We start from the raw sequence: 144,179 nt of genomic DNA on the forward strand, positions 1-144,179 counted from the left end.
GGAAATTCTTCTTAAAGATAATTTCTTAACTTAGTCAACACCTGATTTTTCTTTGTTTTTTTTTTTTCAGGGTAGAGTCTCACTCTGGTCCAGGCTGACCTGGAATTCACTATGTAGTCTCAGGATGGCCTCAAACTCATGGCAGTCCTCCTACCTCTGCCTCCCGAGTGCTGGGATTATAGGCATGTGCCACCATGCCCCAGCCCAACACCTGATATTTTTAAGAAATTACAAAGGTTTGTGACAAAACCAGATAAGAACTTTAAAACAGTTGGGCTAGGTGGCAACTTCTGGTTATTATAATTAGGAAGCCAATACAAAGAAAAGGGGACCAGAAAAGGAGATAAAGAAAAGAATGATAGACGTCACCAGAAAATCGTAATGGTTATGAAGTTGCTCAAGGAAGGGCATTTAACTGGATAAAATATAAAATATGTTTACTTGATGTCAAGGTTTTAATCAGTAGAGAAACTGAGTTCTATGGTTAAGACCTCACTCATTAACAATTCATTGATTCTAATTTGTTATGGTTTAAGGGTTATAAAAATTGGCTGTAAGACTCTCAGTAAAGTAAATTAGGTTCCTCTATTTGTCAAGGTTTTGACTATTGAAGAAACTTAGTCTTAAGGTAGAATTTCACATATAAATGTGTAATTTCCAAAGATGGTGTACTCATACCTAAAGACATTCTGACTTTAAAGATAGCTTCTGTTTTATTTATGCTAATTCTATTGAATGGTCATCACTAGGTTTAATCACTTAGGATTAGGTGATTTAGTTTCAGTCACTATAACCTTTATGCTCCTGTTAGGTAAAATATATTGGGATAGCCTGTCTAAGCTTTATCAATTTTAAGTCTGGGTAAGACATAAATTATTATCTTAATAAAAAATTCTATGGTACATAAAATCGATTGCTATCAAGACTAAGTTAAAACCATTGCTTGTCAAATTGTGTTTTCTCTTTCAAAACAGATTTTTCAAGGGTTGTATTAGAGTTTAGCTGTTTTGGCTCAACCATGACCATATTCTGCTGTATTATACGTAAAGTAATAGTCTCATTTCTGGCATCTCAAGTCCAGTGCTTATAACAAAATTAACTCTTGAGACATATTCCCTGCTTTAGGGTAAAGCTGTATGCTCAAACAATGATCCTCATATGAAAGAAATAATTTAAAGCTCTGTGGTTCTGTTTCCAATGTTCCCTGGGTAATTGGTACTCACACAGGTATCAGGACTAATCAAAGATGTTTTCAAACCCAGGTGCTAAGACTTTATACTGTCTTACTTATCCTTTTCTGACAATTTCTATGTTAAATTAATTGGTTTAGATTTGCATTGTTTTCAAGACTGGTAACAGGTTCTGCCTATACTTACAACTATTAGATATTTATTTAAAAAGTAAGATGTGCCTACTTTCTATGCCTATATGGCCTATGCTGCCATAGCACAGCCAAATTTCAAAAAGTTGTACAAAATGACTTTAAGCTCTCATGCTATTCTTTAACTAAATCTATTATAACAATCAACGTGCTGTATATGTACATACATCCAGGTTGGTATAATTTCCTTTCTAAGTGTGTTAATCACCTATGTAGAAGCCAAAGCCAATTAAAATCATCACAGCTAAAGAGGCGAATAGTTTGGCCAATGCTCCTAGGTCATGAAGCTACTGATATGATGGGACACTTCTAAATTGGCTCCCTAGTAAGTCATCTGTCTTCCTGATCAGAGAGGATATGGAGACGCAGAAACAAAAAAATTCAGCATACAGTCTGAAACAGGAGAGTCATAAATGAGGAGTAATTAGTCCTTCTAGCTTCCCAAAGAAAGGAAAACTACATGGCCAGCATGGCTCTGACTCATCTTAACAGACAGAAAACACCAGGAAGCTATAGGGATACTCATGGGTTCCTATAGTCTCCTTTGGAGAGCCATTACTGACCTCCAAAATTAATCTTTGATTAAATTTTGGCTATCTGCTTAGTCTTAAACACTCAGAGAGAAATGTATAACCAAAAATGAAGGGATACCTCAAATATATGAATGGCCTATAAAGTAATACAACAAGAGCTTTCTAAGAGAGGAAACAAACAAGGTCTTAACACATGTTGCCCCCATCTCTAATAGTTCTAATAATATAATATGGAAAAATAACCACATATGTCAAAAGGGTTGTTTTCAAATCTAGAATATATATGGATGACTCTGACCAAGGGTTGCTTAATTCAAAGGACTTCCTTATAATGGGAATGATGGTAAATATCTTCTAACTTGTGCTAGGACACTCTTAAATAAGTCCTGAGGCCAGAAATATATTTTCATAGCCTTTAACAGCACCCATTGGCTCTCTGGCACCAATCTTTGACCCTGGATATCCCTAAGACAAATCAAAAATGGTATACTCTGGAAAGCTATTATCAAGGTTAAATGTTGTGTATATGTTTCTTATAACTCTCTTAGTATCTTGTCTGTTTTACAGGCCATACAGAAACATATTCAGGCCATGTAAGATACTACTGGGCCATTTGATGAACAGTACTGGAAGAAAATCTCAGCAACCTCATACTCAGATGGTCCCCAGCCAATCCAACTCCATCTACCTTGGTTTCCTTTAATGCCCCCTAAGGCCTAAAGGTACACAAAAAGGATAACCCTGAATGTGACCAGTTTGCTATGTGCTCACTTCTCATTAACTTCTTACTTTACACTCCATCAATACACTTTCAGGGTTCCTTTAAAGTAGTACCCCTCTCTGGGAGAAACTAACTGCTACAACGTTGTGCCCCATTCATTGGGAAATAGTTAATGATCTTATGTCTTGCCCCTTGTCCTCTAACAGCAGTTAGAGTGCCTTCTCATGAGAGGGGGAAATGAGAGGGAGGTAGAGTTAGGGTGACTGGACTCCTGAAGATAAAAAGGGCAGGAAAGTTTACACTTCTTAGATGATCTGATTTCTTATCTCTTGCCTAGTTCAAACCTGCTTTTCCACAAACAATCAGGACCCCTCCTGGGAAGGAGATCTTCATAGAATTTAAACATTGTGTTTGGTCAAGTTCAGCTCCCAAACTTGGAGCCAAAGCTAATCTCTTCCTGAGAAAGCCCCTAATCCTAACAAACCAGATTTCCTTCTGGTTCACCTGACCTGGAAGACAGACTAACACGAAAAATTTACAAATACCTTTTCAAGGGTGTTGCAGTCAGGTTCACATTGCTGGTAGAAATCACCCAACCAAGAGCAGCTTATGGGAAAAAGAGGTTTATTTTGGCTTACAGGCTCAAAGGGAAACTCCACAATGATAGGGGTAAATGATGGCATGAGCAGAGGATTGACATCACCCCCTGGCCCACATAAGGTGGACAATAGGAACAGGAGAGTGTGCCAAGAACTGGCATGAGGAAACTGGCTATAACACCCATAAGCCCACCCCCAACAATATACTCTACCTAGGAGGCATTAATTCCCAAATCGCCATCAGCTGGGAACCTAACATTCAGACCACCTAAATTTATGGGGGACACCTGAATCATCAAACCATCACAAAGGCGAAGGCAGGTTCTCTGATTACTTGGGAACTTCCAGCTGTGGGTGAGTATTTCCCTTGGCTGGGAGGGGCATGGTCTAGGCCCTAGCTCAGGCCCAGCCTGGAGGGCCCCTTTGTCCTTGCTCACCACATGGGTTCTTTATTCCCTCTAGTGCTCCACATGGCATGAGATCCTTGAAATTTCTTTTCTATTTTTTGCATGCTTTTTTCCAGTCCCTCCATGTGGGATCTCAAGCCACAGTGGGGCCTTTCCTTGGATCTGTACTTCCCTCAATAAGTAGAATAATTTAATAAAAAATATATCTCAATAATCCAGGGAGGGGCGATTATCTTTTCTAGGGATGGACTCCTTCCTAAGGGACTCAGGTTGAGTTCAAGGAGAAACAGATTTAGGGAGGGGACTCCTTGCTGCAAGGACATAGTCAAGGACATTACATCCCTTTTGTTATTTCTTGGGACCCTGCCAAACCTAAACTATCTCTCTACCTAAATTCATTCCAGTATCTTCTGAGACACTGACCCCCTACCATGCTCTTCTCTAGTTCTTGAATTGTGTTTTCATTTTTTTTTTTTTATTGTCATTTACCATCTTGGATCACCTATAACAATTACACTTTTTTTTGTTCATTTTTTTAAAAATTTATTTATTTGAGAGCGACATACAGAGAGAAAGACAGATATAGGGAGAGAGAGAGAATGGGCGCACCAGGGCTTCCAGCCACTGCAAACTCCAGATGCGTGTGCCCCCTTGTGCATCTGGCTAACGTGGGACCTGGGGAACTGAGCCTCGAACCGGGGTCCTTAGGCTTCACAGGCAAGCGCTTAACCGCTAAGCCATCTCTCCAGCCCACAATTACACTTTTTATACTTTAAACCTGTTGAAGTTTTCAGCTCAAAGAAATCTTCCACATATCTTGTCAAACATTTTTCCCTTGGAAGTTGAAGCCCAGTTTAAAAAAGTATTCTTTCTCATACTAAGAATAGTAAACATAGGCTGGAGTGATCACTTAGTGGTGAAGGTATTTGCCTGTGAAGTGTAAGGACCCAGTTTTGATTTCCCAGTATCCACATCAAATGCACAATGTGGCACATGCATCTGGAGTTCATTTGCAGTGGCTAGAGGCCCTGGAGCACCCAGTCTCTCTCTCTCTCTTTCTCCCTCTATCTTTCCAAGATATTTTTTAAAGCATAGTATCCAAAGCGCATCCCTATTTTGAGAAGACTACTTGGAGATAAGATCCCAACAGATCATTCAAATAAGCCATGCCTCTAACATTTATAATGGCAGAAGACTGTCCTTTCCCACACTAAGCTAATGTTTTATCTACTCCAGTAATATTTCACTTGCCAATGCTACATACCATTTAAAATACAGGAAGTTTGAAGTGATTAGACTTTAAGAGAAAGTAAACTCTAATACATTTAGGTGATGGAACCAGGTCAGTTGAAGACCTCTCTATACCATTAATAATATTATGTATTCCTGTTAAGAGGATTCACATTGGATGGCTTTGAGGTAGAGACAGTGATCTTCATCCCAAGGTCATTATTATGAACTCAACCCATTTGGAGAGGAAGTCTATAAATTTATCCTTCTTGGTGAGCTAAAAATGTATTTTTAGTAATCAGTGCTTATATGAGTCTAAAGAGTCATGAAAAAATATGGTCATTTACCCTTTGAACATTTAGACTATTATAAATTATCACAAATGGCTATGTCTTTTCTGGAAACAAAAGAGCTTCTGTAAGAAAGTAGAAAATGAAAGCAAGAAAGGAAGAGGAGGAAGGAAAAGAAGAGAATGAAATTTCCAGGATCAACAATTAAAAAGCAAGTGGTATACCTTGTATTTACCTCCTCCCAGAAAATGTACAGATGTCTCTGTTTGTAAAGAGAAGTGGTCTTTGGGCAATAATAATGGAGTAACATGAAGCAGTTCTCAGAGTTACAGCTACGTGGGAGTCAAAGGCCTGGGATCCAATCTGTCATACCACTCTTGGTTCTGAAATCCATGCTAAGTTACTTGTCTACAATGCCATACAATTCCTCCTGGCTTTGAAAGACTATGAGACACTGCAGTAAACATTTTAAAACTGGAGAAGGGGAGAATGGTTCACTACATACAATGTGTATGTGTCAATACATGAAATGAGATCTGCCATTATTAACGAAATTCACCTTGGCTGTTTAGGGTAGCCAACAGGTATACAGCCTATCTATATTTGCAACAGCACCATGTCAAACACTACTTAAACTTGGTAGTCAATAGTCTCCTCACATATAGTCAAGATCTCTAAGTCCATAAACACTTTGCAACAACTTGCAACTCACAGTATATCACTCTTGGTATATTTATATGTTGTTAGCTTTTATGTGTAGTTGCTTTTCTTCCTAATCTGTAGACTTAAAAAAATATTATTGACAACTTCCATAATCATAGAAAGTAAGCCATGATAATTTGCTCCCACCTCACTTTCCCTTTCACTGCTCCATTCTCCATCATATCCTCTCGCCCTCTCAATCACTCTCTTTCATTTTGATGTCATAATCCTTTCCTCTTATTATGATATTCTTGTATAGATATTGCCAGACATTGTAAGATCATGGATATCTAGGCCATGTTTTATCTAGAAGAGTGCATTGTAAAAAGTCCTACCCTTCCTTTGGCTCTTACATTCTTTCCACTACCACTTTTGCAATGGGCCTTGACCTTGGAAGATGTGACAGAGATGTTTCAGTGCTGAGTACTTCTCTCTCACTTCTTCTCAGCACTATGATGCTTTTTGAGTCATCCGTGAGGTCACTGGCATCTGAAAAGGGAAGCTTCTCTAATCAAAAGTGAGAGTAACATTAATATATGGGTATAAAAATTAAGAGAAGTGCTTACCAGGAAGCTTGGTGAGCATTTAGCCAGACACTGACAGGCATTACACCCCTAGGGCTCATGATTTCTCCCATCATAGGTTTTAAGTATCAGGCATGTGTTCTGTCCTATAGAGAAGGCCTCTAGTCCAATTAGAGAACAGTTGGTTCCCCCATAACAGATGTGCCACTATTGCACTCATTGGTTCATTTGGCCCAGCTGGCCAATCTTAAGCCTTGCAGTGTCCACTGTTGTTTATCTCCACTGATGATTCGCTCTCTCTCACATGGAGCTGCATGCAGCACAGCTTTTTCCAGCTTTCTATCAGCTGTCTATATAAAGAGGTTTTCACCTCAGCTCCAGCAATATTTCTCGGTGATCTTGCAGCACACACATGTGGAGTCTTCAGCAATAGGGTCTTACCACCTGTTCCTTTTGGGAAACCAAGAGCCTCAGCAAAGGCCTGTAATGTTTTAGGGCCATCAGGGACCTTCCTGACCAACAAGTCACTGGAATATATCCTATCTATGGCACTGAAGTTTTTGTAGTAACAATCTATGTCTTCTGGGTGTTCCATCGCACAAAACAGTAGGTTTAAATATGATTTATTCATACCTTCTTAGATTTTGATTACTCCTCCCCCACCCTTCCTTTAGTAAATCTCTTCCCCTGACATAACTTTGGATTTTAATATATTTTGTTGAGTAAGCCAAGCAAACTATAAATTCTATCACACTATCTCTAATAATAAAATCAAAACAAAAATTTCTAACCTCAACTGACATAAATTCATACCAGTGGGTATTGGGCTAGAATGACATAAAAAGACACCATAGGTAACGTTGACTTTTTATATTATGACTATCAGCTCTCAAAAGTGATTTGGCATGGTCCTAAAAGAACTTTATACCTTGGCCAGATATTTAGAATTCCTCTACACTTTCTAATGGTTAGACATCCATAATCTGTAATATTTATTGTACAAATAAAGAAATAGATCAGCCACACAATGAACCACTCAAATGGCTTGATGCATAAGCAACAATCAAATAATCTTATATTCTCCTTGCTTGAAGACACCACCATTTCTCTCTCCCCAGAAGGAGAAAATTTTGGACAGTTGATACCACTAAAAATAGAAATTAACTCAAACAAGATTGGCCAATGGAAATAGAACAGAGCTAAGATGATAAAAAGCTGGTAAATTACAGTATATATATCCAGTAGCAAAGGTTAATAGTCAAATGCTTTCATTGCACACTACTGTACAAAATCATCTCTTCAGAATAAAGATTCAGAGGGCTGACACCAAAAGCATTCAGAAAGCAGCTGTTGCTGCCTACATGACTAAATGTCCTTAATAAAAATATCAGATAATTCAAACCCAATTAATTCAGAGCTTATTTTTCTGGCTGCTTGCATTTTAAATTAACAAAGCTTTTACTCTACCTGACTGGTAAATGTTTCCTATCACATTCCATTTGCATCTAATTATTTCTTGAAGCAGCAGATTTCAGTGGTCTATGAAGCATGGGACTATTATATGGACTTTCTTTATGGGTGAAGGCATCAACATTCTCAGAACTCACCTGCTAGGAGTCGCTGGCATCAGTGCCACACATTTATCACTTTTCACTACAAAAGTCAGATAATTGGCTTCTAATGAGAGATAATAATGTTGTGCCATGTAGATATACATTTATATGTATTTGAAACACCAACTAATTTCAGTTATATTGAATATTTGCTAGGCCCTGTAGCCTATGTTTTCCAAAGTACATCCAGAGTGGTTCCTGGCTTCAAGTATCATGTTTGTTGTTGTTGTTTTGTGTTGTTTGTTTTGTGTGTGTGTGTGTGTGTTTAAAGTTAGGAAAATAACACATGCACCTTAATAAGAATGGCAAGGTGAAAATTATATCACACAATTGTTGAAGGTATTTATTCTTGTCATTGCCTGCCCCCTGACATCTACAACAATTCCCTAGATATGCCAGCAAAATGTAAATGTTTTAGGGGAAAAAAATCTATGAATGAATGGGCTGGAGAGATGGCTTAGCGGTTAAGTGCTTGCCTGTGAAGTCTAAGGGCCCCAGTTCGAGGCTTGATTCCCCAGGACCCATGTTAGCCAGATGCACAAGGCGTGCACGTGTCTGGAGTTCGTTTGCAGCAGCTGGAGGCCCTGGAACGCCCATTCTCTCTCTCTCTGTCTCTTTCTCTCTGTCTGTCGCTCTAAAATAAATAAAATAACAACAAAAATTTTTTTAAAAAATCTATGAATGAAATTTAAAAACACTAATTAAAGTCCAAACATCAAAATGGCAATAATAATTGAGAAAATAGATATTCTACTACCTCAACTAGGAAGATTTAGTTAAAGTTCTATGAAGGAAGCAAAACTTGAACTGGTTCTGATCAAAGCCATATAATTCTCTATTAAACTCCTACTGCCTATTAGAGACTGCTGCTAAACACTTGCGAATGCAAATTTGAATTTTGCCAGGCTCTTGTACTTTGTAAACTTATAATTTAGTAAAGGGCAACCTACACAAATAAAACATGCTAGCAACTGCTGTAAAAGGAAAAAAAAAAATCCAATGTAATGAGAAGTCAGAACAAAGGCCTTTTGGAGTCTACATTGGAGGAAGTCACTCAGTGTAGCTTCAGTAAATTCTTAGTAATTAAACATTGAATGACAGGGAAGATGGATGAAAGGAAAAGAGCATTCTAAATTAAAAAGGAAAGCAAGGAAATACAGTAATCAATAAAACATACTGGGCTTCTGAGGAGAGACACATAGTACAGACACAAATATCTTCAGATCATCATAAGTCTTTAAATAAGACTGAGCATAGAGACTCTATCTCAGCTCTATGCATCAGTGTTTAATCAGCTGGAAAGCCACGAGAGTAGAAAGCAACATGGGTAAAAAGACAGTCATGATGTAGAAGGCTTAAAGATGAACATACCCTGAGTGTGAAGGTTCCTAAATGTCAGATTAAGAGTTTTGCATAGCTCATAAGAAGCTGTAAACAAAAAACTGAAAATAATCAAAGTCCAAGTTTACTGCATCCCCATTCATTCCCTGTGATCCCCAGATTGATTTTGTACCATCAACTATAACAGGCACAGGTCTGTCTCTTCAAGCAGGGCTGCTTGTATATTAACTCCACTGTTGAACTGCACGTTTTGTGAATCGCATACTAGTCGAGCACAATAAGGCTAAAGTCAGAGGCTAGTGTGGTGGAAATTAAACCAGCCAACTAGCAAACTATGGTCCTTTTTCATAAAGTACTGTTTTACAATTCTTATTCATTGTTTATTATATGTTAAGAGCTTTATGAGGTGATGTTAGTCCATTCTCCAAGCAAATCTAAGAGGTAGACCATCATTATCTCTGTTTTATAAGTACAGAGCATAGGAATTATCCAGAGACATATGGGGTATGTGTGGTGGGGAGGGGAAGAGGGTCAGACCCAGTATTAGAATTTGGTCCTTCTAATACTATGACCTAACCTCTTCACAAATTCATTTATTATTTCTGCATGTGTTGTGGTTTAGATATGAAGTATCTTCCCAAATACTTACATGATGAAAGTGTAGTTCTCATCTTATGTCACTATTGAGAAGTGATTGGATAATGAGGGCACTAACTCATCAATGTATTAATCAGTTGATCAGTTCACACCTCAATGGGCTATAAGAAAGTGGGGTGTGGCTGGAGGCAGTGGGTCACAGCAGGTATGCCTTTAAAGGTCATACCTTGTCCCAAGTGTTTCTTCTCAATATTTCTGGCCCTGTGCTAGGTAACCCCTCCAGATGAGTTTATACTATGTCTTACACATACCAGCATGCATGAGCTATCGTTTTTCAGAAGTAAAATCATTTTTCTATATGAAACTTATGCTTTTTATTTAAAATGTTTACTATTAGAATGTTCTTATGCTCTTTTAGGTAAGAAAAAGACTTTGTGAGGCTGAAGGCAAGAGTGGATAATTTCTCAGTATGGTGTTCATGTCAAAGATGTATCTTATCTATACAGTGGACAGTCATTTAATTATGTCATGACCTATGAAAGAAGATACAGGACTTATCCAGCTTTCTACTCTGTTGTGCCTATAATTAGGATAATTTCTGTATTTTCTAAAATTAATCTATTATCCTACTACATACTGTTTAACCTGCTGGTCTTTTTAGTCTTTTAAAGACTCCTTAATTTAGCAGAATCTCATTTTCCTTCACAGGATAGTTGACATGGTTCTTTTTCCCTTTACTATGTCATAAATCTTGGCAAGGACACTCAATGAAAAGGAACAGCCTGAGGAAGGAATATTGGCTCAGAAACCTCAGGGAAGAGGAAAGAAGCCAAAAGAAGCCTGGCCTGTATCTCCAGGGAAATGTTACTCCACTCCCTGAAGCTTGGTAAGGTTAGGAAAAGAAATCTTTTCTAAGTTAGTAGAAACCTTTATTCACAGGGTCAATTTTCTCTGCAAAGATTAGTTCTTAAAGGTGGAAGGGTCAGAGCAAGAAAAATTGAATAACCACTATATTCAGATGGTTAGAAAGAGTCTTTACACTTAATTGGCTGATATGCTATGGCTGGGGCAAAATAACACCAACAGGAAAATCTTCTAGAGTGTTGAATTCTACCAGAAACAATCATAAATTACTGTTACTACTGGCTATCCCACTGGGAATGAGGAAATTCAAAATCCCAGATCTTCTGTTGCTCCATCTTGAATGTCTATGTTCACTCAGTTCTTAAGTATTTTTCTCTCTCTCTTTCTTTATGGTTCTCTCTCCAGCTCTTTCTCCCTCCTTCCATATCTCTTAAACACACACACACACACACACACACACACACACACACACACACACACACACCATGTGAGCACAGAGCATGTATCAAACACCAGGATGAGAGTAATCATTAACAACCAAATCGGCTTGTACCTTGTTGTTCTTGGGTGACCTTGTCTCCAGAACTGTGAAAAATAAATGTCTTTGGTTTAAGCTACTAAATAATAATAAATAATAATACCATAAATAAATAAATTAATTAATAATAATTAATAAATAATAAATAATAACACCATTCTCTTATAATAGTCTATGCCTACTGAGGTTTCTGTTCTTTTGTAACTTTCAGGGGTCCACTTCACCCTTGCTATGAGTTTGTTAATCTCTGATCAAATATGTTTTACTGGAATAAGCTCTAGGACCATATTACCTTGTAATAATACCTAATCCATCACCCTCAGCTCTTTCCACATAGGCCACACTTCAGCATAGTTTGTGGGAGGAGGAGGACAGAAACAGGAAATGCAGGACTGAGAAAGGGCAGGGGAGGAGAGGTGGAGAATAATATGGAGAAAAGGACACGAGAATCACTGTTATCCCACCATGGGAATCCTGTTACTGTTTATACCACTAACATCTCAGAAGTAACTAGAACCATGCCACATCTAAAAGAATCTTTCTAGAAGCCCCAAATGGGTAACATATTTAAGCACGAAACAGAGTAAGTAGAAGGGACACCTTGAGGGTATATGTATTTCATCTATAATTAAAAATAAACTATATTTTATTTATTTATTTTGTTTTGTTTTGTTTATTTATGTTTTTCCAAGGTAGGGTCTCACTCTATCCCAGACTGACCTGGAATTCACTATGTAGTCTCAGGGTGGCCTTGAATTTATGGCAATCCTCCTACCTCTGTCTCCTGAGTGCTGGGATTAAAGGCATGTGCCACCTCGCCAGGCTTAAAAATAAATTATAAATAAAACTATGAAAAACCGAAATGAATTGGAAATTCACCTGAGAATTATTTCTGGAGGGTAAGTTAAAAAAAGGTAATTTTCTCCAAAGTGTATGTGCAAAACACATATTTAGTCAAATATTAAACAGATGTATGTTCAGTACTTGTCATAATGAGGATAAGCTTGTTTTAGGCAATTTCAGTCAGATATTGGGGCACAAAGAGAATCATAAGATGCCACCCCACATGCCACCTTGCCCTAACCAACAGCACCCACTGCTGCCTATGGTCTAGCACACTAGGTGAAATGGCTCAGGTGGGCTGGCTCTGGGATCCACCCACCAAATTTACTAGCCAATTAGATCTTCCCCTTATGTATCTGAATCTGACATTATAAAGGCTGTGGCCTTCCAGCCTCTCCCTCTCTTCTGGAGGGACCCCCAGGCGTGTCTGTCTCTCTAGCTCTTACCCTGTGCTTCTCAGACATGCGTGGCTCTGGCTTCTACCCCTACTCAGGCTTGCTGGGAGCAAGTGGAGACCATAGCATCAATGGTTCTTGTTCTAAATATTCCTGTGTGTCTCTGCTTAATAGTTTGAGGTAATTTCTCACTTTAATTACATGTATTTTTCTCTGGTCTCTGAATCTACCACGTGGGTGTGCTCACCAACTCTAGATTTGCTACCTGAGTAGACACTGAACTTGAGGCAGCTATGAGTGTAACCTTCTTCACTCCTCTGAATTTCTTGTCATCTGCTTTGATATTTGCCCTCTTATCTTTACCTTGAGCTTCACCATTTGTCCTCTTAACTCCTCTAAAAGCACATGGCAGATGCTCCATATATTCTTTCTAAGTCTCTCTACCTATGCACCTCAATAGTACCCTCCACATGCTCTCAGCTTTAGTCTCTTGTTAGAGGCCTCAGGTTCTCTTCCATGTGATTGCAGCTTCAGTCTCTCCTTAAAGACTTCATTTTCTCTTAAATGGAACTTACATATTATTCTGTCTTTTACGCATAAGAGCATGTTTCCTACTTCCTACATGCTCTCCCTTCCTAGATCCCAATCTCCCTTAAATAAACCCCACCATTTGTAATTCTCCCTTAAATAAACTTAATAATTCATGATTTATCCTTGATTCCATATTTATTAAAGTTAGGACAAAGCCAGGAGAGGTGGAGCACACCTTTAATCCCAGCACTCAGGAAACTATGAGACTATATAATGAATTCCAGGTCAGCCTAAGCTAGAGCAAGACCCTACCTCGAAAAAAAAAAATCTTAAGTTAGGACATGACCCAAAGCTTGGGGTTCATAAATTCTGGGAGACTCCTCATAAACCCCCAAATCCTGAACTCATATGATAGGCACAATCATAGATACTAGACATATGATTTTATACACACTCAAACACACCTACATATGTGGTCAGGGTTATTGATCCACATTACACAACTCAAAATAGCTGTGTCATCAACAGTATATCCCTCAGGATATAGATAGGGAAACAAACTGCGTCCAGTATTTGTATTGCGAAGCTGTGGCAGTGTCATTACTGAGGAAGCCAATGGGGAACAGAGGTGAAAAGGTGCGATTATAGAATCTTGAGCCAGGATCCACTCCTCAGTCAATTACAATCACAGAGATGACTTAGCCCCTGTAGAGATTGCACATAAGGAGGAGCAAGCAGCCTCTCAGTTCCCTTTCTTACCCACCTGCTTAGCCAGTGTCTAATGTACTAAAGCCAAACCCAGTCAGAAGAGGAGGGCCTGGGAATCCTCCACCTGCATCTGCAAGAACATAGACTCTTACAATATGAATAGAAATGGGAAAGGTGAAAATAAGCATAAGGACCAAGGGCACTGGCCAGAACGGAGTCAACCTTTCTTTGTTGATGAGAAATTCAAGTTCAGACATGGATGTGACCTGACTCAAATCATTGTTCAGTAAGTGGCAGGTTAATATTGGAACTCAATCCTGATTTTTGCCTTTCATATTTTCTGTACATCACCATTGCCAATTGCATGAATGCCTAAATATCTGTAACAAACCAAACTGCTGGAGTCAAGAAACTAAAAGCCTTCCCAAGGAATCAGATTTATGTACATTGCTTGGAAGCTTCATAAAGCAAGGTAAGCGTTGTAGTACAAAGCAATGGTTATTCTTGAAACTGCCTAATGGAGGCTGGCAAAGAAGTAAAAATAAAATCCCAGTATTCTCCACTGGCACCTAAGCATCTGTCACACATCTCTGTGCCTGTGCTCACTGACTAAACAAAGAACAATGTCAGTAAAAAGGTTAACAAAGGAACAGCTAGGTCCCTGGTAAGAGCTAGTATGAAATTGCAGAGTTAGAATAGCATCTACATCTGCATATCCAGATACAATTGAAACCGGATACTTGATGCTGTTACACATGAGCTGGACCTCTCAAGGCCTTCTTCCCCTCCTGAGCAATTAGTGATCATAGTACTTTAGACTCACTCTAACAATACACCTCTCCATGAGACCCGACAGCCTCAGCTTGGCCTGCAGATGCTCTAAACATCCTAGCAGGGGCAAGAGGAGAAGAGAGGGAGATTAATTTGCAGGTGAAGACCTACAAGCTCCAGGAGATAAAATTACTGGCCCTGGGATCCCACAGGGAAGCTGGAAGGAGGGGGCTCCACATTTTTCCAACTGTGGGCTCTATTCAGCCATTTCAGAAGAGCTTCATAGCAAGGAAAACAGCACTCCCATGGACAGGCATGTAGCTCCTCACTACAGGGTAGAGACAGGAGCTTATTAGCACTCCCCCGAACCCACATCAAGCTGAGCAGGCTGGCTAGAGAAGAACCAAACCTTCATTAACCCTTTCATCTGCAGGCTTTAGAACATCATTTACCACTCCCTCTTCTACAGATGGAAGGGTACTAGAACTTGGAAGTGCCTAGCCTAAAACTTCCTACAGGTGAGAAAAGACACACAACAGTAAGGGGGTGGCTGGAAAATCTGGACCAATTCGTGATGTACTGTCTCCTCCTTCTGGTTAGAATTACATCCAGGCTAGTAAAAGTTTAACAAACAGTACCGGGCTGGGTTGGAGGAATACCCTGAATTGTAGTTCGTTAATTTTTATGGAAAACTCTTCAATGATGATGTGAAACAAGGAGAGGACACCCTACTTGCAGAATTCTCAAACATTTACCAAGTGGTTCCCAGGAGCCAATATGACCCACTCTCCCACATCACTGGGCACTGAATCACAAAACCTTCAGTCCCCCTTGATGGAGCTCCAGCGTCAGTGCAAAGCCCAGTACCTGGTTGTAGCTAGTAATGTATGCTCCAGAATCCAATGCACAGGATGTATTTCAAAGTCACGCTGCCCTTTCACCACCACCACTGTTCTCCTTGGGGGCTAAAACTTTTCTCTCTTCCATGTTTTAAGGGCATTTCTTTCATGCAATTGTCTCTACCTTTTTTTTCTTTTTTTTTGTTTTGTAGTTCTGGGCTATTCAGAACTTACATTTCATCTCCCAAGCTAGGTGTAAAATTCCTTGAGGGTAGGAATTATTTCTCACTCATCTTTGCATCCCCATCGCATCCTCATCTGTGCCTTGCACAAAATCAGTACTCAATCAAAGTTGAATGAATGAGTAAGGATTCCTCTGAGATACTTATGAATTGAAAATAATTTAATACTATTTCATAAATGGGAAACTCAAATGTTAATCACATATGCTATGATTTGTCTATGGGAAAAATCAACATATGGCTTGTCCTGGTAAACTTGCACTCGTTTCCAAAACCAGATACTGTAAGGTGTTTTCAGGAAGAAAAGCTGCCCAGGGAGAGTCTCACGTGATGAGTGGTAAGGCAGCCATGGGCCCCCACACACTGTGCTCTGTGGTCCGGCTTTAGATATTCTATCCTTCTGTCTCTAAGGGCCCTTCCCTGGGCTACTGCCTGTCTGTTGAACAGAGGCCACCACCATCATCAGACGATGGTTTAGCTCAGGTATTGACCAGAACAAATATCCCAGTCTGTGGCTAGGGAATGAAAACAATGGTGCTGTCTGGAATGTTGTGAAACTTTAGCATTTCCTAACTAATATTAAGTATAGCTGTTTTTCCATAGCCCTGTGAGATTGGATTTAGGACCACTTCCAGGAACCAATACCCACAGATGTGGATCCCTTAATAGAATAACATTATATTTACATATAGCCTCCACACATCTTCCACTGTACCTTAAGTCATGTCTAATTTAATTTTAATACATAATGCCATACAAATACTGGATAGCAAGCAGTTGTGATACTGTACTGTTTAGGAAATAATAAGTAAAAGTATAGTGAACTTGTGTATGTTTGCCATAATCACTACTTTTAAAAACTATTTACCATCAAGATCTGGTTGAACTAATGGTTATAAAATCTATAGAGACAGTGAAAATCGTATAAGGTGTAATGTTTTTGCTCTAACATTTTCTAACTACATGTGTTCAGTGAATAGCATCTTTGTTTGCATTTTGACATGATTTTTAGAAGTAAATGAATGATGTTTAAAAATGTTAAACTATTAAATGACTATAAGTCAAGTGCTATTTACAGGAAAGAAACCAAAATACTACAATAGGCCTCAAAATGTACAGATGGCACAGTTCATCTTGGGACATTCAACAGTGTCCCAACTTGACATTCATAATTGAGCCCACTATTTTGATTTAAGTTTTATGATATATTTTTTTCTTAGAAAAGTGTATTCATTGCAAAGCATGTTTATAATATTTGGATATTGTTTATTTTTGTGATTATCTATCTCATAAAGTACAATGTAGTCACATTGAATCTTTGTGGTTCATCTTGTTTCAAATTCCACAGTAAATGCCCTTTAAGGTTATATCATGTTTTGCTATTGCTTATGTATGTGCATTTTCTCTCAAAAGAATGTTAGTCAGCTGCACCTGCTATCCCATTCTATCCACATTTTTTTTTTTTTAAATTTTGGTGGAGTCATGGCAATTCTGGATGCACACTGTAATATGGAAGTAAAAGGTGCAGGGATTTTAGAGGGCCGTGGTGCAGTTGGCTGTGACATCGAGACATACATACACATGCATACACACACACACACACACATATATATATATATATATATATATACATACACACACACACACACACACATATATATATGTATATATATATATATATATATATATATATATATATATATATATATATATATATATATGTATATGTGTACTTAGTGTATTCAAAGTGCATCGCATCTATTGAAAGACCTTAAATAAATTTGATTGCTGTGTTATTCAGGTTATTAAGAAGGTTAAATATATTATGTGAAACAAGGCTGATATTATCCCTTGTCAATGCTGAGAGTGCTGTGTGGGAGATAGTGTCCCATTTCTGGTTCATGCTGTAATAAAATGAGCTCATGCTGGTGGAAGATTCTGAGGAATATAGCTGTGTATATAAGAGCTCAACAGAGACCTCGGCATGTGTCTCAAGCAGAGAGGACATCCTAATACCTATGCCACAAGAATGATGTTTGTGGCAGGTTTGAGTTTCAACCTAGATGCCTTTTATACCATTATTAATATTAAAACTTCCAAAAGAAGGCTGCATTTTTTTGATATATACCAGAGAAGGAGTTGCTGAATCATGCCATGATTTTGTGCAGTTTCTTTTTTTTTTTATTTTTAGAGAGAGAGAGAGACAGAAAAAGAATGAGAGAGAGAGAGAGAGAGAGAGAGAGAATTGGTGCACCATTGGTGCACCAGGGGCTACAGCTGCTGCAAATTGAACTCCAGATGCTTGTGCCACGTAGTGGGCATGTGTAACCTTGCACTTACCTCACTTTTGTGTGTCTGGCCTACATGAGATGGAGAGTCAAACATGGGTCCTTAGGCTTTGCAGGCAGGCAACTTATCCACTAAACAACCTTTCCATCCCCACATACATAATTTTTAAAGGAACTGTATTATTCTCACTTGCATTTTAGACTAGAAACATATATTCAAAGGGTTAAGAAACTTTTCCAAAGTGACACAAATGGTAAAGAGCAGAGGAAAGTCTAAGTTAGGGACCCCATATTATTAATCCCTGAATACATTCCCTCTCCCATTCTCCATACATAAGGTAACCACTGTGCTCCTTTTTTCCCTCCATCTGTGATCTCTCCAGTTTCCCCACTTTTAAACCACTCCTTTAAGACCTACAAGCACTTCTATGGGCTTATCAATGGAGAGTTGTTTGAGAGGCACATGGTACCAGCCAGATAATCACAACAGCTTATCACCTTGGAAACAATTGCATTTTGAATGAACATATGGCTCAATGAAACTAGCCAGTTATTTGGAAGAGGCTAGTATTACTGGTGAAAGAGAAAGGGTACTGCCCCTTATTGCTTTGATTTGAATGTTTATTCCCTTTCATAACTCATGTTGGTTTTGTCCTTGTATTGTGATGTGGGGCCTTCACAAGGTGGTTAAGGATTGGCATTAATTAGAAGAAAACACTCAGCCTCCTCTTGGGCAAAGCAGTTAAAACCTTTCCCTAGATCAAGGGTAGGTATGCACTTGTTTATGCATTTTGCCAACAAGTTGTACCTGTTCTTAAGGTGCTAATCCCTGAGCTCAATCATATAATAAGCAATTTTTGTCTGCACAATGCAGACAAATCTTGTTTTATGATTAGTCTATTGTGTTCTATCCAATTAGCATTGTAGGAGCAGTACCTATCATTGCCTTTTCTACACCCAGGCTTATCAGAATCCTGCTTCAGACAAAAGTGCTATGAGGCATTGTGACACTTAAAGTCATGTTCTTTGAGTACCTATCCTCTGTCTATTTAGAAATGAAAAGATCCCAGATCCTAAGTTAAATTCTCTCCATTAAAACAAGCAACTGTTGAGTAGCAGAAATAGATTTCCCAGGATGCTCTATGCTCCTTCCTAGCACTGGCAGCTGTATTTGGGAAGATTATTTAATTTGTTCCAACCTCATAAGAAAGTATGTATCTGATTCAAGAAGATCTCACAAAAACAGCAGGTAAACAAGAACCAGTTGGTCTTATTTTTTTTTTAAATTTGTGCTTAAATTTTACACTGAACATAGCAAGAATGCCATGTACTTTCTATATGATCTCAAAGTGGGACCTGTAGCATTTGTGCAGAGGGTAGGATTGTTATGTTGAGAGACAGAACTGCAAAGTGAGTGAAGAGCCCAGAGCATTCATAGTTTCCATGCCACAGTGATCATGAGGTATTCTTATCAATTGTCATACAAGGCCATTTATTCAGAGGAAGTTGACACTCTCCCTCACTTGTCTCTGCAGTCTCATAAGACCCAAAATGCCCTCATTTGACCAATTCTGATGGCTTTCTCATGGTACAATACATGTCACCTATTTCTTAGGGTTCTTCCACTCACCTGGCAAGAATGATGAAACATCTGGTATATGAAAATGCTGGGTAATACCTTCTAATCCTCCTTGTTGCCTCTCAGAATCACTGCTCAGCTCAGGTCCTCTGAGAGCAAAGGCAATCACTTCAACATTAGCTATAGGCACAACCGTTATCCTCTTTTACTGCATATCAAGAAGAGTCCTTAATACCACCCTTTCCACGTGATCAAATTGGATTGCTCTCTTGCTCCAAAGACATTTGGAATATATATTTTCATAGTATTTTCAACTTATGCACATGTAATAAATCTTGTAGAAAAGTAATTTAAAACAATGATTTAACATCCAATAGTAAATATGCCTGACTCTTCCAGGGAATGTTTTAGAAAATAAGACAAAATCAGAAAGAGATAATAGTTAGAAAAAAGAAAAGTTTTAATGGAGGGGGCACCTGAGAAGGGGAAAAGGAAGGGTGGGGAGGGAATTATTATCATAGTATACTGTCTATGAGTGTGGGGGTTATCAAAAAAGTTTGAAAAATAACTTCATTTTTCTTTACCACTGAGTAGAACTCCATTGTATAAGTGTGCCACATCTTCATTATCCACTCATCAGTTGAGGGACATCTACGCTGGTTCCATTTCCCAGATATTATGAATTGAGCAGCAATAAACATGGTTGAGCACGTATTTCCAAGGAAATGAGATGATTCCTTTGGATATATGCCTAGGAGTGCTATAGCTGGGTCATATGGTAGATCAATTTTTAGCTGTCTTAGGAACCTCCACACTGATTTCCACAATGGCTGGACCAGATTGCATTCCCACCAACAGTGTAGAAGGGTTCCTCTTTTTCCACATCCCTGCCAGCATTTATGATCATTTGTTTTTATGATGGTAGCCAATCTGACAGGAGTGAGATGGAATGTCAATGTAGTTTTAATTTGCATTTCCCTTATGACTAGTGATGTAGAACATTTTTTTAGAGGCTTATATGCCATTCATATTTCTTCCTTTGAGAACTCTCTATTTAGCTCCATAGCCCATTTTTTAACTGGTTTGTTTGACTTCTTATTTTTTAACTTTTTGAGTTCTTTGTATATCCTAGATATTAGTCCTCTATCAGATATATAGCTGGCAAAGCTTTTTCCTCATTGCTTTATTCACAGTGTCCTTTTCAGTACAAAATCTTTGTAATTTCATGAGGTCCCAGTAGTTAATCTGTGGCTTTATTGCCTGAGAAATTGGGGTTATATTCAGAAAGTCTTTGCCAAGACCAATATGTTTTAGGGTTTCCCCTACTTTTTCCTATAGCAATTTCAGAGTTTCAGTTCTGATGTTAAATCCATCTGGATTTAATTCTTGTGCATGGAGAGAGAGAGAAATCTATTTTCATCCTTCTACAGATACATATCCAGTTTTCCCAGCACCATTTGCTGAAGAGGCTATCTTTTCTCCAATGAGTATTTTTGGCATTTTAATTGAATATCAAGTGGATATAGCTACCTGGACTTATATCTGGTCCTCTATTCTGTTCCATTGATCTACATATCGGCTTTTGTGCCTACTCAGCAGTAAAGAAAAATGAAGTTATGAAATTTGCATGAAAATGGATGGATCTGGAAAGGAATATACTAAGTGAGGTAACCCATACCCAGAAAGCCAAGCACCACATGTTCTCCCTCATATGTGGATCCGAGCTACAGATAATTGGGCCTCTGTGTGAGAAGGAAAAAACCCAGTAGCAGAGGCCAGTAAGTTAAAAGGCAGATATAAAGGGAAGAGAAAGGAATGGAGGAGGGTACTTAATAGGTTGGTATTGTATATATGCAAGTAGAAGAATAGATTAACGGGGGTGAAAAGGCCCAAAGTGACGTCAGGGAAAGAGATTGAGTAAAGGAAAGGTGGAGGGAGGGCTAATCAAAATCTAAGAGTATGCAAATAAACCATATGGAATCCTCCAGTTTGGGACAATGGAACACTCAGGAGCCATAGATTGTTGCTAGAAAATTTTCAGTGCCAGGGATGGGATACCTTCCAGTGAGTTGTTGGCCAGGGAGGACCCTGATGCCCCCAAAACATTATAGGCCATTGCCGATTCCCTTGGTTTCCCACCAGGAATAGATGGTAAGACCCGATTGCTGAAGATGCCACATACTTGGGCTGCAAGGCCACTGAGAAATCCTGCTGGAACTGAGCTGATAACCTCCTCAATGTAGACCAGCTGACAGAAAGCTGGAAGAAGCCATTCTGCATGTAGTTCAATGAGAGAAAGAGATACCACCAGTGAAGATACTCAACAGTGGACACTGCAAGCCTTATAATTGGCCAGCCAGCTCAAATGAGCCAACAGGTACAATAGTGGTACGTCTGTCATGGTGGAAACCAACTGCCCTCCAATTGGACTAGAAGCCTGCTTCATGGGGGGAAATACATCCCTGATACTGAAAACTTAAAACAGGGGTAGTCATGAGCCCTAGGATTGTAACATCTGCTGATGTCTGGAAAAATGTATATACTATACTTATCAAACTGCCAAGTAAGCACTTCTCTTAATATTTATACCCTTATATTATTAATGCTACTCTCACTTTGGGTAGAGAATCTTCTCTTTTCAGATGGAAGTGACTTTGGAATGACTCAAAAGGTATCATGGTGCTGGAAAGAAGTGACTGGAGTACTGAGTAACATCTAGATCACACCTTCCAAGGCTCAGAATCTAATGCAGAAGAGGTGGCAGAAAGAATGTAAGAGCCAAAGGAAGGGTAGGACACCGTACAACATGCTCCCTCCAGACATAAAATGGCCTGGATATCCAGGACCTCATAGTGCCTGACACTACCTACACAAGACTATCATAAGAGGAGGAAAAGACCATGACATGAAAATAAAAGAGAGACTGATTGAGATGGGGAGGGCATATGATGGAGAATGGAATTTCAAAGGGGAAAGTGGGGGGTGGAGGGTATTACCATAAGATATTTTTTATAATCATGGAAAATGTTAATAAAAATTGAGAAAAAAGTTTGAAAAATAAAGCAGAAAGAGAACATAAAGCTCAAAGCAATGGTCATAGTTTATATTCTGCAGACTAAGGGCTCTTATGCTTATAACCACAGAATATCCAGTGAAAGAATGTGTTTATGTTTATGATTTTTAATAGATTTTTTAAATTTTTATTTATTTATTTGAGAGAGAGAGAATGGGCCTGATAGGGCCTCCAGCCACTGCAAATGACTCCAGATGCATGTGCCACCTTGTGCATCTGGCTAACATGGGTCCTGAGGCTACCGAGCCTTGAACCGAGGTCCTTAGCCTTCACAGGCAAGCGCTTAACCACTAAGCCATCTCTCCAGCCTTGTGTTTATGATTTTTAAAGAATTATCTTTGATATAAGCTACACAATGGATAACTTACAGACTCTTTAAGACTCATTATTAATGAGTCAGTTTCATTAGTAGGATTATCAAGGAAGGGACTTAGAATGTCCACTCCTTGGCCTTCTCTCAGCAAACTGGGAGGTTCCTTTTATAGACACATACAGCCAGGTAAAGCCCCAGAGCTCCTGGCACCCATGCTATAATGAATTTGAAGGAGAGCTGGTTGAAAACAATTTAATGGTATAAAGAATAAGGTATTCCAGAAAAGGGAAAGAAAAGCACACTTAATAAATGGGTGTGGTTAGAGACTCTGTGGGAAAGGAATTGATTACCCAAGTTGTACAGCTCCTCAAAGGAACAGATCTTTGTAATGAATATATGCTCTCAAGTCCTACCCCTAGCGATTGCTAGGAAATCACTCCTCTCTTGACATTGTTCAAAGGGTGGAACTTCTGGCCAGATGAAAAGTGAAAGAATCTCTCTTAGCAAAGTTTATGGCTGGTACTGTCCCAGGCCAATGTCTGAGACAGAAATACTAACAGTTCAAGGTACTATCTTCATAGGCTGCTTGGATTTTACCAGCAGTGGTTAAAGTTCAAGTTTAAAGACTTCTGACAGTTAAAGCAGAGCAGATCTTAGGAGCAGAGCCTGTTCCCTCGCAAGCCTTTCTTCCCATGTCATTACAATTTCCATTATCTTCTATTTTGTTTCAGGTTTGATAATCTCTAGGAATCAACATCAGGCTAATGGAAGAAACCTGAGTTCTACAGACAGTCTGAGCCGAAAACATTAACATGGCAGGATCGATGTGTGCAGGAGCTGAGAGAGTGGTAAAGGAGAATTATGCCCTGGCCCTCATGGAGCTCTGGTACTATGAAGCCCTCTAAATCCTGCTGCTGTGCCTCAAATTCTTCCAACATTAACGTTGAAAAGTGAGGGAAAGTCCTCCTGAGGCCATGGGCAGTGACATAGCAAAGATGTGTGGAGCCAGAGCTTCCAGCAGCAGCTCCACATATTTGCCAACTTTCATATCACTTTCTACCAAGGCTTTCTTTGAAAATGCATACAGTTACATATACTGCTAAGCAGAATGCAAACCTCTATTAAAAATAGAACAGACACTTTCAGAGAAATTCTGTGTGTTCAGAAGTTGTCTCTGACTTTGCACTGACGCTTCAAGTTACTGTTACTGATCTTCATGTATTCATTGGCTAGAAAGTGTGAGCAGCAGAATTAGTAGAAATGTTTTCTTCTTGTTTGTATAATAAGTTGGCAGTTTTCTCATTCATGTATGGAGGAAAAATATGGTTTTAGGGAAAATACTGAATACAGCTTTAAAATTCAGACTTTTATTCATCAGGTATTTCTAAGCCCACCTGATCATAACTGCAAACCCTTAAATTATGGTTTCTTTTGGAAGGTCATTCCTCATAATTTCAAGAACAGAAGAAAAGTGCTTATGATATCTGTTTTAGGATAGTTTGATATCTGTAGGGAAATTGTACCATTGTCATCCTATTAGTGTGCTGGTTAAGAGGGAGTATGTAACTCCACACTCAGTTTTAGATGTTCATCAAAATTACTACCAAAGTGTACCTTCCAGGTTGTGACTCCAATTTCTTTGGCCCCAGCTATACCTTTATGAATTCACATGCATCTTCAGATTTTAGGGGACAGTTTGGCTGGAGATGTCCTATGGGTCTTAGAATAGTTATTGATGTTTTAGTTTGAAGTTTTTTCTTGTTACAGATTGGAATGGCAATATTCACACTCTTTACAAGTTAAGGTAGAAGTCAGAAATATTTGTGCACATTTGCATATGTATCATACTCTATGATGCTGGCACATTAGCATTCCTTGCCAAGGGAAGCAATGTTGTACTGGGTCACTTGCACATACCCTGTCTGGAAGTAGTGACTTTATACCTAGAGGATTAACAGTGCCTATGATAGCTATAAACAAGAAACAATGCAAATACAACTAACTATAAGTTGGAAATTCATAAATGAAATATGATTGTAATGAGAATTAAGGATAAATCTCACAAGCACAATATGTACAAAAGGAATTGAACACCAAAACCACACACTACGATTTCACTCACGTGTGCTTCAAGAACAAGTAAAACTAAGTATGGTATGATAGTCAGTTATGGAGTCACCTGTTACACTGAGGTTATTAATGGTGAAATATACATGAAGAAGTCACGTGGGAGCTAAGGACATGGCTTAGTGGTAAAGGCATTTGCTTGCCAAGCCTGTGGCCCTGGTTTAACTCCCCAGTATCCACATAAAGCCAGATTCACAAAATAGGTAGGTCATGCATCTGGAATTTATTTGCAGTGACAATCTCTCTCTCTTTCTCTCGCTCAAATAGAAAAAATAAAAATTTTAAAAAGGAAGTACTCTCCAAATATTCATAATGGCATATTTCTTGGGATGCTTACATGGAATGTTCATTATATTGCTGAACTATTACTTTGAAGTCTTCTGATCATTATACTTCACTACTAACTTGTAATAAACATTGGCAACAAAGACAAACAATCTTGCTTGCTGCTTGTTACATTCTGCTGGCAATGCATAAAGAAAATGCCAGCACCAGAGGGACACAATGGGTCACTGCTACCATCCACTGGACGCTCTGTTATACTTGCCACCATTCAGGAAAGACTCTGACCTCTTCAAATGTATGTTATAAGAAGGGAGGAATCTGGATCCAACAACAATATTCTCAGTACTTAGGTACTTTGATTTTTTTTTTCTTTAAAGGAAATTATATGGAACTACAGAGGCATAACCTACATCCCACATGAAAATGACTATGAGGGCTGGAGAGATGGCTTAGTGGTTAAGCGCTTGCCTGTGAAGTCTAAGGACCCCGGTTCGAGGCTTGGTTCCCCAGATCCCACAAGGGGGCGCACGCGTCTGAAGTTCGTTTGCAGAGGCTGGAAGCCCTGGCGCGCCCATTCTCTCTCCCTCCCTCTATCTGTCTTTCTCTCTGTGTCTGTCGCTCTCAAATAAATAAATTAAAAAAAAAAAAGAAAATGACTATGAGAATTACCTGGTATAAGTTTCCTCACTAGGTAAGTCTTTTCCTCTTCTGCATGTGGAGTCCTGCACAAGTGGCTCATTATCACTGGAACTTGGGTTCCAGAGCACATTTTTCCACATTCTCTACCATCTTCCCAAAGGGGAAGAATTGTGATGAGGTGGGGGAGTTAACTAGCAAAACAAAACAACAAAAAACTTTACATATATAATTTAGTTGTAGTTACAAGAAGCCCAAATTAATATTTGAATCTAAAAATGAAAGTTAGATTACTCTCAAAAGTGAACACATATAACTGTAATTGAGAAAAGATGATAATAAATCTAGACTGGTTAAGTAAATTATGGCAACAGAATCTTTTCATGCAAATTCCAATTTAATAAACTTGCAAAATTAGGACTTTTAAGTCAGGCAAAAAAATATACACTAACTTCTTAAGGAAAACAGAGTCCCCTGGCTGACATGGACATCACATTTTTTGTTATCTTTTTTGTATTTTCTTTCCCCAGGCAGGTGCACAAAATAGCCTTCAAATGTTTCCATAAGAATATTTTTGTGCATGCATCCATTTTAGTTATGTCACTGTTGCTGATGCAGTATGAAAGAACTGTTTCTTTGTGCCATACCTTTACATATAACTAACAAGTGAGACAAAGAATGCCATGTTCACAAATCTGACAATTTCTAGTCACTTTGGCAGACATACCTTTCATTATTAGTTTTGTTGCTTATAAATATAATGTCTGGAGAGTACCACAAATTCCACCATTTCTGTCTCTTAGCTTGAGAAGCATAAAACTCCTAGACTTCATTAAACAACTCCATGGCTCATCTGATATTTACTAAAGCCTTAAAAAATTCCAACAAAGATCTATTGGATATTTCTGTTCTTCTAACAAGGGCTTTGTGTCCTTATTACAAAATCCTAAAATACTTAAAGGAAAGCTACTGTAATTTTGATGGGCAACCATCAAAACTTGTGTCTCTTATCTTTATCTGCTCTGATCTTATTCCCAGGCTGTGCACAGACCTATCCTGACCCCTGTTCCATCCCATGTAAAACTATGTACAAGCACAGAGTAGTAATGGGAATTAAGTTGGCAAACCAATCAGCTATTTGCTGATATTGTCTAAATATAACTTTAAGGTTGGAAAGGACCTTACATATGATTTAGTGCAACCATATTCAATGACTTTTGAGTGCCCTACATCAAGTGCACAGTTGAATTTTCAACTAAAGTGAACAAGGCAAGCCCATTCCCATGAATTCCCACTGGTTTAAAGTAATTAAATTTTTCTAGACCCAATATCTTACAGTTACATGCAGAAGCAGACAAGATATTTTATTATCATAGTATCATCTCACTCAGCCCGATGTCACCATCACACATTAGTTTCATGATCTCCATTTAACAAATGCTGCAATGGAGACTCAAATAGCTCAGTCAGTTACCCCAGAGATATGCTATGAACAAGAAATAGCTCTGTCAGAATTTCAAACATGAAAGTACATGCATCCTAAGTCTCTATTTTAGAACCCCTAAATCTCTTTTCATCAAAGGTACTAAGAATAATTCTGTAATTGACAATTTAAAAATATACCTAGCAATCTTCACTGAAAACACCTTAGTAGGCATATTTCCCTTGTGATAAATAACATTCAAAACCTCAATATTCCTAAAGTAGTTTTATAAGGGCAGAACAGAATGAAACCATCACTATTGTTTATGAACAACTACATCTAAGAAGCATTAAAATACTTAATGATTTTATTGATGGTACTTTTATCATTTTTTACCAGCAATATTTCAACTTATGCACTGGAAGAAGTCTAAGAACTGTTCAATCACAACATTCCAGAAACCACAGCTGTGAGAAGTTGTCATGAAACACTGAAGAATGAGCCAGGCATAGGGGCACATTCCTGTAATTTCAGCACTTGGGCAGCATAAGTAGGCAGATCAGTTCAAGGTCATCCTCAGGTACAGTGAATTCAAAGTCTGCTTGAGCTATGCAAACAAAAAGCACACATGAAAAATGATATCTTGTTTCTTTTTTTTTTTTTTCTGGCTCCTATCTAGCATTACATTCACCATACTTAGCAAGAGCTAAGCCAAACTCACTGACTGTCTTGAGCTATTAACCTCGTCTCATTCCCACCTTTCCCCTAACTTCTTGAGAGAACGTTGTTTAATTGTTCTTTTAAATTTACCTATATGTCCTATGCTCATCTTGGTTTAGCTTCAGCTTCCTAGGCTTGATGACTAAGACCTGTGGGATTGCCTACGATGTATCTTATGATGCTGCATTTGAGCAATGGCAATTAATGCCAATGCAAGGCTAAAATACAAGTGGTAGACATATAGTTTTGTTGTTGTCTGATTCTTTGACACATTAAAAGATGATATTCCATTGTTCTCTAGTTTCCATTATTTTTATGGGAGTCTACCTATATTCTAAATATTCCTTTCCTAAATATTTTAGATTAAGGGTTGCCCAACTTTAACTGCAATGTTCACATGACAGCTATTTTGGGCTTTTTATACCAAATAGAAAAATAGTATATTGCATATGGATTTATGTTATAAACATTTAAAATGTAAAAATTATTATTATGCTATGGACTAATGTACAAGGTCCAGTTGTGGATCACATCTGACATGTAGACTTCTGCTGAATTCTACTCTAAATACTTGTATGAGTTTCCTGCTTTATCGTGGGTTTTCAATAGTGTGTGGTTTGATCCAGGTGTCTCCTATAAACTTATATGTTCTGAATGCTAGGTTCCCAGCTGATGGAGATTTGGGGAATTAATAACTTCTGGAGGCAGAGTATTGTTGGAGGTGGGCTAAGGGTGTTATAGCCAGCTTCCCCTTGCCAGTGTCTGGAACACTCTCCTGTTCCTATTGTCTATCTGATGTTGCCCAGAAGGTGATGTCCATCCTCTGCTCATCCCATTGTTTTCCCTGCCATGATGGAGCTTTCCCTCAAATCTGTAAGCCAAAATAAACCTTTTTTATTTTTTTCCCCACAAGCTGCTGTTGGTCGGGTGATTTCTGCTAGCAATGTGAACCTGACTGCAACAGTAAAATTGGTACCAAGGGAGGGGTCATTTGCTGCTAGACACCTGTGTGGCTTTGGCCTTTTGGAGCTGATTTGTAAGAGGAACAGGAAGGATTTAAAACCTTGGCCTAAGAGATGCCTTGCAGTGCTGTAAGTACAGCTTGATGGACTATTATGGTCAGAGTTCAAAGATCTGATTGCAGTAAGAATTATGGACTGTGAGGTTTCGCGTATGAGGGTTAGAAAGAGCTTTATCTGGACTGGGCCAGAAGCCATTTGTGTGAAAGGTTTGCTGTTATGCCCATGTCCTGGGAATGTGTGCAGAGCTGCTTTATGTAGAAATAGAGTGGTGTGAGAAGAGGGATATGGCACAGAAATGAAATCTTTATGCTGAAACTTCTTTCTATTCAGCTGCTTATATGAGAGATTATTACAGTGTTTGAGATAGGGCCAGTTGATCTGCATTGGGGCAATGGGCAGGCTGTAGACTTTTTGAAGAGGACTGAATGCTCAAGGAGTGTTCTGTTCTTCAACATCTCCTTCACTCTACCCCCTCTCCCCAGATTAACAAATTGGCACCAGACCTGGTATTATGGCACATAAAAAATTTAGGAAAGAGAGGGTCATTGAATTTGCAACATAATCTTTTGTTTTGGAAATGGCCATGGGCAGTGTGAAACAGGTTTGCTACATACCTGCACGGAGACCCAATGGAGCCATGAGAATAAACTGTGAGTTGCAGTGGAGACCCAGTGGTGATGCCAGGACCACGAGATGGCTACCAAGGAGGGCTACTGACCCCAAATGAAATTTTCCAGGACTATAAGTAGCCTAGCTTGAGGGGTGGAACTGGAACTCCAGAGACTTGCTGCTGGTTAGAATTATCAGACTTGGAGACTTCTCATTGACTAGAGTTGTTGGACTTGGAGCTACAGAGTTTGATGTTTGTCTTGTTTAAATATTGTATTAGTTGAATATTTACTATGCCTAATCCATCTTTTTCAGTGTGAATGTTTATTCTGTGCCATTATGGGTTTGGTGGGGGGTATTTTTGGTATTATGGCTCAGTTCAAAGATATTGGAATATGGGAATGTTTGAACATCATTAGAACTGATAATAACTATGGGGAAATATAAAGTTGGAAGAATGCATTGTGTTTTTTTTTCGAGGTAGGGTCTCACTTTGGTCCAGGCTGACCTGGAATTAACTCTGTCATCTCAGGGTGGCCTTGAACTCATGGTGATCCTCCTACCTCTGCCTCCCGAGTGCTGGGATTAAAGGCATGCGCCACCATGCCCAGCTTGCATTGCATTTTATATCATGGATGGTTATCAGCTTATGGGGGCCAGAGGTGGAATGTGGTAGTTTGATTCACGTGTCCCCCATTAACTTAGGCATTCTGAATGCTAGGTTCCTAGGTGATGAAGATTTGGGAATCAATGCCTCCTGGAGGTAGTGTATTGTTAGGGGCAGACATATGGATATTACAGCCAGCTTCCCTTTACCAGTGTTTGGCACACTCTCCTGGTGCTATTGTCCATCCTATGTGGTCCAGGAGGTAACATCCACCCACTGCTAATGCCATTATTTTCCCCTGCCATCATGGAGCTTCCCTTGAGTTTGTAAGCCAAAATAAACCTTTTTTTTTTTTTTTTTTTTTTTCTTCCAACAAGCTCCTCTTGTTTGGGTGATTTATGCAATAAATGTGGATCTGACTGCAACAAATAGCTAGTAAGATATTTTAAATTTGTAAACCTTTATTTATTCTGCTTGATGGTGACTAGGTTTCTTGGATCTGTGCTCTGATCTCTTCATCCAATATGGGGGTAATTCGTGACTTGGATTGCTTTACATATTTTTGTTTCATTTTCTCTACTTCATAATTTCCATGAACTCCTATTTCTCATATATGATGATTTAATGCCCTGCAGGTGACTAGAATGATGGCTCTGTCAGTAAAGCACTTGACATGCACACATGAGAGACTGAGTTCACATCCTTAATACCCACATAAATCCCAGGTGTGTGTCATGTGCCTGTAATTGAAAGGGTTAATAACTCCAGGGGTCCAAGCAAGCATTAAATGAGACACAGAAGTTTCTGGGACATGGGGTTACTGGAACAGACTTTAACACAAAGAAAATTCTTTTAGGTTGCAAATAACTTTCCAAGCCACAGCCTGATATGGAACCATTGTCTCAGATTACACAGGAACCATTGCCCCAAACCATGCAAACAGGCTATCATTAAGAGCTAGTTGGGCCAGACCTAAGAATCGTAGCTGGGAAGACAAGTCAGCAAAGGAAATATCCCTGCTTTCTCTTCCTTTTTTTTTAAAATTAATTAATTAATTAATTTATTTATTTATTTGAGAATGACAGACACAGAGAGACAGATAGAGGGAGAGAGAGAGAGAATGGGCGTGCCAGGGCTTCCAGCCTCTGCAAACGAACTCCAGATGCGTGCTCCCCCTTGTGTATCTGCTAACGTGGGACCTGGGGAACTGAGCCTTGAACCGGGGTCCTTAGGCTTCACAGGCAAGCGCTTAACCACTAAGCCATCTCTTCAGCCCCTCTTCCTTTTAAATGTCCAGCTGGGCTGTGTCTGAGCATGGCAGCCTCAAACCTGCAGAATGGGGCTCATAGTTCTTCCCTGTCCACCTGCTCGTCCTCCAATAAAGAAAAGCCTGTGTTGAGGTCAGATATTCTCTCTCTTTATTTCTATGTTGCCTTAGTTGGTTTCAGCCCCAACTCTGGTCCAACAGTAATCACAAAATTTGGGACACAGGGAAGGTGGATTCTCAGGTAAACTGGCTCCCTAGACTGGCCAAATTGATGAGCTCTTAGTCTATTGACAGATCCTGTCTCAATATATAAGGGGAAGAGGGATGGAGGATGACACCCAAGGTTGACCTCTGGCTTATACATGCACACATATGTGCTCACAAATATATAAACACATGTGCATGAATACCACACACATGTATACATGCAAAAAGAGAAAGTAAATTATCCTGAAGATCATATTTTTTCTCAGAAATTTGGTTCATTTTCCTCTCTTCTTTGCACTGTAGTTTGGTTACTTTGTGTTGACTAGCTTCATGTTCACTGCTCTTGTCTTCTGCTGTTCTCAGCCAAAGTTAATCCTCTCAAATAAGTTCTTTATGTCTTTACTTGATAATTCCACTTGTTCTCTTAGTTTCTACTTCTCCATTCTTCTTATTATATCTTCTTAGCAAATGATCCCTCATTAGTTACCTTCCTATTAGTGAGACAAAATAACTAAAAAAAAAAAAAAAAAATCAGTTTAAAGGTTTATCTCATCTTATAGTTCCAGGGTACAGCCCGTCATGGTGGGGAAGGCATGGCGACAGGGACGTGAAGCAGCTGGTCACATTCAGCCACAGTGATCAGGCAGAGAAGTGTGAATGCTGTTTCTCAGCCAGCTCTTTCCTTTTTATACGGGACCCCACCCTCCATTAAGGTGGGTCAAAGACATCATGAAACATATAGGAAGATTGCAGTCGTGGCTCTTAAGATTTCGATTCATCTTGCATAATTTATGACAAACTGAATTGCCTTGGCTACACACATGGGTTGGGAAGGGTGGTTCCTTGTCTAGGATGTCCCAAGGGATGAAAACAGCTATGACACTTCTTACTTAGGAAAAGCTTTTCCTTATGAAGCACAGTTGCTCTGTATTCTTATGTATTTTCTGGGTTTTAAAATATAGATTTTTGGGCTGGAGAGGTGGCTTAGCGGTTAAGCGCTTGCCTGTGAAGCCTAAGGACCCCGGTTCGAGGCTCGGTTCCCCAGGTCCCATGTTAGCCAGATGCACAAGGGGGCGCACGCGTCTGGAGTTCGTTTGCAGAGGCTGGAAGCCCTAGCACGCCCATTCTCTCTCTCTCTCCCTCTATCTGTCTTTCTCTCTGTGTCTGTCGCTCTCAAATAAATAAATAAATAAAAATTAAAAAAAGAAATAAAATATAGATTTTTTTAATTATAGGAATATAAGTTTAAATAGTGGTCTTATGTCAAAATTCTGCTTAATCATTCCTTAATATTTAACTTGAGAAAGTTATTTAGATTTTCTCATCTCAGTTTTCATATTTGTAAAATGGGAATACTAGTATCAATCTCATTTTTCATGAGATTATCAAAATCAAACACATGAAAATGCACATGGTGCATAGTAGATGGTAAGTAAACGGTAAGTTTGATTAAGGTGTCTTCTATAAACTGCTATGTTATGAATTTATAGATCCCCAGATCATGGAAAGCTTGGATTTGGAGCCTCTTGAAGATAGTATATTGTTGGAGGAGGGATTATGGATATTATAGCCAGCTCTTGCTGCTATTGTCCACCTGATATTGGTTAGGTGCCCATCATTTCCCTTGTCATCATGGAGCTTCCCCTTGAGTCTGGAAGCCAAAGTAAACCCTTTCCTCCCACAAGCTGCTGTTGGTTGGGTTCTTTGTACAAGCAACATGAAGCTGACTGCAACAGTAAACTTGGTACCAAGCAGTGGACTAATTACTGATAAAAACTTGACTTTGTGGCTTTTGGCCTTGTGGAACTGATTTGAAAGGGAGTAATGTGGAAGGATTTGAAACCTTGGCCAAAAGAGACACCTTGCAGTGCTATAAGAATAGCTTGATGGACCATTCTGGTCAGAGTTGAATATAGTAAGAACTCTGGACTATGCAGTTAAGCTTTAGAAGTAGGTTGTGTGAGAGACTTGTGCTCTGCTTGTCTGTGTCCTGAGAACTTTTGCAGGATTGCATTGTATAGAAATGGACTTATGTGAGTAAAAGGATATGGCACAGAAAGAAATGAAATCTTTAGGTCAAAACTACTACCCATTCAGCTGCAATAGTTTGAGAGATTACAACCATTCAAATTGGGCTTGCTGCTGGGCCATGAAGATTGGGCCATGAGGAAGAATGCAGATTCTTTTAAAGGGGCATGAATGCTAAAGGAGTTTTTCTGATCCTCCAAGTCAGCTTTATTATCCCCTGGATTAGCAATTTGGTAGCCCATCTGGTATTATAAAGTATAACAAATGCAAGAAAGAGAAGGTCATTGAATTTTCACACAATTTTGATTTTTGGAAATGGCCGTGGGCAGTGTTAAGCAGGCTTGTTAGATTACCTGTGTGGAGGCCTGATGGAGCCATGAGGATGATCCGTGAGCTGCAGTGGAGACCCAGTGGAGCTGCCAGGACTATAGGATGGCTGCCAAGGAGTGCTGTTGGCACTGAATTAAGTTTTCACAGACTGTGAGCAACCAAGCTGGAGGGGCGGAATTGGGACTCCAGAGACTTGTCACTGTTTAGAGTTATCAGACTTGGAGACTTGTCACTGGTCAGAGTTGTCAGACTTGGAGCTACAGATTTGATTTTTACCCTGTTAGGTTTAAATCTTTTGTTCTTTGCTATGCCCAATGCCATCTTTGCAGTGTGAATGTTTATTCTGTGCCATTTTTTAAAAAAAAAAAAATTACAGCTCATTGAAAAGATCTTGCTCCATGGGGATATTTCACCAATATTGAAATTTTAAAGTTGAACTCAATGCATTGCATTTTACATCTTGTATGGTTATCAGTTTATGGGGGCCAGGGGCAGAATGTGGTGCTTTGATTTAGGTATCTCCCATGAACATGTATTCTGAATGCTAGGTGTCTAGCTTGTGGAAATTTGGGAATTGAAGCCTCCTGGAAGGGATGTATTTTGGGGGCATGCTTATGGGTATTATAGCCAGCTTCCTCTTGCCAGTTTTTGGCATAGCCTCCTGCTAGCTGTTGTCCACCTGATGCTGGTGAGGAGGTTATGTCCACCCTCTGCTCATGTCATCATTTTCCCCTCCTATCATGGAGCTTCTCCTCAAGTCTGTAAGCTAAAACAAACCCTTTCCTCCCACAAGATGCTTTTGGTCAGGTGTTCTCTGCCAGCAACACAAAGCTTGCTGCAATACTGATTAGTCAATAGTATTGTATGATGCAATTTTTGGATATTTTACATCATTTTCATGCTGTTTTTGAAAAACTTGCCAACAACTACAGAGAAGTATGATTGGCATATTTGAAATAAAGAAGAAACAATCTCAGTGAGAAAAGTACCTACAAGGGAATTTAGCTTTATTTTTTTTCTTATTCTTATGCATTTAAGATTCCATCACTCCAACTTGTCAATGAAGAGCCAAGGAGGGATAAGCTAGGCCACCTAAGTCATCCAAGCCAAGTGTTGACAAACCACCACATAATTAGAAATGCAGACAAACACATTTTGGTGTTAAAAATCCAAATCTAGGGCTGGGGAGATGGTCCAGCAGTTAAAGCTATTTGCTCCAAAAATTTGCCCTCATGAGTTTGATCCTCTCTAGTACCCACATAAAGCCAGAAGCAAGGTGGTCCATGAATCTGTAACCCCAGGGGGCCTATAGCAATGGGAGACAGAGACAGCAGAATCTAGAAACTTGCAGGCCAAATAGTCTGGCACATACAGCAGCAAAACAACAAGAGAGATTCTGTCTCAAAGAAGTGGAGGACAGACAGCTTGTGGTTGTCCTCTGACTTATATGAAAGGATCATAGATATGTACTGTGCTGAGTCTCTTTCCAATCTCAACAGAGCCTATACTTCTATGAACACATGAGTGTGAGACAGCTGAGCATTTGCAAGACATAGTCCCCAAACAGGACACCTTAACACTAGTGTCTGTATCAGCTAGCTATTATTTACAATATTACTGCACAAGAAACAACAACAACTCTCAGTGTCTTAAACAAAAGCATTCATCTTTTCATGCATATAGATCTATAAGTTGGCTATGGTGGCTTAGATGTAGTTTAGGTTTGATTAGCATGTCTCATTGTTAAGCCCAGGCTAGAGGAACAGCAGTACCTACCTGAGAAATGTTCTTCTCATGGCCCAGGTCTTATGCTCCCAGAAGCATTGAAATTCTGAATCATTGGTTCAAAGCCATCACATCTATGTATATTCCATGGGTCAAATCCAACATCAACAGATGAAGGGATACTCCCCATAGAGGTCAAAGCAGTGAGAGCACACACTTGCTGGTAATAATATAATTGGAAATACCAAAATCTCTGTGTTGCTGTTTATAGTCATGCTTCAACATCAAGAATGTAATTTCCCATATGAAAAGGTAACTGGCAGAAATATTTGACCTAAATTGAAAAGTGAATTGAGAATTTTGAGTAGGAATCATTTGTGTGTCGGCCTTCTCTGTCATCTCTCACAGTGTTTTGGCTTCTGCATTCCCTGTCATCCAAGGCTTCAGAGCTAGCATCCATGGCTCACAAAAGCCATGATGCAAGTGTCCTGACCTGTGAACACTCAAAAGAGTAATGTTCTGGATTCCATTGTCTCAAACTTCTGTCTTTGAGAATTGCTGTTTAGGTGATGTACAATTTAGTCTTTCTAGGACTAAGGCTGGGAAGGGTATATGTAGAGACCACACATAGCATACACTCTTTACACAAATAAAAGGACAATTAATAACTCTTGGACTAACCACATGCCGACTTAAAATAACTGATTAGGAATTAAAACAGAAGATGGGAGAGAGTTTTGAAATTTAAGCTGGAAAAATTATGTATTTTTATCTTTGACCTTTGCTCAGTGAGAGACAGTACTAAAATTTGATATTTTCCCCTGAAAATTTATGTTAAAAACAGTATCTCTAAAAACTTATTATGTGAAGCCACAGATAATATGGGCATAAGTGAAGAATATTTAAAATCGTATATCACAGAAGTTTCAGGGTTATTTTCTCTAGTAAATCGCTTAAAGGGCAGTTTAGCTCATTAGTGACTATCCAGACATCCCTGGAGTACCATAGCTGAGTATTTCAACACAAATGGTTCCCATAATTTGAAATGAATTATTTTGAATATTTAAAGGTAACTCCTTTTTGCAGATGCTTGATGGCATAATGAGGCCTTAACTCTACCTGATTAAATGCACAGGGAAATCAACATCATTGAAAAGTACTGGAGTGACATGAGTTATTTTCCAAATTGCCACAATGGCAAGAATGTGGGAAAACAGAATAAATGACAAGTCATCAAGATTTCCCATGGGACTGTGCTGTCATAGGGTCACTGAAGAACCTATGAGATGACGGAACGAAGTCCAATGGGTGGAACATTAGCAGACACAAGCTCAGCACATGGCGACTCGGGCAGCTTTTCTTGTCTTTGACTTTTAGGGATGGGAGAAACAGGACATAGAGGCATACAACACAGAAAAAAAACAAGAACTTGGGTACGGTTTGGACTATGCGCTCTTCTATTTTCTCTGAAATTCTCTATATGTTTCCACAATGTTTACATTATTGGCACTTATGTGAGGCATAGCCCTACTGTTTTACATGAGTTAACTCAATTTTCACAGTACCTTCATGAAGTAGATTCTCTTATTTTCCCATTTTACTAGGTAAGGAAACTGAGATACAAAGAAATAAATCTTGCCCAAGACCATACACCGTAAGTATGAGGGCTGAAATCTAGGTTCCATCCCTGTAATGCCTACCTATATTCTAGACCATGAAGCTTTCTGGATGAAATTCCTGTATATGGATTTCTTATTTGTAAAATAAAACCCATATTTTTAACATATTTTACCACTAGATTAAAATATGTTATGAGATCTAGATACTAAACTATACCTTTACTCAGGTTAATCATAAATGCCAATTAGACTCCATATATTATGCTTAGAGGGCTGTTCAGAAGAATTCTGCAGCTGCATCCTGACTCAATAAAAAAGAATGCACTAATCAATTAGCTATATTTGTCTTGGGTACAGGATGAGAGAATGGCAGTATATGTGCCAAAATTCTATAGCAAAATACTATCCAATGCTTGATCATAAAGCCCTGAAACCACTGATGACCCCCATGCTAGCCTTACCAATTGCAGTTGGTTGTAGATGACATTCATTCTAAGTACCACAGGAACCCAACATGTAGTTAAAGAAAATGAAAAAAGGGCTTTCTATATCTGGGATTAAACCCTCTCCTTTCTACTACTGCTTTAAAACAAAATCCCTCTCAGCTCCCCTGAGTGAATAATGTGTATAAAAATCTTCCTCATGGTATAATTATGATGAGTTAATGATTGTACAGTGAAGGACCAGATAGTAAATATTTTAGTCTGTGTGAGCTATCACTTAGCACCTGAAATTGGGAAATATAAAAGAATGTCGTAAGCAGCAAAGGGTACAACTTTTCTTCAGCATTCCAAAATTCTTTTTATTTCTCTTCATTGAAGGAATGGACATGGAAACACAAGTTACTTAAACTTTTAAAAAATATTTTTATTTATTTGTATGAGAGCGAGAGAGAATGGGTATGCCAGGGCTCCTTGACACTGCAGCAGAACTATAGGCATATGTGCCGAATTGTACATCAGCCTTCTTATGTATACTGAGAAACTGATATTAGGCTGGCAAGCTTGGCAACCAGGGACCTTTAACCACTAAGCCATCTTCACAGCACTCCTTTAAAATCTAAAATGCATGCCAGCCAAGTAACTCACATAAATTATTATTGAATCCTTAGTATGCCAAGCACAGATTATAGGAATAAGAGATCTCAATGCACTGGGAAGAACTCATTTCACAGGTGAAGAAACAAGGCCTCAGAAAAAGCCAATGTCATGAGCTGTCTGAGTCATACATATCAAATCTCCATTCCTAAGAGGCATGTCGGTAGGGGGACCTTTAACCTACAATCTTTCCCCACTGCCATGAAGAGGTCACTGCTCCATTCTTTAACATCAGACTGAGAAATCCAGAATCAATGCAGAGACAGACAGGTGTGCACTGCCTTTCAATTGCCCCAGGTTTAGATTCCAGCCCTGCTCCCCACATAGGCGTGATCTTAGACATTCTCCCTTGCCTCTCAACACACCATTCCTTCAACTAAAAATAATATGGACACTAATGCCTACTTCACAGGGCAACTAATACAACTAAGTGATGTAATCCATTCTGTGCTGTTGTAACAGAATACCTGAGGCTGGATAGTTTATAAAGAATAGAAACATATTTCTCTCATTTCTGAAGGGTAGAAGTTCAGGATAGAGATACTAGCATACTCAGTATCTATTGTAGGCTGCTTTCTACTTCAAAGATATGCCTTTAGTTCTGAGTCCCTGGGGGTAATGGTTTCCCAAACAGGGCAGAGGGGCCAACAGGGACCACCCCCTCTGTCAAGCCCCTTCACAGATGTGCCTAACCCCATTCACACGAGATGAGTCCCCATGGCCTAATCACTTGTCAATGGTTCCACATCCTAACATTATCACGTTAGCAAAACCAGAATGTTGGGCAGGACACATTCAAATAGCAGAACACAGACACTTCCCTCAAGGCCTATCATATAGGAAGTGCTCAATAAATTCAAATTGGCTTCCACTATCTAGTAAACCTCCAAAGGTTACTCCAGGCTCAGTGTCAGAGAGCCATTACAGAGAAAGGGGAACAAAAATCATTTGCAGCTTAAATTTCTCTTTAAGCGATTGGCAAATAAGTGTTTTCTAACTCCATTATTAATACAAGTATTGAAATAAAACTTGTGACTTTAATGTGCTACATTGTGCAGATAGAACCTCTGCCCTGGAGCAGGAAAGGAAAGAAGTTGACAAGAGCTGATAACGAGAAACTCAGAGAGGATGTTTAGCAGCTTCCTCCTTGCCTCTGCCAATAAATAAAAGCTACTTTATGTGGTTCCTCAATTCTAATCTTATATTTCTTGCCATTTTCATTGAGTTCCCAGAGGGGAGCCATCCTATTGTTGACATTCAATAATACCAAACAATAATTGAGGACTCATTAGGCCAGAGGAGGCCTGCAAAGCATTCAGTGTTGGTGGATGCCTCTGGGTAAGGCCCCATTTAAACTGGCTTAGAGAAAGAAGGCACTGTGCTATTCTTAACACTGTCTCCAGTTGTAAATAAAAGATGATAAAGGCAACTGTGGAACTGCTTTGTGCACTGGCTAGGCCACTGAATGCAGGGAGAGCTCAGCCTGTGAGCTTGACCTCCAAGGTAGGTTGAGGCTCAGATCAGGTAAGAGGAGGCAGATGTGCATTTGTCTGTCTATCCTGAGGAAAGTGTGGGCCAGCTTCATGAATAGCAAGTAATACCTTGGGTTTCCCTTCGCCAAGTTCAAAACTTTTCGGTGTAGAAGACATTTTTTGAAACATGTGGGCTGGAAAGATGGCCTAGCAGTTAAGGTGCTTGCCTATGAAGCCTACGGACCTACATTCAATTCCCCAGAATATGGTGGAACATGCATCTGGAGTTTGTTTGCAGTGGCTAGAAGCCCTGACATGCTCATTATCAATTTGTCTCTTTCTCTATCTGGTAAATAAAAGAAAAATGAAATATCTTTGAAAAGATTAAGCAGGGATGGAGAGATTGCTTAGCAATTAAGGCGCTTGCCTGCAAAGCAAAAGGACCCATGTTCAATTCCATAGGACCCTCGTAAGCCAGATGCACAAAGTGGTACATGTATCTGGAGTTCATTTGCAGTGACTGAATGCTCTGGCGAGCCCTCTCTCTCTTCCTCTCTTTCCCTCTCTCCTTCTCTTTGCCTCTTTCTCTCTCTTAAATAAATAAATATTTGTTTTACAAAAAGATTAAAGCACATTCCTGAAAGCAGTATACTCTTTCCTCCCTCCATTCACATGTCTTAACTGAGTTCTCTGATTCTCTCCTGCTTCTTTCCAAAGTGCAGTCACTTGGGCACCAACAGCCACATGGTTGTCTATAACCTGGAATCTTCTGTTTCCAATGTCCCCATAATCACACTGGCCAAAACATTTAGGGGCTTGGAAACCAGTACTGGTGTTTAGGAAGGGTTTCTGGATAAACTGAGTTTTCTGCCCAACTCAGAATGAGTCAGTTCAATGCTTAACACTAATCATGTTTCAGCTAATGAGTGAGTCTACCGAAGGGAACTGAACACTTCCTCAGCCATCTGCCTTAGGCTCATCATTCGTGTCAGCATCAAGCCTCATTGACTCACCCAAAAGAAGGAGCAGGAGAAAGTGCCAGAAAAAGGACGGAATGAGAGTTAAGCCCACAACAACCTCAAGAAATCAAGAGGAAGTATTGCTTTCTCTCTTCTTTTTCAAATTAAATCATGATACAAATTTGTTTTTATGTGACAGATCTCTTTGCTTTGAAAGAATAAAACAGGAAAATGGTTAATTATGTCTCTGAGAAGCTGCAGTATGGCTAATCAATGCTTTTCTAAGTGACAGTCTTTTCAAGCATGCACATGTGATTTTCTGTGCATCCACCAGCAATGAGTGGTATATACAATAGATGAGAATAAATGCTACATATATAGGTCTACTTCATTGTTCTGACTATATATGAGGATAGGTTATTCTTTTCAGACAAGTGAAAAGCCAGAACTTGCTAAATTGTAGTAGTTTTTATTAAGATCATTTTAACTGCACCCCTTTATTACCTGTCTTATAGAAGAAACTTAAAATAGGGATAGCTTCCAGAAGGCTCCTGAGGGACAGGATGAGTCTCTGCACCCCTGTGGTGGTCTGAGTCCTACGTCTCCATAAACACATGTGTTTTGGATGCTTCATCCCCAGCTAGCAGCAACACGGGAGGTGGAGCTTTGCAGAAGAAGGTGTATTGGTGGAACAGACTGAGAGCTGTCACAGCCAGCTCCCCTTTTCCAGAACTTGGCACACTCTCCTGCTGCTATTGCCCTCCCAATATTGGCCAAGAGATGATGTCCAGCCTCTACTCATGCCACATTCCCCCTACCATCATGAGCTTACCCTGTAGTCTGCAAGCCAAAATAAACCCTTTTCTCCCACAAGCTGTTTTTGTGAGGGTGCTTTGTGTCAGCAATGAGAAGGTAACCACAACAATCCCCGATTCAGGATTAAAATATGCTACCCTGCAAGAAAAAAAAACAAAACAAAACAATAGATTTGGCCAATATTTTTAGATAAAAGTAGTTAACACAGAGATCTCAAAAATTGCTTATGAGGGCTGCAGAGATGGCTCAGCAGTTTAGATGCACAAGCGTGAGTTCCTTTGGGTCCTCTTTTCTCTCCCTAGGGCTAAAACCATGGCCCCGTGAACATCAGGCTCTCCTACATGCTGGATGCTGGGTTTGCCTCACTCTGTAGGATTTACCACATCTTAGTGGCTTGCTCTCTTCTCCTCTCATACCCTATTTTCAGCTGTGTCAAGCTGAAGCCTGTCTCCACTTGAGACCACAGCTTGACTTTATTTTCTCCCTAGTCCACCTGATTCCCCTACTTACTTTCTTTTGAAAGATTACTAAAATTTAAGGTTTGCTTGAGGTCTTTCATTTACCTTCTCAGCATACCAGTCAACTAAAAGTCTGGAATTGACTGCAGATTTCAATTCAACCCAATTAGCTGAAAGGAAATGCAGCAATAGGACAGTGACTTAGACAACAAACATCTGGGGTCAGGAAATGGACTCAGAATTCTGCCCATCACCTGTCGAAGATGCTGTTGTCCCTTCAGGTGCTGGACACCAAGGACTTTGAGAAAGAGGTTAGAAAGTTTAGTGCTTCAAGCCTCATTAAAGAGTGTACCAATGGTGGGAAAAGAGAGCTGCACTGAAAATAAAGTAAAACTCGAGTAAACCTAAAAAGTTAGTAATCTTTCAAAAGAAAGGGAGTAGGGGAAGCAGGTAGAATGGGGAGAAAATAAAGTCAAGCTGTGGTCTCAAGTGGAGACAGGTTAGGACACTTAGCCCCAGACACCAATGACTGCATAGTTACCCCAACCTGTTAAAAAAATCATTACCATCCTGGGTAAAATATCCTATCATGGAGTTTTATATGCACAGTCAACCATGAAAATGCTTACTGAGGGCAAGTTGTGGGAGGCGTTGTGTCCCTGAGAAAAGGGATACAGCAAGAGCCAGGGGTCAGTATGCTAAGAGTTTCCTGGTATAGCCCTGAGTATCTGCTTGTCATCTACCCAAAAAGGAAAACTCACCAGTCCCTTCTTCTCTAGGACTTCCTTCCCTGGCATGTTGCTTAAGGCAGCTCTGAACTGCACCCCAGTCAGATGCCACCAGAGCCCGAGATAGGCGAAGGAGCTTTAATGACACCCTGAAGGCACAGCTTGTACTCACTGCCCATCTGTAGTCACTGTGAATTTGTTGCTTTAAAGAAAGATTTGAGGGCCTAGAGAAATAGCTCAGAAGGAAAGAGAGCTTCCTCTGCAAACATGAGGACCTGAGTTCAAATCCAAAAATCCACATAAAAAGCTGGCATGGCCACATATGCCTATAACAGGGGTGGGGGTAGGAGAGGTAGAGACAGAATAATTGCTGATCATCTAGTCACCGGACTCATGGGGATGGGGAGGGACATGACAACTTCAGTGTTAGTGAAAGAAACAAATCAAGGAAGATGAAGTGGAAAAGCAATAGACAACACCTCATGTGCTCCTCTGGCCTCTGCATGTTCACATGGAACATGACCATTTCACGTACAAGTACATCACACACACACACACACACACACACACACACACACACACACACTATACCACACCAAAAAAAGGAGTAGATCGCTTCCAATATAGCCCTGGTGACAAGCAAAGCTGCTCATTTATCTGCCCAACATGCTAAGAGAAGGGGTAAGAGGTGGGGCCCAGTAGCCAAGTAGCCTCTGATGCTCACCCTTTGTGAAAATCTCAGCCCACGTTTTTGGAGACAATGACTCTTTTTTTTTTTTTTTCATTCCACCATCTCTCATCATCCCACTGTCCAATTCCTGGAGAAATATGCTTTCCTCTTTGTTAAGTTGAGATAGACATAGAGATGTGCTAAGAAACATTTTTCCTATGAAGTAAAGAAAACAAACCTAAAAGAATGAAACAGCCACAAAACCAGAGAAACAGATTAATTTCTAAACTAGACTGATCTTTATACAACTTGAGGCCTTAATTAAATAAATATCCCCATACCATACACTCAGCCCACTAAATTAAGCTTCCAAGAGATAGAACCATGGATCAAGTTTTGTACAGATACTCTCTGATGATATAAGCTTTGTGATCCTATCAAATCAACTGTAACCGAGCCATCATTGACATAATTTAACTGTATGGCACTCAGGTTCCTCCTTCATCACACAGGGGCTACTGATCTTAACAAGAATTTTGCAGGCCCAAATTGTATATAGTGAACACTTTTGTCACATAACATCCAAATCCTTTGGCAGCTACACTCAGCATGCTTCCAACTGTGCCCAATTCACTACTTCAAAGGTATGTTTTTCTAGCAATGCATAGCTCAAATTGACAAAATACACTTTGTTAAGTGGAGTCTATATAGCACATAATTTTCTCATGCTGGTCTTGTTTTTCCCCTCCAGAGGATCCCAGGAGAGGTTGATTCCTCCATGACAATTGCTCAAATACTTGAAGATTTCAAACATGATTCCATTTTTCTTTTTTGACCATCCTGCTCCCTAAAACCTTCTTACATGAACTCAATCCACTATCCCTCGCCCATCTTGACTTACTTTGGGTGATTTTATGTTCAGGAAGCATTTGCAGTATCAAACTTATTTTCTCTATGTATTAGTCATGGTAGTGATAAGCTGTTGTTGTTCTATCATCCTTAAGCATCATGTGATGAAATATAACAAAGTGATGAAATACAACAAAGGTTTTCATGTTCAACAAACAAAGGCCTCATATTCAACAAAGCTAACATGAAGCTCCACTCTACATGGTCACGCAAAGACTGAGGTTGCAGCAGAATTTAATGCTTGGTATCTGCACCATGTAAAATATGAGCCCTTTCTAGTCACTTCTACAGCCTCAGAGAGGACTAGAGCCCCACACTGCTTTATCAAGGAATGGTTTTCAGCTCATTGTCTGGGAATGGGGACACTGCAAGATATGAGGTGGTCTACGCTATGTGGCATGGACACAAACTAATAAGCAAATGAGCAATACTGCTATCCCTTCTACCTTTTTCTCAGCTGAAGCACAATAAAAACACCGTCCACAGAGATTCCAAAGACACAAAGACATTCACAGACAGGGTTGGAGATAACTGCTTCTGAGCTTTTTTTTTTTTTTTTTCTTTTTTAATGACTTAGCTGGTTTAGGCTGAAGTTGTTCTGTCCTTATATCAGTAAACAAGGAAAAACCCTGATAGATCGTTCTTGGATTTCCAAACTTCCCTTCCTATTTCTTCTCCTCCTATTTTCAATATCAATTTTCACAATGAATTTTTCCACACAGAGAAGCGCCGGCACAAACTGGCTCATGTATCTAGAGGTCTGGAGTTCTTCTAGAGTGGCAAGAGGCCTTAGCTGCCCACACGCCACCCCGACTCCGTCCCTCCCTCCCTTCCTTTCTCGCCTTGTAAATACATGAATAAAAATAAATATTAAACAAAACATCTTAATGCCCCAGTAGAAACTTGTACAACTAGAAAGATGAATACTAGAAAGTCGGGCCACACTCTCTACAGATAGTTTGTTGCTTCCAGTACAAGAAGCAGGACCCACACTTCATAAACCAGCTATCTATTTATTGCTACTTCTTATGTTATTTTTAAACTACAGAAGAAATGTATTACTTCTCCCAAGTTATTATTTTATTTTAAGAACATTTTATATGTATCATTGTTCATTTTACCACCCAAGTTTATGTTTATAGCAGATGTAAATAGAAATAGTTTTAATTTGTATTTACTTATCTTTTAAGCACCATATATATATATATATATATATATATATATATATATATATATATATGATCTCTCTCTCTCTCTCATCATATATATATATGATGAGAGAGAGAGAGAGAGAGCTGTATGTGTACATGTGTATACCAGGCCATTTACCACCGCAAACCAACCCCAGATGCATGCAGCACTTCGTGCATTTAACTTCACATGGGTAGTGGGAAATCAAACCTGAGCCGTCAGGCTTTGTAAGCAAGTGTTTTTAACTGCTGAGGCATTTCCCAGCCCTACTTATTTATTAAGAGAGTTTTCTGTTCTACTTATTTTCAAGATACAATGGAGATCAATAGCAATATTTCAAAATCTAAAAATTCTATCTTATGCCATAAAAGGATAAGTAAAAAGTTAAATATTCTTCTATTTTGTTTATTTCATGGCATCTATATTATAGAATTAACTATCTGAGACCTGAAATAAAATTTTAAAACAAATTTACAGCACTGAAAATATTCACAAGATGGGACATGGCATTCAGAGATTCACTTTTCCAGATATAAAGGTTCTTAGCTCTCTTGTATACAAAATTATACACAGCTTAATAATGAGCAAAACTTGAGAACAGAATGTAGGTAAGAGATGCTGGCTTGAAATTTAAGTTTCAGAGATTCCTTTACAAAAAGTAGCTTTTATTTCTGTTAAAATGTGTCTGATATCCAAAAATAACATTATGATTTGTTCCTCATATTTTCATGTTCTTAAATATCTGCTTCATCTAATGCCCCATTTGTTGAAAGAATGGTCCCATTAATTTATTAATTTCTCTAGTAAAGTATAAAATCATTAAGAGAGGATAATGTCTTTCTATTTCCTTTTTTAAAAGTTTTTTAAATAATATATAGTATATAGTCATTATACGTGGTACTGTGTTACATAAGGGCATTTTCTTTTTTTTTTTTAATTTTTATTTATTTATTTGAGAGTGACAGACACAGAGAGAAAGACAGATAGAGGGAGAGAGAGAGAATGGGTGCGCCAGGGCTTCCAGCCTCTGCAAACGAACTCCAGACGCGTGCGCCCCCTTGTGCATCTGGCTAACGTGGGACGTGGGGAACCGAGCCTCGAACCGGGGTCCTTAGGCTTCACAGGCAAGCGCTTAACTGCTAAGCCATCTCTCCAGCCCACATAAGGGCATTTTCATCTAGCATTTATTGAATGAAAGATACTCCTCCCATAGCTCCCTATTCTTCCCTTCTTCACTCTTCCTCCATCCCATCAGTTTTTCTTGTTCTCTGAACAGTTGCACCTCTACATTTATGTCACAGATGCATACTTGATTTTATACATCTATATAAAATCTAGGAGCACATGTAAGAGAAAATACATTAACATTTCTAGAATGGCTTAATTTGTTTAACATGATTAATTCCAGTTGCATCCATTTTTATATTAATGACTTTATAGCCTTATTCTCTGTGGCTGAAAAAAAATCCACTGTGTATATAAACACATTATTTTTATCCATTCCTCTGTTGTTGGGCTCCTAGGTTGGTTCTATAACTCACTATTGTGAATAATGCTGCAGTAAACATTGATGTGCAAGTATCTGTGTAGTGTGCTGACTTGGAGTCCTTCAGGTAAATACCCATGAGTGGTATGTCTGGCTCATATGGTAGATCTATTTTTGGCTTCTTAAGGAATCTCCATACTGATTTCCATATTGGTTCCCACAAGAATTATGTAAGATCCCCTGTGTTCATCCTCACCAACATTTGTTATTTGTTTTCTTTTATTTACTTTTTATTTTATTTATTAATTTGAGAGTGAAAGACAGAGAAAGAGGCAGAGAGAGAGAGAGAATGGGCATGCCAAGGATTCCAGCCACTGCATATGAACTGCAGACACATGCGCCCCCTTGCGCATCTGGCTAACGTGGGTCCTGGGGAATCAAGCCTCGAACTGGGATCCTTAGGCTCCACAGGCAAATGCTTAACTACTAAGCCACCTCTCCAGCCCTGTTATTTGTTTTCTTAATGACTACCATTCTCATTGGGATGAGATAGAATCTAAATATGTAATTTGTTTTTATCTCTGATGGCAGTAAAAATGAACATTTTTCCATGTTTGTTGGACATTTGTGTCTTGTATTTTTACAACTCTTTCTCATTAACTCATTTATTGATTAGGTTGTTTGAGTTCTTATTTAGTTTTATTTTTTAGTTCTTTGTATATCTACTTATTAAACTTCTGTCAAATATATTGCTAGTTGCCAGGCATGGTGGCACACACCTTTAATCCCAGCACTCAGCAGGCAGAGGTAGGAGGATCATCATGAGTTCAAGGCTATCCTGAAACTACATAGTGAGTTCAAGGTCAGCCCAGGCTAGTGTTAAAACCCTACCTCAAAAAAATATGTATATGGAAAATCTTTGCTGGCTATGTATGTATATATTTAGAATGTGGGAAAATCTTTGCTAGCTATATATATTCTGTATACATTCTGTATGCTGTCACTTTACTTGATTAACTTTCATTTGCTGTACAAAAGCTTTTTTAATTTCCTGAGGTCCCACTTGTCAATTGTTGACATTATTTCCTGACTGACTGGGAGTCCTATTCAGAAGGTCCTTTCTTATGCTTATATCTTGAAGCCTGTATCTTACTTTTTCCTATAGCAGTTTCAGCATTTTAGGTATTGCATTAAGGTCTTTGATCCATTTGGAGTGGATTTTTTACACACTGAGAAATAGGGATTTAATTTAATGCTTCTACATGAGGACGTCCAGCTTCCCCACACCATTTGTTGAAGAGGCTGCTTTTTCTCCAGTGTCATATTTTTGTCATCTTTGTCAAAAGTCAGGTGGTTGTAGCTGTGTGGGTTTGTATTTTAGTCCTCTAATTTATCTGCATGCCTTGTTTTGTGCCACTCTGATGTTGTCTTGTGACTATGCCTTGGGAATATAACTTGAAATCAGGCATGATGATACTTCATGCATTATTCTTTTTTCCTCAGCATTGCTTTGGCTGTTCAGGGTCTTTCGTGTTTCCATATAATTTCTTTCTATTTTGTGAAAAATGATTGTATTGAATCTGTAGATTGCTTTTGGTAATATAGCCATTTTTACAATATTAATCTTAATTCTTCTAATCCATGAGTATGACTTAGTGTCTTTCATTCTACTAGGAAAATCATTCTCAAATGCAAACCTATATATATATCCTGATTACCAGAAACAACTGCTAAAATTACAGATTCTAAAACCACATTCTTTAATTTTGTTAATGTGAGACCCCCAAAGTCTATAAGTTTTCCAGTGAATATTGTTTGAGGGAAATCTGATACTCAACTACTAGGATAGTCTATCCTTTGCCCATGTTTATACCTGAACATCCATGATACCAAGGGGAAGTGAGAGAAGTGGCTCAATTAGGAGAAAGAGTCGAGAGCCAGTAATGAATAGCTCTCTTATCCTTGTATAAGATGTACTCTTAAATCTTTAAGACATAGAGATGCTAAACGTGATTAGAAAGAGAGCGTCATGGTTAGATCAATGTTTTCCATAAACCATCTGGCCACCACTGTGAAGGTGCCTTTGCAGAACAAGTAGATTTCTGTAGCTAAACAGTAACTTTGAAACCCATGAGGATATCAGTTAAAAGCAGTGGAACTAGAGAAGCAGGAAGAGATGTGAACATCTTTTACTAAATGAAATGACATAACCCAATACTCACTGGGTGTGTGGACTAAAGGGAGGGAGAAGTGTCATCACCTGCATGAGTCTGTAGTCATAGATACAGATGGCATGTATTAAAGAAAGAGTAGCAGATTTGGGCATGGATACAATTCTTGTAGAAAGGATATTTGTTGAACCATTGAGTTTCATGACCCAGTATCAAGTCTAAGAGATTATAATTTGATATATGACTCCCAGAAGAATTATTTGGGTGTCTATTTTAAACATAGGAATTATAGACATACAGGTGTTAGGTGAATCTGGTGCATGATTGAGGTCCAATGAGTGTTGCAAGGTGTCTAGTGTATTGAGCATGTGAGAGATGCAATTTTTTGTGAGAGATGTATTAACTACAACTATAGAGACATAAAATACTAGACAAAAGGAATATGTAGATAAATTCAGAAAATAAAGCTACTTTCCTCCTAAATTTGAGCTTCTAAATACATTTTAGGAGATGAGAGGGAGATGAAAATAAACTTCTTCTCTCCTAGTGACCTAATCTTGTTCTTTAAATTTTGAGATTTTCGCCCCTTAATTTCTGGCATCTAGCCCACCCCATGATGTTTAAAATTACAAGTAGGTTCTATTTAACCCATCATAACTTAAAAGAAAACCTCCTAGATAAAGTAGTAAGATTTTCTCTTTGCCTAAATGCCACCAAAGGGAAAAAACATTTAATTATTTGTTTTTTTAAAACATGTTTTCATTGCCTTTGTAAAGTTTTACAAGAAACACATCTGATGCTTAGTTGATAGTAGCTCAGGAATATAATTATTCTTCTGGAGTCATCCAAATATTTATTGTGATTGCCTGAGCTTAGGTTTCAGGAGCATACTACAAAGACTGAAACTAATTGACCCCAAATCTCAGAGCTTTTATATGATGCACTTTTGGGCTGAAATCAAAGGTTGTGTCAAGGCTGTAACATGGAAAGGGGCATTTTTGCATCTCTCTGTGTTCCTGAAAGAAACTGACAAAACTCATTCTTTGCCACACAGTTATCATTTCTATGTAGACCTATCTGGTCTGCTTAACAGTGTGGTGATATCATCAAAAAAGAATCAGACTCAGTTGGTCTTCTGGAAATTAATAGTTGATATTGTTTCATGCAAATTATTCTTAAACTGAGAAGCTTTTCATACAAAAACTTTTCTCAAACTGTATGCAAGAAATCATAAATCTTTTAACAGTTTTGATACCATTTTATGCAGAACTATTTAAATCCAGTAATTTCTATGTAAGCTCCTGCTAATTCCTGGCATTAATGACAATTATATAGTTTCCCATCTCTTTTTCCAGCTGTTCTCTACTAAAAACCAAACAGCAGCTCTTATTGTTGAAGTAAAAATATTAACTAGAGGAAATAAATTTAGGGAATTCTAAAAGTTAATACCCATACTTGTTATGGCAAGCATAGAAGAAAACCATTTAGAATTCAGCAGGAAAAAAGGGGGCTCTGGGCTACAAAAAAGGTAGCCCTTCTCTACAGGAACTTCAGCTATTGTGTCTTCTAATTTTCTCTTGGATACTCTTCTTAATCTGGATATTGAAAAATCTCACCTCTATCCCCTGACCTTGCTCTACAGTCAGTTTATATCTGCTGCTCTTTCCAAAGTATAAGCCTGTCATACATATATTTCTTGGATGACTGCCCATCACTTGTAAAGTTCCTGTCTCATAACAAGTTACTAAAGTCTCCCTTTTGTTTTCCTATCTGTACTTGACACTCTAGAAGAGCCTCACACACAGATCCAATTGCTCTAAAGCACCAATCCCAGGCATTCTGAGCTCCACCATGCTGGCATCATCACAGTGTAACCCTTGGCCTCAGGGCTCCAGATCTTATAAAACAATTTGAGATTATCAAGGAAATGTAATCATTTGCACACCCTGTGACCCACAAAATTTTATTTGCAGAACTGTACCCAAGAAAAGTACCTGTACCAAAGACCTGTACAGTAAATGTTCATAACATCCCCATTTATGCCAGTCCAATGCTAAAACTAACAATATTTTCATCAACAGTAGAATGAATAAATTACAGTACATACATCAAATAGAATACTACAGAACAAGAGAAATTAATAAGAAGTTACAATGCACAAGAAAACTGACCACTCTTAGAAATAAAATGTTGAATAAAATAATTTACCAAGGAAGAATACACACTGTATGAATATATTTACATAAAATTCACTAAGGAGTAAAACTAATTTTTGGTGTTAAATGTCACAACAGCAGCGACTTTTAGGAAAGGAGGGTAGTGACTAGAGGGAAATTGCATGTTCAAATAATATACCGACCTACACGCTTAAGTTATTGTGCATCTATATGCATATTACTCAATATATTATATCTGTATGTATATAACACATCATATATATATTTGTTTTTTAACATTTTATTTATTTTGTTGGTTAAAGAGAGAGAGAATGGGCACGCCAGGGCCTCCAGCCACTATAAACAAACTCCAGACACATGTGTCACCTTGTACATCTGGCTTATGTGGGTCCTGGGGAATCAAACCTGAGTCCTTTGCCTTTACAGGCAAATACCTTAACTGCTAAGCCATCTATCTCTCCAGTCCTTATTTTTGTTTAAGTTGACATTAAGTAGTATCTTTCCCATAAAGTCCAAACTGATCTTTCTGGTGTAGAATTAATTTTCTCTCTCTCTCTCACACACACACATCTTTCTACAATTCTTCTAATTAACAGGCATTGAATTTCAGTCATTATCACACTAGTTCCTATGACATAAGTTAATTCAAAACCATTATTAAACAATTCAAAAAATTGACGATAGTTACAAGAAAATGTGGCATCTCCATTGTCAGCACATTTACATCTGGTTCTGGTTGTGCCCTTGGCCCAGGAATGATTCATACACAATTATCCAGGTCAATTCCTTCTGCTAAAGTTGCGTTCCTCTCCCTCCCGCTTCCTTCTTGCTTAGCTGTGCAAAGTTGTTTGTGTTTTGCTATTGTTATCTTGGTGAAACAGGTTGAAACATAGTGTTTTGAAAACAATGAGCAAAACCACTGAGCAAATTAATAATGTCACATTTACTGTGACTATGCCTACAAGATGCTAGGAGCATAGTTCATACTGCCCAGCTAAGCCATCTCATTGAACTTGGCAGTGATGTTCAGTCCTCACCCTTAGGTTTCCGGGGTCATGGAGCAAAACTGTGAAGCTCATCTATACTTAGCAAAGTGAGATCTGCAGGGAATCTTTCTATTGCTTCAATGCACTTCTGCAGGAAAAATATATCTTACTGCCTCACAGAATCCAATGTGGCCATGATACCAACTTCCTAGAAGCATTTGAAAATTGCCTCAGAACCACTTAGATGTGGTTCCTTCCAAGAGCAAACAGCTGTCCTGAGGCTAAGGGCTTTATAAAGCCATGCACTGGTGCTAGAGGGCTGTGTCCTTAACCCTCTGTGCACAGCCCTGTCTCCTCACTACCCACCCCACACACACGCACATGAAGAGCTTACCGGGGACAAGTTGTCATTCCTCACAGCAATTTGCCCATTGTACACAATCACTTCTTGACCCACTGTATGAAATGCAGAACAAAGTAGTACCACCCTTATTCCCCTGGCTCAGTTTTTCAAAGTATATTGAATGGACAATTATTCATCTGAGCCAGAAAGATGCTCTCAGCTTTTAAATGTCCCAGTTGGGCTGGAGAGATGGCTTAGCGGTTAAGCGCTTGCCTGTGAAGCCTAAGGACCCCGGTTCGAGGCTCGGTTCCCCAGGTCCCACGTTAGCCAGATGCACAAGGGGACGCATGTGTCTAGAGTTCGTTTGCAGTGGCTAGAAGCCCTGGCGCACCCATTCTCTCTCTCTCTCCCTCTATCTGTCTTTCTCTCTATGTCTGTCGCTCTCAAATAAATAAATAAATTAATTAACAAAAAAAAATAATAAATGTCCCAGTTGTAGGTTTTTCTTTACTCAACTCCAACTTTTAAATAAAAAAGAAAAGAAGAGAAGAGAAAAAAAAAGCCGGGCATGGTGGTGCATGCCTTTAATCCCAGCACTCAGGAGGCAGAGGTAGGAGGGTGCTGTGAGTTCTAGCCCCCCCCCCGCCCCCCTCCGAAACTACATAGTGAATTCCAGGTCAGCCTGGGCTAAAGTGAGACCTTACCTTAAAAAATCAAAAAATAAAAAGATAGAAGGAATAGACAAAGGGGAAAAAACAGATTTTCAAAATAGTTCTTAGCCATACTTCCCAAAGTATGGGAGCATGTGTCCAGTCAGTAACCTTCAGAGCATTTAATCAATCCATTAGATATGTTCATTCAGGCTTTCAACAACATTGTTTCATCTCCCTACTGCTGTGGCTCAATGGATGTATCTTCTCAACAGATTTAAAGGCAATCTTAGGAATGTTATCATCAGAGTTCACTCAGTTAACATTAATACCACCCCTCAACACTCACACACCTTGCTGTTTCTTCATCTACCCTTCAAATAATCTCCTGGTGGAAATATTACATTTCTGAGCCACTCATTTTTATTCAGTTATTAAGAGGGCATTTTGCTACTGAAAACAAACTTAACTATAGACAATAAAATCACTGGGCTTTTAAGTTATGTTGAACTGTTAGAACAAACTAACTCTCAAAGGCGTATCAAGATCATACTGGTGCTTGTATCCCCCTGTTCCTTGTAGGACTGGCAGGTCAGCAACATGATTATTCCACAAAGGTACAGTCCCAAGTCCTTTCTGCCCTAGGTTAAGTATCATTGTCTCCTCCAGGTTTTGGACATCTCTGCCTCCAATCAATAGAAAGGGAACATTAACAAGAGGACACTGTGACTTCAGATGCATCAACCTGTGCATATCACTCTAGCTGGGTTGGTGTCTCCAATAACAACTTTAGGATGTGGGAAAATAGAACTGAACCATCACTGGACATTTAGTCATCTCTAGACAGTGTATGACCACCTCGTTTCACAGGACTCCTTAGCTGCTCCAGTGCGTATAACCTCTTTACATTACAACCTATTACAAATTATCTAATGAAACACTTTAAGGAAATTCTTACATGCACAGCATAACACCAGGCCCTGGAAATAGAAAGTTTTGGTCCTGGTTCTCTGGGTTCTTGCATCTGGTCATTAGTAAATTATAGATATTTGCTCAGTAAGAACATCTGTTTTAGACACTCTTAGTAAGTGAAGAACTAAGATAATTATTAAATATATAAGTGATCAAAATACTGAAAAGGAAATTCTAGAAGATATGGAAGGCAGAGAGGAAAACTTAGTTTGGAGGAATACTGGGCAAAACATTTTAATGAGAAATTAGTCTTTAATGGACCAGTCTTTGAGTTGAATGGTCTTCAATATCTTGCTCACTTCTTTATTCCTTTTTAAAAATATTTTTAATTATTCAGGCACCCACATTTTTTTACTCGAAATTCACAAGAATATGGCTTATCAGAAATATTTCTTCCTTCTCCACAAATCCATAATTTTATTTCTGAAGTCAAATCTAATTTTAAAAATATTTTGCATTAAGTGCATTGTTAAAATAATTTTTCTACGCAAAGATATTATGAAGCTATTTTATTTTTATCATGTAGATATTTTTTTTCAGTTCTGGTCCATTTATGTAGAACAGAAATCTCTAAGCAGTACTCTATATATTTGTGTGTGTGTGTGTGTGTGTGTGTGTGTGTGTGTGTGTGTAAAACAAAAAGTGTATAAAGATCTTCTCTAAACTCATGAGGGTTGACACCTCCTGGAAAAGGCCCTGGTCAGCTTTGATTTGAAACATGTGCTATTTATTTATTTAAGAAAGAGAGAGCATGTGAGTATGGGTGTGCTAGGGCTGCAATCAAACTCCAGATATGTGCACCTCTTTCTACATATGGCTTTATGTGGGTATTGGTGAATTGAATCTGGGCTGACAAGCTTTACAAGCAACCACCTTTATTCACTGAGCTAACTCCTCAACCCTCATTAAATGCATTTTTGTTTTCAAATTAGAAATCCAGGTATGGAAAGGAATGTCTTAAACAGATACTTGTGACTATCAAGAGCTTCTTCTAATGGGTGTTCTATGTTAAACATTTGACAAATGCTTTCTCTGTTAAACAGTACATTTTAGAAGGGTCAATAATTTCTCCTCTTCTCCTTCCAATCTTCTCAAGGAGTTTCTATGTACCATTATGTCCACACAAACAACTCAACAAGAAAAGCCCCTCTTGATTGTTAAATTCATTGTCAACTAGAGTAGATTTAGAATCACCATGGAAACACACTTCTGGTTATGTCTATAAGGGTGTTTCTTGAAAACCAGTATGACTGAGAAGGCAAGACTCACCCTGAATGTGGGCAGCACTGTTGGTGGGATTGGCGGGGGGGGGGGGTCTCAAACTGAATAAAGAGGACAAGGAGAGCTGAACATTAGAATTCATTTCTCCCAATTTCCTGACTTTAGTCACAATGTGACTAGTCACCTCACACTTTTGCTGATACATCTTCCTGGCCATGAGGGAGATGGAATGGAATATAAACCAAAACAAGTTCTTCCTCCTTTCTGTACCTCATGTCAGGTCCTTGGTTATAACAGCAAGCCAAGTAACTAACTCCCCCTTAGGAGTTATTTTCTTCTTAGAAACCTGAAAACCCCAACAATGAACATATTTTGTTCTCATTCTTTCCCCATACCAATAGTTATGTATCCCTTCCTATCACTTACTTCATTGTAATGTATTATGTAGTGAGCATCCTAATATGAACTTTAGAAAGGATACTGGTTCATCCACTACTGCCTTGCATATATATTACATTGAACTATAGACTTCGAAATTTTTGTTCTATAAGTTCATATGCTTCAGTGAATTTAATATAGCCCAGAAGAAACATTAAATCATGATTAGGTTAAATTTTGGGTCAAAAAAGCTAGTTTATACAAACCAGAACACATAATATATTATTTCATATTATCAGGAGCACAGTGTTCTGAACTTTGGTAAGTGTAAGGTGAAAGTGGCATGAGGACATGAACTGAGAGGCAGAACTTGGGACAGGAATGAGCTTTGGCTGGCTATAGGGATGCCTACTCCTTGGGAATCGAGGATAATGTACATCACAGTCCAAAGAACAATTAGTTCAAAGCATCCCTGATGTTCATGAAGGCCCCATTTGCAAAACAGGAAAAGTGCCAGGAGACACCAAGCTAAGTCAGAGGGGTGGCAGCCTCAGAGTTTTGGGAGGTCCATTTAATTTGCACTAGGACCTCTATCAATGGCTGGAGTATGGAAGACAGCAACCAGCTGCCAAATTATAGGGAATGTCAAGCGTTAGGCATGTTGACAAGACCATAGTAAACTGGGCTGGGTTTCAAGGCAAGCCTCCAAATCCAGCAGAGAAACCAGAGTACCAAGTTGAAATAAGATGAAAACTATCACAGAGATTGCCCCTCACAGTTCCACACTGCAGGGTGTTTGGATGGACAAACATCTGCTCCCTGCAGAAGAGCCAGGCTCCTAGTCACAGGGCTAATGCCAGACATCGATATAGCCTCTTCAGATCTCACATGCGACTTGGTCAAAATTGTCACAAGATGGCATATAACTGCACATAGGGACTAAATGCACACATTATAGATGTATGGAACTATAGAAAACAGAACAGAAAAGGGCTCTCAATAATTAAGGGTGGGATCTTTGTCTCAGCTGTTAAACTTAACCCTTTTTTTAGATATAGTATTGCTTGGGATTTTGAATTAATCAATTAAATTAGTTTTAGTGTTTATTAAGTTAATTATGAAACTTCTAAGAGTTTCATAATTGTTGTTTTGTCCTTCGTGGACACAAACCAATGAAAGATTTGAATAAGTGACTCAAATATTCTGTTTCCATGGTGAATGAGATGCCAAGTCTGAACTGTGAGCTCCTTTCTGAGAGGTGATAATGACCATGTGGTAAGCCCTGACATTTTAATAATGATATTTCTGAGAAAGATCTCTGTATCCCAAACTTCAGCCTCTAATCCAACCTGCTACTCATGTGCTCTTCCACCATTAGGGTTTGTGTCTCTGGAAATCTTCTTCTGGGATCTTACCTGAAAATATAGAAAAGGGAATAGCAGGGGGAAGTGGGAGTTCACTGGAGGGTAATGGGAGGACAAGTGGGGGTGGTAAGGGAGCATGTAAATTTTGAGTAATTATTATAACAAAAAATTTTAATGACAAATAAATAAAACAGATGGAAATGTCAAAGTTTAATTTTTACATGCTCCACACTGCAAATATATATATTCAATATAATAACAATATATATATAATAATTTTTTTTTTTGGTTTTTCGAGGTAGGGTCACACTCTGGCCCAGGCTGACCTGGAATTCACTATGTGGTTTCAGGGAGGCCTCGAACTCACCGTGCCTCCAGAGTGCTGGGATTAAAGGCATGAGCCACAATACTAAGCTCACTGCAAATATTTTTAAAGTCCTACCTGCTTCTGCATCTGTCCTCTCTTCTCCTCCTCTGTATTTATTTGAATTATTATTGCACACATACTGACTGGCTATTCTTCCCAAGTGCTACTATATCAAGCTAGAAGATGCAAGTCTAATTTTGCCATTCCTTTGCTCTAAAATCTTTCAGTAGCTCCCAATTGCCTAAAGAATAAGGTCCTAGGGTTACAGGATATTCTTGGCCACTGCTAACCCTTTCACCCTCTCCTTTGATTATTAGGTGTCTCGTGCTAACCTTGCAGCAATACCACACTGCATGTAGTTTTTCTACCCACAGGATGTCAAGTGTTACGTTCTGGAATTTATAAGAGCAACTAAATTCAGTAGTTAAGGACCACAAGAAAATGAAGAATCAAGAAAGACATGAGAGTAAGGACCAGTTTTTGTGCTCAAGTCTATGTGCCACTCCCCTCTTTGCTTAAAGAAGATCAGTTTCTTCTGGAAGGAAAAAGGCCACCTTTAAAGGAGATCCTTAGAATGGCTATCTTAGATCCCTGAGTCTTCATATTTTCAAGGTATTTTTGTTTGTTTGGAGATAACTGAGTGAATATTCCCATGTTGTACTCACACCTGTTTACCAAGCTTACATGTATAAAATCAGAAGGGCACCTTTTTTCATTAATAAAAAAATGTATCAGTGAAAAGAACCAGTTAGTTTTAAGTACCAGCCAACACATTCTTGCCAAGGATATAAAATATAATCAAGACACAAGTTTATTAATTTGTAATGAGAATCAAAACTGCTGAGACATCAACCCATCTGCCCTCTGCCTGACACATGGTCTCCCTACAGGCATAAATGGAGCAGATGAAGCAGTTTCATGGAGAGAATAAAATCAAATCAATAGTAGTTAGCTGAAGATCTAAATGTTTAATAACATTAGGCTAAGATGATGTTGTAATATTGTAAACCACAATATTGACCAGGCACCTAGCACGTTTGCCATTTGAGATCACATTTTTACCCATTTCCACAGGTGATATTACCAAAACCATGATCTTTTAATGAGATAACAACACATTTGAAAATTCAATCATTTCTTAACAGCTGGATGGCAGTTCTTTCTCCTATAGCTAACTTCTGTGTTAATTTCTAATCTTAGCTGTTAAACAAATCTATTTTTATCATTTCTAAATATACATAAAGTAAAAAAAAGTCTTAACATTTCAAGATACCTAATAAAGAAAATTAAAAATGTGTCCTGGTAGAAAAAAATAATAGAAATGGAATAGATAACTTAAAGATCAAAATAAAAATAATATAAACATTTATGCTCTCTAGCCTAAAAGAAACAGAAACTTCAACTGTGTTGTGATTTCTTAAGTTGGCCTATAAAAGCATTACAAAGATAAATGTACACACAATCCAGGATTGGTAAGATTTTTTTTTCCTTGTTTTTTTCAAAATAATAGGTACTCTTGTATGCTCGTTTATGATCAAACTATGCTTTTAATTCTGGTACATACAAATCAATGCCCTCAAAACATCTTAAAGAGTCAGGCCGTGGGCCTTACTGCACACCAGGTGCATTTGAGTATCTGGACACAGGAATGGCATGCAATCATTTTTTAAAAAACCCTCCCAGGTAACCATGAGACAACTAACATATGGACCATTATTTGTGAACCAATGTTTATGCGCCATCATATTTTCTTTTTGAATTTGTATCTAACTTTCAGTTGAGGTTTTGAAAGTCCACAATTCTGTCAAATAACAATGATTAAAGTTTGTAGCTTTCTTGCTTTGGGCTGAGGTGGATGAGGAGGCTTCAGCACCGAAGCTGAAGGCCTCCAGAATTTCATCTTCATCTTTGTGGATCCTGTGCCCCTTGCAAAATCAGTCTTCGCTGCAAGAATGGACAGGGATGTCGAGGGTGAAATGGACCTGCATGAAGACTGTGCCTGTACTCTTCCCATCGTCAGGAACTCATTTCACTAGTTGGGGAGCAAGCTCTCTAAGAAATACCTGAGCACCAGAAAATTCGGGGAAATTCTACCCTCCTTCATCAGTTCTGACTGCATGCCCAGTGAGTAAAACAGCATCCATTCTTCTAAGACGTGAGGGGCCAAGGGCAAGCTTACAACTGGGGAGCTTTGTCTACCAGTGGCAGCCCACCTTGTCCACCCCTTCCCTCGTACCCCACATTGTATCACTCAGTTGGCCTCTACAGCATTATTCATTCAACCTTTAGAGAAAGCAATTTTTGCATGATTTGTATACATCAAGAAGTTTAAAATAGTTCATAAACCTGAGTTGGCAGCTCTATTTTTAAGTATCTATCATAAGGAAATAATCATTATTTTTAATGAGGAAAGGACAATTATTGCTATAACTATTTATGTAACCTCTGATTATGTAAAGGGATATGTAATGTTTATGTAAAAGGATATTTATTGCAACATTATTTATGGTACTCCTGAATTTAGAAACACCTTAAATATTCAAACACTGGTGAGTGGTTATGTAAAATTTTAATAGATACTGAAAAACTGAAGGCATTAAAATCTGTATTTTTGATTTATAAGATAGAAGGGGGAAATATTCACAGTAAAATTTTAGGCATAAAAAACTGTAATGCAATAAAATTTCAATTTTGTTTGTAAAAAGTTATGTGTGTAATTTACACATGACTTAAGGGAACAGGCCCAAAGCTAAACAGTCTAATCTAGTGGTAGAATTAAGAACTTTTTTAAAAATCAATTTCTTTCTCTCCTCAAACTTTCTATGATTGGCATACTGCCTTATCACTTAATTTTAATATTTATCATAATATGTAAACGACAATAACAAACAAATGAAAAAATCTGTCTTATGAATTAACCAAACCTACCCTGATATTTCATCTGTTCTTATGCAATTTTACTTTTTTTCCTTTCATAATTACTTCTATGTTGCTACATGATGTTTATATCATTCTAGTTATTGGCCATTTTAAGTACTCTCTTCTCTTATCATAATAAGTGTCAATTCAAATCTCTCGTAATGCACCATCTCTTCTTCTATTATGTTTTCAGTTATCATTATAAAGCTCTGTCTATTAGTAAGACAACTTGTATTTACTGCATAGCCAAGTTAGATATTATATTTGTCCTCTCTTGACTTTTTCTTGATGATTGCAACTTTGCTGTCTTGTCTTTTGCCTATTTCCTACATCTTTCATACAATAAATTTTCAGTTCCTTAATAGATGTCCTACCAATCTTTTCTATCAGTGCTTCTTTGTCTGAGAGATGTCTCTAAGAGCCATTGTCCTCGTGTCCAGTCAGAGTGGCAGATCTCTAGGTTTGCTCACTGCCATTAATAAATGGTTCCAGAATCCTCCACAGTCTACATGTACTTCACATGCACACTTTAAATATATTTTTGAGAGTTTTAATACATGATCATACTATAATTTGATCATATTCCTGTTCTATTACCCTTTTTGTCAACCCACCACTCCTATTGCATTGTGCACCTCCTATTATCCAATGACATTTTTTTTTTGTTTTTTACACTTCATGTTTTTATTTCAACATTTAAAATATTCACAGGTAGAGCATTAAATTCATTGACATCTCCATGGAAGATGTATCAACAAAGTATACAGGCATTCCACAAGTACAAAATTACATACTTTGGATTATACATATATTTACATGAGGCTTTATCCAAGGAAACACTTTTTCTGGGGGAAAAAAACAACTGAGGTTTTCACTATACTAATTTTCATAAAAAGTAAACCAAAGATAATTCAAGAGAGATGGCTAAAGGTAACTCAATATTTCTTTAAAGTTCAAGTTTCATACTTAGTCCTCTGCTAACATACCTCTGTCAGGAGCATTTAAACAATGGTCAGTTCTCATCTCAGCTCAGTCGACAGGCCAGGATTACTTTCTCCCATTGTTTTACCTAAGTACTTGTGTCAAAAGATATGCTATAGACTCAAGGGGCCTCCACTGTGGCAGTTGTTATCCTGAAAACTCAGTTCCGTTAAGCATTTCTTTGAAAGAAAAGCTTAGGAGAGATGAATAATATGAATCCTTACAGTCTAAAATAGCTTTATTCTTTGGTAAGTGATATTTTTGTTGTTTTTAATTTTTGATGAATATTTTGAGTTATTAGGTAGAGGATTTAAATTGTCTCCCTGATAGATTGTGATCCATCTATTTTATAAAACATTTTAGCAAACTCCACTAGTTAGGTCATGTTGGCTCTGCTTCTGATTCCTATATCTTCTGTTACAGTTGTTTTTCATATGCCTGGTAATTATTGTTTAAAACTGATTTGGAGAGACTCTGTATGTCTCCCTCCCAGAAAGATTCATTGTATCTTCCTGCATTCATAGAAGAGCCATACCATCCCAGATCAATCTTGCTTTTAATAGAACCTGAAGCTGGTTTGCACTTTGTAACATTCTGTCTATATCTGGTTGTCCTTGATTCCAAAGATATCATCCATAGGATGATCTGGATAGTTTCCTAGAACTCTCAGTTATGACAGCTTCTGAACTCTATATTTTTTTTACTCTTCCAACAGTGATAAGAATATAACTGGGGACTAACCCCACAGTGCACGACCCATTTACATCAACAAGGAGGGTCTAATGGGAGGGGGTAGATCATAGATGAGCCTAAACAATGGTACCAAACTGCCTGTATTTGATGAAAAGAAAACTAATAAATCAAATTTTAAAAAAAATTAAGCAAAAAAAAAAAAAAAGAATGATGGAAACTCCATGCTATGTTGGGTCTATTGCTTCTTAGCCACTGAGCCTCAAGCCCTGCTAGGCAAGAATGTTCTATTACCCAGGAAACAATTGATAAAGATTTAAATGAAACATTAAAGGCTACATAAAATTCGGATAAGATAATTGGACTTTGAGAAGTAGCATATGCTAAGTAATGGGAGCAATATGAGCTAAGGATACAGAAACCACCGTGTGAGTAGAACATACCAGAGATGACAGTGTAACCGTCTGCCTGAACTGTTGTTTTCTGGAGTAGTCCTGGTAGCAAAGTCCTAGGAAGATAAATTGACATCATCTGCATGTGGTTTGGGAATAATAGTGCATGTGTAGAGCATATTTGGGAGACAATGGAAAATCATAAAATTTTTATAACAGGTGGGTGAAATTGTAGAGCCAATATTTTGGAAAAATTATTGCATTAAACCTGGAAAAGGGCTGGAGAGAGAAAGTGGTTAAGCGCTTGCCTGTGAAGCCTAAGGACCTCGGTTTGAGGATTCCCCAGGACCCACGTTAGCCAGATGCACAAGGGGACGCACAAGTCTGGAGTTCGTTTGCAGTGGCTGGAGGCCCTGGCGCCCCCATTCTCTCTATCTCTGCCTCTTTGTCTGTTGCTCTAAAATAAATAAAATATCAAAAAAAAAATTTTTAAAAACCTGGAAAAGACAGTATGTGTTATGCAGATGATTTCTTACGCCAGCGAGAAAAGTTACAATATTTTAAATTAGAGATAAAATACAAGTGGGCAGGTCGGAAAATGTTAAAAAAGATTTATATAATATTTGAAATAAGGAAGACACAGCACTAAAGGGAAATAACTGAAAGCATATCTAGTTAGGGGTAATTATTTTCCTAGGACTTCCCTAGAACAGAAACCATCACAAGCTCTGAGCCCACCTTAGTCATCTTCCACAGGTAAACTGTCCTCAATACCTCACGCCACTATACGAGGACATGAGAGTGTTGACAGACACCATGAAGAAGTTGCTAGTATAGGTATTTTTTAATCCTTCCCTTTGGTGTAAAGATGACTAACCATTTAGAAAACACAGAACTTGGGTGGTTCTTACATATCTCTCACAAAAGACGATATAATATTATCAACCATTTGAAAATATATTTTCTAAATGTGTCTAAGTTCAGAGTGTTGTAAATTATATCTTTAAACACTAGAACATGTGGAGGGATGTAGGCTAATTGTATTTGGCCAAGTTCTGTTTCTATGCTACCAGGATAGGATGGAAGCAGTGTGACACAGCCTACCAGATAAGGTGTGGGTCTGCGATCCATTCCAGTCACAGCATGCCCCTGCTGCCAACTATACTGTGGCTTGCAATCAAACCTTTGATTAGGGATGCTTGTGAAGAGACAGTTGCTTTAGTATGAAAATACACACCCTGACTCTCCTTCCTCCTAGCAAATACAAAATTAATGAAAAGAAATTTCACCTTTAAATGAAGGCGTCAGCATTGGCTCTAGTACTGGGCTCCACTCTATTATTCTGTTACAGTCAGAGGCATGTCTAATCTACCTAATACTGCCACACTCTTCTTTTGATCAACAAATGGCATGTGTAGCCTATTCTGCTTCTAGCCATCCAACAGCCACAAATCAGGGGTATAAGTATCTCCTTGATGAATTCTTCCTTTTTAGCAAATTGGTCATACCATCTTCTTCCTACCGACTGAAAGTAGTGAAAAGGGTTTCATTGGCTATTTTCCAGCTGTTGTGCCTATCCCAAAGGCCTCCTCCTCACTGCTGGAGCATTCGTGTTCATATCTTGTCAGTATAGTACTTTGGGATGCAAGGTGCCCCGGTATGTACATCCAAGCTATTACAACTAATTGTTCAATTAATTTGCAATTGTGGATGGATAAAAATAATGGGTTTGCCTTGTTTATCAAAATGCTCCCTTAAGCACAATTACAAGGCAATCTCAGAGAAAGGTGGTCCACATGCATCCTCAGGTAATTGTCACTGGAGAAGGCTGCCATATGCTAATGAATTCTCTCCATCACTGAGTAACAAACAGCCTTGCAAGATTTTTCCAAGGCACATTTATACATCAAGGCTCCTCATAAGAACTGCGAAACCTCCAAGTGCTACATCATCATTTTCAGCTCATTTGACTCATTAGCATTTTGCCATTATCATTTGTTTCCCTGTTAGCGCCTTCCCCAGGGGAATAGCTGATCTATACCCTCAGGGTGCCTTCTATGCACACACTTCAGAGGCCACCTCCCATTGGAAGCTAGTAATGCATGAATAAAGGTGCAGACATTACTGTAGCTGCAACACCACTAAAAATAGCTGTTATGAGAGAACAACAGGATGACACTACAGAAAACAGAATGGCTCCATGTTGTCATGTTCTCTTTTCTTCTCAGTTCCTATAAAATGGCTGAGGTACAAGAAAGAAGTTCTTCAGCCTGGTATGATGGCCCTTTAATCCAAACTCTCAGGAGGCACAGGTAAGAGGATGGACGTGAGTTCAAGGCCAGACTGAGACTACATAGAGAATTACAAGTCAGCCTAGGCTAGAGCAACACCTTGCCTTGAAACCCCCCTACCCCCCAAAAGAAATATTTTATTTAGCCTGTCTTTAGCAGAGAATTACTGATGCCTGTTCACATGGACACAAAATGTTTAATGAAACTGATAAGTGTTAAACTATGTGTGGGAAACTCACAACACAGTGAAGCTAACTGAGAATCCATCTAGGGTGACCAGTGGGAACTAACTTGCTAAAATAACATTAATAGAAATAATGACAATAAATAACATTGTCCATGTTTTCCCAAAGTATTTTTTATAATCTGACATCATATGGCTCTTCTGGCAACATCTGATGACTACATTTGGCTTGGTCATGATTGGATAGACTCTGTATTGGACACTGTTAGGCACTACTATACCAGGGCTGGAGGGATGGTTTAGTGGTTAAAGCGCTTGCCTGCAAATCCAAAGGACCCACGTTAACCAGATGCACAAGGGGCGCATGAATCTGGAGTTTGTTTGCAGTGGCTGGAGGCTCTGGTGCACCCATTCTCTATCTCCCTCATTCTCTGTCAAATAAATAAATAAAAATAAAATATTTTTTAAATGCCATACTATAGATTCCAGGCCTCATAATTCTTCTACCACACTCTGATGCAATAAAGGTTAATGTTCCCCAGTGAACCATATTTTGACATTAGTTACAAGGAAATGATTTGGTAACCTACTTCTTAAAGATCTGTTTCTAAGATATTATTAATTCCTCCCACTAAAGGATTCTCAGTACCACCAGACATGGCCCCAATAAAGCATTGTTCTATTGAGTTGCTGAGTGCTTCATAGATTTGACACATATTTCTTTTACTAGCTTGTGAAAGAGATAAGAACTAGATTACAAGTCTCTAGTTCTCTGAGTACACCTCATGGTGTTGGGTACAAATTTGTTTGGCATATCTTGATTCATATCTTCTGTACCTGGCTAAATAACTATATCAGCCAAGATTCTCCAGAGAAAGTTAGCCAATATGATAAACATATATAGACAGAGATCTTTTAGATAAGGGACTGATTGGTTCATCCAATTATGAAGGCTGAGAAGTCCTTCAATCTGCCACCAACAAGCTGGATACTCAGTGTTATGATTTCTGTCTGGAACGTCCCATACAAGTTAATGCTTTAAATACATTTCCTAAGCTGATAGCACTATTTTAGGAGGCCGTGGATCCTTTTGGAATGGTGGGGGTCTACTTGGTGGAAGAAGGTTATAGGCAGCAGGTTTTGAAGGTTACAGCTTGGCCCTTGGTTCCTGCCACACTGTGCTTCCATGTCTGGTACAAAGGAGTACCTGCTACCTCAAGCTCTCACTGCCATTAACTGCATTGTGCCACCACGCCTTCGCCATCATAATGGACTAAGACCTTATGAAACTGCAAGCAGATATAAATCTTCCCCAAGTTGTTTCATCCATATATTGTGGTCATAGTGACACAAAAGGTAATTAGTATAGCCATCAAGGTAATTTTAGTAATAAGCCTGAAGGCCTACAGATCACAGGTCCCAGTCTGAGTTAACCGATCTGAGAACTGGAGATGCCAGTATATGTGATCAGAGGAAGATGGATGCTTCAGCCCAAGCAGGGAGAGGATATGTGCAACTCCTACTTGACTTTATAGTCTATCTGGCTCTCAAGAAATTGTACGATGCCTACCCATTCTAGTGAGCATAATATTTTCTGCAAACTTTGATAATTCAAATGTTAATATCTTTACCGCAAAGTATACTAGAAAATACACCTAGCAATCATGTTTCACAAGCCACCTAGGCAACCCTTAACATGGTCAATGCAACACACAAAATTAGCCCCCAAAAGTCCATCCTTTCTCAGTTTAGCATCCATAACAGCTCCTTAAACCATAGTTAACCTTAAAATAAAGACTAGACAATAGTCAACATTCAGTTAAATTGGATCATTGCTGTGCCTTCTGGTAGAAATATTTCTTCTTCTAGATCTAAGTCCTTTACACCAGCAGAGAATAAAGTCATAGAAGTTGCAAGCAAGAGTTTGTTAGTAGGTCACTAGAGATTATGATGAATGTTTCTACTCTTATTTCCATTTCTGATTATAATGCATATCACAGTATATTTTGTACATATTTTGACCACTGTATGCCAAACCTGACACATGTAACCAAATCACTAGGTAAATTAGTTAGAAAAATCATATTGCAAGACACATGCCATGTGTTCCATGTAACAGTACCTGAGGTGAGAAACTAGACACTGAATTCTATTCAATGACCTAGGTGAACTTCAAGGCACTCAGTCATGGAGAGAATCACTGATAAACATTTGCCATCCCTCATGTCACCATATGACTTCTGACCATTTTTACAGTTTTGCTTGCCAATTTATGCAATCAAAGCTTTACTTATATGAAAATAGTTATATTACTAATAACCACAGTATTTTGCATATGTGTACAAATTCATATTCACAGGGTTTGTTCTGTTCCCTAGCCCTGGGACCAGATGACAAGGTCTTGGAAAATTAAGCTAATTACTTTATTTCATTCCTTTTGGACTCTGCCCCAGCTGTATAAACAGAGATTCTACAAGCAGGAACAAATACCAGTTAGTTATACTGAAATTTTCTGTGGTATTAATCTTCTCTGAAATGGTGCCAGCCTCTTAGCATCTTTTTTTTTTTACTTATTTTTTTATTTTTTTTTAATTAGTTTTCTATTCTGCAAGTACAGGCATTTTGGTACCATTATTAGGCTCATCCATGACCTACCCTCTCCCCATTGGCCTCTCCTTGTTGAGGTATATGGGTTGTGCATTGTGGAGTTAGCCCACAGTTATTGGTACAATAAATGTCTCTGTATATCTTAATTAACCTGTTCTAGATTTCTGAGAACATTTCTCAAGAAATGTGAAGAAGCAGGAATTAGACAGTCTCTTCCATCACTGGTTTTATTGGATATTGCTGGTTCCTCTAGAACGCTTAGCTTGATCAATTGGATTCAGTCCCCAATACCCACTCTCCCCCGTATTCTGTAGTGTAGCAGCAACATGGTTACAATAATATATGACTTGTGGTAGAGTTGGTCAGTGCACATACTTGTAGCATATAGCTTTCACTAGACCATTGGCTTCTGTTTAAGAAGGAATAAGGGCTGGAGAGATGGCTTAGCGGTTAAGCGCTTGCCTGTGAAGCCTACAGACCCCGGTTCGAGGCTCGGTTCCCCAGGTCCCACGTTAGCCAGATGCACAAGGGGGCACACACATCTGGAGTTCATTTGCAGAGGCTGGAAGCCCTAGCACGCCCATTCTCTCTCTCTTTCTCTATCTGTCTTTCTCTCTGTGTCTGTCACTCTCAAATAAATAAATAAAAAAGTTAAAAAAATTTTTAAAAAGAAGGAATAACATACAAGTTTTTGAGACACTTAATATAATAAACATATGTGTTTTATTTTGTTACTTACACAGTAGCGCTCTCTTATCCACAGCTTTACTTTCTGTAGTCTTAGTAATCTGCAGTCAATGAGTGTTACCATGGTTCAGTGATCTCCTCTGACATAGCATCAGAAAGTAAAAATAGCCTAACCACTATATCACAAAACACCTAAATCATTCATCATATATCATTTTATCCTCTCATACCAATAAATATGGTGAATGTAATACAATAAGATATTTTGACAGGCTGGAGAAATGGATTAGCAAGAGAAGTTGCTACATTAGCCTGAAAATCTGAGTTTGATCATCAACACCCACATTAAAAAGATGTGGCCAGGGCTGGAGAGATGGCTTAGCGGTTAAGCGCTTGCCTGTGAAGCCTAAGGACCCCGGTTCGAGGCTCGGTTCCCCAGGTCCCACATTAGCCAGATGCACAAGGAGGCGCACGCATCTGGAGTTCGTTTGCAGTGGCTGGAAGCCCTGGCGCGCCCATTCTCTCTCTTTCCCTCTATGTGTCTTTCTCTCTATGTCTGTCGCTCTCAAATAAATAAATAAAAAATGAACCAAAAAATCAAAAAAAAAAAAAAAACAACAGATGTGGCCATGCATGCCTATAACCCCATCCCTGAGGAAGGCTGAAACAAGAAGACTGCGGGAGCTAACTATTCAGCTAATCTCACAAAAGACTAGCAGGCTTCAGGTTCAGCACAAGACTCTGTCTCTACCAAGTAAGGCAGAAGAGCACTACAGGAGGCCATTCAACATGATCTTCTGTCCATGGGCACACATCTGCACATCCATGTGCATAAAGCACAGAGCGAGAGAAAGAGGAGAGATGTTGAGAGCTGAGGTCATAGTGCAGTGAACGCCTGAGTTCAGAGCCCCAGAATAAACATAAAACCCAGACATTGTAGTAAAGATTTTTAATCCAAGTACACCTAAATTGTGAGGAAGGCAAAGATAAGGGAATTTTTTGGATGCTCATGGGCTACCTAGCCTGGTGAAAGTGGTGTAAAATGAGAGACCCTGCTTCCCATGAGGTGGGTGGCAGGACCAACACCAAAAATTTGTTTGCCACTCTCCACAAGTTCACCGTGGCAGGCACAAGCCCACACTCACATATCTATACACATACACCATACATATTCATCAACAAAAAGATATTTTGAAAGAGAGAAACTAAATGCATGTATGGGTTCCTGGGCCCCTGGCCTGGCAGCAGTTCCCCAAGGCTTCCCAGACAACCATGGTGGTGAACACGGAAAATAAAGACTTTTGGGAGATAGTTTCGGTGAACGGCTCTCTGTTATTGTCAGGGAAATGGATTTATAAGCAGTTGAAGATTGGAAGGGAACCTTGGAGGATTGGTGGGTTTAAAGGTTGTTAGCCTAGGCCTAATATGGGGACATTTGTTCCAGCACATAGGCAATGACAAAGGGAAGGTATGCAAAGGGGCTGGCTGATACCATATAAGGAGTTTCCTAGGCAACTGGCCAAAGGCCACAGGGTTATGGGCAAAGCCTAAGTCTTATCTGAATGTCCAGGTATTCCATGCTTGCAGAGGGAGTGGCCTTACTTCCTGCCGATCTCAGGGTCCAAGATTTTGCCCACTCACTGTGACCCTGAAGAATGGGGGGAAAATCCTGGATCACTGCCACCCCCAAGAATGGGGGCAGGAGCTCCCCTGCCAGTCCAGTCCCTGAGATACGACGAGCTGTTCAGGCTGCTACAACCTCTCCATAGCCTGGGGCCTTCATGTCAGACAGCTTAGGTTTGCTTTAACCTGCCTATGCCCAACATTCATGTAGCTTTTATTAAAGAAGATTGTTGTAATTTTCATTTTATTATTGTTATTAATATCTTATTAGATTAATTTACAAGTTAGCTTTTATCATAAGTATGGCTATGTAGGGAATGAAACAAAGCCTATAAATGTATGGGACCTTTACATGCAGCTTCAGACTAAGAGCTCAGAATGTTTTCCAATAGATAAGGGATGGGGAGAATTACTGTACTATTATTGATCATTTCAGTAAAACTTGACTCTATCAACAAGTGATATTATGCAGAAAATTTCCCTTAACACATATTCTACCATACGTTTATATAACAAGCACTTCTGGTGACCAAATAAGCATTTGGGTGTGTAGCAGTTATCTTCTCATTGCTGGGACAAAAAATCCAACCAGATGCAGCTTATAGAAGGAACGAGTTTATTTTGTCTTGCAGTTTCCAGGGCAGGTGTCCTTATGCCAGGAAAAGCACAGTTGGGACAGAAAGTTTATAATCACGATTTGTTTCATCAGCAGGGAGGAAGCAGCAAGAGTGAGCTGTCAACACCCAGACTGGCTGGGCTAATATACGTCAAGGTCTCCCCTAGTGACACACTTCCTCTACCAAATCTCTACCTCCTAAAGACTCCACCAACTGGGAATTATTTATGAGGATTAATCACAAACACATGAGGCTACAGCAGACATTTTACATATACCACAGGAGGTATAATTACTAAAAGATTTTGTTGGTTGATATATAAGATATTGGTCTAAGAATATTTGATATTACCTATCCTTTGGTTTATATCTAACTTTGACCCTACTATAATGCCTTATATGAAGATAATCCCCCAACCTATAAACATGATATGTTAAATTCAACTGACCAAGAGCTTACTTACTTAGAGCAATGACATGGTGGGTAATCTCTGAGAGCCATGTGAGCGTGATTTGGGACTGTGTTAAAAATGTATGTTTCCCAGCACTACCATCCAGACATTCTAGGGGTAGAGCACAGCACTGTGCTTTGATGAGCCCTCCAGGTGAGTTTTATGTACCCGAAGTTTGAGAATCATTGCCCTAGATAATAACTATTAGGTCTGTATCTATACTTGGTACCATATTAAACATTTTGAGGTCAATTCCATTTTAAATGGTCACAGTCATTGATGCCAAGTGGTAATTTCTTTTTGGCCTTGTCATTTACTGTCTAATCAATGTGGTCATCAGCCCTACAGAATTGAATTGGTGCTGTTTAATTCCTGAGAATGGAGCAGACTACCAACCTGCCAGGGCCAATATGACCGAATACAGCGCCATCATTCATAAATCCTATAACTCGTGAAGAAGGCAACTAAACTGGAAATGAAATTCCTCATTCCAAAATAATGCTGAGGATGGACTTTAAAAGGCAATTCTAGCTGAATAATGTGTCCTCTGAAAAAAAGTTCAGTTCACCAAGATTCACAAATCTCTCATTTTAGGCCCCTAGGGTTTTCAGAGTTTTTCCCAGTCATATGTTCAAATTCACACTGCTTATTCATTATTCTCAGAGATATAAGGCAGGATGTCACAATACCATAAATGGCTTCATAACAAATATTCCAAAAATTACATATCCAAAGGATTGCTGTTGTTTTCAGTCCTCATGTTTCAGTATGTTGAATAAAATACTCATGAATTCTTTGAAGAAATCTGTATGCAATGTCTGCACAGATTCTGACATTGTGTTTGACACTGAGCTGCAACTGTAATCAAGACAGACATAGACCAGCACTGGGAAAGCTAGTGTCACTCTTAGGAGCACCTTTATCTCATTTACTCTTACATGCAGACTGTATTCTAAAGATCTTCATGCCAAACTCCTTCCATCCATTGGTTCTCTGTTCAACTCTCACTATTCCTAGAAGCCTTCTTTATACAAAGTAAGGCCTTCCTTAGCAAACTTCAATCACTGTTAACACCTATCTTATTGTGCACATGCCACACCACTATGTCAATTTCATTCATCATGTGTCTTCAAATTTTTGAAAATAAGGTATTTACCTATTCTGTTTATTGATGATCTTCAATTACTGAAAATGCTATAACATGGCTACTGGCCATATTTATTTATTTAAATATGATATGATGAAGATTTTATTATTCATGCACTGGAAGTCATGATATAAAGTGAAATAAGGCAGGCAGAAAAACAGACAAGGTGTGATCCCACTCATAGAATTTAAAATGTTGATCTCAGAGAAGTTGATATTAATATGGTAGTAAGCAGACACTAGAAAGAATAGGGGCAAAAACAGTGAAGAAGATTCACTAACAGATACAAAGTAACAGCTAGGTAGGAGAAATAAGTTCTGTGATGCTGTTGTGCAACCAGGTGAATACAGATGTGTCATCATACATTGTGTCTTTCATGAAGACCTAGAAGAAAAAATTTTGAATATTTTTGTGATAAATTGTAAATATTTAAAGACATAGATATGGCTACTCTGATTTAAGCCATCATGTAATATGTGCATACATTAAAATCGTAAGAGGGGGTGGAAAGAATGTCAGAGCCACATGTTGGGTCATGATATGCAGAGACATTTATCATACCAATAACTGTGGGCTAACTCCACAATGCACGACCCATATACCTCAACAAGGAGGGGCCATGGGGAGGTGGTAGGTCACAGATGAGCCTAATAATGGTACCAAACTGCCTGTACTTGCAGAATAGACAACGAATAAAAATAAATAAATAAATAAATATCACAAGATACTGAATAATTTTAAATATTGATTAAAATAAAAATTTAAAAGGATGCTGGTATTAAAATATAGAGACCTTCAATTTTATGCCAATTCCATATATACTCAAATGATGCCAATCCATAACTCATCAGCAATTTTCTTCTCTTTCACACATTTGCATATTAGTGCAATAATGTATACACTCCACACACTAAATAATATGTGACATATACAGCATATTTTAAAGTAGTTGGATTAGCCATTGTTTAAAAAGAGAGAGGAGAGAGAGAAGACAACCTTGCATGTGAACTTGAGATGCTGAAAATATAATAGCTACTTCCTGTTTTGGATTAACTCCCTTCTTCAAGAATAAGGTCAAATTTTACAGCTGAGTACACTGCTGTACACAATTATAATTCAATGCCAAAGTGCATAAAATTGGCTTCATTTTAATTGTTTCTTTGTTAGATGAGAATAGTAACACCTCTCCTATACTTATGTGGATGAGAAGAGAGTCATTCAGCATTACTGACCTTAGAACAGAGGATGGACCACAGGAATCCCCAGATTGGCATCTGCATTCAGCTGTGGAAGTTGAGAAGCAAAGAGGTTCTGTGACTTGTTAATGATCATGAAACTAGAAAAAGGCAGAGGTGCTACCATGACCTAAGTTCTCAGACATTTAAGAAGGAGTCTTTTGTCTTAAATGCACGAGAGTGCTCAGTCAAATGTGCTTAGGAGATAATTTGACACAGTAATTTCACATAAATTCACAAAATAGTTATAGCTAAGTTTCTTATATAAATTTAATATTCCTGTGAAGTCATAGAAATGATCTCATTTTTACCCTGTATAAAGAAGAAAGTAATCTTCATGGAGTGTAGATGTCATTCCACAAAAACAGAGACTTCTGCCTCTACCTAGCATATAGAAAGAAAGGAAGGGCAATACTCTATCCAATGAAAGAGAAAGCTTTTAATCCATATGACTAGATAATATGTTGAACCTACCAGAAAGCTTAGATTATACAGCATTATTATATATTATATACTAGCCTGACTGTGAGGAAAGACAGAAGCTGGCTTGCCTGAGAGAGGGCAGAAGAGGGTATGGAGCCAGCACAGGAGAATAAGTGATGTGGAATAGCACAAAGGCACAGAAACCATGATCTGGAGTTCCAAACATGAAGTGCGTAGTCAGTCACCCACAAGCCTTTTCCATGGACTTCCTCTGAAGGACTCATGAAAACATTTGAAGCAATGCACAAAAGCAGAGGGAACTTTAGGAAGCAGAGAAAGCTGCTAGAAGGTGCTATGCTGGCTGCTGGAGGAGAAAAGTCCTCAATGACCTTATTCCATTGTGTACCGTGAATGCTGCCATACTGACAAACCAGGCAAGATATGCCCACTGCTTCAATAGTTTCGTGACTGTTATAGGAGTAATCATTCATTTCCTCATTAGATTTGAGGCCCATTCCTTAGACGTATGGTATTGTAAACCTGGTCAAAAGCGCATGGGTGAGAAAATATAGTCCCTAGGTGGGAAGGTACTACTATTGTTTTGCCTAATAGACCACTGTGTCCAACAACCTTCTAAATATGTATGTTTATACATTAGTACTTCTCTCAGCCTTAGCCAGAGAAGCCTCATTTTGCAATGTGTAGAGGTTACCATAGGCTCATAACTGATCAAGTGACTGGCCATAAGTGATGGCTGAGTGCTCATCCCTAAATAGAACATCGATATTACCCTCTCCAGTGCTCAGTGAATATGGCAGAAGAGAAACTGGAAGGAATTCAGAAGTTGGGGGAAGGGGAGGAGAGCTGTGCAACACTGATGAATGTGGTATGGCCATTTCAGTAGTGAACTTACAGCAGCTGTGGTTACCTCCGTAAGACTTGTCCAAGATTGGGACCATCAAGATTCGGTCATGGTTGAGGAACAAGCTCATAGCTCTTGAGGCCTCACCCTTCCCCAATAAGCTCTTGGCAGTTAATGATTATTGGAGGAAAGGCGAGACATTTTATTTAGTGGCATAGCATGGGATAAGTTCCCCATGCTCTGGAAACCAAGACTTAGTATACCTTCCAAAACTTAGTAGTAAATTAAACAAAACAAAAGTTTGCTGCATTCTATTGCAAATACCTACCTGTGCTAAGAAAACCTTATTAAACTCAGGGGGTCAAAACTAAAATGAGAAAAAAAAAGAAAGAAAACAGAAAGAGATAAGAACAAAAAATATCACCTTCACCTGATAGAAGAGAAGAAGGAAACAGTGGAGAAGAAAACACTTCAAACTGAAACTGCTGAGAAGCAAAGATAGAAAATATGTAAGGCATACAAAGGAAAAAGAAGAAATAAATTCAGACAGTCCCCAGCCTAAGATGGCTCAGCTTGCATGGTTTTTTGTTGTTGTTGTTTTGTTTTGTTTTTTTTTACTTTTATGATGCAAAAGCAACACATAATCAGTAGACATTGTACTTTGGATTTTAATTTTAATTTTAATGTCTAACCAGACTAGTGATACTGTCTCAATGCTAGGCAACATCAACCAACTATAGCTCCCATTTACCACAGGATCACAATGGTAAGCCACTGATACTTGGCAGTGTATAATGGTTACCAGCATTTCTTAGAGACATTAACTAAATTACATGGGCATAGCTATAACTTTCACATTGTGGGACAAAGTATCGAACCAGAAGCAGCTTGTGGAAGGAAATAGTTTATTTCAGCTTACAATTTTGAAGTTCTTTATGGCAAGGAAGCACAGCAACAGCAGATAGCCAGTATCACATCTCCAAGGAACAGGGAGGGGAGAGAGAGAGAAAGAGTGGGGGAGAGACCTCAATGTGGCAAGTGGGACTGGACTATAAAATCTCAAAGCCCACACCAGGAACATATCTCCAGCAATGCACCACCATGCTGGAGATTGAGTATAAAACTAAATCACAACAACATGATGCTACGGGGGACATTCTATATTCAAAACACCATAATGATATATTCCATGCTTTATTTTAGAGTAAGATTTGTGGGGCTGGAGATAATGTTCATCAGTTAAAGTTGCTTGTTTGCAAAGCCTGCTGACCCAGCAGGCTTTAATTCTCTAGTACACATGTAAAGCCAGATGCACAAACTGACACATGCATCTGAAATTTGCAGTGATAAGAGGTATGCCCATTCTCTCTCTCTGTCTGTCTGTATCTCTCTCTCTCTGTCTCTGTCTCTCTCTCACACACACATGCACACACACACACAAATATGTAAATAAAATAATAAAAAATGAATAGGATCTGGGTTGTATGATTTTTCCTTACTTGTGCTATGGTTTGAATATTAAATGTCCCCATAGGGTCATGTATTTGCATATTTGGTCTCCAGCTAGTGAAACTGTTTGGGTGAAGATTGTGGAACATTTAGAAGGTAGAGCCTTGCTGAAGGAAGTGAGCTACTGGGCCAAGCCTTGAAGTTTTAGAGCACAATCTTGCTTCCTATTTTCCCTATGTCCCGACTGTGGACACAATGAGATCAGGGGAGATCCTGCTCCTGTCAGCATTCCTTCCCTGCCGTGCTAGAATGTAGCCTTGGAAACTGGCAGCCAAAGTAAACTGTCCTTCCTCAAGCTGCTTCTTCTCAGGTATGTGGTTAACAGTGAGTAAAATAAGTAGTATAACATGCTCATGTAATTGTTCTTTGCACTTACAGAGCAGATTATAAGGCTGACCCAAGGTGTTCAACAGATTCTATGTAGTAAATATACCTGGGATTATAGCATCTTCAACTACTATGGGTTAATTGGATCATCTTATCATACTTTATAGAAGAACATCTGCATAAGAAGACAGCTGCCAGATATGGTGGTACATGCCTTTGATACCAGCACTTGAGAGGCTGAAATAGGAGGATCACTATGAGTTCAAGGCCAACCTGAGACTATATATTGAATTCCAGGTCAACATAGGCTAGAGCAAGAATCTGCCTTGAACTTTCCTCCCCTACCAAGAAAACAAAAATTCTTTTTGTCAAAATCTATGCAATCTAGAAGTCAATAGAGTGACTGAAATAGCAAGAATTCTAGACCCCAATAAATATGTCCTTCATCACCGAATGACCTCTTTTATGAAAACATTTTTTTTTTTTTCCTGGAGATAGCATCTCATAGCATAACACAGAGTAGCTAGCCTGGAACTTACTGTGCAGTCAAGGCTGGCCTTAACCTTTTGCCTTAGTCTTCTGAGTGCTGGGATTACAGGTATAAGTCACCATGCTCATCTCCAGATAAATGTAGATAATTAATTACTGGAGGGCTAGAGAGATGACTCAGTGAGTAAAATGCTTTCCAGGCAAGTTTAAGGACCTAAATCCAGATTACCAGCACACACAGAAAAGTCAGGCAGGGCAATGGGTTTCTGTAATCCCAGCACCTGGAAACTCAGACCAGAAGACCCCCTCAGGCTTGGTGAGCAGCCTGGATGAATCAGTAAGCTCTAAGTTAAATGACAAACCTTGTCTCAAAAAAATAAGATGGGGAGAGATTGAGGAAGTGACCCAACATAGACCTCTGACCTTCACACATGTGTATGCAGATGCCCCCTTACACAAACATGTGGCCACACACATATGAAGATGCATACACAAGTGCACTGACCCCACATATATATATATATATATATGTAAAATCTTTTGAAAAAGAAAAAGAATAAATTCCAGATAACTTAACTAGAGACCTGGATCTATACAAAAAATATTTTTATAGCCATTTCAAAAGAGTCACTTTTTTATTTAATTAAGGTAAATAAATAAGTTCATTTTAGTTATGTACAATTTACATAAAATATATGATAAGAATAACAAAAATTAAGACACTAGACAATTGGAAATGAAATAGCTTAAAGTTATACCATATGCATGATAGTATAATATTATTTCAAGAGAGGTGATAAGTAAAAATATGTTCTAAGCCCCAAGAAAACTACTAAAAGTTTTTGAAGCAGATGGAAACAATAAACTAGAATAGAAAATTTAAAGAGTTACAAAGAAAATCCAAAGGCAGGAAGAAAAAGTGGAGAGAACACAACTAAAACTCAGGTGAACCGATGAGAAACAGCTCTCAGAACATCTACCCTTCATTTTCAGAACTGTTTAAAGTATGTAACAGATAAAAGGCAGAGCCTTTCAGAATGAAGAGGGAGCACTAAACAGATTTGTTGTCCATAATGTTATAGACACAATTTATAAATCAAATCATGAAGATGCATGTAGAACTCATATTAATGATAAAGGAAATGCATCTGTGAAAGAAACCCCACTGTGATAATACATCCAGACATTCCTGGAAGTCCCCAACTTATGCCCCATCTTACACCTAAATGCACCAATTAGACTTCAACTCCCTGTGCCCTGTACGCACACAACACTTAATCTGAACCTTTATCAGGCCTCTTAGGATACCTCTGTTGTTAGGCGGGGACAAAAACTAATGCTACCCACGAATCATAGTGCTGAGCCTTCAGTCACGACCGACAGCTCCTGTCTACTTGCACAGCATAAACCACTACTCAAGATTATATCTACCATCTTCAAAAAAGAAGAAATGCAAGAAAAGAAACTCAGGGACACATGAACTATGAAAAAGAACTTTTTTTGTTTTTGTTTTTGTTTTTGTTTTTAAAATGACCCATGAGCCAAATCAGTCCTCTCTTGAGAAACTTGTTTTGTTGTTTTGTTTTGCTTTTAAGCTGAGCAGTTACAACAGGGACCCTATTGTCTGCAAAGAAATGCTTATTAATCTGACCATCTGAAGCAGATCAACAACTAGGGTAAAGGGAGGAAGGCAAAGTGCAAAACTGAAGAATACATTCACTTGCAGCAGGATTGGGTGCTAAGCTGACATCTATACCAGGTAACTGAAATTACAAGTTCCAAAACAATACTTAAATTCCAAACTGAAGCATGAAGTGAATAAGTCATGTGTAATATTATATAAGATATCATAGGGATAAATCATCATATAACATAGGTATGATGTTTGAGCTTCAAAGATGTTCTGGCTTATGATTTCTGTGTTCTTTAATAAAATCAAAGGGGCTAAAGAGATGACACAGAGGTTAAAAGCACTTGCTTGCAAAATCTGGTGGCTTGGGTTTGATTTCCCCAGTACCCATGTGGAGTCAGATACAAAAGTGGCACATGTATCTGAAATTCATTTGCACTGGCCCTGGTGTACCCAGACTCACACTACCTCTGCTTTCTCTCTTACATACACACACACACACACACGTATGTATATTTAAAAATAAGATCAAAGTACATTTTATTTATATTTGAAAATGCCATGATGAGGCTTATTATTCTATGCAGTTAATATGCACTAGTTAGAAAGCCATATCTGGATATACAGAGAGAATAATGGAAGGAATTATCCCCATGCTTCATACACATCTAAGCTTCCTTTAAACGAATTTCAGAATAAATCATGGAACATTGCAACATGTTCCCGTTCCCTCACACATGGCTGTTGAAGATGTCCATTGCACCCTTGAGTACTGCAAGCACTGCAGATGCCACCATGAAGACAAATGCGAAAAAGGACATTTGGCACTCATGAGGAATGATGGTTCATTAGGCAAGTTTTTATTACATACGCGCTGTCTGAGAGGAAGTATTCGACAAATTAATTTATCATTTCTCTTACCTAAGCACCTCTACTCAAATCATTCTTGCATGCCCAAAAAGAGTATGGCTGAGACAACTTTCGTACCACAAATCATAAACTCTCACAAAGCGCTTAGACGTCTCCTTTCATTTGAAAGTGTGGTGCATGAGATATGGAGAAACTTTTCCCCTGGGGTCTGGAGTTTATTCTTGTGGAGGTGGCTATTTTGCTTTCTGGATTTGTTTTTATTATTATTATTATTGCTGAGACTGAGTCTCATGGAGTGAAGGATGACTGAACTTTGATCCTTTCTCTGTTTCCACCTCCAAAGTGTTGGTGTTGCAGGGTTGCAGCACCACACCTGGCCAGGGTCTTAACAGCAATACTCAAAAGCATAGATAGTTAGAACTCCAAGTCACACTGAATGCTCAGTGGTATAGATAACCACATGTCTGTACATTTATTTTATTCATGTGTTTATAATTGAAGAACCCTCTCTTAGCAAGGCACATGCTCATTATTCTCAGCTTAAGAATAATACTGTAAGAAGGTTGGTAACAGGCAAGAAACTGGACTTCCTGGAAAGAGCTAGAGTCCTGGGTAAGGTCAGACAAACTCCCTACGTCAGTGCTCAGAGGCAGGCTCTGAGCCTGGTCATCCTGCAGCCAGAGGAAGTTCAAATTATCATTAAAGGCTGGATCTCCAGGATGCCAATGCTTCTACGCCATGCGCATCTGTGCCCTTTAAGACTCTGTAATTGTCTCTGTGTTCCTGTCACTAGTCATCTTCTTTGCTCAGTACAGAAAGGGGAGGTAGACTTTAGTTCACTCATTCATCAACCTATCCATGTGTGTTCATCAATAAAGGCTTTTCTCTTGCTTTCATATGCAAGCCCGAGATAAGATCTTTTCCTAGGAAGATAAAGAGGAAGGAGAAGAGAAGCATTTCTTGAGCACCGACCTTTCTGGAGCAGTCTACTATTTCACCTTAGTGTTCTAACAGCCCTGTCGCCTTATTTTTTAGAGAAAATGTGTTTCAAAGAGGTTAAGATTACACAGTTATTATGGAAATGATATGCAGAAACTTAGATGAACATAGCTATGTGTTTCCACATGTCAGAATTTATTGAATAACAATGAATTCACAAGCTATACCTCTTTCATTGACTGCAATTTTCCAAGTAGTTCTGACTTCTCTTGATAGTGGACTGTGGGCAAGTGTAGTTTCTTTTATTGCCATCTTTTTACTAATATTTACTCTCAGATCATACATTACAAAGTTATCATGTATATATGTATTACATATTATATTATTTATATATAATAAATATATATCATTATATTATATATAATAAGTAACATATATCACTTATATAATATATAATCATTAAGGTAATATGCCATATTATTAAATGATATGTTATAGGTAATGTGCATATATAGATGTCTCCATCTATGCATATGCACACACCTGCATATTATGTATATATGGACATATGTAACCTAATGGCCACAAGCTAGTTAAAGAGGTTGCAGATTTCAAGAATTCAAAGAGGCTTTACTGGAGGCAAATCAGAGGGTTGCTACCGATGCAAAGAGAGTCACTGCACATGGTTACATAAGATGCTGACAACCCAGACGGAGAGCTGGGAGGCTCGCAGAGCCAAGCTGCAAGGCCTCACAGTTGAGCCGAGGGCAGGGTGGAGTTTGACTACAGGGGTGCAGGACCATGGATGAGAGGCACAGGGCCAGGTCTGAAAGGATGAGAAGATGGATGGACTGATGACACTTTGAATGGATGACACCAAACAGTGAGGACCAAGTGGAGCTGAAGCACAGTCATTTTGCTTTTGCATTTATAACATAAGACAGAACCTAACGCCATTTATAAAATGGAGTCACCTCAGACAAGACACACCCTGTTCTTTATAACAGTGCTAAATATCAAGCCTATGACATAATGGGAGATGTATCTAATTCCACAACTTATATTTATAGTTTAGCAAAACAGTTTTTAGAGAACCTATGTGCAAATATTATAATGTAAACCTATGTGGGTGTTACCATTTGGGTAGTGGAGGCATGTGAGTGCACAGCTGGTCCTGAGCTCCCCAATGCCAGCTGATGACGAATAAAGTGGCAAATCTGTGCTTTTGCTCACCCTCCCAAGTGCTGAGCAAATGATAGATAACACATCTGTATGCTACAGAAATGAGCTAAGCATAAACAAATAAATAAATAAAGGCAAAAAAAGAGAAAAATGTTAAAGACTATAGTAAAAGGAAATGAGGGAAAACAATGGGGACAGGGAGAACTCTTGGTTTTGACATCTTAGGGTTGAGCTTAGCAAGCAGGGAAGAGGCAAATGGGGAGACACTTCGAGCCAGACCCTAGGACACAAATCACCCTGTTTAATGAGTCTTGCTCCATTTTCATTTATGATTTCAATGACTGAAACTTTGCAAAGGCATTTTGGTTTTTCTTCTGTGTCAGGAAGGTATCTGAGATGGTAAGTACAGCACCCTCTCCAGTGCAGAAAGGGGGTGGGACAGAGGCTGCTCTGTGGAGGGCTTTGTGACCAGCCTGTTCCCAGCAGGGGTGGCATGAGTCATCATCTTTCCTCTATTTGCTTTTGCAATGCCAAACATGCTATATGTAGATATTGAAGAATTATTATTAAGTGAATAAGTGAATTGCATTGTAGAAGTCATAGTTTTGTAAAAAATCTTGCAATGCAAAATAAGTACATTTAGTTATCAATGATAACATTATTTACTAGGAAAGTGAGGGTGAATAGAAACACACTAATCACTGAGATATTTAAATATTCAACTACTTTTCCCCAAAATAATGGTTCAATGGCTTCCTCTTTTCCCATACAACAGGCTTCCAAGTCAAACTATTTTTTATTTGGGTTTGAATGTGAATCCTGTCTTTCTCTAGTACATATCTTCTGAGATCCCACTGTGAGCACAAGAATGTTTAGGAAAAGGCAATATCCAGGTGTGATATTGTGATTTATCTCTGATTGTCAGCTTGTCAGGATTTAGAATCACCATGGAAACTAATCTCTTGGCTTGTCTGTTAGGCATTTTCAAGATAAGATTAATTGATCTGGGAAGACCCACCCTAATTGTAGGTGGCACCATTCATGGACCTGGGGTCCTGGACTGTGATAAAAGGAGAGGGCGGGCAGAGTGGCAGCATTTGCTAATCTGCTCCACCTCCTCACTGTTGGACTGAACGTGACCCACTCCTGCCACCCTGTCTTCCATGCCACGATGCTTTCCCCACAAAACTGTAAGTTGAAAATAAACCTTGTCCTTCTACCAGCTTCTTCTGCTCAGTTATTCTGTCCTAGAAATCAGAAAGTGTCTAATGCAGATATCCACACCTTGAGGGATCTCAAGAACCCATGGCTGAGAAAGAGCAGAAGGAGCCAAAGTGTTGGAGAAAACAAACAAACAAACAAAAACAGTGTGTCTAAAGCAACATTTGGACAGATAGAGAAAGAGAAAGAAAGTGGAAATGTGTGTCAATTGCACACAGGGCTTGTGGTGGTTTGATTCAGGTGTCCCCCATCAACCTAGGTGTTCTGGATGCTAGGCTCCCCAGAGGATGGCAATTGGAAATTAAAGCCTCCTGGAGACGGTGTATTTTGGGGGGCAGGCTTATGGGTGCTATAGCCAGTTTCCCCATGCCAGTGTTGGGTATACTCTTCTATTGCTATTGTCCACTTTATGTTGGCCAGGGGGTGATGTCCACCCTATGCTCATGTCATTATTTCCCCTGCCATCATGGAACTTCCCCCTCGAGCCTATAAACCAAAATAAGCCCACTCCCCCCTTTTTTTTCCCAGAAGCTTCTCTTGGTTGGGTGATTTCTACCAGCAATGTGAACCTGACTGCAACATTAAGTGGTACTGAGGAGTAGAATTGCTGCTAGATACCTGACTGTGTGGCTTTGGCCTTTTGGAGCTGATTTTCAAGAAGATTGTGGAAGGATTTGAAATCTTGGCCTAAGAGATGCCTTGCAGTGCTGTAAGTACAACTTGATGGAATATTCTGGTCAAAGTTGAAAGACCTGAATGCAATAAGAACTATAGACTGTGAGGTTTGGCTTATGAGGGTAAGAGCTTTGCTTGGACTAGGCTAGCAGTTAGTGTGAAAAGCTTGGTGTTATGCCCATGTCCTAAGAAGCTGTGTAGTGTTGCCTTGCATAGGAATGAACTGGCTTGAGCAGAGGGATATGGCACAGAAAATTTAAAAAAGAAATTGTTAGGCCTAAACTGCTGCCAGTTCACCTGCAAATTGTTTGAAGAGATAACAACTATTGAGATTGGGCCAGCTGACCTGCACAGGGGCAACAGGCAGAATGAAGACTCTTTTTAAGTGGCCTGAATGCTCAAGGAGTATCCTGTTCTTCAAAGTCTGTTTTATTCTGCTTGGATTACCAAATTGGCACCCTACCTGGTATTGTGGAGTATAAGAAATGCAAGAAAGAGAGGGTCATTGAGTTTGAAACATGGTTGTGTGTTTTGGAAATAGCCATGGGCAGTGTGAAGCAGGTTTTCTGGATGCCTGCAGGAGACCCCATGGGGCCATGAGGATGAACCATGGATTGCAGTGGAGATGCTCGGGCCATGAGACAGCAGTTAAGGAAAGCTAGCAGCCCTGGATGAAGTTTTCCAGGACAGTGAGAAGCCTAGTTGGAGAGGTGGAATTGGAACTCCTGAGAATTGTTGCTGGTTAGAATTATTGAACTTGGAGACTTTTCACTGACTAGAGTTGTTGGACTTGAAGCTACAGAGTTTGATGTTTGCCATGATTGTTTTAACTTTTCTATGCTTGATGCCATCTTTTGCAGTGTGAGTATTTATTCTGTGCCATTATGAGTTTTAGGGGGATTTTTTTAATGTTATGGCTCAGTTAAAAGATCTTGGGCTATGGGGATGTATGAACATCATTGGAATTGATAAAAAACTATGAGGACTTTTAAAGTTGGATGAATGCATGGCATTTTACATCATGTATGGTTCTCAGTTTATGGGGGCCAGGGCATAATGTGGTGGTGTCCCCCATAAACTTAGGTGTGCTGATGCTAGGTTCCCCAGCTGATGGCAATTGGAAATTAAAGCCTCCTGGAGGTGGTGTATTTGGGGGAGGCTTATGGGTGTTATAGCTGGTTTCCCCATGCCAGTGTTTGGCACACTCTTCTGTTGCTATTTTCCACTTTATGTTGGCCAGGGGTGATGTCCGCCCTCTGCTCATGCTATTATTTCCCCTGCCATCATGGAGCTTCCCCCTCAATCCTGTAAGCCAAAATAAATCTTTTTTCCCCAGAAGTTTCTCTTGGTTGGGTGATTTCTACTAGCAATGCGAACCTGGCTGCAACAGGGCTATAAGGTAAGAATAAGTCATATGAAGCAGTTATGGGATTGTGCCATAACCAGTAAAAATGAATTGGACTAGCCTTGATCAGAATACAACACACATCTGGACAATTTGAACTTGATTAGTAGACCAGTCCCATTTATTAACAGTATCCTCCCATGTGCTTATCTAACCCACCCTACTCCTTCCTATCTCCTCAAGGTGCTAAAAGCTCAGTACTTACCCACCTGAACATACTAACTTTTGGTACTATCCTACATGACAGATAGTGTCATTACCATGGCAGATGTGGTCCTGCCCAGTGTTGTAGTTTTCTTGGGATCCACAGAAATTTCTACAATTCCTTTTAGAGGCCTAAAGAGTTTACCTGTTGCCATTTTCTTCCCTGGGTCTCCCACTAAACTATGTAGTGGTGATCTGATTTCCTATTTACCCTTCTATGAACTCTCTACTCAGCCCCTTCACTCTGTAAGGTTCTGCTGAACCTCAGATATTGCCAGGCTGTCCTATAAAATGTTATTATTCCTGGTCCTTTCATTTCTAATCCTCTTTCTGGGAGGATGCTTGATTGTACTTTTTATTTTAAATGTTATGCCCGTGTTGGCCATTATAAGACAGTTGCCACTACATGCGCCCCACCCCACTGCCACACACATTCTATCTTAGGGGAATAAGAATTAGATCAAATTTAGTTCTCACCCAATAACACACTCCAGCATCCTCAGGTGGCAGACTGCCCTCCTGGGTGTTCCCTTGGCTTTCCTGGCTTCTTCTCTTCCAGGCACTTCTGGGTATATCTGCTGAGAGCACTTGGCCCCTTTCCTTCCTGACTGGACTCAACTCCCAAGTAAATTAGCAAAATCAAAGGTCACCTTTAAGGGGTTGACAAACCAAGTTACTGAAAGCTACTGAGATGCTTTGTGGCTCTGTCATTTCCTGCTCCTGAGAGCAATACCTAGTCTCCCATTCTGCAATGTGTCTACAGTCCTCTACATTTCCACAATGACAAGTGTTTTGGGGGGGAAGGAAAAGCCTCCTCAGACACAGAGACACACACACAGGGAATACGACTATGGAAGGACAAGGGCAGAGATTTTTTTAAGTGATGTAGTTGCCCAGAAAAAGATTTCCAAAAAGCTCCAGAAGCTAAGAGAAAAATGAAAGATCCCCCCCCCATAACCTTTAGAATAGATCATTAAGTCAGTACTTTGCTTTCAGACTTCCAGCCTCAAGAAATAGGAGAGAAAGCATTTATATTGTCTTAAACCATCTAGATTGTGGCAGTTTGTTATAGTAGCCACAGGAAACTAATACAACATTTAATCCCATTGTCTAAAAATGTACCTGGTGTCCACCATTTATGATTAAGGTGACTATTACAGCTAACATTATCCACAAACATAAAATGATAGCTGTCTCAAAGACTATTGTTAGGAGTAAATACAATAAATTTGTGAAAAATACAATCTATAAGAAATAACGTGTTACATGAGTTATAATTCTAAGAGTTCAAGAGCTCTCTATTCACTCTCCTCTCTCTCCTCCCAGCTAGCCTTGTTGTAACTAGGTCTGGAATCATGGAACAGCCTGGATTTATGGTAATTGAGGACAGTTCTGGCCTGAGACTAGGGGCTGACAACTCCTACCCTACTCCTCAGCCCCTATCCTAGCATGTCACCCAAGGCATCCCTCCCCAGAACAGTTTCCCTCCAATTCACTTCTCTCTCTCTCCCATTACAAAATGTTTTAAACACCCCCCCCCAGACAAAATGTTGGTCTCATTTCCTGTATTCCAACCACAAAATCTAGCAATACTAAATTTTAATTACATGATGAATAAGGAATTGAAAAACAATAGATAGGGGACAGGAGAGATGGGTCAGTCATTAAAGTACTTGCCTACAAAGTCTAAGGACCCAAATTTGATTCCCCAGCACCCATGTAAAGCCAGATGCACAAGGTGGCGTGGGTATCTGGAGTTTGTTTGCAGTGGCTTAAAGGCTCTAACATGCCTATCCTTTCTCTCTCTCTTTCCTTACACTGTCTCATAAATAAATAAATAGAAATTTTGGGTTTGGTTTGGTTCAGTTTAAATAAATATTTTGGAAGGAAGGAAGAAAGAAGGATCAGTGAAGGCCAAGGAAAGATGAAGACTTTGTTTTTAGTTGTAAGGTGAAAATGCTATTTCTGTCAATCACCTATTTTATTATTTCAGAAATGTTTCATCACTTCCACATCACTAACCTTCCCTAAAGACACTTAGAAAGGAACCAACTAAGCCCACAATTAGGCCTGACCCTCAGAAGAGAAGGGATTAAAGATTAATAGTGAACATGTAATGAATATTTATAAGTGCCACTTATTGTGTTTATGGTATTCTCACAAATCTTACAAGTGACAGACATACATGAAGAATCTAAGGATCCAAAAGGCTTTAAATTGACTCAAAGCCACACTGTCAACTCAATCTGTCTGCCTTCCAAACCTGCTCTATCACTATCCAATGCACTTCATTCTCACCATCAGTAAAGCCAGAAAACACACCTGCCCCCTGCAGAAGTCACCTCCAGCTGAGGCACTTACATAGCCTATCTCACAACCTCCCCCTGAGAGGCCGCACTCCTTCCCACACCCCCCAGTCCAATGGCAGGTGTGTCACGTGCCCCTCACCAATGCGTACATCAAGGCTATTATTAATCTGCTGGAATCTGAGCAGCTGCCTCCTACTTGGGCAATTTTCCAACCATTTAGTGGCATAATCATCAGAGACAAGGATGTAAACATTTCCTCCTGCAGCCTGGGAAGAGGGCCAGAGGACTCAACCTTGGTGAATTCCCTGTTGGAAGCTATGCTGTGGAAAACTTTGTAGATTCAGTCTTGTCAGATGGCAGATTTGGAAAAGTTAAAATCATTTTTTGGTCCCCATTTCCCTTTCACATCAAAAGAACCTGTATCAAAAGTTAAGTGAGACTCAGCAAGAAAAAAAGGAAAAAAAAAAAAAAAAACTTCGAGCCTGTTACAGCATAGATGAGCCTCAAAAGCATGATGCTGAGTGAAAGGAGAAGTTTCAAAGTGCACACAGTACACAATTACATTGATATAAAATGACTAAAGTAGCAAGTCTATAGGGACAGTTCATTGATCAGGGTTCTCTAGAGGAATAGAACCAATAGAATGAATATGTATTATGAAGAGGATTGATTTGATTAGCATAGAGGCATGAGATGGGCAGCCCAACAATAGCTGTCTTTCTTGAGGAACAGCTGCTCAGTCCATAAGGCTGGATGCCTCAATAGTCCTAATGTGGCATTGAAGGTCTAGAGAATTCCTAGAGAGAAACTGGTCTTCATCCAATATTGTAAGGCTGATGAAACTTGGTTATAGTGTCCATAAAAGATAGCTGAAACAGGGTAGATGAATACACAAGTAATTAGCAAAGGCAGCCAGGTTAAAAAGCAAAATAAAAATATCATATACCAGCAAGTAGCACAAGCAGCCAGGCAAAAAGCACTGCGTTTTTTCACAGTGTAATGATATATAGTCCACTACCAGAAGGACCACCCACTCTAAAAGAATTACTTCCTCCCTCAGTTAATCTTATCTAGAAACACTCTCACATACATGCCCAAAAGGCATGTCCCTCACTTGATTCCTAATCTGATCAAGTTAGCAACAGAACATAGTAGACTGGTGATTGCTGGTGGTCAGGGTAAGGAACATGAATAACTGGGTATGAGGGATATTAGTGAGTAGATAAAGGTTTTATAAGACTAGATTCTGGTGACAGCACAACTCAGTCTATTTACTTAAAAATCAATTGAATTGCATATTTATGCATAAATTATATCTCATCAATGCACTTTAGCCTGGGGATATGGCTCAGCAGCAAAGACACTTGCTTGCAAAGCCTGAAGGCAAGGGTTTGAATCCCGAATACCCACATAAATCTAGATGAACAAGACCATGAGCCTGGAGTTCATTTGCAAAGTCTGGATGCTCTGGCATGCCTATTCCTTATATCTCTCTTTTTCCTTTTCTTTCTTTCTCTCTAGTGAATAAATTATGCTTTAAAATGTTAGCTAATGCTCTTTTAATTAATTTATTTATTTACATTGATTTCTAGATGGCAACTTGATGGGCACAATATACCACTGAGCCAGACTGGTAGCAGCTTCTGCCTCCCCACATAGGGCCTATTACATTCTCAGTCATAGCTTTTAGTTATATTTTTAGTAACATGCATGAATTCCTTCCCATGGAATGGGCTTAAAATCTAATCTGAAAATAGTTGGTTATTACCATAACAGTCATGCCACTTTTGCACCATTGGGCATAACTTGCCAGAATGAACAGTTGTTATAATGTTTAATTACCAGTTGCCAATTTAGAATCACCATGGAAACAAATATATTGGCATGTCTGCTATGGATTTTCCAGATAAATTAGCTGAGGTGGGAAGACCCACCCTACCTGTGGGTGGTACCATTCCATGGGCTTGGGGGTCCCAGACTGGATATAAAGGAAAAAGATAATTAAACACTAGCATTCATCTTTCTCTATTTCCTCCTTGCTGATACAATGTTATAATACTAGCTTCTTACTGCTACCGTTCTTTCCCTGTCATGATGATCTTCCCCTTGAAACTTAGGCAGTAAGTGTTTTGTTTCACCGATGAGAAAGTATTTCATGCAGAACATTGGTACCAAGAAGTGGTACTATTGTAATAAACCTGACCATGTGGTTCTTAGGTTTTTGTAACTGGTTTGTAGGAGGAATATAGAAGGACTTGGAACTTTGACTAAAGAAGCTTTATAATGCTATAAGCAGAGCTTAGTGGACCATTGTAGTGGGAGTTTGAAAGACCAGAAGGCCAAGAGAAATGTGGACTGTACAGGTTTGATTCATGACCTTTTCAGAAGAGCAAAGGACCTTATTAGTAACTGAGCTAGATGCAGGTCATGTGATATTCTGCCATAGAAACTGGTAACATTCTGCACATCTTGAGAACTTAGACAAAGTTGAGGTTAAAAATAATGGAATAAGTGTTAGTAGAGGAAATTTCAAGGCAGAAAAATACTCAGACTGGTCTATGATTTTTATGTGCTTCTCTGATTTAATTCTACAATGAAAAAAGAAGAAAATGCGGAACAGAAAGATGTGAAAAATATGGAGCATAGCACAGAAAGAAAGGTAAGCAATTTTGAAGCTCCAATCACAGAATGTGTAGATGCTTTGGAAATAATTATCGATATTACCACCATTAAAGATAAGCCAAATGTTCTGCTCTGTGACAATAGAAAAAAATATACTAAGGGCCAAGACAAGAAGAATGCAAATTCTTCAGAAAGAGAATGGATTGAAAGGTAGATTGAAGGAGGTATATTCTCCCTAAGATCAGCATAAAAACACTTATAGCAGCTGTGCTTTGAGGCCTCTTCCTAGTCTGGCAGCAGAATTTGGCAATACCTCCTACATGGTACTGGTTTGGGAAGAATAAAATAAAACTTGAAGAGGTCGTAGAGTATTACATTGTGGTTCCAGACAGCTGCTGAGACAAGAAATTTATGTAGGGTAGAAATCCCTACAACAAGGCCCTGTGAGTCCCCAGCATGAATCTATGAAGGTGAACCCTATATTGCAATGGGGTCCTCCAGATGAGGTTAGACATACCAGGAGAATGGACAGCTGCCAGGTGAAGCTACAGGCTCATGGTTGATCTGGCCTGTGAGGAGGTACACAGGCACCATATGTGGAGGGGTGCAGCTACTCAAGCCATATAGAGCTGCATGATCCCATCACAAGTTCCAGATACCAGACAAGAAACAGTCAAATTTGGAGTTGCCCTGCTAGGTTTCAGTCTTGCTTTGGTTTAATCACTCCTTGCCATGCACCCATTCTTCTCTTTGGGGTTGGGAATTTTTACTTTGTACCAATGCATGTTGGAAGTATGTAATTTGGTTTTTTGCTGTTATGATAGGCTCTTATAATTAAGAGAGTGCTTTGAATCTCAGATGAGACTTTAGACTGTTTTTTTTTTTTTAAAGATTTTATTCATTTTTTGTTAGAAACAAAGAGAAAGAGAGAGAGAATGGGCACACCGGGGCCTCTACCTACTGCAAACAAACTCCAGATGCATGTGCCACCATGTGCACCTGGCTTACATGGGACCTGGAGAATTGAACCTGGGTCCTTAGGCTTTGCAGGCATGTGCCTTAACTGTTAAACCATCTCTCCAGCCCTAGAATGTTTGTTAAAACTTTTAATGATAGCTTATATAACTTTAAACAATATACCATGATCAAAATAATTTCTCCCATCACGCCCTTTTCCCCCTCCCAAATACCTCCTGTACTGAATGTCTTCTTTCCAACTAGTCTCTCCTCTGTTTTGATATTCCTAGTTTTTCTTTTTGCTATTATGTAGATATTATGTAGGTAGTGTCAGCCACTGTGAGACGTTAGACTTTTAAACAGTATTGGAACTGTTAGAAATAATGGAGTCTTGAAGTTAGATTGAGTACATTTTGCAGTATAATATTGCCATAAACCTACGGGGACAAAAGGTGAAAAGTTATGGCTTAAAAGTGTTATATTTGAATGTCAAGTAGACAAAGGGTGGGCTTGTGGTGGCTAACTTCTGGTTGTCAACTCAACAGGATTTAGAGTCACCATGAAAACAAATCTCTTGGAATATCAGAGACTTTCTACATAAGGTTAACTGCAGTGGGAAGACAAATCCTAACTATAAGTATCTATTTTATGGGTGTGAAGACCCAGAATGTATAAAAGGGAAAAATAAAAGCCAGATGTGGAGGCTCTCACCTTTAATTGCAGCACTGACGATGCTGAGGTAATTGGGTTGCTGGGCTATCAAGGTCAGCCTGTGTTACAGAGTGAGTACCAGGTTGGCCTGAGCTAGAGTGTGACACTACTGAAAAAAGAAAAATGAAAACAACAAAGGAGAGAAAACTGGCTGAGCCCTAGCATTCAACTCTATCTTCTCCTGGATGCTGTGGTGATATAAAGTCAATCTCCTGCCATGGTTATCCACCACGATGGAGTTCTCCTGGGAATTTTAAGACACAAGCTAATACCTTTCCCTACATAAGCTGCTTATGGTTGCGTACTGTATCCCAGTGTCATAGCCAGTTCCAGGTTGCTAGGATGAACATCCAAAGCAGACACAGTTTATGAGAGGAAGTAATTTATCTCAGCTTATAAATACAGGAGAAGTTCCATCATTGATGGAAGAAGCTCGACTCCTTTCATAGATCCAATCAGAGAGAAAACAACAGAATGTCAGCAAACCACAGCACACATCCAGCAGAGTCACACAGCTCTTGCCACACCTTTTAGCTGGAATAAGTCCCACCCACAAACACACCTTTAGGCTGGATCCCAGGATCCACCCCCAGTGACACCTCCTCTAGATAAGAGGCTGGAAACCCAAGTTGGAAGCTTAATAAAATGCCTAGTCTATGGGGACATACCTTCACATTCAAACCAACACCCAGCAACAAGAAGGGTTGTGTGACTTGCAGGGCTCACGTCTGATTAAGAGCATGATACTTTTTCTCCCCCGTCAGCCTGCATAGCACTTTACAGCACTATGACAATTAGCTAGCAGGCAGGAGGCGTCTGGCCCAGTTCCTGCTTGGATTCTCAGTATTCTGCAACCAAAGTATGTGGTGTCTTCAGCAATAGGGTCTTACCATACAGTTCTGGTGGGCAATCATGAGCTTTAGCAATAACCTGCATTGTCTGGTAGGGGCTTGGTTCTGAGTCCATCCTGATCAACAATTCATTGGAAGGTATCCCAACCCTGGCACTGGAATTTTTCTGTAGCAAACTATGGCTTCTGGGTACAGCATTATCCATCCAACTAAGTCTTTCTCTAAAATTCCTAAATTGATTGCTATGTGAAAATCTTAGAAATGGAGCTCAGATATACAAAAGAAAATACACTCTCCAAGGCCAAAACCACGCTTGGTTTTGGAAGCTTTGGTAATATTCTATAGTTTTCTCCTGACTCACAAATTGTACAGAGAAAGAACTTCCATTTTGCTTCACACTGCTAACTGCTTCACTCACTCGCTGGCAACACGTTGATTTCTTTACCTTGGAATTCCATGGCCATGGTTTAGACTTAAGTTCCAAGACTACCACTAGTCAAGTAAAATTTATTAAAATCATTTTGTCCTCTGGGTCTTGTATTCTCCATATGCAGAATGAGAAGACAGCTCTCTACTACTGCTCTATTACTCCTTTTAAATTCACATATTTTATTACAATATTATTAACTACATGCCACATACTTGGTCAGGCAATATTCATATTCTTGTAGTCTTCTTAACAACCTTAAGGATGACAAGCTATTAATCTCATCTTACAAATTAAGAGAGCCTATAAGTACTTGAATTTATTCCCCAAGATTACAAAATAGTATGAAGATTTTAGTCAGGGCCATTCAACTATATGCCCCTTCTCTTCATTACCTTACAGACTCAAAGTTGAAAATGGTGGTCTATTGTCAAATTCTCAGAGTTGGAGAAAATCAGAGACTATTCTCCTTTGAGTCCCATATGAAGTTCCTGTGTGTGTGCTATGTGTTATGTATATGTGCATTTGGTATATGCCTTGTGTGTGTGCCTATATGAAAATGTGCCAACCCCATGCACACTTGTGCAGCAGCCAGAGGAAGACATAGGCTATCCTCCTCTCCTCCTCTGTTACATTTCTGCTTTATGTCCTTGAGACAAGGACTTTCACTGAACCTGAAGCTTACCACTTTTTGTCTACATTGGCTGAGCCATGAGCTCCAAAAGTCCACCTCCTGTCTCTTCCCACTCCACCTCCCCTGCCAAGAAAGCTTAGCACTAAGATTACAGTTGTTCACAGCCACACCCAGTTGTTTTACATGGATGCAAGGGCTACAACACCATGCTTTCACAGAAAACATTTTGACCCCTGGTCCATCTCCATACCATATGAATTTCATATTGACATAAAATATAAATAATGTCTCCTGAAAGATGTATATTCTATACCAAATACTATATAATATTTCATATACAAATTAGAAAGCAAATCCATTAGTAACATAGGCCAAGAATACAAAATCTCCTCCAGATTTTGCATATATATGACTAAAATGGAGAATGTAATTGTATCTCCTGTCAGTTATAAAAATTGCTATGGAAAATATAGATTTTCTTGCAACAATACAAACATTTTTAGGACTTTTTTGTTGACTTATTATTGGCAACCATAAAAAGTGTTTTACTCATATGTGTTCTGGAAAGAGGTTTGGTCCCTGCATATGGTTTTGAAATTCACATGTAAGAGTTATTTTCCCCTAATTAAAAAAAAAAAAAAACTTAATGACCTTGGTGCATTTATTTAGGGAAATCTTCCTAGGTGGTAATATTAGAGGAACATCAAAGTCATCATACTGAGCAAGAGCCCTCCCAGCTCCCTGGTACCTACAAACGCCACAGTGGAAATCATACTCACCCTCATTACAACCGCCCTGCAATAATACAATGCTTACTGACAAACTACTGAATTTTGTGGGTTTTTTGTTGTGTTTTATGTTGGATATGAAATAGTGACTATAACCACCCAGCATCTGGATTTTTCAAGTTTAATCCTTATGCATTAATAAACTGCCAGGAACATGGTGATTCAATATTGGAGCAAAAGCAACCGATGGTAAATTAGATCTGAAAATAAGCAACTGGATGCTATGTTATTCCACACCTAAGAGCTCATCTAACATTAAAACTGCGTGTTCAGTTTTGCTGCCTTTTCTCCTGGCCCCTCATATGAGCTGTCTGTATTGTTGGGGAGTTTGGTGGTACAGGAGATCCCTTGTAGGCCAGACATGCACACAATCTAGTCGTGGAAATTTGCAAAGAATCTACATAAGTTTTCTGTCAGTGTACCTTGAAGATTATATAGTTATGAAAGTCAGAATTTTACTGGAAGCCATAATCTGAAATCCCACATGATTCCCTAGTCCTGGCTCTTCTACCTCTTTTTTTTCTTACTCTAACCATGAGCCAGTCTTTTTAATTTATAACAGGAAGAAACACTTTACCAACATATCAGTAAAAGTGGTATGACAACGGTGCTCCCACGTCCATTTGGCATGCAGCATGTCAGTAGCAATGCTAAGATTTTCATAGTGTTCTTAATTGTGGCCATTAAGCTGGTTCCTTGAACCTTCTAGAGCTTCTAGGCACTTCCCAGAATTTCTTGTTTAAATTTCTTGGGGCTTAAGTTAGCTTACATTGATTTATGGTGTTTGCAATTAAGAAAGCCAATTTATAGATGCAAAAAGGCCTCAGGGAAAATAGAAAATAGGACCTTGGGGAAATGGTGATTCATAGGTCTGGCTGCTCAGGGCATGTGTGAAAAATTAGAAGTTATCTCCTGTGGTCACTTGGAAAGATGTATCCACCGAAGTGTAGGTTTGAGAGTACCACATGCCTTCTATTATAAAAGCCAAATGAAAAGCTTGAGAAATTCAGGAGTCAGGGGAATGCTTCAGAGTTGAACAACTTAAAGAAATAGTATGACAAGATCAAAATACTATATTCTTGGCTTGAGGCACAAGCCAAAAATAAAATAAAATAAAAATCAGAAACTCTCTATGGTTGTACGAAAATAATCTCTTATCTCATGCAGCTGCAGGGCTAAGATAGTTGAAAAATCAAACTCAGTGTTTGATCCTGCAGCTTGCGAAAATATGTCAGATGAATTCATCAGGTCTCTTTAGGAAAGTTGAATCACGAATGAGAAAGCATAGAGTATTGGAATGTGGTGTGGAGACTCAAGATGACCTGCACAGTACCCTGACCCTTCACATCAGCCATGATACCCCCATCCCCACCCTGGCCAGAGGGCCAGAGGCTCTGACTCTAAGGCAGGTTTTATTTTTGTTTATGTTTTTCCTTACTAGAAATCCCAATGATGATATTGTTACATCTAATTTTAAAAAGGGCTCCAATTATCATCATGCGCTGTCTAAATGCAAACCCATAACAAAGAAGCCTCTGATACAATGAAAACTCAGAAGCTGGAGGGAAAGGCTTAACCCCAGAGAAGAACATATAGGATGCTGATCACGTTAGAACCTGGAGAATGGGTTTTAAGGACAGCACACAACGTAACAGAAAGTTAATCCAGTGTTGAGGTGAATGCATTAATATAGGTGTGATAATCAATTCATTGGCATAACTAGCTATGAATGGCTCTAATTATTTGTTCAACTTCAACAGTGGCCTGGGACATTGAGATAACACATATCCTGAAATATAGAACATACAGTAAGAATGCAAAATTCAGAGAGAAGGAGTGTTGGAGTGAATTTATCATCTATGAGCCACTCACTTGCCCTTAAGGGTCAAAGAAGACACATAACTCTTCCCATACCAATTCATAGTAAAGACCATCAAGATCTTGAAAATTGTTACTTTTTACTGTCATAGATTATAGAGAAAGTGGACACAGCTCAAACTGGCCTCCTTTTTTCAGAGGAATATTAGTATTTCTTAGAGGCAAGAAAAACTGGATGACATAATGGACAGCAGGGCCTGAGGATGCACAACAGGCAGTGTCCCACGAAACAAACAGAAGGGTCATGATCTTAGGGTTTGTGCTTCACAACAATTTAGTTTGCAGGGCCTTGTTCATTTTATCATCCTCACAGGGTGTTACAGTTGTCCAAAAGGTGATAATTTCATGCTAAGAGATGCTAAATCAACAAAAAATTAACAGTCTCTTAAGCGCGGTCATGGAAAACATCAGCAGACAAACAATGATGAAGCTGTGAGGACAGGGCCCAGCCATTCCAACAGGATCTGGGCAATGTCAGCAAATGCACACCAGAGGGTACTGTGCATACCCTATAACCCTAACACACCTCTTTAGATTATGGTGGCAAAGTGTAGCATATCTGGTACACTTATCTGAGCATTTACCAGACATACAAAACAATGAGCACCTGCCTTGTAGAGGAGCCACTTTGAAACTTCAAAATCAACTGCAAGCTTGGTTACAAATTGATTTCTGATTTGAAATGGTATTGAATTCACTTTACCTCCAAAGCTTCTGATTCAGAGGTATGGGCTGGGCCAAGTTATTCCTAATTCGTTTTCATGCAATACGAATGCTGCTGGTTCAGGGATCACACTTTGTGAACCACTGTCCTAAAACATAAAAATAAAAAGTTCTTCATCTTGACCAGGCTATAGCATAAACATATCTAATGATTTGTGACCAATTAGAATGCTCTATAGAACCAAAGCAAGCCACAACTAGAAAATTAAAAAGGTGACCCCAAGAGCTCAGAGAACATCCTTTTCCCTTTCAGCATCTGACAGACCTATCTCTGGACAAAAGCCATTGGGCCCTTTGTAGAATCTGTACACCTGACTAAAGGAAGAAACAAGACTTGTTTGTGAAGTTAAATAAATTTCCTTAGGCTAATAAGAAATAAATGAAGATTTGGAGGCTCATTGATTGGATTCCAAAACTATCCGCTTGTCAGTAACATCTTCTGTCTTCTGAGGATATTGCATGCCAGTTTGTACCTGTGCACACAGGCTGTGGGAAGCTAACTGATGATCGATTTCTATGTCTTCTAACAAATCTAACCAGGGAGTAGTTCAGGTTTTGCATAATTTTAGAGGTTTATGGACCAGGTAAGAGGTTAAGCTATGGCTTATCTATGAGTTTCTTTTCCCTCACTGGTAAAATGGGAAGCAAATTTAATGTCTAAGCTTCATATTTATTCTAAAGTTTTGAGAAGTATACTCAGGTGTGATGGTTTGATCCAATTGTCCCCAATAAACTTAGGTGTTCTGAATATTAGGTTCCCAGCTGATGGAGATTTTGGAACTCATGCTTCCTGGAGGCAGTTTATTGTTGGGACGGGCTTATGGGTATTATAGCTAGTTTCCCCTTGTCAGTGTTTGGCACACTCTCCTATTGCTACTGTCCACCTTATATTGGTCAATCCTCTGCTCATTTCCCTGCCATTATGGAACTTCCCCTTGAGTCTGTAAGTAAACCTTTTTTTTTTTTTTTTTTTTTCCTACAAGCTGTTCTTGGTCAGATGATTTCTGCTACAATGTGAACCTGACTGCAACAGTAATGTTGGTACCAGAGGAGTAGGATTGCTCCTGTGACTGTATGGCTTTGGCCTTTTGGAGTTGATTTTCAAAAAGTATGTGGAAGGATTTGAAACCTTGGCTTAAGAAATGCCTTGCAGTGCTGTAAGTACAGCTTGATTCTGGTCAGAGTTGAAAGACTCGAATGCAGTAAGAACTATGGATGGTGAGGTTTGGCCGATGAGGCTAAAAAACAGCTTTTCTTGGACTGGGCTAGAAGCAGTTTATGTGAGAGGCTTGCTATTATGCCTTAGTCCTGAGAATTTGTGCAGAGTTACATTACATAGAAATGGACTAGTGTGAGGAGAGAGATATAGCACAGAAGAAATGAAATTTTTAGGTGAAACTGCTGCCTGTTCAGCTGCAACTGAGAGATTACGACCATTGAAATTGGGCCAGTTTACCTGCAATGAGACAATAGAAAGAATGCAGACTCTTTTGAAGGGGCCCGAATGCTCAAGGAGCGTTCTGTTCTTCAAAGTCTGCTTTATTCCCCCTGGATTAACAAATTGGCACCCTACCTGGTATTGTGTAATATAAGAAATGCAAGAATGAGAGGGTCATTCAGTTTATAAAACAATCTTGTGTGTTGTAAACAGCCATGTGCAGTGTGAAGCAGGTTTGCTGGATGCCTGCATGGAGACCCAAATGGAGCTCTGAGGATGAACCATGGATTACAGTGGAGACCCAGTAGAAATGTCAGGACCATGAAATGTCTGCTATGAAAAGCTACCAGCCTCAGATGAAGTTTTCCAGGACTGTGAGTATTCTAGCTGGAGGGGTAGAATTGGAACTCCAAAGACTTGTCAGTGGTTAGAATTATCAAACATGGAGACTTATTGACAAGAGTTGTTGGACTTGGAGCTACAGAGTTTAATTTTTCCCAGATTGTTTTAAATCTTGTATTGGTTGAATATTTCTTTGTTATGCCCAATGCCATCTTTTGCAGTGTGAATGTTTATTTTGTACCATTATGGGTTTTGTGTTTTTTTTTTAATTATTTTTGTATTGACAACTTCTGTGATTGTAAACAATAATCCATGGTAATTCCCTCCCTCCCCCCACTTTCCACTTTCCCCTTTAAAACTATACTCTTTCATATCCCCTCACCCTCTCAATCAGTCTCTCTCTTATTGTGATGTCATCTTTTCCTCTAATTAGGATGGTCTTGTGTAGGTAGTATCAGGCACTGTGAGGTCAAGGATATCTAGGCCATTTTGCATCTGGAGGAGCACATTGTAAGAAGTCCTACCCTTCCTTTGGCTCTTACATTCTTTCTGCTACCTCTTCTGCAATGGACCTTAGCTTTGGAAGGTGTGATAGAGATATTTCAGTGCTGAGCACTCTTCTGTCACTTATTAGCACCATGTTGCCTTCTGAGTCATCCCAAGGTCACTGCAATCTGAAAAAAGAATTTTTTTTTTTACAATTTTTACAATAGACAGAGTAGCATTAATATATAGATATGAACATTAAGAGAAGTGCTTACTGGCAGTTTGATGAGCATAGTATAGTTCGTTTTGTTTTGTTTTATTTTTTAGTATTATGGATCAGTTAAAAGACCTTGAATTAAGGGGATGTTTGAAAATCATTAGGAATGATAACAAAATATGGGGACTTTTAAAGTTGGACTGAATGCATTGCACTTAATATCTTGGATGGCTATCAGTTTATTGGGGCCAGGGGCAGAATATGGTGGTTTAATTCAGGTGTCCCCCATAAACTCAAGTATTCTGAATGCTACATTCCCAGCTGATGGAGATTTGGGAACTAATGCCTCCTGGAGGCAGTATATTGTTGGGAGCAGGCTTATGGGTGTTATAGCCTATTTCCCCTTGCCAGTGTTTGGCACACTCTCCTGTTATTATTGTCCACCTTCTGTTGGCCAGGGGGTGATGTCCATCCTCTGCTCATGCCGTCATTTTCTCCTGCTGTCATGGAGCTTCTCCTTGAGTCTATAAGCCAAAATAAGCCCTGTTGCAGTCTGGTTCGCACTGATGGTAGAAATCACCCAACAAACCATAGCTTCTGGGAAAAAGACATTTATTTTGTCTCACAGGCTTGAGGGGAAGCTCCACGATGGCAGGGGAAAACAATGGCATGAGCAGAGGGTGGACATCACCCCCTGGCCTACATAAGGTGGACAATAGCAACAGAAGAGTGTGCCAAACACTGGCAAGGAGAAACTGGCTGTAACACCCATAAGCCCACCCCCAACAATACACTCCCTCTAGGAGGCGTTAATTCCCAAATCTCCATCAGCTGGAAACCTAGCATTCAGAACACCTAAGTCTATGGGGGACACCTTAATCAAACCACCACAAGCCCTTTTTTTTTCCAAAAATCTTCTCTTGGTTGAGTGATTTTTGCCAGCAAGGTGAACCTGACTGCAATACCAGGTATTTTACATATGTACTAGGTTCTACACCTCCAAAAATATCAGATTCGCTATGGATATGTTCAGTGCTTCCAAATGTGAGGAAAGCACTTTTCATTTAATCCTTGCTGTGCTACACTCAGCAGCAGTAAAAACTGCACCATGAAAAAAGGGGGGATATTTTTCCTGCAGCTTCCAGTTGAATTAATTACTATTCCTACAAAACTCCATTGAATTTTCTATATTTGAACCTAAATCTTCTTTTCTCATAGACCTCACATTTTGGAACACTAAATCTCCAGACAGCCACAAGGAGGCCTTCCCTACCAAATGAGCAAAAACACAACAATGGCACATTATATTCCGGGGGCTATAAATAGTTGCTAATTATTAACAAGAGCTCAGATGTCTCCAATCAATAAGACTCAAGGCAAATTCAGATGGTGACATTTTCCTCTGTAATTCTTTTATTTTTGTACCCATTTAAGTGATTTCCAGAGCCTGCTAAATGTCATCTAACTTACCTAAAGCTTGAGAAACTATTTTGAAGAGACTTTTTTTTAATGCAATTATACTTCTATTTGACAACACCATCTGCCTCCAACCCTCCCTCTGTCAGCTTCTGGTTCCGTTAACTCCTTCCCCACAAAAATTACCTGGATACTGATAGCTCTTTCAGAGTAAGCCAATGAGGTTATTTTTATTAGTTTTTTTTTTTTTTTTTTTTTTTTTTTTAGTGTGTGAGCAAGAGACAGAGGAAAAGAGAGAAAATTGATGCATCTGGGCCTCAAGCACTGCCATCAACCTCCAGACGCTCGGGCCACCCAGGGAGCATGTGCGGCCTTGTGCTTGTCTCACTGCTACGTCCACGGCGACCTCGCCTGTGTAGCAAGCAGAAATGCTTCTGCACTGGAAGAGAGCTGAGGACAGAGGGCCAGCACTCCTCGGAGGGATGCCCCCGGTGACCCCTTGGCAGTCGGTTACTGTAAAGGTTCCTGCTGCCCATGAAGTCACGACGACCTAATTGCTGGCGCCAATGCTGTTTCTTTCCTGCTTTCTTCTAGCTGTTTGTCTAAGAACAGCTAATTCAACACTTATTAGTAATCATGCACGCAATCAGAGTACAAGAAACAATCTAAGCATTGAATGTGCCCCTCCTATGATTAGGGCAATGGAGAGAATGTATAACTCTACTAGGAATAAAAAATTAACTCTAGAACAGTTTTTAGATGGTGTAAAGTAAAAACAGCTTATGATGTTTGAGAACGATACTGAGCCTGAGAATATGAAAGTAGAAATGTTGATCGGTAGTGTTCAAAAGAAACATGACAGTTCTGCAGATAAGGAGTTACAAAACTTAGGCATTCCCACCAGGAAACTTCCTGGGGGATATGTTCAGTACTTGATCAAGGGCAGATGGTGGACTCCTAGAGCTGGAATCTACTTAGTTCCACTCCCCTATGAGGGAGGATATGATGAATTCGGTAATAGATGGGTGAATTATGAAGAAAAAAGGAGGCTATGGCATTCTCTTCCATTTATGGGAACGCTTAACAAGGAAGCGTAAGCCTTGGTGTTTATACAGTCCTTGGGGTATAAGAAATAAGTAACCTGTTATTCACCTTACACCTAGTTTCTGTTTGTATAATGTTGTGGTCAATGATACAAGACGCCCTTCTTAAAAAATGGGTACAGTTCCTGCCTGATCAACATTACATGTATGCTTACAATAGAACAATACTCAAAGATTGTTTAGATTAATGATTTCTGAGATCACTTGTTGGCTTGCTAAGTTTCCCTGTTCAATCTGTATAAAATCTTCGTGAAACCTTCAGTAAATTGCAGCAGCATATTCAACTTGAGTGTGTCTGTCTGTCATTTCCTCGCCGAATCCCGAGTTCTCCCTGAGCCTTCGCCCTTGTTCTCCCTCGGTCCTGATCTCCCCGAGAGTCAGTCTGCGGCAGGTGGCGCCCGAACAGGGACCTGAAGGACAGGTAAGCTTTCTTTCTTTCTTTCTTTCCTCAGAACTTAGGATCGGCTCTCACCAGGGAGCTGCAGTCCCGCCGGTAAAGGATCACCGGTTAAGAGTGAGTAATCATAAGGAAATCATGGGGCATTCAATGAGTAGAAATGAAAAGATGTTGGGGGTCATGGTACAGCGCATGTTGGCAAAAAATGGGTTTAATGTGTCCACAAAAGTTTTAGAAGAATTTATACTTTTCTTAACTAATCTTCTCCTTAAACAATTGGCTTGGGAAAATGCTAATGCGCTATGCCAGGATTTAATAAGAAAGACAGGACAAATACAAGATTACATTAAAGCCTGTTTGGATGCCTCACCAGCGGTGGTACAGGGAATGGCCTACGCTACAGCCATGAAGGGACAGAGATTCAGCGCCTATGTAAAAAAGACTTATGGGGGAGGAAAAGCCTCCCCACAAGGACCTGGTCCTGTATGTTTTAAATGTAATAAGACAGGACATCTGCAGAAGGACTGCAGACAACAAAGTTCAGGCCTTAATAACAAGGGACCTGCTCCTGGATTATGTCCCAGGTGCAAGAAAGGAAAGCATTGGAAAAATGAATGTAAGTCTAAGTTCCATAAGGATGGGACCTCCCTGAATGGGGAAGAAAAAGAGGAAAATGAGTCAAAAAACTAGGAGGAAGGCAAGCTCCTAGCCCAGAACAAAAGGGAGCTCCCCCTCAAGAGCAGAAGGAATTAAAATTAGATCCTCTTGCTCCAGAGTTTACTATTCAACTTAAAAAAAAAAAAAAAAAAAAAAAAAAAAACTCCAACAATGTTACCAAAAGTACTTTGAAAAGACTTGCTGACCGGTTCCTGGAAAGGACCAAATGTCTTAATAACCTCAGGACGAGGGTATGCTTGTGTTTTCCCACAGGATGCGGACTCTCCCATCTGGATCCCTGACAGGCTCGTCCGGCCACACTTTACGCAGGCGCAGGAGACGACTAAAGAGGAACAACAAACAGCTACTCCGACAGATGGAGAAACTGAAACTGAAAACGACACGGGGACATGATTTGACATGGACAAAGATAAGAACTCTCACTCGAGAAACAAAAAAAATTAATAATCAGCCAGGGAAAACCCCTGACTGCTTGCATGTATTTTGTGGCATTTTTGTCTCTGCTCTCCGCGCCGGCTGAAGTTCAGGGAATTCCCTATTGGGCATATGTTCCCAACCCCCCTTTGTTACAGCCTGTGGGTTGGTTAGATCAGGAGCCTATTAAAATCTTAACCAATGATTCTGTGCGCATAGGCGAAACTCAAGATTCTGAAGTCAGACTAAGTACCTCCTCTTTTAGGACGAAGGGTACCAATAGGCTGTTTGCGCACCAGCTATCGGACGTTCCTAACGGACGCTCCGGATAGAACAGATCGTGGTAAGAGATGGATGTGGGTTCTACAAATACAGACTTTAGGTTTTCCTAATTATAATGAGACACATCAACAAGTTACAGAATTGCCTTTACCATCCTGTATATTAAAATATAGAGACAGGAATCAATATTGGGACTCTTCTCTCACAAAATATCCTGCTTGGTTAACTTGCGGCTTCCCAAATGCTGCTACATATTATAATCCAAAAAGCTCTGATGTTAAAATATGGGATTATTCTGCTTCCTCAGGGGAAGGCAAATATAAGAACTATATTAAAAATAATAAGGATAAATTTAATGGGTTTAAATTAGGAGATATGCTATGGAAAAAAATAAAAAGATGGTTTTCTCAAGGCTATGTGGAACCAACCTGGGTAGCCACAGAAGGAAATATATCTAGAACTCATTCAGATTTATTCAGGTTGGCTGCCGCTGCAAATATGCTTCTTGAAAGACAGCCTAACACTACAAAACCTACACCTTATGGGCTTAGAGCTTGTGCTGCTTATCCTAATGCCTTATTAATTGCTCAACAAAATCTTGTCAATATTAGTAAAGTAGGAAAATCTTATCAAATTCATTGTTATTCTTGTAAACTTACTAATTGTATCTCCTCAGGAGACACTAAAAATTTAGGAGTAGTGCTCATTGTTAGACGGCCTCCTTATGTGATGTTGCCAGTAGAATTAGGTGATGATTCTTGGTATGATAATTCTGCTCTTCAAGTGTTAAAAACATTTAATGCACTATTGCGGCCAAAGAGGTTTGTTGCTGCTTTGATTCTTGGTATCGCAGCTTTAATTTCGATACTCACCACTTTCGCTATTGCTACTACAGCATTAGTAGAGGAAATCCATACAGCTCATTATGTTAATGCTTTAAATAAAAACATTACTTCCGCCCTGATGGAACAGGCTGCCATAGATACTAAATTAGAAACAAAAATAAATATTCTCGAGGAAGTAGTTCTGGCTCTAGGACAAGACCTAGCTAATTTAAAAACTACATTATCTACTAGGTGTCATGCTAGTTTTCAATCAATTTGTGTTACACCTCTTCCATATAATTCATCGGAGACATGGGATAAGGTAAAGGCTCATTTGCAAGGAGTATGGAAGGATAATGATGTTACTCATGATATAGATCAATTACAAAAAGATATTTCTGCCATTAGTCAGTCTCATCTACAAATGGGAGGTTTAGAAACCTTAGCTAGGGATTTAGAACAGCGAGTTCGCTCTCTTAATCCTCTAGATTGGATTCAATACTTTGTGCTACTTTTATTAATACTTTTAGTGGTCTTTCTGTTTCCTATTCTTCTTAAATGCCTTTTCAGCACTGTGGCTGCCATGAAACAGGAAGTCTTTGAGCTTCATTTAAAAACAAAAAAGGGGGAACTGCTACGTCCACGGCGACCTCGCCTGTGTAGCAAGCAGAAATGCTTCTGCACTGGAAGAGAGCTGAGGACAGAGGGCCAGCACTCCTCGGAGGGATGCCCCCGGTGACCCCTTGGCAGTCGGTTACTGTAAAGGTTCCTGCTGCCCATGAAGTCACGACGACCTAATTGCTGGCGCCAATGCTGTTTCTTTCCTGCTTTCTTCTAGCTGTTTGTCTAAGAACAGCTAATTCAACACTTATTAGTAATCATGCACGCAATCAGAGTACAAGAAACAATCTAAGCATTGAATGTGCCCCTCCTATGATTAGGGCAATGGAGAGAATGTATAACTCTACTAGGAATAAAAAATTAACTCTAGAACAGTTTTTAGATGGTGTAAAGTAAAAACAGCTTATGATGTTTGAGAACGATACTGAGCCTGAGAATATGAAAGTAGAAATGTTGATCGGTAGTGTTCAAAAGAAACATGACAGTTCTGCAGATAAGGAGTTACAAAACTTAGGCATTCCCACCAGGAAACTTCCTGGGGGATATGTTCAGTACTTGATCAAGGGCAGATGGTGGACTCCTAGAGCTGGAATCTACTTAGTTCCACTCCCCTATGAGGGAGGATATGATGAATTCGGTAATAGATGGGTGAATTATGAAGAAAAAAGGAGGCTATGGCATTCTCTTCCATTTATGGGAACGCTTAACAAGGAAGCGTAAGCCTTGGTGTTTATACAGTCCTTGGGGTATAAGAAATAAGTAACCTGTTATTCACCTTACACCTAGTTTCTGTTTGTATAATGTTGTGGTCAATGATACAAGACGCCCTTCTTAAAAAATGGGTACAGTTCCTGCCTGATCAACATTACATGTATGCTTACAATAGAACAATACTCAAAGATTGTTTAGATTAATGATTTCTGAGATCACTTGTTGGCTTGCTAAGTTTCCCTGTTCAATCTGTATAAAATCTTCGTGAAACCTTCAGTAAATTACAGCAGCATATTCAACTTGAGTGTGTCTGTCTGTCATTTCCTCGCCGAATCCCGAGTTCTCCCTGAGCCTTCGCCCTTGTTCTCCCTCGGTCCTGATCTCCCCGAGAGTCAGTCTGCGGCATCTCACCTCTGTGCTTCTGGCTTACATGAGGTCTGGACAGTTGAATATGGGTCCTTAGGCTTCACAGGCAAGCACCTTAATCAGTAAGCCATCTCTCCAGCCTGAGGTTACTTTTTAAAAGAAGAAGTGGGCTGGAGGGATGGACGAGCGGTTAAAGCATTTGTCTGCAAAGCCAAAGGATCCCGATTTGACTCTCCTAAGCCACCTAAGCCAGATGCACAAGGGGTTGCATATGTCTGGAGTTCGTTTACAGTGTCTGGAGGCCCTGGGGCACCCATTCTCTCTCTCTTTCTCTCTCTCTCTCCCCTCTTTCTCTTTCTTAAAAAAATAAATAAGGGGGCTGGAGAGATGGCTTAGCGGTTAAGCGCTTACCTGTGAAGCCTAAGGACCCTGGTTCGAGGCTTAATTCCCCAGGACCCACGTTAGCCAGATGCACAAAAGGGGCGCAAGCATCTGGAATTCGTTTACAGAGGCTGGAAGCTCTGGCACGCCCATTCTCTCTCTCTCTCTCTCCCTCTGCCTTTTTCTCCCTGTCGCTCTCAAATAAATAAATAAACAAAAAAAATTAAAAAAAACAACAAATTCTTAAAAACATAAAATAAAATAAAAAATAAATAAATAAGGTATATTTTTTAAAAAAAAGAAGAAATATTCACTGATAAGGATCAAAATTACAAAGGGATCTGATTCTGACAAGCCCAATATTTCTGTTTCTAGTGTAAAAAAGTATTAATTTATAAAGCCATCATTTTTAACTAATGTATGACATGACTTCTACATTATCTTGAGAAGTTGATATATTGGTTTAAGAAGGCCTAAGTGAAGTATCAATTTGTTTCTGGGAATTTAACAAAGAATGGCTCTCTCTTGCATCTATAATACTGGGAAGTAAGGCAGTCAGCCAACATGCTCACATAATGAAGAGAGTAAATGCATACCTCATAAGAAGAAAGAACTCCTAAGGTGTGTAAGCATATCTTCAGAACAGGGGATTTCTGAATATTCATCCAGTCAGGCAAGTTAGGGTTGGTGCCAGACTTAAAATCACAGTGTTAAATAGCATGGGCCTATAGGATGGGTTATTTTTTCAGTATGTTGCTGGTCAGGGAGGCTCCTGATGGCCCCAAACAATTATAAGCTATAACCAAGACACTTGGTTGCTCATCAGAATAAGATGGTAAGACCATATTGCTGAAGTCATTACATGTGTGGGATGCAGGATACTGAAAAATCAAGCTATAGCTGAGCTGGGAGCATCTTCCTTGTTAACTAGCTATCATGATGCTGAAAAGAAAAATGCAGCCTTGTGAGAAAAAAAAAAAATTGTCATCAATGTCTTACATAGGAATGGGCCCTGCTAGCTCTGAAGATGGCCAGCCCAGAAAAATGTGTCACCTGGTACAATGGTGGCATGTCTGTTATGGGGGAAAATAATAGCTCTCTGATTGGACTTGAGGCCAACTGCACAGGACAGAATTCATGTCTGAAACCGAAAACCTACTCAAAGCCTATGGCAGGGGAGGTCATAAGCCCTAGGGTGGAATCTACTACTGTTTTCTGGCTAAATATGCTATGCCCTTTAAACAGCCCTTTAAATACTTATGTTTATGCCCATATATTAATGCTATTCTCACTTTTGATTAGAGAAGCTTTCATTTTAGATGTGGAGATGGGAAACTCATAAAATTACTGAGAAAAAGTGACAGTGTTCTTTATCACTGAGTAAGATATCTCAATCACACCCTCCAAGGCTCAGGGGCCATTGAGGAACAGGTGGCATAAAGAATGGAAGAGACAAAGGAGGACAGGAGTGCCTTCCAGGCACAAAGTGGCCTTAATATTTATGACCTCACAGTGGCTGATACTACCAACAGAAGACCTATATAATATGAGGGAGAAAATTATGATATCACAATATAAGAGAAACTAGTTTTGGAAAGAAGAAGGGATTCGGTAGAGGAGGATGGAGAAGGGGAAAAGGGAAGTGGTGGAAAGAAATTAGGCATATTGCCTGTTTGTGTAGAGGTTGTTAATAAAAGTTTTTCTTTTATTTATTTTTTTTTTTTTTTTGATTTTTCAAGGTAGGGTCTCACTCTAGCTCAGGCTGACCTGGAATTCACTATGTAGTCTCAGGGTGGCCTTGAACTCACAGCAATCCTCCTACGTCTGCCTCCCAAGTGCTGGGATTAAAGGCGTGCACCACCACGCCCGGCAAAAGTTTTTCTTTAAATATGGGTCTATAATGACATTATTATCCCTTAAGTAGTACCAAATAATAAAAAGTATAACAACAACAATAATAATAAGCATTCCAACGACTTTTTGAGTATTGGTTGTTTTTTCCCAGATCCTTATATGTATGCTTTACTTTTTCTTCAGCATGGAGGATTCTTTCAAATATTTTCTGTAGAGCTGGTTTTGTCTTCAAATACTCCTTTAACCTGCTTTTGCCATGGAATGTCCTTATTTCTCCATCTATTTGAATGGATAGCTTTACAGGATAAAGTAACCTTGGTTTTTATCTTTCAGAACTTAGAATACATCACTCCACAACCTTCTGGCTTTTAAAGTTTGTGTTGAGCAATCTGCTGTAATCCTGATAGGCTTGCCTCTGTAGGTAACTTGATTTTTCTCTCTGACTGCTTTCAATATTTTTTCTTTGATTTGTGTGTTTAGTAGTTTAATTATAATATGGTGAGGAGAGGTTCTTTCCAGGTTTTGTCTGGCTGGTGTTCTAAAGGATTCCTGTATCTGCACTGGCACCTCTTTCCCAATTTGGGGGAAGTTTTCTTCTATGATTTTGTTAAAGACACATATTATGCCTTTGGAGTGAGATTCTTCTCCTTCTACTATGCCCTGAATTCTTATGTTTGATCTTTTCATAGTGTCCCAAATATCTTGAAATTCCCACTCTTTCTCTTTGTTGGACTGTATTAGATATGCCACTTGGTCTTCTAGCTTAGATATACTGTGATCTTTATTGCTAGTAATTCTAACTGATTTGTCTTTATTATTTCTATTTCCTTATTTTGTCTAGAATTGTCCTCTTTATTTCATTAAATTGGCATCCTGTATCTTCTTTGCTTCCTTTGATTTCTTCTTTGAGTTCTTTGAACATAATTATAATCATTCTTTTGAAATCTTTCTCATGCATTTCCTCTAACTTGTTCTCACTGGAGGTCATTTCTGATGCATTAATACTTTTTGGTGGACTGAGATTGTCTTGATTTTTAGTTTTTCTTGTGTTATAATATATATGCTTTTACATCTTGGATTACTTAACGATTGGATTTTCTAGTTAGCTGGGTATTAAGAGATGTGTCAATCAATCTGATGTTATATATCATCATGGTAGCAGATTAAGGCACTAGCTGTGGCTCTCAGGACTCTCAGAGTATCAACTAAAGTGACCCGAGGTGTTGGATTTGCCTGCTATGTGAGTATTCAAGTACGCTGAGTGGAACCAAATACAGATAGTTTCTAAAATTTAACTAAACAATGTACACTTTCAATGAAAAACAGCACAGGGTATTTATCCAAGAGTAGGTATTATGACAACCAGATCCTCTGTCTGTCCCTTAGGCTCTGTGGTGCCTCATGTACTCCCTTAATCCTAACAACAAGGAGGTTAAGATTTTTGGTCTGTAGAGGGTTCCAAGTCAGCTTCTGACCAGGTGAGACCCTTCCCTAATGTATAACAGAAGAGTAAGCAAAGCCACTATAATTCAAGAAGCAACAAATAACAAGCCCAAAATACAGCTTATAAAAGAATGATAAATTGGACCATCCATCCAATTTAACATATAATTTATCCTAATATGGAAGGTACAATTAGCACTTCTGGTTCAGGCCTATACACCAGGTTTATTAGGCTGGTACTGACCTGGTTTAATCCCAGTTACCTTTTGGGATGATTTTGGTCTCAGCTGCACACCTGATTAGGTCCCTCTTTGGTACGCTGTCAGTTCAAGTTGGCATGGCTGGGTTCCTGGACCACTGCTCTGTTTGCAGGAGCTGGGCACTGGCAGTGGGGGTGGGGAGGGAGCTGATGCTGCTCTAGTTTGCTCACTGGTCAACGTGTTCTTCTACCTTGTTCCTCTGTTGTTCACTGCTGCTCTCCCTTCATATTTCTTGAGTTTGCGGAGAGATCAGGTATGAGTGGAAAATCCCCTCATCTGGCCTTTCCTGTGTCTCAAGCCAAGCCTGGTGGCTGGCTGGCACACCACCCACCGCTGTCTCACATGTGGACCTGCCAGAGCAGCTTCTGTCAGCCCATGCAGGCTCTGGATGCTCTGGATCTCTCCTACTTCTCCACTGCTGTTTCAATTTCCTATACACCTCACTTTTTAGTAAAAGTATGTATTTTGCTGGGGCTGTTTTTTTTGCCTCCCCCTTGCCCCCAAGGCTGCTTTGGTGTGGTACCTATGCTGCCATCTTAACTGGAAGTCTCAGATGACTTTTTAAAAAGAAATCTGGATAAAACATTGGAAGAAGAATACAGGAGACTGTCTCAATTCCTGAGGAAAGTGACTCAGCTGCTTTGAAGATTTGTGGGAAGAAGCATGACATCACAAGGAAAGCTAAGCTGCTCACAGGTCAGAATACAGAGCACATATGACCTTGATATGACATTAAGGACTTCTCTGGAACCAGTGATCAATGAAGTCTATATCACTAAGATAAGTATGTGCCATTCAAAGAAAAGATGATGGTAAGTAAATTGACATTAGAGGCCTCTGAATTGAAGAGAAGATGGTCAGCATTTTCTACGATATCAGAGGACTCAGAAATCACCACTGGGATTTAAAGAGTTGCCAAGGACTCTGAAATCATCTACTTCTTTAGCTATGGGAAAATACACATCAACAACAAGGAAAGGTCATTACCATCAAAGTGATGGAAGCACAAGTTATACCATCATTGGTACAACAGAAACAAACCAGGGAGTCTTGGATAGAAATGACGGAGTCTCCTTTCTCCAAGACTATGTGGCACTAAAACACACTGACCATTTAAGCCGAGAAAGATTCATTTCAGGACAGAGAAAATGGAAAAAGTTCTATAGTAACCAAGTCAAATATTTATATTTTCTTTATGATTTTGAACAGCTATAACTGGTAATTTCCATGAACTGCTTATTCCTTCTTTTTTTCTTGATTAGACATAACAAAACTATTATCTTGTCTTGTATGAGCAGACACAAGTCCTTGTCCATCTTATGTTTCTGGGCTCAGAGCTTACTTAGAAGCATAGTGTGCTAATATGTGAACTCAGATAAATTATCTCTCCCCCCCCCTCTCTCTCTCTCTCACACACACACACACACACACAGAGAGAGGGGGGGGGGAGAGATCACTGTGAGTCTTCTAATCCACTACTAATCAAAACAGGATAGGATGGGATCAGCTTTGGGGTTAAATCTAAGCCCCATTACGTAAGAGACCTTGTGATTTTAATCTTTCCAAACCATATCTCAATTGTAATATGATTGTCACATATCTCAATTGCAATAAGCAAAAACACAAAATTTGTGAGTTGTGATTAGATTTTGTTACAACAAAAATATAGTTTGGAGGAATGGCAATTGAAGAATTTTGAACATAGACTAGACATGAGATAATGTTGGATGGCACAGATGATTTTTCTAAGGTGCATCATAGTTTGAGGACAGATTCCAGACATATCTGAGAATAATATATTAGAATTATTATAATAAAAATGCTTTATCAGAAGACTTCCAGCAAGATGGCAACCGTCTAACTGTGCCACACAGGCATGGTATTAAGGGTTCACTGGGTCTTTTAGGGGAGAGCAATCTCCAATAGATTGCCAGTGGAAGGGCACAGAGGGGAAAAACAGGGAATCACTGATTCTCTCATGCAGGTAGCCCACCAGTCTCCCCCCTCCACAAGGAGCCACTGTACCCACAGTCCCAGCTTCAGGATACTCCTGCACTTACTGTAGGAAAAGGGCCCCAGGCCAACATACTTCCACTTACTGCACTGGGGTGATTGCTCTGCTACAGCTGTCTGTGAGTGACCTTGGGCAGGCTCCATCTGCTGGCCCATGGGAGCTCAAACTATTTGACCCATTTGCCCACCACACTTGTGCTGCTGAGCTGGTCCCTGCTTGTGCAAGCTTAGCTGGTTGGCTCATTTGCTCACTTACTGCTCCTTCCACTGCACAGAAAGCCCAGGCCCACTCCAACTGCCCACGGGAGCTCAGGCTGTCTCTGCCAGCCCTTCCTGTCTGCTGCGCTGGCTGACCACCATTGTCCTGTTGTGGGGGAGCTCAGACTGCTTCTGGGTCCCAGTGTTCCACTGCCCTGGAATTTAGGCTGCTTCGGTGCTTGGTGCCTCAGTGTCTCTCCTAGCGTAAGTGCAGGCAGCTTTGGTGCATTACCTTGTGAGAGCTCAGGCAACTTTGGTGCCCCTGCTAGGCAAGAGCTTAGGTGGCTTTGGCAAGTGAGAGCCAAAGACCAGACTGCTTGGCAACTGCCACAGCTGCTTCAAGTTCCCACTGTGCTTGAGCCCAGGCTGATCCACCCACCTATGTGCCCATACACTGTGATGGGCTGACAACAGTACAAAAGAAATAACATGAAAAATTAAATGCAAGAAAATCCAGTTAGATGACCCAGTCCTACAATGAACATCTCTAAGCAAATCATAGAAGAGTCATTAGGATCAGAACACCAAAATGAAGCTATGAGCAATGTAATCCTGACCAAGTTACTGGCAGAACTTTCAGAAAAGCAACAAAGGACTGATAATCATGTGGATGTTGCCATAACTAGAATCAACCTAATAGATAAGAAAATGGAGGGAATTCAAAGACAGTTAAGAGATATGAAGGAGACTGGAAAAAAAAAAAAAAACAGTACCTCAAAAATCAACTGATGATGCTAAATGAAGACATAAAGAAATGCAAGGTTGAATTCAAAGAAGCATCAAGAAAATCAGAAAATTATGAGAAAACTAAGCTTGACAGCAGGATGGAAACATTACGTAAAAAAGTAGTAGAAAATGCAAACCTAATTGAACAAGTCCAAAACTCTCTAGAAGCTCTCAAGAATAGAATCAGCCATGTGGAGGATAGAAACTCTGATCTGGAAGACAAGATGGAAGAAACAGTTCGAGAGTTCAAAGGTTTCAGTAAGTTCAAATGTTTCTGTGAACAGACTATGAGGGAATTGTGGGATGCCCTTAAATATCCTAATACCAGGATCATTGGAATACCAGAAGGAGGAGAAATTCAAACCAAAGGCATGGTGAATATATTTAACAAAATAATCAAAGAAAACTTCCCCCGTCTCTCAAAAGAAAGGCCCATCAAGATAAAAGAAGCTGAGAGAACTCCAAACAGACTGGACCAAAAGAGAAACTATCCAAGACATATTGTCCTTAAGACTCTAAACATTGATACGAAAGAGAAAATCCTAAAAGCACCTAGGGAAAAACAGCACATTACTTTTAAAGGTAATCCCAACAGAATTATTCCAGACTTCTCAATGGAAACCCTGAAAGCTGGAAGGGCCTAGAATAACACACTGCAAAGTCTAAGAACCTATGGTTACCAACCCAAACTACTCTACCCAGCAAAAGTATCCCTCATAATAGATAGTGAAAGAAAACTTTCCATGACAAAGCTCAGCTTTACAATTTTATGAACACAAAACCAAACCTACAGAGAATATTTCAGGAAATTCTTCACAGAGAAGAATCAAATAATCAACTCAAATGCCTACAAGATGCAGATCACAATAACCAAACTCAGAGTAGGCACAAAATCTTCAAAGTCCATGAAAACACCAACACACATCTACCATCACGATATGGCAAGGATCAAATCAAATCTCACAGTCATTACCCTAAATATTAATGGCCTTAATTCACCCATCAAGAGACACAAGCTAACAGGATGCATGAAAAAATTAGAGCCCTCAATCTGTTGTCTTCAAGAAATCCACCTCACCACTAAAGACAGACACCTCCCCAGGGTGAAAAAGTGGAAAAAATTACTCCAAGCAAATGGGAATAAGAAACAAGGAGGCATAGCTATATTAATATTGGATAAAGTACACTTCAAACCAAAAAAATTCAAAAAAGACGAAGAAGGCCACTTCCTACTTATCAAGCTAATGATCCATCAAGAGGATATTACAATCATAAATCTGTATGAACCAAACACAGTGGCACCACAGTTCACAAACCAAAACCTACTTGACAATAAAACAGAAATAAGCACGAACACCATCATAGTTGGGGACTTAAATACACCATTATCAGTAATAGACAGATCATGCAAAGAGAAACTCAACAGGGAAGTAAGAAAGCTCAACAAAACCATTGATTACTTAGACCTAATGGACATCTACAGAACTTTCCATCCCAAACCCACAGACTACATATTCTTCTGAGCAGCCCAGGAAACATTCTCTAAAATAGACCGTATACTGGGTCACACAGCCTGCCTCCACATATTTAGGAATATTGACATAATTTCCTGCATATCAGATCACAATACTATATTGCTATAAATTAACAACAAAAGACCCACCAAGAACTCATTGGCACCTGGAAACTGAAAAGCACACTTTAGACCAATAAATGGGTAATGGATGAAATAAAAATGAAATTGCAAAATTTCTAGAAATGAATGCGGATTAGAACACATCGTACCAAAACTTATGGGACACAATGAAGGTAGTCCTCAGGGGAAAATTCATAGCACTCAATGTCTTCATAACAAAGACAGAAAGATCCCAAATCAATAACCTAACCATCCACCTAAATGCACTGGAAAGGCAAGAAAAATCTAACTCAAAAAGCTCCAGAAGGTAGAAAATAATTAAAGTCAGAGCAGAGATTAATGAATTGGAAACTAAGAAAACAATTAAGAAAATTGACAAAACAGAGAGCTGGTTCTTTGAAAAAATAAACAAGATTGACAAACCCCTGGCCAATTTGATCAAGGAAAAAAAAAAAGGATATGCTTCAAATTAACATAATTTGAAATGAAAAAGGAGAGATCACAACAAACATAAGTGAAATTGGGAGAATCATCAGGACTTATTTCAAAAACCTCTACTCCACAAAATTGGATAATGTGGAGGAGATGGATAAACTCCTGGACACATACCATCTATCAAAGCTAAACTCAGAGCATATTAATTTCCTAAACAAACCTATCACACTCATTGAGACTGAAAAAGTAGTAAATAAATAAATAAGCCTCCCCAAAAAGAAGAATCCAGGACCAGATGACTTTGCAGCTGAATTCTATCAAACCTTCATGGAAGAACTCAAACCAATCTTCGTCAAACTGTGCCACACAATTGGAGAACAGGAAAAGCTACCCACCTCCTTCTATCACACTAATTCCAACACCGGGCAGAGATGCCACAAGAACAGCAAACTACCGGTCTATTTCCCTGATAAACTTAGATGCAAAGATCCTGCATAAAATCCTCATAAACTGAATCCAACAACACATCAAAAGCAGTATCCACCTTGACCAAGTGGGATTCATCCCAGGAACACAGGGGTGGTTCAACATACGGAAATCTGTCAATGTAATATACCACATAAACAAGGTTAAACACAAAAAAACAAATGATCATTTCAATGGATGCAGAAAAGGCCTTTGACAAAATACAACATCACTTCATGATCAAAACATTGGAGAGAATTAGCATGGTTGGTTCATATCTTAACATAATAAAGACAATATACGAAGCTCCTAAGGCCCAAATAATACTTAGTGGAGAGAGACTGGAGGAATTCCTTTTGAGATCAGGAATAAGACAGAGTTCTCCACTCTCACTTCTGCTCTTCAATATAGTACTGGAAGTCCTAGCTCAAGCAATAAGACAGGAGAAAGAAAGAAAAGGGATACAATCTGGAAAGAGAGAAGTTAAGTTAGCTCTATTCACTGAGGACATGATTGTGTATGTAAGAGACATGAGAGATTCTGTCCCAAAACTCCTGAAAGTGATTAATTCCTATAGCAAAGTAGAGGGTACAAAATCAATTCACAAAAATCAGTAGCCTTCCTATATGCAAATGACATTTCCAATAGCAACAAAAAAATTATAAAATATCTTGGCATAAAGTAAACTAAGGAAGTGAAAGATCTATACAACAAAAACATAAAAACATGAAAAAAAGAAATTGAGGAACACTTGAGAAAATGGAAAGAACTCCCATGCTCCTGGATAGGCAGAATTAACATTGTGAAGATGGCAATTCTACTAAAGGAAATATACAGATTTAATGCAATTCCAATTAAAATCCCAACATTGTTCTTCACAGAGATAGAAAAAATGATCTCCAACTTCATATGGAAAGGCAGAAGGCCTCATTTATCCAAACATATCCTCAGCAAAAGAAATACCTCTGGAGGCATCACCATAAACTGATCTAAAGCTATATTAAAAAGCCATAGTAATAAAAATGGCATGGTACTGGCATAAAAACAGGAGTATCAACCAATGTACTTGACTTGAAGACCTGACTTTGGGTCAAGCAATTATAGCTACTTGACATTTGACAAAGGCCCTAACAATATAGGGTGGAAAAAAGTCAACATCTACAAGAAATGGTGCTGGACAAACTGGATAACTATATGCAGGAAATTGAAACTTCATTCACACATTTCACCATGCACTACACTCAAGTCCAAATGGATCAAAGACCTCAATATAAGACCAGAAACATGACTACTACTGGAAGAAAGTATAGGAAGTACTTTCCATGATATAGGAATGGAAAAAGACTTCCTGAACAAAACCCCAGTAGCTCACAATCTTAAACAGTCATTCAACCAATGGGATTACATGAAGCTGAAGACTTTCTTTACAGACAAGCACACAAAAAGCAAAACCAATAGATTACCCACCGAATGGGAGAAAATACATCAGGGAAATGCAAATTAAAACAACTATGAGATTCCACCTTACCCCAGTAAGGATAGCAAATATCAAAATATCAAATGAAAATAAATGCTGGTGAGGATGTGGAGAAGTAGTAACACTAATCCACTGTTGGTGGGAATGTAAGATGGTACAACCACCTTGGAAAGCAATCTGGAGACTCTTGAAAAAGCTGACTATAGAGATACCAACAGACCCAGTTATTCCCTTACTGGGCATCTACCCTAAAACCTTCAAACCACAGGCCAAAAAGATTTGCTCAAGCATGTTTGTATCAGCTCAATTCATAATAGCTAAGAGCTGGAATCAACCCAGATGTCCATCACTAAAAGAATGGATAACTAAAATTTGGTATATCTACACAATGGAAATCTATACAGCAGTAAGAAAAAAATGACACAATGAAATTTGAGGAAAAATGGTTGAACCTGGAACAGATCATTCTCAGTGAACTTACCCAATCACAGAAAAAAATATTGCCACATAGTCTCACTCATCTACAGCACCTAACCTGAATCTACCCAAGATACCTTACATACCCAGCAAGCATCTCATGGACTGGACACTAGGATGGATGGGGAGGGAGGTGAGGGCAATGGAGGGGGCGGGAAACACAAATCTAGATCCAAATGGCAATGATACCATAAAATTCTACATCCTAAAAGGCAGACCAAATGGCTGAACCTTCAATGGGCCCTTAGAGGGAACACCTGAGCCATAAGACACTGGAGAAGGTATGATGAATGTTGTTCCACAACCACTGACCAGGAGCCAAGACCCCCGGTCACCCAGGAATCACCTAGAGGACCGCCACAGAAGCCGAGACACTCGAATGTAAAAGCAACAGGTTTCTTTTAATGTCAAGCTTAAGCAGGGACTCAATCCACACAGACCGACGCAGCGGGAGTGGGAGAGAGCCTCGACCTTCTAAAAGTAGGGGTTTATAAAGGAAAAGAGTGGGAAGGGGGAAAAGGGGTTACATCACATAGCATCTTTTAAAATGATTGGTTCCAAGAAGGCGCACGCGGGAACATTTCTAGTTGCTCATCTCTGGTCAGCAGACTGCTTGCAGATCCTATCTTTTGCAAGGGGCCGGAGGCCCCCAGAGCTAAATATTTCTGGAATGTCCTGTTGAGCAAGCGAGCATGAGTTACAGAAGCAAAGGTCGGCACTTTAATCAGTTAGTTCCTTATCTGAGCCGAGCCCGGGATCCTCCTTTGTTCACAATGGTTTGTCCTACAATGGCAGTGTCATTGTTTAATTAGTTACGTGTTATTTCTTTCTGGTCTCACAATGAAGACTGACCTTAATCATCTACAGCCTCTCTCTCTCCCTCCCTCTCTATCTCTCTTTTCTCTCTATGTCTTTTATGTTGGTTATCGTTTTCTTCATTTTCTTAGTGGGCACTGACCTGTAACTCCCAGTACCAGCATGTGGCTATCATCCACAATGAGCTTTTGATCAGAGAGACCTACAAGGTTTCCTAAAAGAAAGACAGATTTCTCTCAGATTACTTGATTACCCACCAAAGGTTAGTGGTAAGACCCTACTGCCAAAGATGCCTTATGCAGTTGACACATAAAATGGAATGGCATGGCTGGAAGCTGGAATAGAGTCAGTCCCCAGACATTCAGCGTGTCTAGTGCCAGAAGGTGCTACATGGGTGAGTGGGGGAAAATTACCAATATCTGTCCAAGTAACTCATAGCCTCACCTACTTAGCAGTAAATAACCTGTCGTGATGCTCACACAAGTGCAATAGTGGCACACAACCATGGTGGGAAACCAACTGCTCTTGATTTGGCTAACTGATCCCCTCAGTGGTACGGGGCCCATAGCTGGAGCTGGGAAACAAGGAAGAACCATATCCAAACACAATCCCACTCTCCATTATCAAGCTACCACCAATCATGGGCTACAAGATGGCCTATACCTATTAAATTCTCTATAAAAAGTAAGAACTATCTCATTTGTCGGGTGCTAACTTTACTCTCTTTTGGAGAATCTGCTTCTCTTTTTCAGATAGACATAGATTCTAAGGAGTGAACCACCCCATCATACCTCAAAAGGGCCCTGGATGAAACTAAGAACAATTCACGAAACAAGCAAGGGTGCTGTTTTCTTGGTGAACCAGGTACAAGTGCAAGGGTGAAGGAGCTAAACACACAGAAAAATCAACTCCTACCAAATCAGATTTCCAGAGACCCAGAGGCCACCAACACCTCATTACTGAAGCCAACCAAAAATGAACCCCATATAGCTCAGGGAAATTTTGTGGAGGAGGGGGCAGAAAGAATGTCAGAGCCACATGTTGCATCATTATATGCAGAGATATTGATCCTACTCATAACTATGGGTAACTCCAGAATGCATGAACCATATACCTTAACAAGGAGGGGCCAGGGGTAGGGGCTAGGACATGGATGAGCCTAACAATGGTACCAAATTGACTGCATTTGCTGAGCACAAAACTACTTAATAAAGAAAAAAAAAATAGGTAAATAAAATAACAGATATGCTAATTATCATAGCTTAATCATGCAACATTATACATACATATATATATGTATATAGATAGATAGATAGATAGATAGATAGATAGATAGATAGATAGATAGATATAGATAGATATAGATATATGTATAAACATATATATAGACATATATGTAGACATATATGTGTGTATATATCTATATCTATATATATGTATGTATATGTGTGTGTGTGTATATATATATATATATATATGAATCCCCTCAAAATATATTTACATTGAATTAAATTTTAGGGATGTTGGAATGCCATATGCTTCAGGTTAAATATGGTCTCTATGGACAACTTCTACAGAATCCTAAATTTATTTGTTAGAATGATGGAAAGCAAAATCCTTTGTTCCTTTTCTTTTAGTATTTTATTTTTTATTTTTTGAGACAGTGACTCATTCTGTAGCTCAAGCTTGCCTAAAACTCACTATGAAGTCTGAGGTGGTCCCAACTTTATAACAATCCTACTTCCTCAGCCTCACAAGTGCTTGGATTACAAGTGTGAGCCACTCTGTTTTGCTTTATAACAGTGATCTATTTGGTTTACTTAACAGCCTAATATCCAAATTTATCCAAATATACTAGAAAACCATAAAATAGCTTCCATTCACATGTAACTAGTTTTTTGTGCTTTTTTTGAGAAAGAGAAAGAGAGAACAAGCACACCAGGGCCTTCGGCTGCTGCCAACAAACTGCAGACATGTGCACCCCTTGTGCATATGAGTAAGCATGTGTCACTGTACTTCTGCCTTACCTGGGACCTGGAAATTGGAATATGAGTTTTTAGGCCTCACAGGCAAGTGCCTTATCCACTAAGCCATCTCTCCACCCCTAGATTTCTTTAAAATGTATTATCTGGTTTAGGAAAGGGATAGAACAGAGACAGAAACTAAAATTTGTGTACAAATAATTCCTTTAAATATAATACAATGTGTTCAGCTTAAATAATAAAATACAAGTATCTCAGCATTTGGAAAAAAAAAAAGATACATTTTTGACATTTTAGACTACTATGTATCTGTGTACCTATAAGTCATGCTGATTTATCCTGAAAGCCTAAACAAAATATTGCTCGGGTCTACTTGTTCCTGGCCTGCCCCCAAGAAGGCTGAGTCTATGCCAGACTTGGGAATTGTATATTTGATCTAGCCTGGTGTGGGGGTTTGAGTAGAATAGATGGCCCCCCTGTTGGGAGCCATAGAGCGAAAACCTCTCCATTTTGCCTGGGCCTGCTCATAAGCTGACTCATTACTCTAGGTACTTCTGGGAAGGTGAGCACAGCCTGCAGGGAAGGTGAGCACAGCACTCTCTAGGTACTTCTGGAACGTTGGTCAGCAGACTGCTTACAGAATCTTATCTTTTGCAAAAGGCCAGTTTATGATCAGGATGTGAAGCCTGGTGCAGTCAGGATGTTAAGCCATTGAGAGAGATTAGATGAACACCTGATTACATCCCCTCTAGGTTTCCTGACAGTTCAAAAGCCCTAAATCATGTCAGCCAGCTTATCTCCCACCCCTCCTCTATTTTTCTTCCCCTATATAGCCACTGTGTAAAACATAAAGACTCTGAGGCCTTGACAAACATCTAGCATGGTCTCCTTATTTTGTCTGTTTGCCTTTTCCCATTCAGGTTAACTTCCCCTCGGGTCCTTGTTCAAGTCCCTGCTGGCTGGGGCAGCCCAATATATTCAGTTCTTTATTTGTAGTTTGCATCTGTTGGCTACCTAGCTGGAGGCAATGCTACTGGGTGGATCTTAAGGTATGGTGGTGGGTTTCTAATTTCAATCTAAAGATATGCAAAGTATGCCTAGCTGGAGTTCCTGAAGTATGCTGTGGCTTTTGACCTTTAGGCTTGTGCTCTTTATCTCTCTGTTTGAGCCTGTGAAGGCAGGCCAGCTTCTTCTGCCATTATGAAACTTCCCCTGGATCTGTAAGCTTCAATAAATCCCTTCCTCCATAACTGTGCCTTATCTGAAAGTTCCTCTCAGTGAACCTGAATCTGTCTGCTACACCTGGCTAGGATACTGGGACTTAGTTTTCCTTAGGCTGTCTAGATAGACTCACAAAAGGTCAACACCATCTTGATTTCTAGGCCCCTCTAGGGACATTAATCCCTCCTAAGATTTTTTCAAGGCAAATACTCTTCCCTTATTATGTGTTTTTTCAACTTAATCACTATTGAATGTAACTTGTATATGAAAGTCAAAACATATACTTATCATAAAGTTTAACAAGACTTTAAAGACAAATTAATATTTATGGCCCCTTGTTTTTCAGTATTCACAGCTATGTGGCACCATTTATGTGCATTCCTTGTATAGAGTTGTGATGGACACAGCACCACAGTGAGGAAACATATGACCATACTTGACTGTATTCTGTAAACTAGATGATATGTATGTAGATTTTGTCCATTTTTATGTTCTGCATGCGTTCATTGTGGCCAGCTTTGTTGCCAACCATTTTGTCAGTAGTTCATAAAATTTCTAAATAACTGTTTTCCAAATTGTGCCTCCTGCTTCTGACTTAGTTCAAAACCAAAACACAATTTAGATACTGGCATTAAATATAAAAGGCACATTTTAAATCTGTCCACAGCATCTGGGAAGACCTGGCAGTCACTTCATCCATTTATTTATTCATTCATCATATATTTATTAAGTCTTGTCCCAATATAAACCATGCACCACTACACCGAGCTTTTCAACAAGACATTAAATGTATTTACTAAATTTTGGGAAAAGTCAATGCTTAAGGAAATATTTGATACAGTTCTAAATTCCCTGTTCTTTTTGGTCTAGAGCTTCATAATGACAAATGGCACATGCCTTTATCATCATTATATTCCTTGGGTTTATCATTATGTCTTACAGCCAGTAACAGAAATATTTACTGAACAAAGGAGTTTGCTGGGCATGGTGGCAAATGCCTTTAATCTCAGTTCTCAGGAAGCAGAGGTAGGAGGATAGCTGTAAGTTCAAGGCCACCCTGAGACTACATAGTGAATAAATGAGTTAATCAATGAGGAAATGCACCAACCAAGAAAACAAATTTCAGTGGACTAGAACTTCTTGTCCCAAGATAAGAAAAAGGTTTCAATAAGCTCAGTCACTCACTGGGAACCCTCCTTGGTTTTGAAATCTTCATCTTACCTGAAGTACAGATAATTATCATTGCTGTAATTTTTATAAGTTATAGTTTGTGAGGCTGGTCATTTTAATACCTTTTCAGGAATTGTATGCACATCAGAAAATATTAACATTGGGCTGGAGAGATGGCTTAGCGGTTAAGCCCTTGCCTGTGAAGCCTAAGGACCCCGGTTCGAGGCTCGGTTCCCCAGGTCCCACGTTAGCCAGATGCACAAGGGGGTGCACACATCTGAAGTTCGTTTGCAGAGGCTGGAAGCCCTGGCGCGCCCATTCCCTCTCTCTCCCTCTATCTGTCTTTCTCTCTGTGCCTGTCGCTCTCAAATAAATAAATTAAAAAAAAAATTAAAAAAAAGAAAATATTAACATTGCTCTATAAGATGTAAGTTTATTGTGCAAGGCCATTCAACTATCAAGTTCAAGGCTACAATTCAAATACAGAGCAGTGTTCTGTCTCCCTACTTAATTTCAAGTAGCCTTAATTATTGCTATATCTAGCCACTAGCTAATATTAGTAAAGTTGAATATGCAATACCCTTTGACTTTGCCTGGGTCTAGGAGCTGTTAGATAAAGGTTAATAATTCTGAATAGGCTTTTGTCAGCTGAAATTTGGAATGTAGAATTTGAAAGTTATATTGCCTGTGCTATCATGCCCTGACATCCCTGGTTCTCCACTTAACCAGGCACACACACTGCAAAATGCACACAAAACAAATGTAGGAACCAGAGAGTAATTAGCCATGACTTATAGTTACCTGAAAGAAATAGGTAGGTCCCCCACGAGTAGGCACCTGGGGTTATTATTGCAGAAGCTCTGAACAGTTCCCAACTCACCCACCCTAATGCCAGTCTAAACATACAGGGAAGGAGGACTTTCTGAGTAGATGACACTTTTCTCCTCATCTGGGAAACAGCCTTTGCAGCTGATTGAAGACAGTAATCTGCAAACAAGAATTCCCAGAGGCTATCAGAGTATTACATTTCTGGTGCATATGATATCAATCAGAAGGACATCAAGTGTGTCTGAGTCTCAGTTTTGTGGTTACTCTTTCCCTTCTTTAGGAGAAGTACTGTGAATTCTTATTCAGGGAAATGGCTAATGTACATCTAGGATTAAAGCATCCGTCCACTGTTTGCTAATATATCTTAAATCATCAAGGGAGGAAAATCCTTGACCTCCTCATTGAAGGTTCAGACCATTATTAGACAATTCAGTCTTCTTATCTGTAAATACAGAAAAAGTCTCTATCACTATTTTTCAATATGAACACATTAAAACAAAAAGGATGATGTTTTATCTTGTGTTGGGACTTTTTTTTTTCATTTAAACTATCATGTAATTCCAGAATGATGGTGTATTTTTATAATCCAGAACACGGTGAGGCTGAGATAGAGGATCAAAAATCCAAGACTGTTTTAAGTTTTGAAACAGGATATCAAACTTATAAAGAAAATATTTTAAAAGGATGGAATGGAAAATGTAGCTCATTGACAGAACACTTCCCAGGCATGCACAAGGACCCGTGTCAATCTGCAGTACTAAAACAAATTACGGAAATATGAAAGTAGATAAACCATCTTAAACTATTTTAATATCCAGGAACTTAGACCTCCAAACTCAAAGCTGTAATACCATTATCCTTAGCACAAGTCTTCAAATATTACACACAATTACTAACCTTCCTCCTGTTCCTATGTATCTTTAAATGTTAGTGTATTCAGATAATAAATATTACATGAGACAAAAGTAGAAGGAGAGAACATGTAGAAAAATAAATACAACAAAAACGAACAGATGAAATAGTAAAGAAACCAACAACCAATGTAAGAGCAACCATTTAATGAGCATTTATTGAATACTAACATTTACCTAAAACTCTGTGTTATATCATTGATTTTTCTGACAGTCCTACCAGTTAACCTTATTAACATACATGTTTCTAAATAAAGAAATCAAGGTACATAGATAGTAAATAACTTTCCTTTTTAAAGCTTATATAGTAAAAAAAGAACTAATTTTCAGAATCAGCTAGCCTAGATCCAAATAATATGCCTTTTGTTAGTTAAGATAACTAAAAAAAAAAAAAAAAAAAAAAAAAATTCAAGTTTGCAGGCAAATTGAAAATTCAAGTTGCTACTAAAGATATTCAGTAGCTGTCCACCTCTTTCCTTTTTGATCACTTTAAGAAGAATTAAATTACAAAATGAAATGGTTTTCTTATTTTACAAGGAGAATCATGTTTTTCTTATTTTATAAGCAGAATCAATTGATTTGATTGGTGATCTAGGATTATTCTGTGTCTCTTTAGTATCAAGAAATATATATGGTTCCCAGTTTATATTTGGTTAATATTTAGTGAAGCAATTCTTAGCCAGTTTGGAAATAAAGTATATTTTAATTATAATATTCAGAACTAAGTCTCATTCCATATTAAGTTCAAAACTTTCAGCTTTATTAAAGCTGAGAAAATAACTACTCATAAAAGAAAAATGATTTTCACAATGTCAGTGAGTAGCAAAGCCAAGCAAATTGCTAGAGTATCAGGCTGCCTTGGCAGAAGGGGAACAACTGTTTCTCCTCAGAGGGTTGAGAGGATAATCTGGGCAAAGAAGTGGGAAAGGAAGTGGTTCCAGCCAGGTGCACTTGTGGAGAGATAAAATGGGAACCTGAAGAAACTGTTTGATAACCAGTGTGCCTGTCATGGACACAGAACAGGAGCAAAAGGAAATGACAAGCTAATGGGCACCCTGATGGGAAGCAGCTGGCATACATTTTTTTCCAAACTGTAGCTTAAATGATCTCTGCCATTCTTGTCAGATTTGTCTAGTGTGTTCAGACAGCAGAAGGTCTCAGAAGGTATCTGGGCAGGGAGAGGGGGTTCTAAACAAAGTTAAACTGATGAGCAAGGAAGATGCTAGAAATGCACATTAAGAGAACAGAAGGGATTGCAACATTAAGTCTAAAAAGGGACAAAAAATATACTGCATGTCATAGGAAAGTATCAGCCTATATCCAGCAAGAATGCTCTAAAGTGTGTCTTCCAGAAAGAACTGTCACAGTAAAAAGCTGAATGACCTTAAGGGACACTCAGAGCATCTAAGCAGAGGTTGGATGTCAGGAATATGGAGAAGCAAACTTTTTCATCAAATAAGTTCTTGGTCTCTATATGTCTTTCCAACTCTCCAAATTATAATATCTTAGTACTAGCTCATTCTACAATGTATACCCCCAAATTATCCATTATAATGTTACCAGTTTCCAGGGTTGAGTTCATTGTCTCCCAATTGTAACCAATGACAAACAAGGACAGTTCAAGGCTAGCTAGCAAGGACTTGCTGAAAGTGAAAGTAAAAGGAAAGCTCCCAGTTTTGTAGGAGGGTCCTACAAAAAGAAGTGGTTACCTAGCATACTAGAATTGGGTTGTTATGCAATGAGAAGGGGTTTGACTGGACTTTGCCTATATAAATTAAACACTGAGTTAGGCTGAGCTTAATGCACAAGTTTATGCGTACATAGAACCTTAATTAGTTGGTGGGTTAGGGAGAAAAAGATTCAGAAAAAACTTGCCAAAAAAGTCTTAGGAGGAGGGTGGGCCAGGAAATAAAGAGACCAGAAGGCTACTACAAATATCCCTCTTTATGAGTGAGGTTCAGTTTTCAACTAGAGTTATTGTGTAGTCTCTCCAGAGCAAGTTGACATTGTATTCTTTTGGATGTCTTTTCCTAACCAACTGCCTACAAAAGAAGCTACCTTGCTTCCAATCTCTATCAATAAGGTATCTTACATTTGGATGAAGCACTTACCATTGTTTATGGTTATATGTATATGTTTATTGTTATGTTATTGTTTATGAATCACATACACCTCCAGAACCCTTAAGCAAGGCAAAGGAGAGGCATCATGATAACTTCTCTTAAGATGCCAAGAAAGGGAGAACAATGGGATAGCTAATGGTTGTGAAACTGCCACTACATGGTAAATGTCACAATTATGTGGAGCATTACCAACCGCTCAGTAGGCTTTGGCTTTTTTCCTGAGTGATGCAAAAGGCCACTGGGATCTCTGAGCACAGAAGTCCAGGGCTTAATAGTTTATAGTAGATTAGTATGGGCAAGGGTAGAAAAAGTGAGAATTGTTAGGTGTTTAAAGATGTAGGCAAAAAGAGACAGGACCAACTACACCAAAACCTGTTGTATGTGGTGGAATTTTATTCAGCAGTGAGGGGCTAGAGAGGTGGATTTGTGCATAAAGCTCTGGCAGTGTAACTCTGGGTCCACGAGTTCGGGTTTCCCAGACCCCAAATAAAATCTGGAATCTGAGCCAGGCTTTTGTAATCCCAGTGTACCATGGCAAGAAAGGAAGCAGAGATGGGAGAATATCCCACAAGCTTGTGAATGGGGTAGTGAACAATGAGAGACGCTGCCTAAAACAAGGTGAAAGGTGACCCAAAAGTTGTCCTCTGACTTCCACATTTGCACCTTGTGTACACCTACCCTCTCACACACTTACACATGCAAACATCAAATGAAGTACAAATATATCATCCAACAATGCAAAGAATGAAATGCAGGCATTTATAGCAGCCCAGATGAAACTAGAAAGTGTTACATCAAATCAGATAAGGAAGGAAGGGCAAGGACCGCATGTTCTTAGATGTGGAAATGAATAGGACGATATTGTAGTAGTATAGAACAGTGCGCAGGAGAGAGGACAAGTTAATGGGAATGAAGTTGCAGTTGAATGGGGGAAATCATTTTTAAGGCTCTGTATCTCAGCAGGACAACTGTGGTTAACCACAAGTAGTCACATATCTCAACACAGCTAGTAGAGAGGACTACAAATGGTCCCACAACAATTATAAATGCCTGGGCTGAGGAATATACCAATCATCCTGATCTGATCATGACACATAGCTGTCAGGTATTGAGATGTCACCCTGTCCTCTGTAAACATGTGTAGTTTGTGCCAATTAAACATTTTAAAAATTACTGCAAAGTACAAGGCATAATATTGATGGCTTGCAGCAGGTCAGTCATGGTAAAGGGGGTAAGAGGTGGGTAGAGCCTGGATTCAATGAGAAAATAGAACATTAGAATTCATGCTTGATGAATGCACATTTAATATAATCCTTTTGGTTATAACTGAAGTTGTATGATATCCTCACTCACTGTGTATCATCTTCAAGTTAAGATTGGAAGCTCACTGCACTTAAAAACTTGTATAGCTGTTTTCACACTTAGCATTTTCATTTATTTAGAATTTTATTTTTATTTATTTACTTGCATATGTGTGGGATGAGGAGTGTGGCAAGACTTCTTGCTGCTTCACATGAACACCAAATGCTGTGCCATGTTTTGCATCTGTCCTACTCAGGCAAGTTGGGAATTAAACCGAGGCCAGTTTTGCCAGCAAGCACCTTTAATGGCCAAGCCATCTTTCTAGCCCTGTAACCTATATTTTAGATGCTAGCTTTGGAGGCTTTTGTGATCTAAGTGAGGATAAAGGCATTTGGATAGTTTTGGTACACATATCCAAACTATTGTATCTTGCTTCTTGTATATTTATGAATCATCACCTTTGTAGCAGGTAACAATTCCTGCCAGCACACACAGCTCTCAGAAATGCACAATCACACATTGAGCTTACTATATGCTCTTGGCATCCAGGCTTCCTGCTTATATCCAAGTGTATGTCTGTAAATCAGCTCACAGAGAGACTGAGGCAATGAGACATGAAAGGCTGGCCTGCCATCAAAGATCATACCGGGGAATGGTTTTAGTCTCATGTTCACTACTGTCCCTCTGAGTCATTCATCAGCTCTCTTCCTAAAATGCTCTACAGAAATATTCATGAAGAGGACCAGATGGATTCATCACAATTGACATTTTTGGGTTTAAAAGTAACTGAGAGACAGATTACACATTCCCTAAAACAAAGGGGTGTTGAACTTAACTATGGTGAAGTGCTTTGCTGGTGGCAGTTTGCTTTTTGTGTAATTACAGATTGTTTTCATTATTGCAAGTGAGATTTACAATCTGTAGTTCTGCATATAATTTTAAAAACTTATGCAGGTCCCAGCACAATTTGGAGCTCATGTTTGCAAACTCGTAGAGTCTTACACTGGGTGTTTGACTGCTTCATCTCTCCCCTTCTGTGCAAAATTCTTGGTAGAATATATTCTCAATAAACCCTTCACTGAAACTAACTCTAATTTAAATTTGTGATTAATACTTGCCTAGCAGGTATGAGATCCTAGGTTCAATTCCTAGTGCTATAAAAAAAAATAACGAAAAGAATGGAGGGAAGAAGGGAAGCAGAGAGAGAGGGTTAAGTGAGGGAAGGAGGAAGGGAGGACAGAAGGACATTGAAAGGAAGGAAAAGGAGGAGAAAAAATGAATAAAAGAAGGAAAGAAAGAAGGAAGGAAGGGGGAAAAGGATGAAGGGAGGGGAGGAGGGAAGGAAAGAGGCTGTGTGTAGTTCCTTCCCTCTTATTTCCCTATCTTGGTCTCTTCTTCATTTTGACTATCCTTGTTTGATTGTCTATGGGGTTACATGTGGCCTTCTTCTGTGCCAGTGTTCTGTCTGTGAAACCAAAGGCAATAAGTAGCTGATTTTGTATGCTGTGCCTAATACATCTCAGCACTCATAAGTGGTGGATAGATAGATCCTGGAGAAATAATCATGAATAAAGCCATAGAGTAGCCTGATGCCTCTAGGTTGAACTTATCTACAGGATATAGAGCCGAGACCCCCAGTGGATGTCTAAAACCACAAACAGTGCCAGCTCCTATGTGTGTTTGTCCTATACATGCCCACGATAAGGTTTAATTTATAAATCAGGCAAAGTAAGAGATTAATGACAATAATATAGAGTAATTATAATATATAAGTACATTTATGCAATTTTAATGCATTTTATGAGTTACAGAGGTGATAATAAGTTATGGATTGCTTACTTATAGAATTTTTCATTTAATCTTTTCGGAAAGTGGTTGGCCATATGGAATTAAAACTGCAGAAATCAAAACCACGGATTACAGAGCAACTGTACTGAGTTGAATTTGACAGCTTTGTTTTGCTTATTTCATGGATGGATTAGTTTTGTGTGGAGAAGGATCCTCAGGAATAACTATAGCATACTTAGAAGTTCAAGTACAGGAGCTAAAGGACTGAAGAAGTGAGGCCACCTGACTATAGCCAGAAATTGCCTGTCAGAAGCAGAGGTCAAAGATGTTTTCATGCCACCCTCACCTGATGATACATCTAAAAATAGCCACTCTGCATGGGTCCTGCAAGACTCAGATGCCCTTACAGCTGCATATCACTCAGGGAAGCAAGGGTTGCTGCTGTATCCCTTCCTGCTACTCCAGGGGAACAGATTCCTCTCACATCAATTTTAACAGTTCCCTGCTGTTCCCAAGCCATAGGTTACTGACAATGTCATCAAAAATGGTCTTTATTAGTTTAGCATCTTTTTATGACTTTGGCCCAGAAGATTCTCTGGCAAGAGAAACCTTGAATGAATCAAGCTATCCTTGAGAAAGGGTCATTCAGCCATTCATTTAATCACAGCATCGAAACAAGTCCGATTTTGGCTACTTTTGCTCCAACTGACATAATGGCTGGTGGCCTCAGTTTATCTCTAGGACCAGACACAGAGAAGAGACTCAACCTTGTGTGTAAGTGGTAAGTTAATTACATACTGACCCCACTCACTGGTATGCAGTTCTCTCTTAGCACATGGGTCAGAGAAACAGTTGTACAGTCACCTGATGCTTACAAATGAGCCTTGCTGAGTAATTTGATATTGGCAATGACCAACATTTGTGGGAAACACAGCTTCTTCCACCAGGGAGGAAAAAATGTGAGTGGTAGGAATGGATGACGGAGGTGAGAGTGGGACACAGCTAGATAGAAGAGTGAAAGGGATTGCAGGCTGACCGCCTTCTTCTCGAGTTCTCTCTCAAACCCATGACTTGGGCTCCAAGTTGAACTTCATCCACCAGCTAACATTTTAACTAGAAAAAATGCACACTGAGTTCTAGGAGGAGCACTCTGCAAACTCCCCTGACCATCAGACGCATCCCAGTCACCAGTAAACCAATGGGCAATCTCCCTCACCAATATCTGTACCCTGAGACTTGTGGCTCCTTACATATGCCACTTTCCTAGGAAGCACCTTGTCTTTACCACAGCTTGTGGACACACACAGAACAGGAGTGGTCTCCCTTTGGAAAATGAAGAAATGGGTTCAAAGAATTTTCCATCAAATCATAAAACAGTGGTAAAGTGAGGTCACAGCCTCAAGTCTTCTGGCTCAAGATGGAATATTCTACATGACATTTGTAAAGACAGGAGTCTACTTGATTCTATTCTGAGTTTTCAGAGAATATTTGGAGTCCTCTAGATATAGCCCTTGGCTGCTGCCTCTTACCTCATTTATTGGACTTAGGCCATGAGGGCATTTGATAAATCACTTGATATCTTGGGAAGGGGAAGATGAGGTGGGTCAGCCACCTGCCCTGCAGCATTCACCTTCCAACACTGACGGCTTTTGTTGGAGTAGCTACATTGTTACTGTGGAGGTTCCAAGGAGCCTAGGGAAATCTATGTCCTTTTCCAGGTGGACATTCCAAGAGAGTGCCTGTGACTCCATCTAAAGCAAAATATCTGAAGGTTGAAAGACCAAAGAAGAACCTTGCTTAGAGAGAGGGAAGTGCACAGAAGAACCACAGCAGCTCTGTGCCTCTGATCACCGTGTTAAGAAGAGAGCCCAAATATGTTTTCCTTCTACCCCCTTCCCTGAGCCATAGGCATTTAGCCACCAAATATTACTAGTTGATTTAACCACACTGTTATTTATATTCCTGTATGTGAGGATGTCTAGTATCTCATAAATATGGCAACAGAGAAATACAGAGATGAAGAGACATTCAATAGGTATACTCAACCTCTTAAGTAGAATTGTAGATCAGAGCCTTAGTCTTATAAGAATTACTGATAAAAAGAATGCTATATAGGGCTGGAGAGATGGATCAGCAGTTAAGGCACCTGTCTGCAAAGCCTCAGAACTAATGTTCAAATCTCCAGATCCCATGTAGCCAGATGTACAGTGATGCAAGCTCACAATGTCACACATGTGTACAAGGGGGGATTGCATGTGTCTGGAGTTCATTTGCAGTGGCTGTAGGCCCTGACATGCCCACTTTCTGTCACTCTCTCTCTCTTTCTCAAAAATGAGTAATTAAAAATGTTATTTAATGTTATTATTGTGCAGCAGATATCTTCTCATTGCTGGGACAAATACCCAACTAGAGGTATCTTATGGGAGGAAAGGATTTATTTCAGGCTTACAGCTATGAAGAAAAGCTCCACTATGGTGGAGGAAACTCACTCACTTCACACATCTACAGCAGAGAGAGGGAATGGCAATGATGATCTGCCTCTAAACACACAACAGGGCTGGAATCCTCAATCCCCAGGTTAGCCCCTGACAGTACAACTCCTACAGCATGGCTCTATATCTCCAAAAAACAGTCCACCACTTAGGGACTGAGTAGGAAGTTTAATACAGAGTATCTGAAGCTAAGGGGTTCATTTGTTAGAGCCAGGACATATAGTATCTCCCAATGACATCATCACATATTTAATAGTCAGTCTAGGTCATCTCTGTCACCCATTGCCCAAGGGGTTTTCAAACAAAAAGGACTCACTGGACTTCATGTAGTTATGTGTCCTTGGACCAGATATGGAGAGTGGTGAGCTCTATATTCAGCCTCTTGAAAATGAATGACACAAGATTCAAAGACCCCTTCTAGCTCAAACATTCATGATCTCATTGTGCTTTGTGCCTTTACTCCCAAGACATAATCCTCCTTTCCCAGTAACCCCCTACACGGCCAGCTCCACTCACAGAGCCTCAGTGCCCAAAGGAAAATTGATTCAGGGGGATGTAGCACATGCCTCCTTTGCCTGCCCCCTTCCTTCTCATCCATTCGTCCCACCCACACCTGTCTCCAGACTTTAGCTTCCTGGGTCACAGTTGGAAATTCCCACCCACCAGCTGGGTTGGTTTTATTTTTGAGAAAAGAGAACAGCTGGGTGATTTTAAAGATGGAACTTAAGATCCACTTAACTAGTCAACTCCAGTTGTCAGGCCCCGAAGCTGCATTTAAGGACAGGAGTTGTGGATGTGACATGAAAGCAAAGAGGCCCAGAAGCTTTGTCCTCCCACAGCAGGAGACACTGCATACTTCATGAGATTTTTCCAAAGACCTTCTGCTGGGCTGCTTTAGTCTGATTCTTCTCTTTATAAATGGTATTCACTGATTCACTGGTGTCTGGTCTTTTGAGCCTTTTGGCTTATAGAAGAAAGAGGGTCAGCAAGTTAACAAATTAAACATGTTCCACCTGGCCAGGCCATCAAAAGCTAATTTTACTTGGTCTCAGCCTAACCAGTCTTCAGATCCTGATATCTATCTAAATGATGGAAAGCCCTTTTCAAACTCATAAAATATTTTATAGCAGAGTAAAACAGATCTAATAGATCCATTTCTCATTAAAAAGGTCAATGCTGGGAACATCTAATGCTATATAACTGTCTGATTCAATTTAGTACGTCAAGCCTGACTAATCCTGTCTTCTGATTGGGGTGAATTCATTTCCCCTGTAAAAAAAGAAAAAAAAAAAAATCCCGCAAGCTGCCAGATTATGTACTCTAAACCTGTATGTTTTTGTGATACATTCATAAAATGTTGATCAAACTGAGCTCATCCAGTTAAGAAAACTTACAGAAGAATATCCCAATTCTGAAATTAACATTTAGAAGCCATAAGCCAAGAAATCTAAAACCTATTGGTCAGTTGCTCAATGAAAGAACAGAGTCAGAAAATATGCTGAGGCAAATCTGCTCAAAGCTCACATATTCTGAGTACACAGCTGCAAGCAAACAGGACAATCAGCCTTTTCAAACTTCCCTTGGAGTCAGTAGGTTAAGACAAGTAATAGTGTGGACCTCTAAGACCACGGGAGCCTGGGCCAGCACTGGTTCTACTTCGAGTCCTAGCTGTTGCTCCCTGTGCACTGTGTGACACTGGGTCCTAATTACTTCACCTATCATGTGAAGGGCTGAAACCTGTCTTTTGGCTGAATCCAGCAGTGGTACCCTTTGGTTGCACATTGAAATGTATGAATTGTATAGACTGAGTTCTAATATAGCCCCTGAACATTTAGGTCTCCATGTCCAAAAATGGCTTCTGAGGAAAACATGTGCATACATGTGCATGTGCATGCGCGCGCACACACACATGCACACATATACACACACACACACACACACACTCCAAAGCTAGCACCAAAGTTCTTGAGGATGTTTGATGGTTTCTCAATGTAGAGTGGTGCTTTCAGAACTTTGACCATTTTATATGCAATTCTATGTAAAGACCGTGAATAGGAATGAGAGAGCTTTTTTCTAGGTAATCATCTAGAGGTAGAAGTCTGTTGTAGACAGGTTCTCATTGCTGCAGAAATCACGTGGCCAAGAACATCCTGTGGGGAAAAGAAGGCTTATTTTGGCTTACAGACTCAAGTGGATGCTCCGTGATGGCAGGGGAAAATGACGGCACGAGCAGATGGTGGACAATAGCAATAGGAGGTGTGCCAAACACAGGAAGGGGAACCTGGTTCAAACACCCATAAGCCAGTCCCCCAACAATACACTCCCTCCAAGAGGCATTAATTCCCAAATTTCCATCAGCTGGGAACCTAGCATTCAGAACACCTAAGTTTATGGAGGACCCCTAAATCAAACCACCACAAAGTCCAAGGTGATGCCACCTGGCCTGCCCTGGCAGGGCTAGAAGCCAGGTCAGACCAAATCTCATCAAAGATGTCTGCAAACAACTACTCCAGTGACAACATTTTGCCTCTTCTCTCAAGTTGCGTCTCTTGTTCTTCTCTGACTCTCTTCCCGAGGGGACACCGTGGCTTCTGCTTTCCTGCTTTGCTGTGTGTGTGTGTGTGTGTGTGTGTGTGTGTGTGTGTGTGTATGTGTGTGTATGTGTAAGTGTGTGTGTATACCTTTCCTAGAAGCTTCCACTTGACGATGTGAATGAGACTTTCTCCGTCTCCCCTCCCTCTTACCAGCCAGGCTAGAAAGGGGAAGAATCTCTTTTGGCTTGAGCTTTCCTGCTTGCCTTTCCTCTGGATCCTAACTCTCCCTAAAATAAACCTCATAATTCATAATTTACCTTTCACTGAGTCTGCATTTTCAATTCTTTGTTAAGTTGGACAAGGACCCAAAGTTGGAGTCCATGGGCCTGGGATCCCCTACATCCTTATGGAATCTAATCCTTCCCTAGACCCAAAATTTTGCAGCAGTGTATTTATAAGTAAACTATTACAATTTTTCATACAGGATTTCTGGTGCATTTCCTAAATACCTCCTTCCCACTTGTGGGCATTGGTAGAATTACATGTCTCTGTCCTGCTAGAATTAGGCACAATACTATGTCTTGCTTTAGCCAGGGAGCTGGCCCATGATTTTCTGCACTTTCTCCCTCTGCCACGACTCCTCACAGTGGTCTGAGTTCTGGAACAGGTGCAGCAAAGCCAAGCCCTGAATCAATGAGCCATCAACAGGCGCAGGGTTGTAAAACATTTACTTGGTGAAGCCATTGAGATTTAATTGGTACAATTCTTGCTCAAAAAGACTGTCATTTGAAAGAGCTGAAAGCAGACGCCAAACAGGGTGTAGAAGACAAGCATCCACTCCAGCTATTTGCAACACAAGCACCAGTTTGCTAAGGAATTAAGTTGTGACACTGCTTTGTGTTTGCCCAACAAGATGGATAGAGCCTGTGATGTTGCAAAACAAAGTATCAGAGATTTGTGTTGAGTCAAGAAAGACTAACAATTACAGAAAAACCAAAAAGTAAACCCATAGTAGCCCAGCCAAAAAAAATCTAAAGATCAAATCTCAGATGCTCAAGGGGAAAGTTACAAAAGCATGTGTAGTCTTGAATGCTGAGAACCAAACACCCCACCATGAGTTTGTTTCACTATTCCATTCTGCCTGATCTGCAGCATGGTCATGCCTCAGTAAAGTGGTCATAATTTTTTTTTTTTCCTTTCTGTCAGGTGTAACCTGAGAAGTCTTGGGAAAGAGCCATGCATAAAACCAGCTAGCAAGTCAAACTCACTCAGGAAATTCATTCTTAAATTATTAGCCTAAATATTTTTATATTCTTATTTTATGTTTCAAAACAATGCAATAGCATTCACCCCCAGCCCCCGACAGTATAAATACCATTAGTTGTTGCAAGTTAAGCAAAGAAACACCATTAATTCCTAAAATCAAAACAAAGGGAACAGTGTGATGCGGAGGCACTGTTACAAACACAAAGTCAGGAGCAAGGACGACTCCATGCAGGAGGGCACAGGATGCTTCCTACAGAGTTCCCTCCTTGCCTTGCTCTTGCTTCTGCAGCACACTTCTGCTTGACCAGCTTGTGGATCCCAGAAATCCATAACCAGGGCTTTGCTGCACTATATAGCAGGAAAGAAATTTGGGGGCAGATGCATAACTGATGTTTTTGCATCAGACAAATGTAATTAGTACCAAGTTTAAGGGCCTGCAAAATGAGGTCATATGATCTGAATTGCAGATTTCTCCACCTGCTACCATTGCAGGCTTAAAGGTATGACTCTTGCAACCCCGTGGGTTTTCAGTTCTTAAAGAAATGTTTCATGAACCAGGTAATGAGGCCAGTGCTATGGCTGAGCATGGGAAATTTGGCTGCGTGTTAAAGGTCACCTTAGGAGAGTTAGAAAGCCTGACCACCCAAGCCACACCCAGACCAATTACTTCAGCGTGTATGGGAGTGTGACCCAGGCCTCAGTGCTATTTATATAGTTTAATTTTGCTCAGTACCCGGGGCCTTTAAAATATATATGTGATTCTGGATCCTCTCCCCAGAGATCCCAATTTAATTGATATGGGCACAGCTAGAGAATCAGAACTATTTTAAAGCTCTCCAGGTGATTTTAATGTGCAAGCAAGTTTGAGAATGAGTCCTATACAGGATCACTATGACTGTAGGATATAAAGAAAATTTGGAAGTGTTGGCTATCTAACCCTAGTCCATGAAGTTAAGGGATCAAAGATCTTTGAGGTACTTGTAACAATCAACTGTTTTGACAAGTTAATTGAGTTTATTATTTCAAACATTTACCAATATGTAAGCATGCGTCAAATATTAGATCAAAGGGATACAACCTACAGAAGATGAAACTTTGCAGTTTGGAATCCAGCTCAGGCACTATGATGATGTCTGGTGTCATAAAACAATTAGATCTCACACACATTCCTAGTGGAAATGTAAAATGGCACAGCCACTTCTAGAAAACACTTTGACACTTACTTTAAAAGTTAAATATACATTGATTCAGCAACCCAGCGTCTCAGGGTCAGGCTCTGAGCATGGCTCAGCTCCCCAGGTTTTCATGCAGCTACATTCCAAGTGCTGGCTGGGCTGTAGTCTCCTGTGGAGGCTTAAGTGAAGATTTGTTTCCAAGCTTGCTTAGACAGTTGGCAGAATTGGTGTCTCTGTATGACAAAGGCTTCCAGGATTCTGTTAGCTGGGCCTCTCATCAGTTCCTAAATATCACTTGCATATGTATTTGCTCAACGTGCCACCCAAGGTGTCAAGCTAGCAGAAAGCCTCTAATGGAGTCTGAGGAAAACAAGACAATGGTGTATAACATTACCTTTGTTACTTTCTACTGGCTAGAAACAAGTTCTAGGTCTACCCACACTACTGAGAAGATGAATCAAAGGGATGAGCACCAGTAGGCAGGGTTTCTAGGATCACCTTGGAGCCTACCACATCATATGTCCATCTGCTAAGGAAGAGACAATCATGCCCTGCATGGTATACACATGTACACCAATGAAATGTGAGATTTATATAATAAAATGCTATTTAGCAATAAAAAGATTAAATCCATAATATAACACATGCATGGATATGTGAACATTTGTCAAATGCATTATACTGACTGACATAGCTCAAATCAAAAGGTTGTATGCTGTTATCCAATTTATACGCTGTTAGAGAAATGAGAATATTGTCAGGAAAGACAAAAAAGATTAGTGTTTGCCAGTGTTTCAGGGTGTGAAGAGGGGTTCACTACAGAGTCTATTATAAGAGGCATGAGGGAGCTTTCCTGAGTAAGAGAAAGACTATGGTGGGTATGCATGATCAAAATTCACAGAGCTATAGATCCAAAAAGGTGAATTTTACTGTGTATGAAATGTATGTCAAAAAGCTTGTCTTTCAAAAACAAAGGGTAAAGGGACAGAGTGAAAAGCCAGGTTTTAGCAGGTTAAAAACAAATTCTCTATTAGTTCTTGGTGTGTGCACTCATGAAATTTTAGTAAGGCTAGTAGTACGTGACATACAACTACTATCCAAATAGACTTGCCAATAGAATTGCTTCCAATAGGTAAACTGCAAATACTGTTTTCATCATTAAAAGCATATAATACAGGCTAAGAAATGGCTCAGTAGATAAATAATTTATCATACAAGGGTGGGAGTGCTGTTTGGATCCCCAGTACCCACACAAGTGTCATATGGCTGTGGCCTGTATTCCCACTACGCAGGAGGCAAGGGATCCCTGAGGCAAGCTAGCTAATTAGACTAATGGATCAGTGAGCTCTGGGCTCAAGTGAGAGACCCTGCCTTAGTAAATGAATTAGCAATAGATTAATACACTCACTATTAATCTCTATCCCCCACAGACATGTGGACATGTTTACCCACACATATGCATGGGCTCTACATGCACAAGCACCTGCAAAACAAAACAAACAAACAAAAAAAAAACATATAATACCTATGAACAGAGTTTGAGATTGCTTAAAATGGAAGGATAGTTTGATCCTCTGGCTAAACTAATAAAGTAGTCCTTTAATTCAACTACAAAAGCCAAATAATAACCCCCAGACAATTTCCTCAGAAGTAACTTCTTCATACAGGTTTAAAAAAAAGCCAAGCACAAAAGAGCATCAACTCAAGTCATCTAGTGGCATTCTGTTCTTGTGTAGAAGACCACTCAGCTCTATGGAGCATGTGTCAGGTGCCCATGAATGAGAAAGCGGGCAGGAAAAACCTGTGATAAGTGAACTCAGGAAATCCTTCTAGCCAATGTTCCATCAACAAATCCCTTACCCTGTAGGTAATGTTGAGGTTGTATCAGCTATGAAACAAAAGGAAGAATTTTGCCTTAATGCAACAAAACCAAAGAATGTTACTGAAGGAATACAAACAGGGCTGGCAGGAGATGGCATGTGTCTGATCACTTTGAACTGCATTTCTGAAGATGAAATTCAGAATACAAGCCAGTTAGGCTATATAGGAAAGAAACAATGAGCCAAAGTAGTCATGATAGAAAGAGGGAGAAAGGACAGAAGGGAAGAAGGAAGGATTTTTTATAATATTATTAGGGAAATAAAGTTAACAGGAGAAGCAAAAGCAAAAGGATAAAAGGGTATGTGTTCTGCTTGGATAAATTTACAGTTCAGAATAAAAGAAAAGGGAAAGAACTGGAGAGAAAAGAAATTTGTTTTAGTGGCTTTTAGTAAGTATTTCTCAGAGTCAGGAAATTGGGGTCTAGCTTTCAGATAGCATATTAAGTTAAAGAACTTGGTGCCTAGCTACATGGAGAAGTGGAGACTGATTGGAAAGCTCATTGTAAGGAGGAAGAAGGATATACTGAATCGTCCAGGTAGTGGATGTGGAAAGAAGAAATGGAACTCACTGTAGACAAAAGAGGAAATCTTGGGCTGGAGAGATGGCTTAGTGGTTAAGTGCTTGCCTGTGAAGCCTGAGGACCCTAGTTTGAGACTCTATTCTCCAGTACCCATGTTATCCAGATGCACAAGGGAGCACACGTGTGTGGAGTTCGTGTGCAATGGCTGGAAGCCCTGGCATACCCATTCTCAATCTCTCTCTCCCTCCCTCCCTCTTTCTCTCTTTGTCTGTCACTCTCAAATAAATAAATAAATAAATAAATAAAAATTAAATTAAGAGGAAATCTTGTGTGTTGAATATTTTTCACTATTTCCATGATTTTTGTCAGAGTTTTTCTCCTCCTCATCATCCAATTTTTGGCTTCAAGGAAATTTGGAAGCATTAAGATACAATGAACTATTTCTGATAAAATGTTTCACATACCCAAAGGAAGACATAAATTACTCCATCTTGGATAAGGTAGAAGATCATTGTGTAAAAATAGAATTACTTTTAGGAAAAAACTAATGAGCACACTGGCGTGCATAATCTTTGTCTCCATAGGATTCTGATCTGGTTCCCAATTCCAGATATGGTTTCCTTCACACTGAGTAGATCTCTTCGCCTTAGCCAATCTGAAAGCTACTGGTTGCCCACCAAGGCTGAGTGCCATTATTGCACTGGTGTGTACATCCTGTCAGAGTGTTTGCATCTGAACAGCTTAGACCTCTGGTTGCTAAAACCATTGTTGGCCACTTTCCCCAAGTACCTTATGTAGTGTTCTCCAGCACTAGACAGGCTAACTGTCTGGGAACCGGCTTTCTTCTGGACTCCAGGAAGATCTCTCAGTGCTCTGTGTTGGCAGCATATGGTATCTCCAGCAATAAATAGGGTCTTACCTTTTGCCTCAGGTGGGTAATCAAGTGCTTTGACAGAAACCTGTCTTGATTTAGGGACCTTGTAGGTCTCTGATCAACAGCTCATAGTGGGTAGTAACTGATTTCTGGTACTGGAAGTTACAGGCCAGAGACACACATTTCTTTTTAAGTTAAGGCTTCAGCCTATCCTCTCTAGGGCCCTTCTTTTCAGGTGTACTCCTTTACTCCTTTTGAGAATTGATCTTTTATTCTCTCTTCAAGGATAAAGGTTTATATGGTAACCGTTTATTTTGGGTTTAGTTCTGTTTGTTTCTCCCCACCCCCCTTCCCCCTCCTCCCAAGCCTTCCATCCCTATTTTCTGGGCCTTGAGTTGCCCATCAGGTATGTCAGAAGCTGTGATAGCTGGTCCAGGTTAGGAACTGAAAATAAGTGAGATGATGCAGCATTTGTCTTTCTGTGATTGTGTGTTATATACATCAAATTCTCCCTAAATTAATAATGCTTACCCCATTTAAACTATGCTGACTTCACTCTCTGTTGAAGAACCTGTTTTAATTTTCAGAAGATAGTGAGAGCCAAGGTGATAAACTACCCTTCGCACTCAGCCAAGCCACAGCTGCAATACAAAGGAATTGGGAAGACGAGCAAGAGTGCTGCTTCCAGGCTAAACCCGCTAATCAGTGCCAGGGTGAAGGAAACAGACCCTGAGGATACTCAACACTTACCAAAGCAGAGATCCAGAGGCTCCTGAGAACTCATCACTGAAGTAGAGTTAAAACTCACCCACCACGTCTCAGGGAATTTTACAGAATGGGGGAAGATTGTGAGAGCCACAGATTGAGACACCACGCCCAGAGGCATTCCATTCCCCACCCCCCAAAAATAAATGTTTTTCCCACAACACACCCATAGCCCCACAGGGAATACCTGCAACCCCAGTGAGAAGGGTCCCCAGTGGAATGGGGGCAGGGATAAGGGAAAAGAGGGTACCAGCACATGATGTATCCACTTGAAATATTTTGTTAATAATAATAGTAAAATAGAGTTTACTGGCTAGGGCAGAAGGGATAATATTAACTGAGCAGAAAGCCATGAGAGTCTGGTGACTGTAAAGTTGCTGGACCAATACTGAAGTAAGTAAACCCTATGAGTTCTCTAAATCATCTCCACTGACCCATGTTTACTCTCCACACCTTTTTTATATCTCTGATAACATGTGGTGCACCATTGCCAGCACAAGCATCACTTACCAGCAGTTGAGGAGAATGAGGATCTCAGAGATTATCCAGGTGGACTTGGCACCCTGTGATAGATAGTGACTTGAATTGCCTGCAGTCCATTCCTTCAACTCTGAGGATGACACAGGCTTCCAATTTTCCACAGTCACCTCCATTTCTTTTTTATTATTATTAATTAGTTTTGTACTCAGTTAATACAGTCAAGTCGGTACCATTGTTAGTCTCCTCCATGGCCCCACTAGCCCCTCCTTGTTGAGGTATATGGGTCATACGTTGTGGAGTTAGCCCACAGTTATGGGTAGGAGGAAATGTCTCTGCATATCATGACCCAATGTGTGGCTCCAACATTCTTTCCACCCCCTCTTCCACAAAATTTCCTTGAGCCATGTTGGATTCATTTTTGTGGTCTGCTTCAGTGATGAGGTGTTGGGACCCTCTGTGTCTCTGGATATCTGATTTGGTAGGAGTTGATTGTTCTCTGTGTTGATCTCCTTCACCCTTGTGCTGGTACCAGGTTCATCAAGAAAACAGCACCATTGTTTATTTCACCAATTATTCTTTCATCATCAGCCCCATTTGCAGTTTCCCATGTGCATTGGCATCACATTATTTTGAAATACTCAGATACAACTGCTACTGCAGAGGCACAAGCAACATAAGCCCATGGCCAGAAGAACCATGAGGAGCCCTTGGTGGCCATCACATCTTCCAATCACTTCATGGGCTTGGATACCTATTGCCCGTTGCTCACCTTAGGTCCCAAACTATCAGAAAGTGGGTTTTCAGGTTTCACAACAGCAAGGGTTCTTTCTATATCTAAAATTTTCATTGTTTGTGTTAACTACCCAGTTGATATTTTCTCTGGACCCTTAATGTATTCATACATAATTGAAACACAGGAAATCTGATGTTGGACACAGTTGCATGTTATACCCAAAGAGTTTTGGGATGCATTTGGGGGAAGTTTTATGATATTTATGCTAATAAAGCTGGGTCCAATAAAAAATAGAAAGTGACAACACACACACACACACACACACACTTACAAAGAGAACAGTCCACAAAGCTCTGCATTATCAGAGCAAACTCATAGGTAAGCTATGGTTAGAATGTGTAGCTCAGTGAGAGTCCTGGGTTTGATTATCAGCAGCACTAAAATAAAATTATAAGCATAATCCATTTTGTAGTAGGCATATTATATATTATATCCACTTAACCATAATATTGCAAGCATGAGAAAGGGTGGCTGAATATTCCTCTTAATTGAATTATAGTGTGGAGGAATAGTTCTCTGTGAATAAGAATTCAATAAAATTAACACTAGGCTGAACATAATAGAGATATTAAGAATTCAAGAGATTAGGATTCCACTGAGCCTTCACAATGCACAAGATAGGATTGATCTACCAGTGAGTGTTTCTTGTGTGTTTTTATACATGTATCTTCATGATAGGTATTATAGGATTTCAATTTGCTAATTTAAACTTGAAAGGAAATTATAAGGTATTTGGGGTTTTTCAGTTGAGACCATTTTTTGCCTACTGGGGCAGCTCCATGTTGATTTCATAGGAATACCATGAGCAGCAAGCATGCCCTTACATGTCATTCTTTGATAATGTATTAGGCATCTACAATTCCTACTTCCAAAAGAGATTTTTTTTTCCCAATTTTATCTATACACAAAACTAAAGCAGCCATTTCAAATGTCTCCTTGGTAGCTTATTCATAAGCAATCCATTTTGCTTGTAACTTCCTTTCAGTCTGTCTCATTCTTTGGGGGCTCTGCTGACATTTGCAATTACTGAAGCATGAGAAGTTTCTTTCACCACCTTGTGTCTTTGCTTCCTGTAAACCCTGTTTGTGGGTCTAAGCAAATTTTGACTCCACTAAAGTAACTGCAGGGATGCCATC

Source organism: Jaculus jaculus, chromosome 2 (genome assembly GCF_020740685.1).
Source record: "Jaculus jaculus isolate mJacJac1 chromosome 2, mJacJac1.mat.Y.cur, whole genome shotgun sequence".
Taxonomy (NCBI): domain Eukaryota; kingdom Metazoa; phylum Chordata; class Mammalia; order Rodentia; family Dipodidae; genus Jaculus; species Jaculus jaculus.